The sequence below is a fragment of the Danio rerio genome, chromosome 5, assembly GCF_049306965.1.
Source record: "Danio rerio strain Tuebingen ecotype United States chromosome 5, GRCz12tu, whole genome shotgun sequence".
NCBI classification, from domain to species: domain Eukaryota; kingdom Metazoa; phylum Chordata; class Actinopteri; order Cypriniformes; family Danionidae; genus Danio; species Danio rerio.
Window position 1 is genome coordinate 23328496 of NC_133180.1, and position 141505 is coordinate 23470000.

Genomic DNA, 141505 nt, shown 5'->3' on the forward strand with positions numbered 1-141505 from the left:
ACACAGAAATGCCAAATGGCCCAATTGGGACTTGAACCAGCGACCTTTAACTATATACAAAATTAATTAATTAATTATAGTGATTGGAGGAGAGGAATCAATCCTCCCTTGTTCCCTAACATTTGTATTGCTCTTCATGAATCTCACTTAAGATGATGGAATCAACCTAATTCTGCTGTCATGAGCCGCAGTTTCCAGGAAGGAAGGCTCAATACATTGTACTAATTTATTGATTTAATTCACAATTGTAATTGTTATATCCATGACTAACATCATCATGCTCAGGCATTGATTAATTTTACATTCATTCTTTCATTTTCCTTCGGCTTAGTTCCCGTGGGAAACACCCATATGCTCTCTCATTCACAACCACTCATACAATAAGGCCAATTTTGTTTACCCAATTCACCTGTACTGCATGTCTTTGGACCGTGGGGTAAATTGGAGCACCCAGTGGAAACCCATGTGAACACAGGGAGAACATACAATCTCCACACAGTAACATCAATTGATCCACCCCAGACTTAAACCCGCAAACTTCTTGCTGTGAGGGGACAGAGCTAACCACTGAGCCACTGTGACGCCTGAAACATTTTTATAAATCCTTTAAATATTAGTGTCTGTGAAGCTGAAAGTACTGTTTTAAGGTTTTATTGATGCAATGATTTTGTAAAAGACTTGTAATATGACTGAACAGTCGTCATTGATGACTACTGAGAGGCTTTATCAGATGCACTGCCTTTGGAGGCAGCATTTAAATGCAGAAAGGCATCAATGCATGTCCGAATCCAAATTCTGCATCTTCTCATTTCTCCAGAGGTACTTTCCTCTGAATTAATTCTGAAGACAGAATGATGTTTGCCTACCTTTCACTGCATTTGATATCCCACAATCTTGGATTTCTGACACAAGCTAAGATGAAGCTCTGCAGGGTGTCCTTTTGTGTGTAAATAAGTTTTTGTTCATGTGGCAATAAGTTAGTTAGCAAATATTACCATTGCTCTCTCTGTTTTGTTGTAATGTCCACTTGTACATGAATAAATTGTCCTGCTGTCTCATGAGTCTGTCTGAATCAGTTTTATGAGGTGCCTTCATGCACAAAGGCTGCCTCCAAAGTGCCTGCCTAATAGGACAGTGAGCCAACAAGTGAAATGCATAAGCATTTTGGACACAGCCAATGTTTTCTCAATGGGGTATATGCAAACAGACTTTCAATTTCAGCCAGCCAGCCTCAGCGCTTCCGGTGAACTGTCTTTCTATTATTAAAGTGTCACATTTAAGGACTGATTTCTTTAAAAATCAGTGATCTTCACTGCCTGATATACGATATCTATCAGGACTAAACAAGAAGCAATGCATTAAATTCCATTTTCTCCCCGCATCTCTTTAAAATATGATTATTTTATTAATTTTGTTTATTTTAACCCAGTATTTTCAATGGAGTTTCGGCGCTCGCCCGCTGATCGTGACGGCACTAGCAGTTACACCCTTTTCATTTCGTACCTTGAACAACTAATGAATGTTTAAGTCTATTTAACTGAATGTATTGTAATTGCAGTACAAAATCGATGCTGTAAAAGGAACCTTATGAAATTGAAAATAGTCAAGTTAAACTTTCACCGGAAGTTTATCATTTGCTGAAAAACACTATAGCTGTGCATACGCCCCATTCAAATGAATAGACACTTACAGTAAGCTGTTCCATACACTTTTACTATTATTATTATTATTATTAGTAGTAGTATTATTAACTCAGTGCCACAAGAAAAAGAGGTATTACATGTCACATATTTTTCTGAAAAATAAATAAATAAATAAATAAATAAAATAAAGTAAAATTACATTTACATGAAATTAAATGTTTTCAGAGCATTACATGTTTTTGTTGTGATTGTTCTAATAGATTTACATATGATATGAAGTCATTTACAAAATGGGAAAGGTTTGGTTTACATTGAGCCCACTTTTTCTTGTGTATATGGTATTTTCCAAACAGCATAAACGAATTAAAAATATGTTCTCATTATCAGAATAAAACAGTACATGAAATAAAATAATTTCTATTTTATACTCCATTTTTTTAATAAGCAATTCAAAATCTTTCCTAAATATTATTGAGTAAATACAATAAAAAAAGATGCAAAACTGTTTCTTTTTCTCAAAATTCACACACATATAAAATATTAAGTTTAAATCTTTCCAAGACATGTTTAGCAGGATAGATTCTATGGAGTATTTTCTACGACACTTCTTTAATTTTGTTATATATGCAAAACTTACTAGTCAACTTCCAAGCCTTAACCCAATAAATAAGTTACTATCAAACAATGAAAGCCAAAAATATCTTGCTGTAGGTATAGACAACGAGCTGTTCCATACATCACAACTTAAGCAGATACCATGTGAATACACTTCAAAGTCCACTAAAGGTGAATCAGAGTATACTGCAAAGTAATGTGATTGGATAATATAGAGGCACACCCACGTGGGTCATTACATACCCTTTTCTGTAGAACCGAGGACCCTTCCATCTCAACTCAGACCATCTCTGGCTGTATACTCACTCAAAATAATTACTGATATATTTATTTATTTGTAAATCGACCACTCCAAAACTCTTTTTTTCCCTTTAAGGCAAATAAACTGCTCAGTTAAGACGAAGAAGAAAAGGTTTCGATGGATGATACATAGCCTACAGGTCCTGACTGGAAGAAGAAGCGTTTGAGCTGAACACTGTTGCTATGGTTACTTGGAGTCGCGACTTTAGTTCGTTAGTTTTTTTTAAAGCTCCAGATGAAAATGCGCTCCGACGGACTGTAGCTAATGTATGTTTTCTGCTTAAACATTTTAAGAAAACATAGGACACCATTCGCTTACACTATGTTTTAAACTCACGCTTTTAAAGAACAAAGTCTCAGTTTGAGATATTCGCAGACGCGGAGGGCTAGAATCCTCAACTCGTTATAGTCGCTGCCGGACTGGCTCTGAACAGTTGACTGCGCGCTTGAGACCGAGAGGCTCCGGGCTCCGGGGATGCGACGCAGACCGTCGCCAATGTTGCCGCTGAGATGAGTGTGGCGTTTGAGCAACAGCCCGGAGTGTGTGTGTGTGACTCACTGTGATCCGAGGTGACAGTCCAGATAACTGTGGGGCTGACAATGCACCGACTACCAAACATTCATTGAATTTAATGGGAGCTACTGGGAAATCCACTGTGGCATAGGCTAATTTATCGTGCGCTGGAAGTTGCATGAAAACGGATTTTCTATGAGTACAGTGACATTTTGTAAGTGGAATGGATTGGATTTGTTTTCGGGAAGGTGCACGACTATACCTGTTCGCGGCAACTTTGCCGTTTTTTCTTGAAGAGTGGAGCAAAGGGGAAACTTTAATGTGTCGTTACACTGCTCCATAAGAATGGCGATGACAAAGGCGAACTTAAGCTGTCTGGATAGTTTATCCCAGGGAAACAACTGTCTCACCGCCAGGAGCACGTCTCCCGGGGTCGCGGCCACCCTCGCCGGCGTGTTGATCTTCACCACCGTGGCTGATATCGTTGGAAATCTGCTGGTCATCTTGTCCGTCTACAGGAACAAGAAACTGAGGAATGCAGGTGTGAAGTCCTCCTGGGAGAGATAACTGTGTACTGTAATGACAGGCAAACATCTTATAATTTTATAGAGGTTTTATAGATGTTTTTATTACAATATGTAGTAATTGTTTAAAGATATAGTATGCTAAGAATTTAAAAACACTTACATGTAAGCAGATTGTCTTTCGCTTGTTAACAGCTGTTGTTGTCAGTTTGGCATAGATCATAGATCACACACACACAAACATGCATGTATTTATATTTGCCAGCACGTCATATATTTTTATTTCAAATTGGGAAGAAATATTATCAGTAGTTTACAGAATAAAACATTTTATATGACATTTTACTCAAGCACACATAAACACTTTAAAATATTAATACAGATAATTGATAACTGGTCTCTGTAAATATATATATAGTTCATATAGGTAGTTCATTGCAATGTTGGAAACTGAGAAGAAGCAGGTCTTATATGCTAAATCAACACCTATGCAACATGCTTCCCTGTGCTCTATGTTTTGATGCTCCCTCTTCCCCGGAGTTACATAAGACACCGGCAAAACATGGCTGTCTTTTTTGTATTGTGTAACAAAACAAGATATAAGATGTTAAATATCATAATAACCCACGTTTTTTTGATGTGCAAAGACCTGTCAGGAGAATGTAACCCAAGGCATGATCGCTTCAACAGAAGCACGTAAGCAAACAACTCAGTTTACAGGGCTTTATTTTATACTGCAGGCTGAGCGATGAAGGAACAGTTGCCAGATATGTGAGACCATTACAATACAGTCAAATTATAAAACACAATGTCTCTCATATACAGTGGAGTCTAAAAGTCTGGGAGCTTTACCGAAAATGCTTCGTAAATCTATAAGATCCTTTAATTATAAATTAAATTTTCATAAACATACTAACACTTTAAGTGTAAGGCTTAATTGAAAAGAGCAATGATTAAAAAAATCTTAATAATCCATGTCAAGCAGTGTATTTTGAAGATATTCCAAAGGGCATCTTGTTTTTCGGTGCTGGAAAATCTGACCTTTTTTTCAGAGGAGTTCACATGTTCCAAATTTGATTATTTGACTAAAAATAGTTCAGAATCATTGTAATTCATTGTATAACATCTAAATCTTTCACTTTCTTGCCAGTTAGATTTTACATCCTGGCTTGTTGGTATGTCCTGAGACTTTCTGACCTCTTTGTGTACAGGATATGTTAAAGAACCTGTTGCTTGCTACATTATCTGATTTCCTTCTGTATTGCATGTAATCTTATATATGTGAGAGCGAAGGAGCAGAGCTTTGCCTGCGAGGGATAGATATGTTTATCAGTTTCAGCTATTCCACTTGATTAAGTCCTACTCGCCTGTTGGTATGAAGATGATATGAGCAGAGGAGACAGAAGCATGAAAGGGATCTTCTGTGAACATCTTATTAGAGCTGAAGTGCCATCATCCGACCACAGTGGGCTGTTTACACACGTTTGAAGCAATCTGGGAGACGAGCATTTCTCAGTATTAGAACACAGTGGTTGATTATCTATATTGGGGTCCACAAAAGGGAATTAGGAAATGTGCATTGATCTTATGGAGAGGACATGCTCCAGTGTGGCTGGCGTTGTTTTTTGTGTATATTCCTTTCATCAGACCATTCCGATCGCTGCAGCTGCTCACAACTGTACTGGCAGCGTGTCGAAATCCCACCGCCTCAGATCATGCGGTATTTTCCAAGCCTGCCCTTAGCCATGAGCTGCTGGAGTGGATGTATTAAGAAGGGAGATCCAGCTTTGTTGGTTGTCATGACTGGGATGGACGAACCCCAGACTCATAACTCATTGCATTCACGCTCAGCTGATTCCACCTCAATAGGGACGTGTCAGAATTTTGAATGTTGTTTTTTGGAAAATTCTGTAAGATCTGATTCTTGTGTGTTATATAGGTGGGAATGCATTCGAAAAGAGAGGCACGTGAGCTGCTGGTGCAGTTTTGGTGATTTTTTTTTTCTCTCTTAATGTTTATTTATGTGCTGTTCATGCCTTTAAGCACAGAACAAGTTGCGAGAGACTGGAAATCACTGGGGACAGAGACAGCAGGATCAGGACATGGCACTGGCTTTTTCATGCCTTTTAGACGCATGCATGATTGCACACTGTGCCATAGCTGAGGTGTGATTTTTGTGTTTGCTGTTGTTCAATTTTATTCTTAGTAGCCATTTTTTGCTAGTGGGGGAAGGGCAGTTTGCTCATGTGTATTTATTTAGCCAGTTGTTCACGGTACACTTTAAACACATGAATAAACATAACATGAATAGTTGATATAAATTATGTCATGATAAATTACAAGGTAGCCACCTCTATCAAATTTTGTACTACCCCAGCTGTTGTCAGGAAGTCATGACTATCGACAGAGCCCAAGTGAACTGCTTATGTATTTTATTACATTTAATTTGAGACTTTTTTCTTAAATAAGGTATGTTTTACCTGAAAATATTACCAGAATCATGCAAAATGTGTTTGTTTCATGGAGCAAAAATGTAATCATCAGGATTCCACCTCTGCCTCATTTTGAGCCAGAAAAATAATTTGAGTAAATTAAAAGACACAAAATATATAGCTGTAATATTTTATTCCATAAATGTCCATCAAAATGATAATATATAGCATATTTGACTAATTAAATGGGCTCAGGAGAAGCATTAAAATATGATAGAACTCTTGTGTTCAAGGACAAGTGGCCTTAGATAATAATTTTGTCAAGGGATCGTGTATCAATGTGACAAATTAAAGCTTTTCATCAAGAAAAGAATGTAATATGTAGCTTTATTCATTACTGTATCTAGAGTTTACCCTGTTTAATTTACATAAAACACACTCTGAATAATAATTTATATAAAAAAATTATTTTAGGCATATTTAGAATAAAACATTTTGAGGATGCATATCCTTCATCAGATTTTAATACATGTATTTGTAAGGAAGTTTAAGACGCATTATTTAATCTGCAATAAATTTACTGTATTCATTTATTATTTTAAATATTTTAATAAGTACCAGTGTAATTTAATTTTTACATCCAAATAACTATGATGCTGTTTATTTGACACTCATTTTGACAATTTATTCTTAAACAGAATTATTCTCAATATTCAAGTAAGTGCTTGCATGTATTATATGCTTTCCATGTATAAAAAAATAAATGATCTAAATTGATGTAGACAGATACCAAATAGGATATCTCATTTTTGACCTATATATGGTGTAAAGATTTTGTTACAAATGTATAGTGTATTTATGAATTTTTTATCAAACTATTCTAAATTCATTAATTTCATTTATTTTCTTGTCGGCTTAGTCCCTTTATTAATCCGGGGTCGCCACAGCGGAATGAACCGCCAACTTATCCAGCAAGTTTTTACGCAGCGGATGCCCTTCCATCCGCAACCCATCTCTGTCACCACACACGCACACAATTTAGCCTATCCAATTCACCTGTACCGCATGTCTTTGGACTGTTTAGGAAACCCACGCAGAGGCAGGGAGAACATGCAAACTCGACACAGAAATGCCAACTGAGCCGAGGTTCGAACCAGCGACCTTCTTGCTGTGAGGCAACAGCACTACCTACTGCGCCACTGCCTTGTCCTATTCTAAATTAAACTTTTATATTATTGTTCAGCAAGGACAAGTTGTACTCTTAAATCTTCATTAAGAATACATTGTAAGTTCTGCAAAGCCTTACAAAAAATAAATAAATAACACGGATGATTATATCAATTTATATTATATATGACTTTTTGGAATTTTTGGCATGAGGACATTGAAACCTGCTTTCCTCCCAGCTCAGGCTATTCTACTGCCGTCAGGCTTGGTTATGGGGTTGTGTAGATTGCGGGAGCACAAGCTGGGTTTAATCAATACCTTACCCCCCTTCTTTAGCCCATCTTTAGACTAGAGTGCTGACTGATAGCTTCTTAATGTCCAGCATCAGCTAGCGCTCCCTCGTGCTGTTCAGGAGGACTTGGCACAAATTACATCTGCCAAAGTCAAACGTATCAACCTGGTGATTCGAATCATTTAAACCCCGCTGTATTTCCAGCAGCCATTTTTAAAGTCTTCAGTGTCACACAATTGCGGATTTTGTTCCTCAACTAACATTTTCCTGCTATTTTCACAGTTAAATTTGGTTTTCCTGCTTAAAGGCATAAGGGTTTGCTGGTTATTTACTCACCCTCAGGCCATCCAAGATGTAGGTGATAGTTTTTCTCAGCAAAACATTAAAGACGTTTGGCTGAAACAGTGGGTCATGTGGTGCTCTGTTGTACAATATGAAAGGTTGGGAATCTCTAAAGTTATTCTTACTGATTGAGATTGTAGAAAGAAATGTAATATCGATTCAAGCTGAAATATCCAAGATAAACACAAATAGCTTTTTTAATGAACAATAAAGCACAAGTCATAACCACAGAGCATCAGTTCACATGTAAATTTGCACATCGCATAGTTATAATGCGACACTACAATTTTGAGGTGAATTGCATCGGTTTATTTAGAGTATTTGGTCTACATGAGGTAAATTCAATCTCAATATTGCCCAAATTTCAGAATGTGGTCAGGATGATTTGTGGGGGCTGCGGATTAAAGTAATAATAATAGTTTCTTGCTCAGACCAATCATTTTATTTAATAAAACCTCAATGTATCATCATAAAACACAGGCATTTTTTTTCTTTGCCTGTGGATGATTTTTTGGACTCTTTTTGTGGCAGTTGCTGCTGACTCAGGCCCGTAGCCAGCCTGTTGTAAAGGGTGGTTCTTTTTTGTTAATAAAAACTGGCCAGCTCAGACTTTCCTCAGTCAGAATTTGGCCACTTGAGTATTCTATTGTCATGAGAGTGGTCTTTCAGATTCCCTGGATCAAACAGAGAATATTGGCATAATTTATTCCCTAATGGACACGACTTTCTGTCCACCATAAAGTCTGTTGCTTTGAATTGTCTATAGTTAGCCCATAATTATCTGTTAGCCCAATTTCCACCATTTTTGGCTCAGACCATGCTGCCGAAAAGTCGTTTATGATGTGGCCGGTGGGCTGCTTGGCCCTGATAATTGCTGCTTACAGCTAGATTACAAAATTAATTTGTCCTAAAGCCTTTTTCTTTCTATAATTTTCACAATTTATGATGGCATACCAGTCCAAAATGGGATAAATGAGCTCATTTTTGGGTCAAATTCTGGATTTTGTCAGTGGGGAATGGGTCTTTCAAACCACACAACCCCCATCTCCCCCTGGCCCTTTATTGTTAAAATGTCTAATGTTAATTTTATAGAGGACAATCCCTTTACATTTTTCTGGATAATTTGATAAATGGTTATACTATAAACAAATCTATTTTTCTTTTAATCCTTTTCAGCATTCTTTTTTTAACAGCGAGCATTTACACCATGTCGTGATTACAATTAGATTCTGGCAATATTGGGTTTTAACTTTGCCTCTTGTAAACAAAATGCTTTGATTACATTGATGCACCGAAGCTTGCTGTACTAACCAAAATCATGTAAACACTTTAATTGCATCTGTTCCACTCTGACTCAGACAACTGCATGAATGAACTACTGACATACTAAAGTATTCCTTCCAATCGCTGAAATCTTTCAGCAAAAGTCTTTGCTCCTTCATCGAGAGATGTCACAAAGAGTGTGATGGCGTGGCATTAGTGACATTGGCGTTGCATTAGCGACATTAGTGAGCATGGGCATTAGTGAAATTACCATCACATTTCAATGTTTACTTGCTTCAGTGTTTTGCACTTGATTTAAGTGCATTAAAAAAGTGGCCAGTAAGACGCCTACTACATGCCGCTATGCATCATTTGAGCTGTGCATTGGGTTATGTGAATAATGGTGGTAAAAATAACCACTTTTCCTTGGTGAATAATCCGAATGTATAGTTGCCTGCTTCTGACGAAAACCCAAGTGTTTACTCTGATTATTATATGTATATTAACAATTACACTGCTAATGCACATGTAAACAGAAGTCTTTTCAGTCATGTTTGATCAGCTTAAAGGATTCTTGTTAAAAAAGAGTATTAGTTAACTTTCAAAAACTTGTATTAATGCTGCTATACTGATGATATTCATGTTATTTTGCAATGCGTAAGCTCTGACTTCTTATTCCTTTGGGTAAATGACAAGTAATAACAATTGGCAGTAAACTGTCAAAGTGCTTGCTCCACAGAGCAGTGCGTTAATGACTATTTTATGATAAGAAAATACAATTTTGTGACATAAAGCAGAATAACAAGCTGTTTTGTATGGCTAAAATCAATGAGATGTGTCTCCACACATTTCAGTTACAATGGTTGCACCCGGTCTTATGTGAAAAATAAGATTGTTAGTTTAAAATGGAACTGCCACCGGTCTGAAGAAGGCCATTTAAATTGTCACTGATGCATTACAGTGTCTCTATTAGCAGCATCAGCATATTGCAATTTGTCCATTACGCCTCACCTGAAACAGCAGCCGTGTTTGGCATTGGCACACACTCAGGGCTGCTGATGGACAGATGGCTTTCAGAGGAAAGGCAATGAACTACTCTCATTGTAGTTATACACACAGCCGGTGAGTGAAGGTCGTTATGACAGTATATGAATTCTCTTTTTTTGCTAAAGCATACTCTTGCCTATAAGCAAGGTTAGGCATTTGATCAACTATCAACTCTCCGCCAAGGTTAGCCAACTCCTGGGGTGCAAAATTGTGGCCTTTCCTCACAAACTTTCCTCTGTCTTGTTGCTCATCAGTGCTTACCGCTAGCGGGACCCGTGTAATAGTTTGAATTTGAATGTCCTTGATCTTTTGGAATCTACCACATGAGACGTCATGTCTATTTACACATAAGGGGCATGCATGTCCCCTTTAGATTTATGAGCCAAAGATTGATTTTGAATGCATCTATTTAGACTAAAAGTGCATATTTTAGATATGATCATTAAGTTCCACAGGAAAGCATATTCATATCAAGTGTAGTTTTATTTTAATACTATTTTTTTTAATTTGCTGTAAATATCTGTTTAGTTTAAGTTTGTATTATTACACATATTTAGCAGTAATTCTAGTTTAACAGTTAATAGGTCACATCCAGTGTTGACCAAAGCAAGGTTTAGTGTTTGCACAGCTTACAGTAACTCTTGTGTAAGCTTTGTGGTAATAAAAGTAAAATAAGTGCTGAACTGAAAAGCACATAAATGCAACTAAAACGAATAAATGTAAATTATTATTAAGAATTAAGACAAACATCTTCATATTAAAGTCCCCAAGAAATCAAAACTAGCCATTTTGTTAGCTTACATTGCTAGTTTTGTGGTGAACAATTAATCTGTGCATGTCATTAAGAAAAAAAAATAGTTAGTCCTTCTAATTGAAATCTGAAAATGCACTTGTTTTTTAGTTAATGTGTCAGATTACGTATATCATAGAAAATGGGCGTACCTAACATATAACCATGCCCCTCCATCTGTCAGTTTTGGTGATGAGGTGATGAGTCTGATGGGTTGTAATAACTCTCCCCAAACACTTTTTCCAATCTTTCTGAATCAAAATGCCAATTTTTCTGTATCCAATCAGCTTTGAGTAAAAAAACAAGCCACATCCACTGTTAACTCATTTAATATTAAGTTTCTCCAGGAACTGCATCACAGTACGATAAAAAACAAAACAAAAAAACACACAACTTCTGGTTCATGTGGACTCTAAAGATCATTTATGTAGTTAAACGTGCCTTGTTTAAATGTATTTTGCCAGATGAAGAAAATATGTTTGTCTGTAGAAGAGCCGTCCACAGGTACTTCTCTGAAAAGTCGCTGGTCAGATTTTCTGATGTTAATTAATTCTAATGATTTAAAATTTGTGTTTCTGTGACTAAAGTTAGTGTTAGTTGGTTTTAGTTTTTATTCTTTAATTTATTATTCTTATTTTATTTCACTAAATCCAGCTGTTTTTGTTTAATATTTTTTGTTTTAATAAAAAAAAACCTTGGTTCGTTTAAATGTCTTGACCACATACTGGAGGGAAAAAATATTATTGCAACATAGGCTTATTTTAGAAGGAAGCCTTCGCGAATTATGTAAGGACAGCAGGTGCAAATGGCACTCACGAGAAAAATTTTAGATCTTAAAAAAAAAAAAAATACAGCGCCCCCTGGTGGATTTGTGAAAATAATAACTGCAAAAAAATGTAGCTGCTGGGACATTTTTGGTACTCTCTAGAAATGTATATTGCGGTATGTTTTCCGAATGAGCCTATGTTGATTATAAACCTATACCCAGTTAGACACACCATGCACAAATCAAAGATTTAGTGGGCTGTGGTGGTTTCCTGCTGCATTGCTGCCTGTAACACACCATTATAATTTTATTCTCAAGCCTCTTCTCCATTTACATCTATTCAAAAATAGACTCTTGTTCATTTGAACAACTGACAAAATATGCTGTCAAACACAGACATTTGGGGCAGTTTTAGCTTTTTGGTGTCCAGTGCTTATGTTTCAGATGTATTTGTTTTATAAGCTACAGAGTATGTGTGAGATTGAATGGAGGCAGGCCTACACTACACTGTAAAGAATGCAGGTTTCCACACAATTCATTCATGTTGTCCCAACATATCAATTAAGTTAACTTTACACTTTTCACAAATTTATGTGGACTGAACATAAAAAATTTATGTGGACTGAACAATGAAATCTCAAGAATTGTGTTGATTCAGCTTATTTTAAAGAAGTAGTTTGAACAAGCAAAAAACATTTTTATGTGTATCTTTTATATTTTAGAATAGTATTAATGGAAGTAATTCCTTAAACCGATGATTATTTTTGGGCTCTTGGAGAATATATATAATATCATTAATTTTAACAAAATATCAATGCAATAAACCGTAAATGTAACAAATAGTCAGTCTAAAGTACACATGAAGTCAAAACTAACCATATGATTTTGTTAGCCAGTTTTGTGGTGAACAATTCATCTGTGCATGTCAATAAGAAAAAAATGTCCATGTAATCTAAAATTAAAATCTAAAAATACACTTCCTGTTTTTTTTATTTTTTATTTGAAAGCTCAGATTATATGATTTTGAGGTATTGGGCGTGGCTAACATACTTAAGCACGCCCCTCCAACAAACACAAATAGTAAGGAGGAGGAGTCTATTAGGTTCTCATAACTCTTCTAAACCCATTTCCCGATCTTTCCGAATTAGATTTCTACTTTACTACACCCAATCAGCTCGCAGTAGAAAAAACAAGCCACGCCCACTGTTTACTCAATTAATATTTAGTTTCTTTAGGAACTGCATCACAATACAAAAAAGGCAGCTTCAGGTTTATGTGGACTTTAAAGTGGCATCACACATCATCCCAGAGGTGTCTAGAGAGTTTAGCTAAAATCCTAATTAACACATGTGAACCAGCTATTCATTCTCATTAAAAAGTTTGAGAGAACTGTACAGCTAATTAGAGCTAAAATTCGAAGGACAGTGGTCCTCCAGCAACAGCAGGATTAGGTATCCCTTTATTATACAGTTAAGTGTATTAGGTTAGTTCACCCAAAAATGAAAATTCTGTAATTAATTCCTAACTTTCATGTTAATCCAACCCCCTGAGACCTTTATTCATCTTCAGTATATAAATTAGAGATAAAGATAGTTTCGATTAATCCTGGCTCTAGAAAAACACCAAGGAAATATCCTAAAAACAGGCCTTCACTTTTAAAATATTGCAATTTAAAGTCATTTTCAAAGAACTGTCTGAACTGGAAATATTTTGACAATGTTGAAACTTAAAAGAACGGATGATGAGGATGATGAGTAAAGAAGACCAATCTGCTTTACAGCAGTTGTGTGCTTGTATTTGATTGGTTGACAGCTCATACATTTGTCTTTCAACAAATGGATGCACACAACTGGATTGAAAGGACCTTTCCAGAACTTATAACTCCTTTAATAACTTCATCCTTCATTTATTTATTCTTCATGTTTACTATGCAGGATTGTTCTCCTTTCTCGTAAAAATAAATATTTTGTGTCTCATTTGATAAGGTGAGTCCGCCAACAATGTTATAGCTTTTCCTCTGCTTCCAACTGAGATATGCCAATGCTCTTATATGGTCATATCTGAAAAGAATGGATTATACATTTGAATTAGGCTGTAATGTGTGTGTGTGTGTGTGTGTGTGTGTGTGCAGATGGGAAAGCTTGTGATGGAGTGTTACAGTGATTGTGAACATCTTTGGTTGCTTTGGTCATATTTTCTTTCTTGAGCTGCGGCCTCAGACACACACCTCTGACCCGCTGTGCTGGACACTCTGTTTGCCAGACAACAGCATATCTCACTACAGTAAAATGACTGCAGCCTAATAGAGCTTTAACAATAATAGAACAAACATGAACATTTGCATATCACAGCATGAAGATGTTGTGTATCTGGAGTGGGTTTGATCTGTCTGTTGGCAGAGCTCCTGAGATGCCGGTTCGCTGTTTTATATGACTGGCTGGCATACAGGAATAATTCCGCATTAAGTACTTATGGAAATGAAGGGGGAAATACTGACTCTCTTTATTTTTCATGCATACGCATAAACACTTGCACACACACTGCTTCAAAAAGGCTGTAAACAAGCTCTCAAAAAAGCAATATACTAATTATATAAAGAAACTGCTTGTGTAGTGTTGCATTTTGATAAGTTATATGCTTCCACTGGCTTTTTAAACCACACTGTTAGACATTTCAAAGGGTTTTTACAGTAACTTACTGGCAACACTGTTGCCAGTAAGTTACTGTATTTTAGATTTACAGTATACAACTGTAAATCCGTTTACAGCATGTTACTGTAGTGTCTGAAAATGGTTAACTACTGTAAAAACCTAAGTTAACAGTTAGCTACTGTAAACCTTTTAATTTTGTCCTAAATATTTTATAATATAATTTTATTAATATTATTTTAATACTATAGACCTAAAAAAGACACAATTACAAAATATTAACAAAATAAACACTCTTTATTTAAAACATTGGAGATGCTTAAAACAAGCTTAAAAATGTGTAAAAACATTACATTTCAATCATTCAAAATATTTTTTTTTAAGAAAAAAAACATTGAAAATGACAAAGCACATTAACATACATGTACAAAACTAATTTAAGTGTCTGACCTGCATATTGTTGAGAAAAAATAACCCAATTGTACTAAGTACTACTGACATTAAACCAGACACAATTACAAAATATTCCATTCTTTAAAACATTAATAATGCTTAAAGCATTTAAGGAAAATGTGTGAAAATTACATTAAGCAATAAAATCAACACATTAAAAATAAATAAATCACACAAAGCACTAGAACATACATGTACAAAAAAAATTTAAACTTCTGAATTGCATATTGTTGGAAAAATAAATATTTGTAACTATTAGCCGACTCAGAAACAACACAACTTTAAAATATTACTAATTCTGGTGTCAAATGCTCAACAAGGTCTGAATTCACATGTTCAAATGCAATTCATCTTTATTTCTATTGCACTTTTACAATGTAGATCAATGATGTCAAAGCAGCTTAACATAGAAGTTCTTGTAAATTGAAGCTGCTTCAGTCCAGTTTTCAGAATTGAAGCAGTAAGTGTCACTGCTGAAAGTCCAAACACTGAAGAGCAAATCCACCGATCCACCAATCGTAGCCAAGCGATCCAGTGGCGACAGTGGCATGGAAGAAACTTTACCAACTGACGAAAGTGTAGAATAAAATCCCTTGAGAGATACCAGGCTCAGTTGGGCACGACCAGTTCTCCTCTAGCCAAACTTGTGCAAGGCCGCAGTCTAGGCACCGGAGGCTTGAAAGTTCACCAGCGGGTGGTCAGGCTGGCCCATTGGATCAATGCGGAAACTCATTGATCACGTGTGTCTTTTAGGATTCACTCCTCCATGACCACCACAGCATCTGTTCAGGATTTGGCCCAGTCCAGGATTATGAAGAACTCTGGATAAGGACAAACAGACTAACATAAGCATAGAAGAAGCTTGTTTAAAAAAAATAAATCATATACTGGTTAATTATTTTGAAGCATGGCAGCTAGGTTGGGGTAGTTTTCAGCTGGTACTGAGCAACTGGCTCCTGCTCATAACCTGCTCACTACCATGTTTAAAAGATAACTAACCAGAATGTCCTGTTTATTTTTTCCCCTAACAAGGTTTTACAAAAACATTGAAGCATTTGTGATGGGTTGATTCACTGCAGGACAGATTAGACTATTTGTTTTATGTATTCCTAATAAACTAAAACTGACTGAATACTGATACAATTATTGAGAGTGTCTCACCTAATCCAAGTTCTCAGTTAGCTGGTGAAAGAAGGATAACTCACTGTTGTTCATGGTTGTCATTCTCTTCACTACTTCTCCTGCCTTCTTCTGGCTCACTCTGGTTGTTGCTGTGCAATTTGTTTCATCGTCTGGAATTATTTATAAAAAATTTTTTATTATTTTATTTAATATAATAATATTTATTATTTAATATTACAAAATATTTAGGCAACATGAAATGGGGAAAAAGACATTTAATACATAGACAAATGCATGTATCCCAATACTAATTATTGTATTTTGAAATGTCTGACCCATGACAGACCTCAATCTGCTCAAAAATATTATAAACAAAGATGAAAAAAAAACCCTACTAAATGGTTTAATAAAAAAGGGAAAAAGATTTTTTATTTAGCTAGCAACTAAACATGTGACACATTTTGTATTAAAAGTAACGTTACTATATTGAGAAACAAATAGATGTACAGTACTTACTGTTGTATGAGGTCCAGTTTGCACAGGCAGGCTCCCAGTATTCTATATTGAGACCATAAAAAAGCCAAAAATACAGATAAGAATACCATGCTACAATCCACAACCTCCACACAACTTTTTTTTTATTTGTTTACCTTGGTTGCTTACTGGTCTTGCTTATTTTTTAAGCATAAGGCTGTGCTGATCAAGATGTTCCTCCGAAATGCTGTTTGTTTCTTCAGACAAAACCTGGTGCTGTGCTCGTGCCATATCTAAACAGAAAAAAATATAATGGTAACAATTATGTTAAACCAAATGTCAAGAGTTGTGATAAAAAAATAATTAGCAAACAATAAATAGCAAAAAGGTGGTTATTAGCATAATGCATAGAGGTAAAGTTGGTTTTATATTAGCAGATTCAGACTTCCCCCTTAATAATTTAATTTCATAAAAGTATTATTTGCAAACTCTAAATAGTGAAATCATTTTAGCAGCTAACGACTATCAAAGTACAACATGCTCACGGTCAAATAAACAGTGTTAATGTTGATTTCAAGTCATACTGGCATGCTAATTCTGATCGAATATTCAAAGTAGCATGGTAAACAGTATAACGTTAGAGTCTTCTAAATGAACGAATGTGCGAGTATAAAACCAACTTTACCTCTATGCATATTGTAGATTTACGTTAACGTTCTTATAGGTTACGTCGCGATGTTATTTTCTCAAGCTAACGATATAAGTTACTCTAAACCAGAGAAAAATAAGTTCACAACATCTAATATATATATAGTATAAATCAATATAAGTTAAACGTTGCACGTTAAAATGAGTTTGAGTCCAATTCAGTATAAACTTAGCTCAGTTTAGCTAACAGTTAACATTACCATTTTAAGATCGCTTCAGCTAATGTTGCCGAGCAAACAAATGCTAATAGAGGTGCTCAAATCAATGTCGAGTGTTGTCAGCACAGACAGACGCGTTTTTACCTGGATTATTTGATGGTCTTTCATTCATATTCTTCTGGGGGAAAACACTCTCTGCCGGACCGTTGTCTCGTGCTAAGTGTCCTCCAAAACTGTCTGCATACCTCTGGTTCCCTCCTAAACCAAAACCCGCTGCAACACCGGTTCCTATGTAAATAAATAAAAAGATATGACGAGAACAATGGCTAATAGTCATAAACAGTCTTATTTAAAGTAATAGTAGTGTTAATGTAATAAATTAAATAAAGGTAACATCTTAATAGATGATATATTTCTCAAATGGGCGAAATAACGCCAAGCCAGAGAAAATAATAATAGCCAACTTTATACTTTACTTTGTTCTATTCTTGTCCACAAAACATTCTGTAAAATGAAACACTGCCTCAGCTTACCAGAGTAAAGTTTGTTAAATCCAGTATGTTCTTCAGGCACACTAATAAATTGTCCTCCAGAATTGCTCCAGGGTCCTCAGGCAAAATGTGGTGCAGAGTAGTCGAATCGCCGCAAGGTGGCGTTGAAGCAGTTGTGGAAAATACAGTATAATACACGAATTTTTACAAATACAGTACATCGCTGTATATGTTGTTCGACGTCACACTAAATTCCCATAATGCAACGGTAAATACAGTTATTTACCGTAAAAGGAATTTGCAGTATTACACTGGGTGAAATACAGTAAATAACTGTGTAATTTACAGAAATGTCTAACAGTGCACTGACGTATTTGAAAGCCTATGTTTAATAATTAGCATTATTTATATGGTGAACTTTATAAATGCTCTGCATGTCACAGAAAAAATCAACACTTTCTGGAACTACAGCATTTAACTTGAATTCACATGCATCTGTTAATACTACACAGGGCTCGAAATTAACCCTTTTGCTTGGTAGCACCGGTGCTCCTAACTTTAAAAATGTAGGCAAAATTTTTTCATCAGCCAAAATTTAGTCGCACCCACCAATTATAAGCACCATAACTTTAAGTTTTATACAAACATATTTATTGCATTTGAAACCAACAGTAATCAAACTTACAAGCAAATACACCACCAAATAAACCAAAGCATATACACGGACCGCTCACCGGCCCTGCACACACTGCTTGACATGAATGAATCTGTTAACGGTATAACAGTGCTGTTCTCACGGGTGCTGTCTGATATTGCACTGATGCTTTTGACACATACCTTATTATATGCATACGTCATGTTAATAGCAATACCGGTCTTTTTATGAGTAGCAATGTTAGTTTACTCAGTGCATGCCTATTTGCGATGGTGTACGTGGTGTTAAATTTGACAAATAGCTGCCTCTTGCACGGCGGACAGCATCTGACGATTATATGATGGATTAAACAGAAGCTCTCATGCTAGATGTGGCAAACAGCTACCTGAAAATTCCATCCCATAGACTTTTCATAGCGGACTTGAAGCCAACGGAAGTCTTTTTTCCACTCTTCGAAAAGTGTAGATGGTGGATTAACATTTAGCACATGGTCACTAACTTTAGATGCCATGGTTTCTAAAGCAAAATCTGTCAGTGTTATCTTCATTCTCATCTTCAGCGCATTACAAGTTTTCGCGGTAGTAGCTCTCTCTGTCATCCCAAGCCAGAAGGCATTGACTGAGTGATTGACAGCTGATATTTCAGCGCTAGAGCAGTGGTGGGCCAATAAGAAGAGCGCGAAGGCGGGGCAAGCATTACGGACTTGGCTTTGTTTACTGCAGCAATTTGACATGACAACTGTTTTAAACCATTCCTGAGCACTGCCTTTTGCATTTCAAGTGCAGACAAAGAGCTTAGAGATGCATTTTGCGTGAATGTCTCCTGAATCCGCGCATGTGGTGAACATTTTGCTGTAAAAACTGATCGCACACAACAATTTTATGCACTCGCACAAGTGCTCCCAAATATATTTTGAGGTCGCATAGATAAAATTTCGGGCGCATATGTGACTTTTAACGTGGCATGTTTGTTGGTACCAGACGGGCTGGTCTGAGTATTTCAGAAATTGCTGTTCTACTGGGATTTTCATGCACAACCGTTTCTAGGGTTTATAGAGAATGGTCAGAAAAAAAGAAAATATCTAATTAGCGGCAGTTCTGTGGACGCAAATGACTTGCTTATGCCAGAGGTCAGAAGAGAATGGCCTGACTGGTTTAAGCTGATAGAAAAACAACATTAACTCAAATAACTACTGAGGTATGCAGAAGAGCATCTCTGAACAGACAACATGTCAAACCTTGAACACCACACCGGGGTCCAACCCGGTACTAGTAGGTGTACCTAATAAAGTTGGGCCGTTGGGTGTAAATTAACAATTACAACTGTGCTGTAGTTTTACAGCACAATGGTAGTTATTAATTAAGTGCACTTGTAAATGTAACAGCATTGCTGGCATCCTAAATTGTCAAATTGCAGAGCAATTCTTTACAGTGAACATATATGGACATGAACTAACAGTAAACTGACATCTACTAAGATCTTATATGGGAAGCTGCTTTGACACAATCTACATTGTAGAAGCGCTATACAAATAAAGGTGAATTGAATTTAATATTTTTGTCAACAAACATGAACGGATATTATGTAATAATATAATCTAAATATTTAATGAGCAACATGCTACTTTATTCATTCATTAAAAAACAAAAGCTCATCCTGCATCACATATGTACTTGTAATGTGTTCAAACTTTACATATTCTTACCAGCTCTTTCACACTCTCTCTTTTCTCTGTCTATGTCTTTCTCAGTGCTTCCACTCAGTTATTTTTATGGGATGTCGGAGGGAAAATGGAGCTGTGTGTTTGCATACCAACGGTACTTATGTAGCTAAGGTGCTTTGTGTGTGTGTACAGAGCTGTGGTGGTGTAGGTGGTCGTATCTCACCAGAACTTCCTAAGCTTTATAACCCAATAATTTAACAGACGGATGGATGGCAGGTTTATCCTGGACATCACACTGAGAGATAAATATGAGTTGTGCAGAGTTATAATAGACTGTCTGATCTGTGTATTAAAGTAAAATCCACTTTAAAAATCAGGTATTTCTAGCTTAGATGCTCCAGACGAGCAGAGCCATTAAACACATTTGTGACAGCGCAGACACAGTCAGATCAGTGAGAAGTGATCCTCGCAGCGGCTGATAATATTCAACTGGCTCAGAGGGAGCTCTGGCAAACTAACAGGTAATTGCATTTTAATTGTTCCGCTGAAACTCACCTGCTAAACTGCAGACTTCTATTCTTTCCACCCACAGACGGATTTAGAAAAAGTTCAAATCCAATCTGCTGGGTTTTTGACTTCTACATATCCCTCTAGAATCCAATCTGTCTGTCTGTCTGTCTGTCTGTCTCTATCTATCTATCTATCTATCTATCTATCTATCTATCTATCTATCTATCTATCTATCTATCTATCTATCTATCTATCTATCTATCTATCTATCTATCTATCTATCTATCTATCTATCCATCCATCCATCCATCCATCCATCCATCCATCCATCCATCCATCCATCCATCCATCCATCCATCCATCCATCCAGTCTACCTAGCCTGCCCCTGCAGTTTTTCTTGAATTAATTGTTTTTCAGTCTATATTTTTATCTATCTGATAGAATTTCAATAAGGTATAAATTATACATCGGCTTATACTGCAAGCTTTTGTTTTGGACACGATGCATATGCTTCATGTTTACTTGAATATATTACAGGGGTATTTTCAATAAGTTATATTTCATAACATTACAGTTTTTCTCAGTGGCTTTGGTGCATTTCTCCAACACTATTTACATTTGCACAAGAGTTATTGCATTTCTCAAAACAATTAGTCATTTGTGCACATCATAGTAGCAGTTTCTCATTCCTTCCAACAAATTGCAAATGCTTTTGGACACATCAATTGCTTTCATAAAATTCTCTGCTGTTTTAGAACATTATCATTTGCTTTTGTCTTGTCAGTCAAAATTAACTAAACTTGTGAATGCTGAATAATCACTCCATATAAAACTGATAGTCCTCATTTCATTACTTGAGTCTTTACATACAAAAACTAGTTGTCAAAATCTGTCAAGCTAATTTTATAAAAACATTTTAATCTTTTTTTTTCTTAAAATTTCTTCTAAATTGAACAATTTCATGAAGGATTTACAGACCTCTGTATGTTTTAGGCTCAGTTCCAGTATGCACTGTAATGTTGTTTACAGTTATGCACAGCTCTACCCAAAGGAAGTTTGTTTGTTGAAAATAAAGGTGTATTTATTCTTTTGCATAATGCTGTGAATATATTAGAATTGCAAAGAGCAAATGCAGTAAAAATGTGAAACATACATAATCAGTGTCTTGTACTCAGATACCTCACTAAAAGCAGTGATGTCTAACTTTACTGTACTTTTCAAATGGCTGTGCAAATAGAATATAGTGCTGTCTTGAGGATTTTTAAGATGTGTCACCAAAATCTGACTTTTTTGCACTGGAAATAATGTACAGAGTAAACTGTCATAGTGAATACATGATAAAGCCATTTGACTATTTTGATAAACAATGATGTCAGGACTTTCTTGATTCATCTTGATGACACTGACACATTCATTGACATAAATACTTGATTTTAAGGAATGAGCTATCCATTTTGAGAAAGTGACACGCTTTTGCAGGTTATTAACTTGGTTTTGCAGTTTTTACTTATGGTTTTGAGAAATGCATTAACTGCTGTGTAAATGTAAATAGTGTTGTGAGAAATGCACCAAAGCCACTGAGAAAAACTGTATAATAAAGCAACATTAAAATAAAAAATACACCATTTCTTTAAGGGATGTACAGAATAAACACACAACAAGAGTCTGCGTGTGTGTGTGTTTGTGTGTGTGTGTGTGAGTGTGTGGTGAGGTTGCATAAGCACTTTCAGTGATGCTTCAGTCCATTAAACACCTCAGATGCTGAGGCAGTCTGTGGTATTTTCTAGAACAGATCACAATATGTTATAGTGCCTTATTTGATCAATTTAAAACATCTGTTGTAGGAGTTTTTTTAAATAGTATATTTCTTGCTAGCCAACAAATAGCTGTCAGTTTTTATTACATAAATTTAAATGCACAGTATTAAACAGAAAATATATACTTGTAAAGCAGTACATGTAAAGAGACTATTTTTAATTTATTTAATTAGAATATCAGTTAATGAAGCCATAAGCTGCAACAAAAGTGTGAAATCTATTTTGCCCTGGCAATAAAGGAAGACTGCACTGTATGCATTTCTAAAACCTAAACATCTACCGGTGGGAGTCAGAACATGCTGACACCTCAAAACAAGTCTTCCTCCAACTAGATTTCATTTCTCTTCTGTCTGCAGTGAAGTATGAGAATGAATTTGGATATTTTTGACAAGGCGCTTGCCTGGAAAAAACCTGTGCTTCCATCTTTAGTTTTACTCTCCAGTCAGATTCTTTCTTGTTTACTCTTTTTTTTCCAGTTTTGCGCTGCAGAAACTCATCAGAGCTGTTGAGTTTTTCTAGCTCAATGTTGTGATGACTTCCCATAAAATCATCTCACCGCCTGCTGTTGGTGACACGCAATTGTTTCCAGCTGGAACAAAAAACTGAAGCATAAATCTTGCGCATATGTTTCCAAGTATACTTTCTCAGTATTATAATTTGTCCACACTTTGAACAATTTGGAGGTGCCATTATGATAAAGCTGTAGGTGTTAATATGAATTGGAAAAGCATCTGTCCGTGACTTGATCTGTTTATTCTGTCTTTGTGTGAACAGAGCATTGTTACATGTGTCTATGTTGACATAATTGTTTTATTCTTTAGCACACGGTAGTTTTGTTTCCGTCCAAAGTTTTATAATTGGAATATCCCATACATTAATAATAAATAAAACACTGTCTCCATCCCATGTGTTCAAGACAAAACAATGTTGCTTCCTGTGAAAAATGGCAGAAATTATTAATAGTACAAATTAAATTTGCTACAACCGGGAAAACCACTCTGGCTGTTTTTTTTCTTCTACATAATAAATCACTTGTGCCTCAGAGGCGGATGACTGATGTTTGATGCATGGTGTTTGGAAACACTGTCTTGTGAGACAGTTCTAGAGGCATTTTACAATGACTAAACAAGGTTTGAGATGGTGGTCTGCATTTGAGATCGGGCCACTTGTCCAGTCACATGATCTGTTGAGGCAAAGTCACTCCAGCGGGCACCTTGACATTAAAATTATATCAAAAATGCAAAGCAATTTGATGTCAATTGACTACCTTAATGTCAAAATAAAATCGAATTGACATCTAACATTGGCATCAAATACACATCAAAAATCAATTACAGGACTGTCCTGTAAGCACTTTTTAATGCCAATGTTAGATCTCATTTTGACATCAAGGTACTTTACATGCATTGTAGGTATCCATGCATCCGATGTAATTTGAAATGGAAGCTTTTAGATGAATAAAACTGATGATCAGATGATCAAAAGAGTTTGACATCAAATTGGTTCGCACATGTTTATTTGACATCATGCTTGATGTCAATTTGTTGCAGTTCTAACATCAACATGCCCTCTAGGAGATCATTCACAATGCTCATATAAATATAGAAAAAAAGTATCTACTGACCTACTACTTCTGTCAAGATTCATACGTGTGCAATATACTTGCAGCCACAAGATAAGAATTTACAAATGGCAGTGAAGTGGCCCAAGTAACACCATAGATTACAAGACACTGACAACATGGCAAATGTAGCATGTTCAAATACTCCAAATAGTAATACTATTAGAAAACCCAGGCTTCTTGGGAAAATGTGCCCAGGGATACATTTTTGAGAACCAATACATATGTACCCTGGACTACATCTTGCAGTTTTTGTTTTCACAAATCCAATGGACTTGTTGGTATATTTTTGACAATCTCAAATATGTTACTGGAGCACATCTGGTGCCTTTTCTCATAAATTAATTTTCTTTCTTGCACTTGTCCATGAGAAAACTAGTCTGATTATCGTGTAATATATCATCTTGATATCAACTGGCCCCTTCCTTAAACCAAACTGATGGTGTTTTGAAAAGCAAACTAGTGAAAAAAATAGGGATGCTCCGATCAGAATTTTTGTAGCTGATACAGAGTACCGATTCCTTGTCATGGTGATCAGCCGATACAGAGTGCCGATTCTGATGCTTTAAGCTTCAAATCTCATTTACCCTCTAAGTATGATAGTGGAGATCTTGCTTTACCTATGAGAATAAATTAAGGATGTTGCATATAAACTCATAAACATGTCTCTTGTAACCATTTCAATAGTTCACTCTTAGCTGATGATTGGTAATAAGCTAGTTTGGCATGCTGTCATGAGATCCTCAAGCCCAGGGCTCCTGTGCTGCTGGTGGAATTTGACTTTGGTGCTGATTTGGTTTAGTCAATTTACTTATGTCTCATGTTTTGGACTGTGGGAGGAAACCAGAGGACCCAGGGAAAACCCACGCGAGCACGGGAAGAACATGAACTCCACACAGAAATGCCAACTGGCGGGGTAGAGACCCGAACCAGAGGCATTCTTGCTGTGAGGCCACAGTGCTAGCCATATAGAGAAACCTGCCATGCTGCCCTATAGAGAAACAGAGGAGAAGAGGGGGTGGGAGGGGGAATTCTTCAAGACGAAGATGACTAAAGGGAAGATGCTTTGGTTATTTATACTGAGTTCGGAATGTTCTGATTGGTGGTTCGTACATTAGCTTGACTCGGGGCCAGCCGTGTCAATCATAAGCATGTGATCCTCTCGAAATTAGTTTATAAATAAACTTCACTTAGTGTGGACATGTCATGGTCAGAAGCAGCTTTACAGAAAATAATAGATAAAACATTAAAAATTAATAAGAAAAATGACTGACAAAGCAATTTAGAAACATTGCATAAAAAGTTGAAATGCACACCAATAAATGCACATTTGTTTATTGCAATAATTATATTGCGTAATATTTTTAGCCATGTTTTAGTAAACTTGCAATATTGTCAAAAACACAGAACTTTCAGTTCTTATGTATGCAAAAAAAGCCTAAATACATGCAAGGCCATTCCAAGCTCTGGACAGCCTTACAGCAGCTGGATTGCTCAATAAGAGAGACAAGGATGTGCACTCGAGATATCTGTACTGTGCTGTTAATCTAACCTAACAAATGTAATGCTTAGAACATCACAGTGCCTCTCGCGATCTGTTTTCTTGCTAATTCACTTGCGTCTCCATAATTTCCAGGGTATTTTATCTAATTCGCGGGCGTCATGGAGCTGCTAGAGCAGAGCTCATAGGGTTGGATGAGACCATAGGGGAGATTGCTCTGTGCGTCACAGCAGCTCAAAGCATTAGATATGCATTGGCTGCAACAAAGAGACCATTACTCGCACGAGTCGCACCAATAAACTATAAACAGAGGCCGCACCATACCTGTATGTATTTTAACTGCTGTGTTGAAACCACAGCGATCACTCCACCCCACACAACATTTACCTCTTCACGCGTTGTAGCATTGCTGATAACACACATGCATCTTCCTCTGTGTATAAACCCGTGAACAAACACCTGCGACTGGTTCATGAGATCGCCCAGATTGGCGATCGGTACCGATCTGCACTGATGTTCTGATAGTGATTCCTATGTAGAAGAATCACTTCCCGCACTCCATTTTAATTTCATCATCTATGATGTCATGTGAAAACCTATAGTTTATTCAACCTGTTTGAGCTTCTTTTTTCCTCTGTTGATCACAAAATAAAACATTTTAAAATATGCTGGTTGCTTAAACCCATTGACTCACTTGGTAATTTTTTGTTCCTACTTCAGAAGTCTACAGCATTCTTCAAAATACTCTTCAAAGAGAGTCTTTCTTTGTCTGCAACAGATGAAATAATCTCATGAAGGTTTAAAACCACATGAGGGAGAGTAAACAATGAGCTAATTTTCAGTTTTGGGTGAACTGACCCTTTAACAGCAGGCTGCTGTTAGGTGCTATATAAATAATGGCTGAGTTTAATTAAATTTAACTGATATGATCGGCCAGCCTCAATGTGTCAGTGAGAAGATGAAGAGGTTTAAGATTCAATCTGTAAACACTTCACATTAGCTGATAATCTGGGCCAAACATCAGAACTGAATGAGATCCTGGACACAATTTGTTCTACGATTATCCAACGGCGTAATTTGGGATAAATTGACCTGAAACTCCTGCAGCATAAGACCGACTGAAGTGATTTCAGCTTGTATGGAAGTCAAGATGGAGCAAGATATAATATTTTCATGAAAGATAACAAGGACAAACATCATACACCATCGTGAATTATGCATAGTAACACCATATTGAGAAAGTTAATGAGGTGAGGTTGGATGTTATGTTGAGTTAAGGGATGTCATTTCTTTCCTGGTGAAGGAAAATAGCCTCATATCTCCCATGTGTCTTCCACGTGACTTACTCAGCCTTTAAATCTATGATTCAGGGATGTAGAACATGTGTCCTTGTGTGGAGTTTATCACAAAAAAAAAATAGTAAGAGAGAAAACTAATTAAACCGTTTTATCCAGAATAATCATGTGGATTTATAGCGATCCTCAGGCAGTGCTCCCTATTCAGGAACTTGTCCTGATCTGAACCTCAGACAACATAAATCCTGTTCTTCCTCTCTCTCTCTATTTCTCTCACTCTTAAACATGACATATGAGCCTCTGTAAAATAAGCCTGTCATTACTACGCTGTCTTTATATCCCCCAGCATTGATGAGGATAAAACACAAGAGTAGACCCATCTGCATTCAAGCTGGAGGTTAGTGATAAAGGAAAGGTTTAGTATTCACACCTTATCTCTCATGAACTGTGGTGTTAGTTGATGTTGAAATACAGCTCCCTAAAGGTTTGATACTCCGATGGTGCCCATTTGGCTGTGATCCCCTGACAGCTGTGTAGGTTCATGCAGATATAAAGTGACCGACCGCAAGGTGACTGTGACTCACATCCAGCTGATCGCAACCTAGAAAGAGACCAGAGACCAAAACAATGACGCTTAAATGACGAACAGCATTTTTCTCCCTAAAATTTCAGGAAAAGCATAAACCTTTGGTCCAATTTTTTCTCTCACTCAGAAATGATGTCTTTGTCTGGCACCAATAGCACAGGCTCTCCATATAAATGTCATTGCAAATGTCAGGACCCACGATGACCTGTGTGCAATTCTGTCTATTTTGGCTCTTTTGCTAGAGGATCCATTTCCAGAGACTCTTTGAAATAAGTCAGAAACTGTGTTATTGAGCCTGAGGTCCGAACTGAGATTAGTTTGTGATCTCAGCGATGAGCTGCCGGAGAGAATCAGACCGCTAAGGCGTTTGAGCGCACCATCGACAGTGTGTTTCAGATGAATAGATATCGCAACCTTGAGGGATTTGTATCGTGAAAAATGCTTATGTTTACATAACATTTGAAAAAAAAAGGTGAAACAGTTCAGGGACAAAAATTTTTAACAAGTTAGCTCTAATTAGCTATCTAGTTTTTTTGAAAATGAAGGTCGGAATTCAATGAGGTATTCAATTTTGTCATTTTATTATTGAAATAATTGCTTTTCAAGTTTGAACATTTTTGTAGAGTCACTGTCAGTTCATTTCTATTAACATTAATATATTTTACAAAACTTTTTTTGCTATCATAGTTCTTTTTTTCCATATCAAAGCTTATTAAAGATTCAAAATCAAAGTATAGGTTAGTTTAACACAGCACTTCCATTTACATTAGTGCATTTAGCAGATGCTTTTATGCAAAGCTACAAAAGAGCAACAAAGCATTTAAGCAGAGCCAACGATGGTCTTAATAAGCCATGTTAAAATGAAGGTTTGTAGTGCATTAGTGGCCACTTTTTCAGTATTTTTCCTTTTGATTCTTTTCTAAAGCTTGTTTTTAACATTTTTTAAAACATTATGAGCCAAATCATTCAGCTTACAAGGTGAATATTAAAAAGTTTGATTTGAAAAACAGAAGTATGAAAATTGGACAGAAAGATAGGCTTAATGAGGGAAAGATTGATCTAAACTGAACTCTGAAAACTAGACTGACAGTTTCAATTTACTCGAACTTCTGTTTAGCTGATTTGACACAATCTACATTGTAAAAGAGCTATAGAAAAAAAGCTGAATTGAATTGAATTGAGGCGAGGCAGTGGTGCAGTAGGTAGTGCTGTCGCCTAACAGCAAGAAGGTCGCTGGTTCAAACCTTGGCTCAGTTGGCGTTTCTGTGTGGAGTTTGCATGTTCTCCCTGCCTTTGCGTGGGTTTCCTCCGTGTGCTCCGGTTTCCCCCACAGTCCAAAGACATGCGGTACAGGTGAATTGGGTAGGCTTAATTGTCCGTAGTGTATGAATGTGTGTGTGGATGTTTCCCAGAGATGGGTTGCGGCTGGAAGGGCATCAGCTGCGTAAAAACTTGCTGGATAAGTTGGTGGTTCATTCCGCTGTGGCGACCCCGGAGGGGACTAAGCCGACAAGAAAATGAATGAATTAATTAATTGAATTTAATTAAATTGGGTTGGTTGGTTTGTTGATAGGTTGGTAAATTGGTTGGTTTACTGCATATATCAAAAGATACAAATTTTTGCATACACTATAATTTAAGCAGAGAGAACTGAGGTGGCCTGAGTCTGTGTGTATGAGTCTCTGGGTTCTGGACTCCCGCTAGACTGATGGCTGGAGATGGTGATCTTGTCAAATCACACGTCCTGTCAGCTCTGTCTTCGGGTTGAGAAATGCTTGGCAGTCTGAGACACTAGTCAAAATGCCACTGTAGATTTAAAAGAAACGCTTAGATAAATCATGTCTGGTGCTGAAGGTGACACAGTGGAAAAAAGTTGCAGATTTAAGGCCGTCTTAAATCCTATTTTTTCATTTGTGTGCTGTTGTGCTCAGCAGGCTGATGCAATGTTACTGAATCTCGTTTCTTATTTTGTCAGAAAAGGGAGTCTTCCTGCTGCTAAAAGAGAAATAGAATGCTGTTTGTTGCAGACTGTGAAAGTCTGTGAAAGTTGAAAATGATCATATGACACGCGGGGCCTGGTTCTTCTGGCACACACTGATATCGCTGACCTTCAATAGATGTAGGTCAAACGAGAAAGGGGATTTGCTGTGTTTACTTCAGCTTTGGTAAGAGAAGGCATAACGCAGACTTAAAATCATCTGCAATTACGCAAGACAAAAATACATTCTTTTAACTTGCATGAACTTTCACTTCCTTTAAAAAAATGTTTCATGCTGCTATACACTCACCGGCCACTTTATTAGGGACCCTTTACTAGTACCGGGTTGGAAGCCCTTTTGCCTTCGGAACTGCCTTAATCATTTGTGGCATAGTTCAACAAGATACTGGAAATATTCCTAAGAGTTTTTGGTCCATATTCACATGATAGCATCACGCAGTTGCTGCAGATTTGTTGGCTGCACATCCATGATGTGAATCTCTCGTTGCACAACATACCAAAGGTGCTTTTTTGGATTGAGCTCTGGTGACTGTGGAGGCCATTTGAGTAAAGGGAATTCATTGTCATGTTCAAGAATCCAGTCTGAGATGATTCAAGCTTTATGACATGGCGCGTTATCCTGCTGCAGTAGCCATCAGAAGATGAGTACACTGTGGCCATAAAGGTATGGACATGGTCAGCAATAATACTCAGGTAGGCTGTGGAAAATTGGTACTAATAGGCCTGAAGTGTGTCAAGAAAATATCTCCCACACCATTACACCACCAGCAGCAGCCTGAACCGTTGATAAAAGGCAGGATGGATCCATGCTTTCATGTTGTTGATGCCAAATCTGACCCTACCATCTGAATGTCGCAGCAGAAATCAAGACTCATCAGACCAAGCAGCGTTTTTCCAATATTCTATTGTCCAATTTTGGTGACCCGGTATGAATTGTTGCCTCAGTTTCCCAGTCTTAGCTGTCAGGAGTGGCACCAACAGCAGCAGAAGGAGTGGTCTCAAGGTTGCACGTGTTGTGCTTTCAGAGATGCTCTTCTGCAGACCTCGGTTATAATGGGTGGTTATTTGAATTACTGTTGGTTTTCTATCAGATCGAACCAGTCTAGCCATTCTTCTCTGACCTTTGGCATCAACAAGGCACCTGAACTGCCGCTTACTGTATATTTTCTCTTTTTCGGACCATTCTCTGTAAACCCTAGAGATGGTTTAGAGATCGTAAAAACGGGGGGAATCTCCTCATCCACCACCAGTGCGCAGCATCAACCTGGATGACGCAATGGCAGCCATATTGTGCCAGACTGCACACCACACACCAGCTGATTGGTGGAGAGGAGACAGAGTGATGAAGCCAGTAATGACATGTGGATGGTTAGGAGGCTAGAAAGCAAATTGACCAGGATTTCAGGGTTAAAGCCCTACTCTTTTCCGAAGGACATTCTAGGATTTTTAATGACCACAGAGAGTCAGGACCTCGGTCTAACGTCTCATGCGAAAGATGGCGCTCATTAGCATAGAGTCCCCTTTACTTTACTGGGGTGTTTAAACCCACAAAGACTGCAGGTTGAGCACCCCCTGCTCAGTGGCCAACCATGTGGGAGTTGCAGAGAGCTAGCTGTTGGCTGAATGATGTGCTGAACTGTTATCATATAGTTATGCCTTGTTTTATCCAGATTTTCGTTCTATGGCACCTTTAACATCAGCACAAAATGATTCATATTTTAAAAAACTGTTAATATTACCTAAACATGTAATTGTAAGACATTTAAAAAAACCAAGATGTAAAATTTGAGGCCCCTTACCAAATAGTTTATACTCTCCTGGATCTAATCGGACCCAAATATATTGTAATACTCAGATTATCCATAATCATGCCACTCTTGTGTTTCAGGGGTGATTTTATTTATTAATAATATAGTAAAATTCAGTCTAATCACTTCAGTACAGGTGATATCACACACGGAAAAACAGCTGCAGATCTGCTAGACTTGAGAAGTCTGTGTGAATCTGTTTCACTTACGAAGGCGACCTTCACGAGTTGTCAAACATATTCAGTTTTCCCGGCACGTAATCGGTTCAGCTTCTTCGGTGCAAGATTGAGATGAAGTCTGATGGACGGAAATAGTCAATGAGAGTTCATGAATGGAAATTGGCGAGCAAAACAAGTGCGACCTGATCAGTGTTGCGGAGAGTGGAAGAATAATTGAAACCGCGGAAACGAGCGCCTTTTGATTCACTGAAAGATTTTTAACGGGGTTTACGAGGGCAGCTCAATCAGAGATGCATTTTTGCACAGACACAATGAGGTCATTTTTAGACGAGACGGATCTGTCTGAGCGTTTTGTTTCTGAGCTGGAACATGAGGTTGAATTACTTTGCTTTTAAAGACAGCCAAACGAGGCCTGGCAGTGGGGCTTTGTTTTTTCTTCGTTATCTTTTAGAGTGTTATGAACTGTGTGAGGGGACTTAATGTTAGTCTGCAGGGATAACAGTTATTAAAGCACCTCCCTAATTGAGTTATAAATGACATAGTGGGGTCTGTACTCTGTCAGTCCACACACACACACACACTTCTGACACAGACTCTCTCTGTCACTCTCCCTCACACACACACTTTCTCAGAAATGCACTATTTTCTATTTGCTGATATCAGGAAAGGAAGGTCACTGCTAGACACTATTACAATTTTTCATTTTGCTCTTTCTCAAATTGATAGACGTTTTTTTTTTTCTTGGCACTGTTTCATGTTTACTACATTATTTGCTGCTTAGCTGTAGAAAGAATTAAATGGGATAGGTAAACAGATGAAAATTGACTCATCATTTACATTTGTTCTAAACATTAATAAGTTTGATTTTTTTGTTGAACACAAAATAAGATATTTTGAACAATGTTGGAAACTGGTAACCATTGACTTTCTTAGTGTAAAAAAATTTTATGGAAGTCAATGAAAAACAGTTTTTACCATTTCTTCATTCATTCATTTTCCTTCAGCTTAGTCCCTTTATTAATCAGGGGTTGTCACAGCAGACTGAATCACTAACTTATACAGCATATGTTTTTTGCATCGAATGCCCTTCCAACACCAACCCAACCCTGAGAAACACACCATACAACATGACAGTTTTCAATTTTGGGTGAACTATATGGTGGCCGAGAGAGCTTAACGTGCTGCAATTTAAGAAAACACATTTGATTACAAAATTCGCCAGCAAATTTAGAAAAGATCACAAATCCTGCTGCAAATCCTCACAACGCAAACACATTTTTAAAAACCATGCTGCATTTTCACACACTGCAAACAAATTAATAAAACACGCTACATTTTCATGCAACACAAACAATTTAAGAAAACGCACTGCATTGTCTCATAACACTCAAAATATCAGAACACAACGAAAATGTTTCAAGTGGACCCAAAAACGTGATGGACGCCACTGTTTTGTGACTATTGCTCAGTGAAGTTGTAGGTGATCTTTAAAAGGTGAGTTTTTTGTTTGTTTTTTAACATTCTCATTCCCTTGTCTTTTGTATTTATTAGCCTAAATAACCATAACCTAAACAGTCGAGTCCGTCACGTTTTAGGGTCCTTTTGAACATTTTCATTGTGTTCAGTGCTATTTGAAAGTGTTGTGGGGAAAATGCAGCGCGTTTTCTTAAATTGTTTGCGTTGTGAAAAAATGCAGCACGTCTTAGTAAATTGTTTGTGTGTAAGCAAATGCAGCACATCTTAGTAAATTGTTTGCATGTGAGAAAATGCAGCGCGTTTTTGTAAATTGTTTGCGTTGTGAGAAAATGCAGCGCGTTTTTTTAAAAAAGTGTTTGTGCTGTAAGGATTTGCAGCATGTGTGCTATCAAACGGAAGCTCTCTTGGCCACTGTAGAACTATCATTCATTTATTAATTTACTTTTTGGCTCCGTCCCTTTATTAATCAGGGGTCACCACAGCAGAATGAACCACCAACTTATCCAGCATATGTTTTTACGCAGCGGATGCCCTTCCAGCTGGGAAATACTCACGCACTCTCATTCACACACATACACTACAGACAATTTAGCTTACCTAGTTGAAGAACTATTACTAAATGTAAAATGTAAATTCAATTAAAAAAAATATTAAAGTAACATACATTATTGTAGAAGTACAATTAGGATGTCAATACAAATCTTGCACAAAGGGGAAAATAATAAGGAGAAATTGTTATAAAATAGCAATTTTATATAAAAAAAAAACTTATAAAATAAATTGTTATAAACAATTTATAAAGTTATAAAATAAATTGATGCTTAGCTATAAATTAAATCATATCTAATAAAGTGTAATTAAATAAAAAATGCTAAATTATATTAAGTACAAAACAGAAACAAGGATATATATACTGGATAAGGAAGTAGAACACATGGTACAAATAAAATGAGCATCAGAAAAATAGTAAGAATGTATTAGTGATACATCAAATTAAATGCTAAATAAAACAAATAGACAAAAACAAAATAAAACAAAAAGATAATTAAAAATGAAGTTAATAATAAATAGCAAAATGATAAAGAGTCATGTATCGTAAAGATTTAGAGATTAATTGAGAAGAAAAGGGCAAAGAAAAAAGGCAGTTTGTCATTTTTAGTCTTCTTTTTTTCAAATTGTCATGCATTTTTTCCTGCGTCTGATTCAGCTGTATTGCTAAACCATTTGCTCGCTTGTTAGGCTATAATTAAAATAAAATAAAATAATTTAAATGGCAAACAGGAAAGGAGTCAGGGTAGTAGTGTTAATTAAAGGTTTTCGTTACAGAGATGAAGGCACTCGTTGTCCCTCATTTGGTAAACAAGCAAAGGCCTCCTGAGCTCACAGTCCTTGTGGTCCCCTCAAGGGCCGTTCAGACTGACAGCGATTTGTAGCGACAAAGCAACCGGAAGTCATTCATTTTCAATGAGCGCTGGTGATTTGAGGTGACATGAGCAGCAGAGACCTTTGGCGATGTAACGAAAGTTGAGCAGAGTTCAGCTCTATGCAAATGCACAATGACATAATATGAGCACCAATGACAGTGCAGACAATGGAGCTCATGTGATCCAACACTGATCAGTTGTGATGGTTTGAACACCTTCCTTTTGCACAGTTCGACAAATGTGGGGCATATATTCATGTCTTCAATAGATAGTATACTGAAAACAAATGTACTTTATAGGTTCATTTTTTCTGTGGTGCACTAGAGATGATGTGTTGTGTTTTTAGAATGAATCAATAATGACACTTTTCATTTTGAAATCTCTTATGTAATAATTGAATCATTTCTTTCCATAGTTTCTTTGTCGTATTTGGGTTGCACATAATCCTATGTAATTTAATATAGTTTATGATTTCTTTCGGAGCCCAAAAAAGTTATTTTGAAGATGAATTTCTCTCTCACACACACACTTTTGTCCATATTATGAAAATCAGATCATCCAAAAATGAAAGCATATAGAGGCAAAGCAAGACAGTATATTACATTACTTGCCAAACATTACTATCTTTAACTCACATTCCCCAGACTGTCATGAACACACTGAGGACATTTTAAAAGCCAATAATGTTGTAAATAATGTTCAGTTTCTTCAACAGATGGATGATTTTGCTTCATACGACTCAATGTATTGTCAGGAGCTGTTTGTTTTCATCAGTTCTTGTTTTCATCTATTATTTGTTTTTGCAATATGGTGTCATTAAATTAGATATTTAACAGTTTGTTCAACACTCTCAGAAATAAAGGTACACGAGCTGTCACTGGGGTAGTACTTTTTCAAACGATACACATTTGTACTTGAAGGGTCCATATTGGTAGCTCAAAAGTATATGTTAGTACCTAAATTTTTTAAGATGAACACTTTCGTTCTTTTTAGGTCCTAATATGTACCCTCGAGGTATTAATATGGACCTTTTAGGTATAAAATTGGATCTTTTGAAAAGGTACCACTGCAGTGACAGCTTGCATGCCTTAATTTCTGAGAGTGTAGTTTTCGAGTCCGATTGGCTGAGAGGTCCTTCTAGCCGTTTGATATTCTACCAGAGTTTCACTATTTGCATCACTCTGCCTTCAGGATTGCTCAGAAAGAGTTTCATGCCACAACTGCATTCATTTCATGCATTGTAACTTTAAGAGGTTCTCAAAGATGTCATTTAGACATCAGATATGCAGTTTATGTATAAATATTGTGCCTGAAAATGAGTTTTGAGGATTTTGGAGATGCAAGATCCAGGGTATGGATAATATACCTGGGGTTGTTAATTTGGAATCTGTATAGTGGTTAAATATGATATTTAGTTTTGTGTATAGTATATCCGAAGTCCCTTTAGGGCAAGTCATTACACTCGGCGGCCATCTTTGAAACGCCTCTCGGGCATTCTGTCTGAATAGGGAAACATCAATTTGCCAAGCTTAACATTATATTACATATTTGGAACCACCAATAAAATTAAACAACAACTAGCTCATAAGGTTTTTTTCTAAACGTTCCAATCAAACAAAATTGAAAATTTTTTAGGTTGCCCAAGCTAATGTGCATGTGCACTCGAAGGTAACGAGATCACGACACCAACCTCATTCATGGCTATTCAACACATTGTCATCCTTTGTATAACAGATCTCGCTGCACTTCTGAACAAATCCACAACTTGTTCTTGATGGTGAATCTCTTCCAGAAATGACAGCGACTCTTTGTTTACAAGTTTGTGGGCGTCTGAGTAGTTGCTGTCATGTGATGTGCGTTTGACAGGACGGACTGTACCTTGCATTAATTTCATATAGATTACAAAACCAAAAAAACTTGTTTTCAGGTGCACTTGATTTATTTAAAATAACAGATTTCAAGCTTCATATATTTCTTGTGTCTGCGAAGCAAGTATTCACTGAGATTCCAGTACGTTTGTTGACCACCAAACTGTTCCCCCTCTTCCCCATTCAAAACTATATGAGTGACTTGTGTATTGTATTGTCTTTGGTATATCTAACAGTCAATATTTAATCTAGTTAATCTGGTATTTATTCCAGAGCAAACACTTGTGACTGAAAGCGAAAAAAATCATATAATTTGCTTTCATTTGTGCTGCTTTTGAACTGTCTGCCTGTCTATAATAGCTGTTGTTTAATAAATATTATTATTTAATAATAATTTGTACAATGACAGTGTTCAGCACAAGTATTTGCTAATATATAATAGGAAATACTAGCAACCTAATGTTTGCCTGTCTCAGTAATCAATATATTGACTTATTGTGCAATTCATGGACATGAACTCAATATTTTTTAAAGACCCAATATATCCCATCATGTTTACATAAAAATGAATGTCAAATTACAGAATCTAAATAACTTTAAAGGGATAGTTCACCAAAAAAATGAAAATATGCCCATTTACTCTCCCTTAAGTGGTTTCAAACCTTTGAGATTTTTTCTTCTTCTTGTGTTAAACACTAAAGAAGATATTTTGAAGAGAGCTTTAAACCTGAAACCATTGACCTTCAAAGTAGGAAAAACAACTATGAAAGTCAATGCTTACAGTTTCCAGCTTAAAAATTTAAAATATCCTCTTTATTATTCAACAGAAGATAGAAACTCATAAAGGTTTGAAGAGAGAATTTAAATTTGTGGGTGAACCATTAAGAATGAAATGTCTTTGTCATTTGGTAGTGTTTATATAACATTATTTGCAATATTATATGCTGTTTGATAATCATTATACATTCAGTGGCATAAAATATATCACAACAATTTCTGTGACTATATATTGCACAACAAAATATATCTATCATAACAGGCCTTTACACCATAACAAACAGCAACTTGTGATTTTTCTCATAAAAACTAATCTGTTTTTCAATCTCTCATAGGTAACATCTTTGTGGTGAGTCTTTCTGTGGCTGACCTGGTGGTGGCGCTATACCCCTACCCGTTAGCTCTGATCGCCATCTTTCACAATGACTGGACGATGGGCTCCCTGCACTGCCAGCTGAGTGGCTTTATAATGGGTCTGAGTGTGATCGGCTCAGTCTTCAACATCACAGCTATCGCCATCAACCGCTACTGCTACATCTGCCACAGTCTTCGCTACGACCGACTGTATTCACGCCGAAACACCTGTCTGTACCTGCTGCTCACCTGGATGCTCACTGCTTTAGCCACCGTCCCGAACTTCCTCGTAGGATCCTTAAAATATGACCCGCGGGTTTTTTCCTGCACCTTCACCCAGACAGCGAGCTCTTCTTATACAGTCTGTGTTGTTCTGATCCACTTCCTTGTCCCATTGGGTGTGGTTTCTTTCTGCTATCTGCGCATTTGGACGTTGGTGATCAGGGTTAAAGGACGCGTGCGGCCCAATCCAAAAGTCAGAGCGGCTGATTTGAGGAATTTCCTGACAATGTTTGTGGTGTTTGTGCTATTCGCCGTGTGCTGGGCACCTCTAAACTTCATTGGACTAGCGGTGGCCATTAACCCCGCAAAAGTGGCGCCCAATATCCCGGAGTGGTTGTTCGTTACCAGCTACTTCATGGCGTATTTCAACAGTTGTCTGAATGCTGTGGTTTACGGATTACTCAATCAGAACTTCAGACAAGAGTACAAACTAATTCTTCGTGCTCTTTGCACACCGAGAGCGCTGTTTACAGACAGTTCCAGGTATAACACTGAAGCCATTAAGAGTAAACAGTCGCCAGCGGGAACGAATAACAATGTGAAAGAAGCCAATGCGTATAAAGGCGGAGTGACACACACTCTATTCTAGTAGATCGCTTCTTGTTTACCGAACAACCATAATATTATGGTGCAAGGGGGCTAAAGGTGCACAAGGTAAAATAAATTTACATATATTTACATATAACATTACATTTCCAAACAACATACACCCATGGAGTCTCATGAAGTAGTAATGGGCTGTAAGGAGAGCAGTTGGGGGTTTAGTGCCTTGGTCTAGGGCAGGACTTCTCAATCTCGCTCCTAGAGGTCAGCTGTCCTGCAGATTTTAGTTCCAAACCTAATCAGACACACCTGGGCTAGCTAATCAAGCTCTTACTAGGCATTTTAGAAACATCCTTGTAGGTGTGTTGAGGCAAGTTGGAGCTAAAATCTGCGAGAAACCAGACCTCCAGGACTGAGTTTGAGAACCCCTGCTCTAGGGAATCACCTAAGCCGTGGTATTAAGGTTGATATTTATTCACCCTCCCCGCTAACAATCACTGCTGGTGCCGGCACTTGAACCTGTGACCTTTGGATCCCAAATCCAACTCTTTAAAGGCCATAGCCGCCCCAAAATACGTTTTTATTTTCTTCCAAACCACTACATGGCACAAGAAGTCGCCGCAGCAATTTTCTGCAATAGACCTGATGCATGGAGCATTTTTTAAGCTAGGCTAAAAGGTTCCTGTGAAAGATTAATGTGACTTCAGTTTAAATTCCATGAGGTTCTTTTAACAGCATTGATAGTGTAATACTTTATTATAATCAGTATATAATCAGTTAAATAGACCTAAACATTAATTTGGTTGTTCTACTATCCAGTACTTCTTGTCTGGTGTAACTTCCACTCTAAATGTAGTCTCAATCAGGCCATGGCGTTTTAGGCATGGGCAATGTGGGCAATCTCCCAGTGCAGCTCCACAGCCACCATCTCTCTTTTCCTTTCTCTCTTAAATATTTTACTCCCGCCCAACCACCCCACTCCATCACAAACACCTCCAATCCTACCCCTCATCCCCCACTCTACATCTCATAAATCACCCAAGGGCCATTGAAAGTAGAAATGCCACTGTGATCAGGCATTGTAGATCATTCATTTTCAACATAGCAGATCTTAAACACGCCAAGTTCATAAAGGCTGGCTTATTGTATTTAATAGTATCTGTGCATAAGCTCAGTTGAGCATGAGGAAAGTCTAGATGATCACTGGCATAATTTCCGATGACAACACAGTCAATTGATCTCTAGGTACAGTAGATGTATGTCTGTTTGAAGTTACTGCCAGCATTAAACCAGTCCTGTGATGTATTTCAACTGAAACAGGACTTTGAACAGACTGGGGTTTAAATTTAGCACTTATTCTCAACATCTCTTTAGCCCAGTTTATACTTAAGTTTACACTGAAAAAAGTGTTGCCTGCAGAACTGTTGCAAACAATTTATTTGTGTTGAATTTAAACAATCAAATTAAATTGAATAATGTTCAACTTAATGTGTTTGTTTAAATTCAACACAATTAAATTGTTTACAACCACTTAACATAATAAAATTGAGTAAATCCAAGGAATCATCTTTGAATAATTTTTTCAGTGTATTTTAATAAGAGAAGAAATAGGCAGTAACACAAAATAAAATACCCATGGAGGTCCTTTGCGGAACTCAATACTACATGTTAAACTCATGCACAACCGGTCTCTTCTTCTTCTTTTTGCCCACCAACCCGGGTCACAGCTATACCAAACTGGCCAATCACAGATCTTGCACTCCACATCATTTTTTTGTTCTGTGCAAAGGCTACACTGGATGATGCAGATGTATCAATTGGGCCTTGCTGCTCGTAAACTAATATTTGCAGAAAAGTGGTTAAAATATTCTGGCCAAGCCAAAAAACATACTTTAACTCTTTATATTTGGAGGCCCACAATTATAAATAGGCAGAAAATAATAAATCTTGTTTGATAAAAAAGCAAAATACAAACAAATACAATGAACAAAATGTATTTAATTTTAAACCTTAAATGCAGAAAACAAGGAAACTGCAAGAAAATGTAGCTAGGAATTTCTTTTTCACAATATCATTCATAAGCTGCAACTGAATTTTAGGGTAGTATGGTGGAGCAGTGGGTAGCACAATCGCCTCACAACAAGAAGGTTGCTGGTTCAAGCCCCGGCTGGGTCAGTTGGCATTTCTGTGTGGAGTTTGCATGTTCTCCCCGTGTTTGCATGGGTTTCCTCTGCATGCTCCGCATTCCCCCACAAGTCCATAAACATGTGGCATAGGTGAATGGGGTATGCTAAATTGTCCGTAGTGTATGTGTGTGATTGAGAGTTTATGGATGTTTCCCAGTGATGGGTTGTAGCTGGAAGGGCATCCACTGCATAAAATATATGCTGTATATGTTGGCGGTTCATTCCACTGTGGTGACCCCAGATTAATAAAGGGACTAAGCTGAAAAGAAAATGAATGAACTGAATTTTAACATTAAGAATTATATAATTTTTTTTGTGTCAATATTATTTTTATGATACATACAGAATTACGTTGCCCTCTTTGAATAATGTTGACCTGTTTAAATCCCTTGCAGTCATCTATGATCATTATTTACCTGTAAGCTATTTTAAAAACACACCAATATTTTAACACCAGTATTCTAATGGCTGGTAAAAAAAAATCTGTCACTGTCTGGAATGTGTGACTTCACTATGGAGATTATTATTATGAATTGTTTATCATTTGTAGTACCGCAGCATACAGTCTCAGCATAGCACAGTGTGTTGTTTTGCTTCACAGTTTTTCATCAGACATCAGACATCAGGGTGTGTTCACACTTGGCAGGTTTTGGTTAGATTAAAACTACTGGTGCCGTTCATTTAAATAAGTGCGAGCGCTTCCATCCAAATGCTGGTGCGCACCAAACAAGCAGAGACTGCAGAAACATCCAAATATGCTCAGAACAGCATGTCACAAGATACAACCATAAAAAATGAAATGCTCATGGCATACCTGTTTTTATCTTTTCATTCCACTTCAGTGCAGGCATTGAAGATCTTAATAGATCTATTTTGTCACATTTTATAAGCTATTCGTGACTTCTCTGATAAAAAAAGGCATCACACACTGGAAAAATGCTGCACACAATCGATTTGTGTTGGAAAGCATGAAGGAATTAAGTTAACTTAATAGTGTTCACAAATTTAAGGGGATTGGACATAAAACCATTAAGTTGTCCCAAAAAAACTCATTATTTTGTTAATTCATTCATTCATTTTTCTTTTGGCTTAGTCTCTATTTCAGAGGTCGCCACAGCGGAATGAAACGCCAACTATTCCAGCATATGTTTTATGCAGCAGATGCCCTTTCAGCTGCAACCCAGTACTGGGAAACACCCATACACACTCATTTGTACTTGATTTCACCAAGTAGGACATGTTCCTGGATTAACACCTATGTTGATCCTGAAACAACTTTCCAATCAGCCAATCATAATTAAGTGATGTGTTTACTGTTTATGTTAAGCTTTGGCTTATGGTTAGGTTTATGCACTTGATTATCCAACTATTATTCCCCTCTACTTTTTGAGAGTAATGTAGAGTTATGATTGGGTTTAGGGGTGGGGAATAAGTTTGGATTACATTTTCCAACAAAAATGATGTTCCATGATCAACATGGATGTTTATTTTGACTGCTATACCATCATAAAATAATGAAAATAACCCATCGAAAAAGGCTTTTAAGACCAAGCGGAATCCTCTGTTGGGTGTAGCCTTGGTGTGACTTCAGCTAATTAGTTTCGGCCAGTGCTAACAAATATTTTTCATGAGTCTAACTTCCAGCTGTGCAAGAAAACACACAATCTGACCTAAGACATGTCATCTTACGCCACTGTATTGCTTTTAAATAGAGATAATATGTGACAAGTAACTTTTATCCTAAATCTTTTAATTTTTTTTTTTTTTTATTGAAATGGCTAAATTCCATGAAATATTGAAAATGCTGGCCAGTTTGTTATTTGCCTAATAAATAACAATTTATGGAGGAAGAAACCTGCAAATACAATAAAAAAATGTATAAATAAATATCCCAATAAATAAATAAATGTAAGAAAAAGATCCACAAATTCCTGCATAAATTGATATATAAATAGTTAATAGTGCAGACAAATTCCACGAATTTTGGGGGAATTTGAAATTGCTAAACTGAAAGTTTATTTTCCCTCTTTTTAAACATTTATTTATTTCTTGAACGTAGTTCCGTATTTACTTTTTCTCAGGTCAACATGCTAATGAGAATGAATGAATAAATGTTCAACCTTCTTGCTGTTAGGCGATTGTGCTACCCATTGCGCTACCGTGACACATTTTCTAATGATTTATGATGTAATTAATGTGTATTTAAAAAAAAAAAAAAAATATATATATATATATATATATATATATATATATATATATATATATACATATTTTTCACAATTATTTTTTCTAAATTGTTAGGAAACATTTGGTGCATCAAACAGTGTGGTTATGATGACCATCAAACAATCCATTTCAGCTAATAATAGTGTTTAAAATGTCACTAAAATGCAGCCTTTAATCTCATAATTGAATAGAAAATGAGGCAATTGACTGCAAAAAGTTATCCCATTTTTGAGAAAAAAGAACCACCCTTTCAGCAGGCTAGCCACGGGCCTGGATGTTAATCCAGGATCGTATCGTACTTGGCAAAATCCTGACATGCCACACTCATACACTATGGCCAATTTAGTTCATCCATTTCATCTATAGTGCATGTCTTTGGACTGTGGGGTAAACTGGAGCACCTGGAGGAAACCCACATGCAAACTCCACAGTCAAATGCCAACTGGCCCAGCCGGGACTCAAACCAGCAACCTTCTTGCTGTGGGGCAACCGTACTAACCACTGAGCCACCGTGCCACCCAAGAATTTAGTTGTTTCAGCTTAATTTAAATAATTAGTTTGAACAAACAGCAAACCAGATTTTTTTTTTGTTTGAGTGCATGCACATGCTAGCATCTGTCTCCACAAAAAATAGGTCATAAAGAGTTCATGATGTTTTTCTCTAGAGTTTTGGTTTTAAAAATGAAACCAGGAGTAAATGTATCATATTTGGACCAAACCAAATTAAGCAAAGGAACCAAACTATACACGCAGGAGTGATAGCTAAATGATTTCAGTACTGCTTCCACAAAACATCTTGTTCTATCAACAAAAAGCACTTTTTCATTAAGGTGTGCCTTTATCCCCTTTGTACCCTATCATTTACTTCACTGTAGTCAATGTGAGGCTGTTAAACTGGTATTTTTTACAGAATGAGCTGCCGCCTGCCACTTCAGGTGTTTTGTTTCAGCTTGAGACTTGAGCTAACAAACTGAAAATAAGACTATTGCAGACTGTGTGCTCAAGAGGTCCTATAGAGATTGACTGATACCATGGCAACTAAAACTGAAAAAGACATCCTGATTCTCTGTGTGCTCTGGGTAAATTGTTTGTATATCGAGTTATAGGTGCTTTGTATATAAGGAAGTGTGTCTCCAATTAATTGACTGGAAATGTGTGTTTTTTTACAATAATATCAAAGGAAAATAAGACTGACACTCACATACACTGTAAAAAAATCCATTATTTTACTCTTTTTTTTTTTTTTCCCGTCAGCTGGAGTGCTGAATTATTTTTTTTTAAATAATGGCCGTTAAATTACAGACATTTATTGTAAAAGTAACGGATGTTAAATTACAGACATGTCCTTATATTGTAATTTCCGTGATATATCCAGCTGCAGACTTACTGACCCACACACATTTCATCACACACAATCCAGGACTAACGATCTAGACAGGGGCGAACCATATATGGTAAATAACCGATCAGGAGCATTATCGCCACCTACTGTATTTCACAAATATGGCGATCGAGACCGTCTGTGAACAGTATAGAGTTTGCCAATTCTGTCATTTTTTCATTATTATTTTGTAACTATTCTTTTAACTATTATTATTTTGTAACTATTATCTGTGCAGCTCTATTTCTTATACTATATAAATAAATATAATAAGTTAAAACAGTAATGACTATTATTTGATTAAGCAAATAAATACTATTCAATCACTAGAGTAATAAATGAGCTATATCACACAAGTAGCAGTGTGATGTGGCTGTATATCGGCACTGGTTGGCACGAGGCTGCAGGCTGGGTGCTTTAGCATCTCACCAGTAACGATATACAGCCACATCGCACTCCTACTCATGTGGTATTTCATTTATACAACAGTTCAATTGCATAATTGTGTATATAAAAAAGAAAATTGAGCTCAAGGAGTCTAAAAACTCTTTTGTATAAGGGACTACTTTCTTCTTAATTGGTTCCCCATTCGCCATATTTGTGAATACACTATTGTCTATTGTGTACACTATTCATTAACAATATATATATAAAAATATATTGATGATGAGGACCGAGAAGACATTAATAACATTAATATCCGTTTTAACCAATTATAGTTCACCCGTCTGCTGGATTGTGTGTGCTGAAACATGTGTGGGTCTGTGGATTTGCAGCTGGATATTATTAAAATTTCCAGTAAATTTCTTTAATTTACCGTTATTTTACGGCAAATGTTTGTGATTTACTTGTATTTTATGGCAAATGTCTGTAATTTAACGGCTGTTATTTTACGTATTTTCTGGCACGCAGCTGCCGAAAAAAACTGTAAAATTACCAAGGGTGTAGAATTAGCAAGGACAAAGGGTGTGTGTCCCCATCAATACCCACAGATTATTAAAATGTCCCCTCCAATAGTTTAATCACCTCCAAAATTAAAAAATGCTTTGTGGAAATTTTCCAGTCAGGCTTATACTGTGCATGACTCCGGTGAGAGATGGACATAAGCAGCCATGTCCACCATAATAGTAACCATGAATGTGCAATTAGTAAAAGATTTGAGTTTGGCCTCCATACGATTATAGAAAAACAACAGTCAAATTAGGTCTCCACCAATATCAAAAGCAAATCTACAACAGCTTTTATTACAGTGTAGTCACACACAAAACACACTCTTTTAATGTAGATAAACTGGTGTGTTTTTACTTTTACATCAAAAAATTATTTCAGTGAACTCTTTTTGATATCGACTTCATGTTCTGTGTTTCCCTACAACCTGAGAGGGCATTTCCAATCTGAGTGGTCTGCATGCAGTGGTGCTGAGAACTAAACTATGCCTTTTATCTCTCTCTGTAGTCCTGTCTTTCTTCTACAGCCTCCATTAGTCTAACCATCATATGTCAGTAATACTTTACTCTCTCCCCCTGATGACTTACCTTCATTCTCTCTGCACACGCCACACACTCTTGCACTTATCCTTGAGGGATATTTATCGTTTCTCAGACACACAAAAAAAAGCGCTGGCTGAAAGGGGCAGATGATGACGACCCGCCGCAATCTTCTCCGGAGCAGTAATTTCCCAGCGAGCGGCTGGAAGTATTAACCCTGATGCTCTGGCACTGCCAGATTCACCATAGACATGGAGAGGCATGAACATCAGTGTGTTATCAAGCAGTAAAAAGCATACAGTACTGAGGCTTTTAGAGGCTCACAGAGCAGACAATACACTCATTTGCAGAAAAGCATTTGAGTTACAGTATGTACAGTTGAAGTTAAAATTATTCACCCACCTGTGATTTTTCTTTACTTGTTGAAATATTTCCCAAATAATGTTTAACAGCGCAAGGAATTTTTCACAGTATTTATTTACTACAATATTTTTTTCTTCTGAAGAAAGTTTGATTTGTTTTATTTCAGCTAGAATGAAAGCAGTTTTGGATTTGTTATAACTAGGCCCACACGGAATCTGCGTGCGCAGAATTCTGCAGATTTTCCGCAAATTTTCCGCAGAATTGCGCAGATTTCTGCATATTTTTAGCCCATCATTAATTCTGTTTATTGACTTGAGTAAATGTATAAATCTGAATTTATTCAGTTTTTATTCAGTAATTTATTACTTTTTATTTCATATATTAAGGTTTTAGTTATGATACTCCTCTATACTCCCAAAAAAATTCCTCAGAAATCCGCAGATTTTTACCAAAAATCTCAGCAGAAACAGCAAAAAACATCTGCAGATTCCGTCTGGCCCTGGTTATAACACATTTTAAGGTCAATCCCAGCAGTGATATGTCATAAGACGTAAATATTAAGTCAGATTTACAATGCCAGCATCTAAGGACAATGTTTGTTATTGTGACGTCCAATAACGAAGTGAAATGACGATGATATTTTGTTGATTTTGGGTTCGGTTGGAAAGTGACCAAAATCCAATGTTGAGCCAACATCATGAGCCAACGTCATATAGACCTCAAATATTGACATTTACTCATTAGGTATGGCAACCAAAATAGACGTCATTTTGGTAACGTCCACACAACTTCAAGGTGTAACATCAAATTCTGATAAAATTCTAAAAGTAACTAGAATGCAACGTCTATTTGATGTTAGAGACTGATGACAGTGTGACGTTGGGTTCTGACGTCAACCTGATTTTCAATTCCAAACAAAATGCAACGTCCCAAAACATTAGGATAGATTGTCAATCTGACCTCGTGTTGACGTCCTGTGCCTGTTGGGATATTATTAGCATTTTTTCAGCTGTCTACATTGTATAACAGCTGTACACTGTTATACAATGACTTACCTAATTACTCTAACTTGCCTAGTTAACCTAACTAACCTTTCAATTTCTTTTTAGGCTGAATACTAGCATGCTAAAAAATGTCTAGTAAAATAATATGTACTGTCATCATGGCAAACATAAAATAAATCAGTTTTTAGAAATTAGTTTCAAATTATTATGGTCAGAAATGTGTTGAAAAAATCTTTCTGTTGAACAGAAATTGGAGGAAAATATACGGGGGGACAATTATTCAGAAGGGCTAATAGTTCTGACTTCAACTGTATTGAACAGGGGTGTCCAAACTGTGTCCTGGAGGACCGGTGTCCTGCATATTTTAGTTGTAACCCCATTTAAACACACCTGAACCAACTAATCAAGCTAGGTATACTAGTAAATTCCAGGGAGGTGTGCTGAAGGAAGCTGGAGCTCAACTATGCAGGACACCGGCCCTCCAGGACCAAGTTTGGACACCCCTGGTATAGAAGGTTTCCATTTACGTCAAGATTTGGTCAGTTACCTGTAACTACAGCCAGGGGCGGATTTAACCAATGAGGAAGATAAGCGGCTGCTTAGGGCCCCAGGAAATCTAAGGGCCCACAAATAAATACCTAGAAGTATAAATTATACCTATAAATAATATATAACATCCTTTTCTATCATTCTTTTTATGATGAGGGACTAAAAAAAATTTTTATTACATCTGTGCAAATGTGTCTCCCACTCAATAATGGAGTAGTCCAGCAGTCAAATTAGGAAAATATTTAGTTTTAAATACTTTATATATAATTTTTAGTTTAAAATGTTTCACAAGATGCTTTGGAGTGATTGAGTATTAATTAATTAAAGTACAAAAGGTGTATTTTAGAACTTTTGGGCCCCATGCATGGCTGGAATTGCTTAGGGCCCCCAAAACACTAAAACTGCCGCCTGAGTACAGCCATACTGTCAACACTCCAATGACATGGATTGGACAGTTTATGTATTTCTGAATACATTTTTCTTTCTGAATAAGAATGAGGAAGCTGTTAAATCATATAGAGAATGACTTAAAAAGCAGTAAAGCTTGCAATATTTTGACAAACTGCGTTTGGATAGGTGGTTAAAGATACATATGAGTTGTATTATTTTAAGATATAAGCCTACTATTTCACTTACTTGAATGGACATGATTAAAAACAAATATAAATGTTGTACAGATTTCAGTCAATGGTGTTAAAGACAGCAAAATGTAGTGCCTGTAATGCTAATTAAGTTCATATTTTGGATGAAATATATTTCACAAAGAACATTCAAACTCATTTGTTGTATTTCTTCAAAATTAAGTTAATTGGCCTTCTTAAAAAAATGATTCAACTTATAATTGATTCTCTTCTGGACTTTACCTTTGGTGGCCTTTCCGTCAGTGGGAAAATGTAATTGCTTTTATTTTATGCAGATTATAGGCAAAGGAAAAAATGTGTTTTCACTGTGATGTCATGAAATGGAAACGTGATAAGTTATTTGCTTTTTTTATTGCAAAAAAAAAAAACAAGTGTTTGCATGTTATAATGTGATTGTTGGAAATGTTTTACAGAAGATGGAAAATATAATTCAATTTTATTTGGGAAATGTCATATATATATATATATATATATATATATATATATATATATATATATATATATATATATATATATATATATATATATATATATATATATATATATAAAGCAAAATGTACAAAGAGATTTTCCACTGTTCCAGTTTATTTATTTCTATTAATTAAATTATTACTGTATTTTTTTTACTTTAGTCTCAGTTCAAAATAATAAAACCTATTGAGACATATTTGCTTTTCATTCATTCATTCATTTTCCTTCGGCTTAGTCCTTACTTATCAGAGGTCGCCACTGCGGAATGAACCGCCAACTATTCCCGCATATGTTTTACACAGCGGATGCCCTTCCAGTAATGACAAAACTTTGCTTTTAAAATAGATTTTCTTTTTTAGATTGATGATAAAAAAGTTTGATATATTTCATACAATAAAATATGTTTGTGTTCGTATTTATTTTGCTTTAGAAAATTGGAAAAAAAATAGAAAAGAAAGAAAAAGAAATAACACAACAGAATTAGTTTTAAGTGGACAATCCAATTAAAAACCTAGTCACCCAAATTCAGTCCTTTTTTCTCAAGATGTGTTTTTTCATGTTGGCTCTAAGATCAAAAATGTCTTCAATTAAAATAATTGTGTCCTACAAAAATAAAGTCCAATATATCTTCAAATAAAATGTAGTAAAATATTTGACAACCATCCCAGGCTTTCTGTTAATTAAGAGGGAAGAGAGACAAAAATCTCATATTTCTAGAAATTACAGAAGGAAATGAGGTCATCATCTACATACTTCATTCATTCAATTATTCTCCTTTGGCTTAGTCCCTGTACTCATCAGGGGTCGCCACAGCAGAATTACCCACCAATATATCCAGCATATGTTTTACATAGCAGATACCCTATCAGCTGCAACCCAGCACTGGGAAATACCCATGCACTCTCACATTCACACACACACACTCGATATGGCCAATTTAGCTTATGCAGTTCACCTACAGCGCATCTCTTTGGATTGTGGGGGAAACTGGAGCACACAGAGGAAACCCACATGAAAACGGGGAGCAAACACCACACAAAAATGCCAACTGGTCCAGTCGGGACTCGAACCAGCAACTCTCTTGCTGTGAGACGACAGTGCTAACCACTGAGCCACCATATCGTTGTCATCATCTACAGGTACTTACTAGACCTATAATCTATCTGTCCTTTACCACATTTACATTTTAAAGTATGACAACTTGTACTGAACTTTTACTGTAATGTGCTTACATTTAACACTAGCAGTACAAAAACAGTTTTAGTGCTAACTATTGAATAAAATGAGCATGTTTTCTTTGTCTTCAACTACAGCAGCAGATTACTTTGAATACAGTATTATACTGCAAATGTCTGATATGCAGTAAGTTACTGTAAATGTTTGAAAATCACCCACAATCCAGTGCACGTTTGTATCTTTTTAAGTAGGACATACTTTAGGCTACTTCGTGGTGCTCTCTCTATCTCTCTCTCTCTCTCTGTTTAAATGTACAATAATAAAATAGTATGCTAATACTTACTGTGAAAGGTGATATGAACTGAATATCAAACTGTTCATATGAAGACAATATCCAGTCGTGTATGAGATCCAGAACATTATAAGGTTCTGAGAGTCTTTAATCAGTTCGCCGCCTGCACTGCTCGAGCGGCGCCCTCTAGCGGACATGCGCAAACACTGACAGACACTACTGCTGTCATGACCATACAGATCATGTGACAAAGACCCGGAAGCGCGAATAATTCAAGATGTCGCAGCACTGAATAACAAGGGATTGAGTTCCAACGGTTTTCTTATTTTGGTCGATGAAAAAAAACACAAAATGCAAAATTACGACAAGAAAGAGGTGGGCTCAGTGCCCGGAGCCATGCCTGATTTCAGAGGGTAAGATAACCTGCATCGTATGCCTATTTCACATAAGTTAATTCTGCTCAAACTGCACGTGACCTCGTATCAAAATCACAATCAATAAACACATGAAATTTAGCGGATTCAAATCAACTAGACACCTTTACACATATTTAACATGAAGTGTACATGATAGTACACTTGATTTCGTTTAATATTCAGATTTCCAGTCGTACTTAGACTAATCTCTCCATGTCCTCTTTCTTCCTCTTTCTTCATTCAGGAATGACGGGTCTCTTGTCTCTGTGCTCAAGACTCTACTGTTTTTCACTATTCTGATGATAACTCTACCCATCGGACTGTATTTTACATCAAAGTCCCTTCTCTTTGAAGGTATTTCGCTTTAAAGGCAGATCAGCCATGTATTTACCTAACGTTATTTAAATATTTATAACAACTCTGATGATCTCATTATTATTGGCTCCATTGTGCTCAGTACTGTATATTTATACTGTCCACATCACAGCCCATTGCTAAATATCTGTGCCGTGCTGCATTGCAAGTCAGTATATTAAATTTGTCAGGAGGTTGTGATGGTGTTAGTGAGGCACATTCGAGTGGAATGACATTTCCTCTGCTGCCAACTCTCAAGACAAACTCAACCAGTTTCAAAAACAGGCACATTATATTTAGGTGATCTAATGTCATTGCTACAATCTGTTATCAAATTAGCTTGATAAGTAAATTAGCCTATCTATACAAAAAAAAAAAAGAAAAAAAAAGTGAAGCTCAATCAGCTAGCTAGCTATTGTAGCTGGTTCATGTTCAGTTTAGTTTGCACCAGGTTTTAGCTACTGTAAAGGCAGTTTTTTCTTTAATCAGTCATTGTTGCTTTGGTATCTTAAAACATTATTGCACATTGAACAGTTAGTATTGCACAAAAGCAATAGTTGAGGGGATGAAGCTTTGATTTTCAAGCTATCCTGGTTAAATTTGGCCCTCAATCAGTTGCATGAAAACAGGCCAAATTAGGTTACTACAGCAGTTTGTTCATTGCTGCTAGCCTGCTCCGGAGCAAGATTTATCTGCTACTTTCACAGTCAAATGAATTAGAAATTATTTTATTTATGTTCATATATTGCCATTTCAGATTTCTGTATAAGGGAGCGATATATTGTTTTATATATACTGTGTGTGTGTGTGTGTGTGTGTGTGTGTGTGTATATAAATATTCATTTATTATTTATTGTATGTAGTTTTAAAATTAAATGATTACTCCAATCATTATCACTTTTATTACTATTATCATTAATAACATTAATAATACAAATAAATAATAATAAAATTAATATTAAAGTGATTTCTGAAGGATCATTTGACTGAAGATTGGAGTGATGAAGCTGAAAATTCCTCTTTAAATCACAAATAAATCATGAATAGTTTTGAACGTTATTTTATAGAGCAACAACATTTCACAATTTTACAAATTTTACTGTATTTTTGATAAAATAAATGCAGCCTTGGTGAGCAGGAGAAGCTTATTTTAAAACATTTCAAAATCATGCGGACCCCAATCTTTTGACTTGTAGTGTGTATTTTTTTTTTCTTAAAAAAAGCAGGAATCTCACTCCAACTATAATGACAGCAGGCATGGGCCAGTATAAGAATTCTGACCGTTTGATAACCTTGAATAAAAAATCATGGTTTCCTGGTTTTGTGATTACTGCTCTAAAATATGTTCTTTTTAAATGTCTGGGTATAATACAAAGACTTTTTTTCCACTGAATACGATATATTTTATTTTAGGAAATTTTTAAAATATTTTGGCCTAGTAGCTTTTGATGAAGAAGTTCCTTTTCTGCTGGAGATACTGTTGTCCTAAAAAACTAAATAAAATAGTTGTGAAAAACCTGTATAATATATATATATATATATATATATATATATATATATATATATATATATATATATATATATATATATATATATAACAGAAAACGTTGGCGGTTTTAAAACCTTGACTTTTCCAATCTGCAAACTTGCAGCAAAGAGAGCAAACTTTGTTGCTCTCGCCATCTTCATGTGAACGTACAGTAAGAGTGCAAAAGAGTTTTTTTTTTTTATGAGTGAGAGAGCGAGAGTGTGTTTCCACAAGTGGTTTGTCAAGCCCACTCACCTGATTTAGGTAACAGGTTGTCAGAAGTTATTTTGTTACACAAGGCACGTGATTTTAAAAATGTATACGAGTAGATCATTGCATGAGTCATGCAGTTTCCTATCAAATTTGTCAGTTTTGATTTTATAGTGACGTTAAAGGGACACTTCAGTTTAAAGGTTCTGTTAATTTACCACTCTCAGGCTATTAAATATGTGTTCCTTTTTTCTTTCAGCAGATTTTATGAATCGCCAAAGATTTCTGTTAGAAAACGACTTTACTCTTGGGTAGCCTAAGAATGTTTTTTGTGAGAATTGTCCTTTTGAAGTTAGGGTTTGGGATTTTTCAGAGAAAAATAGTTTTGAAAGCATAAGATCCCACCTTTTAGAAAATCTCCTCAAAATCCATGCTTCCTCCAAAACAAACGAATGATTACAGCCAAACCAGACCAGACTGTAAACAACACAGACAGAGAGAGACCGATAAGCCCAAATCTTGTTTACTCTTGAGGAATCATTACAGTACAAAGCTTGTTGTTGGTTCAGGAGGAAAATTACTCTCCTGTTTGCCTTCCATTCTCCCTCAGTCTGAGTAATGGGAATAGAGCTGTGAAGAAAGATTGATTCTGAGATTTTCAAAATGCATGGCCATTCTCTATTGAATTGAATCTAGGTGAGTAGTAAACATCCACTCAAGTGCTCATGAGGATGTGCTTGACCATTTAGTCATGCAAGTTGGTTTTCACAAGATTACTGTAAACACGACTCACTATGAAAACTCTTATGATTCAATTAAAACTTTTCTAACTTTATTAAAAGTTCAAGACACCCTGGGAGACTTTTTTTTTTTTTTTTTAGATTTTAACAGATTTGTGTGCCTTGAGCATCAGTTAAGACAAGATTAGCACATGTCAGCTTTAATTGTGGGGAAAACTGGTTAATTTTGAGCTTTTGTCAGCTAATTTCATCTTCCGGGTTTAAAATAGTTATTGGGGCGGGATCAAAATCAGTGACGTAGCGCGAATCTGCTAGTGGAGTGATGATGTGTCAGTTTCCCATTATTATTCTTATCTGAGATCCTATGAAAAGACCCTGCTTCTTAATTATTCATGACTGCACATGCTTTCCAAAGGCAAGGCAGACCTGCCAAGCTGTGATACCCAAATGACTGGGTGAGATCATGTCTGCGTAACGTGCTGTGTTAACGCGAGACTCTTATCGCGCGATTAAAAAATATCCGTTAATCTATTCTGAAAGTTGGTTTGGGAGCTGGGTCTATTCTAAGCAAGCTATGATGACTTTCACCTTGATATTTTAGTGCGGATGTATACCTGACCGGTGAGCCGTCTGACAAAAAAGTGCCTTCTTGAATCAAATCAGCAGGATGCCTGACTTTAACTGCAGTTCGGCAGTTTCACTTCAACTCATGAACATTTCATTCATGCCCCCGTGACAAACTGGGGTATTAGACGCAAATAAAGAGTAAGGACTGGTGTGAGTGTTATGGAATTTAACAATGCAAAAAATAGTTTATCACGGTGTTTACTTCAATAATGCCACTACTATATGCATAATCCACATGTCTTAATTCCACATGTGTTTAGTTCAGTTATGACTTTAGTCAGATTAAGGTGATCAGAAATCGCTGTTTTGAGCTTATGTAGAATTTCGGATGCCTGTAACCATTGATTTCCATAGTATTTTTCCACAGCTTCTTTCAAATATCTTATTGTGTTCAGGGAAAAAAGAAAGAAAAGTGGTTTGGAATCATTTTAGGGTGATGTCTTTAACTTGGCGATCGCCATCAGACTGTAAAGAGATTTTTAACAAACATAACGCACAGTTCCTCTTACAGTAAGACACATTCTACTGGACTGTCCTGCCTTCTATGATTCCAGAAGATGCTTTTATGAAGTAAACTCTCTGAAGGACATTTTTGGCGAAGTGACACAAGGAAAAAATGTTACATTAGTGCTAAAAATCCTTTTTAATTTATGTATTAATTTGTTTGTTTGTTTATATTAGTTGTATATTTATTATTGAAATGGTCTTTCCATGAAAATAGCTTTAGTTGCTGACATGGCATTAAATAAAAGATACATTACAACAAACATTACTCCAAAATATTTTAGAACTAAATTACGTACACTGTAAAAATATCCGTAAATTAGCAGTTTTCCGTATTTTGTGATTAGTGTTTTTATTTTTCCTGGTTTATTTATGCTTTGAATTGCATTATGGGAGTTTAATCTTTCAATTATTAACTTTGAAAACCTTGAAAAAAGGTGACTTTTATTAAGAGTTATTTAATAGCTTATGATATAATGATATGTTGTGTGTGTTAGTGTTGTATATTACAGTACAAAAACCTTGTAGTCAACTGCCTGTAAATTTTACAGACTTATTTCTTTATATATTGGATACATTATATTCTTTCAGACTACTAAAATGTCAATAAAAGTCACTTTGTTAAACTGTAGAGTTTAATTTTCAACATCAAAAGTCAACCAAGCAAGAATTTATATCCCATTATGCAATTCACAACCTTAAATAAACACTTGTGAATTACAAAATACGGGAGCTGTTGATTAACAGATATTTTGACAGAGTACTCCTGTCTTTAGGTGCAGTGTTTTTGATTTGCTTTAGTAATCATTGATCATTCTTGCTTATTTCTGTCTTCGCAGCCACTTTGGGCTACTCCAGCAATGACAGCTACTTCTACGCTGCCATCCTCGCTGTGCTTGCCGTCCATGTGGTTCTGGCGCTCTTCGTTTATGTGGCATGGAATGAGGGATCCCGCCAATGGAGAGAGGGAAAACAGGATTAACCTTAAAACTGGAAGGGAGATGGAAAAACACACAAGAACCAGAATGTCCCACTGGAAGCATTTTGTAGGTGTGTTTTTAATTTTCTCCTCCATAACTCAGAGGGAAGACGCCCCGATTTCTCCTTCATCTCATGGTATGGTGGAGGCGAAGGCTGGAAGTTGCTGAGAGAGGTGTTAATCTGTGTGTTTGTGCTGGGCTTATGTAGGGCAGAAGAGAGGACGTGCTGTATTTACGAATGTTCATTGTTCCTGCAGTGTCGTTTTTTTCTGCCCCATTTCAGCCATCTCTGATTCAACTACCACATTCACACCTTAGGATTTCTGTAAGATTTCCACGTCTTCCCTTGTGTTTTTTTTTTTACACAAACATAGTGTGTAAGTAGTATGTGTCAGTGTGAAGATGAATCATTGGTGTTTGTTTTTGTGTCAATTAAAGCTGATCTCTGAAACATTAGTTTTCTTCATTCTTACTGGAAACTCATGCCCTTGATGCCCAAAGAGAATTGCATGTCTTTTAAGACTGTTTATAATTTATAGATCTCGACTGTTAGACTGTTGTTTGGCTAATATGTTGTGTGGTGTTTGTTTTGGATCAATGTAGCCAATAAATTACTGTTTCATCTGCCTTTTAAAACCTTTTTCTTTGTGACTTTTTGGATATTATGACCAGAAATTACATTCATCATGGTTCTATTCATACATTTTATTTTATCAAAAATTTTTTACATTTAACCATATGTTCAAACACGCTATGTGTCTTGAGATTTGCAGTGATAAGCAATTGGGCTGTGTGCACTAGACGTAACGCAACAGAGATGTAAATACAGCTATTCAGAAGCACATAATATTGTACTCACTGCATGCACTCCAACAAAATGGTAAGGTTTATAATCCCATTAATACAAATTAAACCTCTTTAACATTATTAAATGTGAATGCTGAATCACTGATATGTTTTGGTTTACACTAAATCACAGTTCTCAAGTTCCATTTCAAATGGTTTATTTTATTTTCAAGATCTGAGCTAAACTATCTGCTGCTGTTTTCAATACACTGTAAGAAAAATCTATTATTTTACTCCATTTAAATCCATTATTTAACGGACCTTAAATTACAGAAATTTACCACAAAATAACGGACCTTAAATTACAGAAATTTACCGTAAAGTAACAGACCTTATATTTCAGAAATTTACTGTAAAATAACAGACATTAAATTGCAGAAATTTACCATAAAATAACAGTGCTTAAATTACAGAAATTTACCACAAAATAACGGACCTAAAATTACAGAAATTTACAGTAAAGTAACAGATATTAAAATTCAGAAATTTTACATTTGTTATTTTACTGGAAATTCCTGTAATTTAACGGCGGTTATTTAACTTTTTTTTTTTTTAAACGCACCCCAACCGTAAAGTTGTGCTTTTTTTTTTTACAGTGTAGTATGGCAATAAATGTAATGTGAAATGGCATCCAGACTCACATTATTAGCTTTCACAGTAAATAAAGCACATGAGGTGTACCTGAGGGGATCATGGTCAGTTTATCCAGTTGTTCACCTGTGAGAAATAGAAGATAAAATATAATTTCTAAAATATAATTTCAGACGTTGGTTAGAAACTCCTCTTAATATAGAAAATATTCCTTCTATAACATGCTTTTATTTGGAACACGACTTAAATCAGCCTTTGTTGATGTCTCAATCTGGCAACCTGCTCTTGCATGTTTTGAACCAGGAGTATAATACCTAGTTTAACCACTGGGCGTCGACTTACAAACTGCACCTTCAATAAAAAAAGAACTAATTTATTATAATTTATATTCAGCTTAAAGTGCAGTTTACAGGCTTATCTAGGTTAATTGGGCAAGTTTGGTTAGTTAATTAGGCTCTGTATATGATTAAGGAGGCAAAAAAAGTGGCTGCCCTCTTAAGCATCACTTGGGAAATATTCGAAAAAGAAATATTGTTTAATCATTTTGCTGTAACTGTAGTTCCCATGTTTACAAGCTAGTAAGAAAGCTATGTGGGTTTACTATATGTTTGCTGGTACATTTTCCTTGCTCTGTTAAACATCATTTGGGAAATATTTAAAAAAGAAAAAACAATTCAATGGGGGGCTAATAATTCTGACATCAACTGTATATAAGGTGAGTTTTTATAAATTTGACCAAACTTGGGTAGAAATTCATAGTATACTACACCGTATTCATAAAATCCTTAATATATGAACAACTGGCATGAATATGGAGTCTTCAAACAGCATATTACTGTGAAGTGATAAAGGTTATTGTGAGTCATAAATATTGAGAACCACTATATATAGTGTATTGTGTATATATAGTATCACAAAGCTGTCAGCAGTTTTGGCTTTAGATTAATATAAACATCTCCAGAGATTCCTGTGCCGCAATGGAGAACTGGTGACTCAGCTGTATCATTATCCAGTGAAAGAAGATATGGGGGAAATAACTGAAGAATCGGAGCAGTAAAACCTTCAGAATAAAGCAGGATATCCATTTCATGTGATGTGGCTCATTTTATATAAACAAAACGGCTCTTTGAACCGCTGAGACAGGCTGTGTCAACTTACATCAGATCGCTAAGGCCAAAGATGGCTTTTGGTTTTTAATGAGTTCATGAATGGGTTCTGGTCGGGATGAATTCTCACTGTGCAAGTTTTTCATTTGTAATGGAAGGAATGAAGGCTTTTACACGCCATCTGTTCGCGCAGATTGAGCCAGAAAATAAGAGATTGAGGAACAGAGGAAGGGAAAAAACAGTGAGTTCAATGTCTTGAGGGGTGAAGCTGGAAAGGGAAAGCAGCGAAACATCCATGCGGAAATATTGAGAGCATGTCTGGGAGGAACAGGAAGAGTAGAAAAGGAGAATTATGCGAATTTCCTGGTTTTCTCTATGACGACGCTGACATTTTCTTTTCTACAACATTGACTCCATTCCTGTTCATCAGCAAAACACTACCTACTACTGTACTTCAAATAAGAGGACATTAGAGGTTTGTGTTAAAGCAATACAGCATGAGACGCTATGTAATATGAATAGACATAGCTAAAAGCATAGTTGGACTCAGTGTTTGAAATACTGTTTATATTCTTCAATCAGTAGCTAATTGACAACAGGTGCAACCACATAATAAAAGAATTACGCCCCATTTTCACCCCATTAAAGCAACAGGGTTATTTTAGCATCACTGAGTGAGTGACGTACAGTATATATTTAGCTTAATATTTTGTTGTCTTGTTGTCAGTTTTATTAGGTTTTAAATATTTATAATTCTGTCATGACACTTCTCAGAGATTTAGTATAGTAATGAATATATGTACACTTAACAGCCACATTGTTACAAGTACCCTTTTGCCTTCAGAACTGCCTCAATCCTCTGTGGCATAGATTCTACCAGGTACTGAAAAAATTCCTCAGAGATTTTGCTCCATATTGACATGATAGCATCACCCAGTTGCTACAGATTTGTCGGCCGCACATCCATGATGTGAATCTCCTGTTCCACCACATCCCAAAGGTGCTCTATTGGATTGAGATCTGGTGACTGCGAAGGCCATTTAAGTACAGTGAACTCATTGTTATGTTCAAGAAAACACTCTGAGATGATTAGTGCTGGAAGACATCAGACAATGGGTACTTTGTACATGGTCATGGTCCGCTACAATACTCAGGTAGGCTGTGGCGTGTGCCAAGAAAGTATCCCCCACACCATTAAACTAATACCACCAGCCTAAACTGTTGATACAAACCCTGATGGATCCATGCTTTCATGTTGTTTACGCTAAATTCTGACTCTACCATTCAAAAGTCTCAGTAGAAATAGAGACTCATCAGACCAGGCATCATTTTTCCAATCTTCTATGGTCTAATTTTGTTGTGCCGGTGTGAATTGTAGCCTCAGTTTTCTGTTCTTATCTTATTCTGCTGCTTTAGCCCATCTGCCTCAAGGTTCTGTGTGTTGGGTGTTCAGAGATGCTCTTCTGCATACTTCGGTTGTAACACGAAGTTATTTGAGTTACTGTTGCCTTACTATCAGATGGAACCAGTCATTCCCCTCTGATCTCTGGCATCAACAAGGCATTTGCTCCCACAGAAATTCTGCTCTGATATTTTCTCTTTTTCTGACCCATCTCTTTAAACCTTTAAACCAATAATCAGTAATTTTCAAAGTCACTAAAAAACCTTTCTTCATCCATTCTGATGCTTAGTTTGAACTGCACCAGATTGTCTTGACCATGTCTACATGCCTAAATGCATTGAGTTGCTGCCATGTGATTGGCTAACTAGAAATTTGTGTAAATGAGCAGTTGGACAGGTGTACCTAATAAAGCGTCCGGTGAGTGTATATAGCATGTGATGTGTTCGGTCTTGGTGACACAGGTGGAGTTGGGGTGGAAGAAGGTCTTCAAAAATATGCTGCAACTTTAAGCTGAGTCACTGCACTTTTGGCCTCATAGACTTTCATTCATATACAAGCGAATGCGGTAGACTGGAAATGCAAGCTTTTGCGACAAGTTTTGCATGTCGCTGCATTCCATAGTTGTAACCTGCAAAATCACATCCTGAGACTGCGTAAGACTGATTGAAGATTAAAACTTGACCTCTCTGTACAGAAATTTAAAATATGGAGCAATCGCTCGCTTTATCAACTAACTGTTTTCACCCGCCCCTTTTCAAATCAAATCAAATCAGGCCTTTATTTGTCACATACACTTCCGTATAGTGAAATTGAACCCTCCCGATCGTACACAAACATCACAATTTTCAGGGGAAGACAGGTCACAGGAGGTAGCATTTAGAAAGGGAAGTAAGATACATCTGGAGAGTTATTAGGCTAAAAAAACATACCCTCTAACCTTGCTCTTGAGTTAGAGCAGGGTAAAAACAGGTTGAAAAAAAAAACAGCCCAATCTAGCATAAAAGCACACAGATAAGACACAACATTGACACGGGATGGGAACAGGGGATATGGATACAGTCCGATTAGGGCTGGCAGCCAACTGGTCCTGCAGCCATGGAGGTGCTGGTCGCAGACCCACCCACTCCTCTCGTGGTTAAAATTACACAAAGGCATTTGGATGAGGGGATGTAGTCGCAGTGCGAAAGAATTTCAAGCACAAACTCTAGTGTGATCGCGGCTTTACAGTGTAGAACAACACGGAGCATTTAGAATGTGGAGGAGCAAACTTATTGGCTGCTGAGGTGACAGCAAGCTATCTCCTGTGCCATGTAGGTAATGATGTAGGAACGGATTAGGTGATCTATTAGCCTGCGTGCATAGAGTTTCATGACAGAACTTTGTATATTGTTTTCATGCTCTTTTAGTTTTAACTAACATAAGGACATTATTAATGCTATACTTTTTAACATTATAACATTACATTAAATAGCAAACCTTTGCTCAAAATAAATAAGTTATAGTTAATTTTTTGAATAATAACATCATTTTAGTAATATTTTAGTTATTATTTAATAATTATATAGAATTATTATGAAATTGACTGCACCGACACAGAACAAATACAGAACAAAACCTGTGAACTGTGCTGAATAATAACTCTGCTGTCCTCTCGAGAGCAGCTTTATGACTGAATTGAGTTTGTCTCACGATTGAACAGATTTTGCACTGTGGACACTGTCATTGATTAAATTGAATTAACATTAAACTGATTTGAGCTGAATAACAGCATTTATATCTCCTGTGGAGTTGCTTTTACAGTCCCTGAATTGAACTTTACACAGTTCAATAACTGAACTGAATCAACACCTCACTAACTTCAATAATGACATAGTGTCTTTTAAGAGCTGCTTTGTGCCATATTTATTGGAGTTTACATCACTGATTCTATTTTTGTTTATTAAATTTAAGCAGCATTGAACCAATTTGTATACAGAATAGGAATGTGTCACTACGGCGCAGCGTATGCATTCTGGGCATTTGGTATACTGAGATCCATTGATTTCTATAGGTTTATTTTATCATACACTAATTTGAAATCAAGCTCTCGCACTACAAAAATAAAAAAATATGGAAATGTTTTCTGGCAGCAGTTTATTGGAAAACTGACACTTACAGATTTTCTTTATTTGTTATTCATCTTTATTGGTTTATCTTTATTTGTTATAATATCTTTATTATATTTATTTAATCCACTCCTTCTGCATTGACTTCTCTAATTAGCCTACACATCATTGCTGGAAACAGATTATTCTGAAATTTTTCCAAAAGTATTCACACCCCTTGAACTTTTCCACATTTTCATGACCACATATATAAATATATTTTATTGAAATGCTATGTGTAAGACCAACAGAAAGTGACATTCAATTGTGAAGTAGAAAGAAAATCATACATGAGACCTCAATCCAATTAAGAATCTGTGGTGAACTGCCGTTCACAAATGCTCTCCATCTAATCTGACTCAGCTTGAATTGTTTTGAAAAAAGAAGAATGGGCAAAGATTTCAGTGTCTGAATGTGCAAAGCTGGTAAAGACATACCCCAAAAGACTTTGGCAGTAATTGCAGCCTGGTTTATACTTCTGCGTCAAGTGACCGGCGCAACTCACGGCGCAGGCAACGCGTGTAGCTGTGCATTTATACTTTTCAATTCAATTCAGCTTTATTTGTATAGCGCTTTTACAATGTAGATTGTGTCAAAGCAGCTTCACATAAATGGTCATAGTAACTGGAACAGTGTGGTTCAGTTTTTAGTGTTTAAGTTCAGTTCAGTTCAGTTTAGCTCTGTTCAGTGTGATTTAATCATTACTGAGAGTTCAAACACTGAAGAGCAAATTCATCGATGCGTAGCTCTACCAATCCTGAACCATGCGAGGCAGTGGCGACAGCGGAGAGGGAAAAAAAACTTCACCTGATGGGAGTGAAGAAAAAAAACCTTGAGAGAACCAGACTCAGTTGGGCACGACCATTTTAATTTCTCCGCTGGCCAAAAGTCTTGTGCAGAACTTCATTCGCCGTGGTTTATGCTGGAAGATGGCCTCAATGAAGACTCGTCTGTCCCTGGAGCGTCGCTGGAATCAGACTCATGTTCTCCACTCCCCACGACCATCAGCGCAGCAGCAGCTCAGGATATGGCCTGGTCCCGGATATGGAATCCTTGGGATCATCACGTCGCTGGTCTTGGATCCAATCAGTGACTCCGCCTAATCTGAGGACCTCGGGATGAGTATCCCCAGGTGAAAATAGAGAATAAAGAGAATAATTAGCGTAGCTGCTGTTCATAGTGTATATAAGCAAGATGTAGAAGCCAGTGTGGAACCTGCTAGGTGATGCACTGAGTGTATGCTTTACTAAACAGATAGGTCTTTAATCTAGTTTTGAACTGGGAGAGTGTGTCTGAGCCTCGGACATTACCAGGAAGGCTATTCCAGAGTGTAGGAGCCATGAAAGAGAAGGCTCGACCTCCTTTACTTGATTTTGCTATTCTAGGTACTACCAGAAGCCCTGAATTTTGAGATCTTAAGGAGCGAGTTGGTTCGTAGCGAGACAGAAGGTTGGTTAGATAAACAGGAGCTAGATTATTTAGAGCTTTATAGGTGAGAAGTAATATTTTAAATTCAATACGAAATTTAACAGGCAGCCAGTGTAAGGAGGATAAAATTGGGGTTATATGATCATATTTTCTAGACCTGGTCAGAACTCTGGCTGCTGCATTTTGCACTAATTGAAGTTTGTTAATAGAGGATGCTGGGCAGCCAGCAAATAGAGCATTACAGTAATCCAGTCTCGAAGTCATAAAAGCATGGACTAGCTTTTCTGCATCTGAGATGGATAGCATATTTCGTAATTTAGCGATATTTCTCAGATGAAAGAAGGCAGTTTTTGTGACATGGGATATATGGTTTTTAAAAGTTAGATTGCTGTCTAATATGACACCCAGATCTTTTATAGTAGAGCTAAAGCTAACTTTGTATCCCTCTAATTGTAAATTGAGTTGCGAGATCTGCTGTGTGCAAGATTTAGGCCCAATAAGTAATAATTCTGTTTTGTCTGAGTTTAAGAGAAGAAAATTGTTGGTCATCCAGTCTTTGATGTCTTTGATACACTCAGTTAGTTTAGAAAGTTCAGACCTCTCGTCAGGTTTAGTGGAAATATATAATTGAGTATCATCTGCATAGCAGTGAAAGCTGATCCCATGTCTTCTAATAATGTCTCCCAGAGGTAGCATGTAAATTGTAAACAGTAAAGGGCCTAAAACTGATCCTTGAGGCACCCCATACTTTACTGGGCAGATTTGTGAAGGCTGTCCATTAAGATTTACAAACTGGTAGCGGTCAGTTAAGTATGACTTAAACCATTGTAGAGCCGGTCCCTGGACACCTGTAGACTTTAAGCGATTTATGAGGATATTGTGGTCAATGGTATCAAATGCCGCACTAAGATCGAGTAAAACTAATAGCGAGACGCACCCTCGGTCAGCAGCTAAGAGTAAATCGTTGGTTATTTTCACTAAGGCGGTTTCTGTACTGTGGTGAGCCCTGAAACCTGACTGAAACACTTCAAAAATATTGTTCGTCTGCAGAAAAGAGCATAATTGAGTGGAAACAACTTTTTCTAGTATTTTAGACATAAATGGAAGATTTGAAATAGGCCTATAGTTAGCTAAGTTGTTGGTGTCTAGTTGCGGTTTCTTAATAATAGGCTTAATAACAGCTAGCTTGTAAGAGTTTGGAACATGGCCTATAGATAAAGAAGAGTTGATAATGTTAAGAAGAGGTTCTCCTATAGCAGGTAGCAGCTCTTTCAGTAATTTTGTTGGAATTGAGTCCAGCATACACGTAGCTGGTTTAGAGCTATTTATAATTTTCACTAACTCTTCATGTTCTATGATTTTGAAGCAGTGTAGGTTATTATTATGATTTAATGAAATATTTACAGGATTTGGAGTATAAGCCGGTGCAGAAAGTTTGGCATCTCCTATTTTCTGTCTAAAGCCTTCTATTTTATTACTGAAAAAATTCATGAAGTCATCACTACTAATTTGCGGTGGAGTAGTTTGTTCCAAGGATGACCGATTATTTGCTAATTTAGAGATGGTGTTAAATAAAAATCTAGGATTGTTATGATTATTTTCTATCAGTTTGCGCAGGTGCTCGGTCCTGGCAGATTTTAGAGCCCTCCTATAGCTGGACATACTGTCTTTGTACGCAATTCTAAAGACCTCTAAATTAGTTTTTTTCCATTTACGTTCCAGGGCGCGGGTTGCTGTTTTAAGCGCACGAGTATGACTATTATACCATAGTATAGTTTTAATCTCTCTAGCCTATTTTAATTTTATGGGTGCCACAGTATTTAGTGTGCTAGTAAAGATGGCATCCATACTGCTGGTTACTACATCAAGATCATTTGAGTTTGCGGGTGCATTACGAAATAGAGAGAGATCAGGTAAGTTATTTATAAATTCATCTTTAGTTGACGGAACAATAGTTCTACTAGGGCGGAGTATTGGAGCGGGTTTGCTGATTTCAGGTAAACATAGCTTATATAGTAAGAGGTAGTGATCTGTAATATCATCACTTTGTGGTATAATGTCTACGTCAATAACCTCGATTCCATAAGACAGAATTAGATCTAATGTATGCTTTAAGCGATGGGTTGGACCCACAACGTTTTGCTTTATCCCAAGTGAGTGTATTAAATCCATAAACGCGAGCCCTAATGTATCATTAGCGTCATCTATGTGGATGTTAAAGTCACCTACAATTAGCATTTTATCAGTTTTGACTAGTAAGTCAGAAATAAAATCAGAAAATTCTTTTAGAAATTTGACATAGGGTCCTGGGGGTCTATATATGGTGATTAAAGCGAGAGATAACATAGGTTTTTGTATAGTATCTGGAAGCTGAACATTAAGCGATAATACTTCAAAGGAGCTAAACATAAGTCCGTTTCTCTGTTTAATATTAAGGAAATCACTAAAGATTGATGCAACTCCACCACCACGACCAGTTTGACGAGCCTCATGTTTATATAAGAATCCTGGAGGAGTTGCTTCATTTAAGCTAATATAGTCATTTTGTTTCAGCCAGGTTTCAGTGAGACAGAGTGCATTAAGATTGTTTTCTGTTATTATTTCATTAATGATAAGTGCTTTAGGTGCAAGTGACCTGATGTTTAGGAGACCAAGTTTTACGAAATTTGTATTTTCACTTTCTACTGGTTTTTCTGGTTTGATTCTTACTAGATTTTTCCTGGAGCACACAGTACGTTTATTTCTTAATCTAATAATACGAGGAACAGACACAGTCTCTATAGGATTCGCCAGATATGCGTTACTGATGTTTAAGTGGGGTGAACAAGAGTCTAGGTGGCTATAGTGTGAATTTTGTGAATTTTTACCTGCTAGTCAGATGGTGCGAAGTAGTCTGGAGATGTTGTCCGACAGGAGTTCAGCTCCGGCTCGACTGGGGTGCAGGCCGTCAGGACGGAAGAGCCTAGGACGCTCCCAGAAAAGATTCCAGTTATTAGCAAAGAGCAATTTCTGTTCTTTACACCATGTTATTAGCCATTCATTCAAAGCTAAAAGTCTACTGAACCTTTCATTTCCTCGGCGGTAGGTAGGAAGCGGCCCAGAAACGATGATCTGCGTGGCGGGCGAGGTGCGTCGAACCGTCTCGATCAGGCTCCTGAAGTCCTTCTTCAGGATCTCCGACTGCCGGAGCCCGGTGTCGTTTGTCCCCACGTGGAGGACAACGGCACCAGGGCTCTCGGCAGCGCCCAGGATGGTTGGAATCTGTGTAGAAATATTTTTCACACGGGCACCAGGAAAGCAGAAAGTACGTACTTTATTACCTTTTGAGGAGGCGGCACGGACGTGACGAACGATCGAGTCACCGATGATGGCCACATCGGGACCCGACTCGCGGAGAGGGGAGAAGCGGTTCTCCGTGGAGATCTCGAACACAGGCGGAGACGTTCTGCCCCGGGATCTGGGAAGCACCTTGCGCGGCTGCACCCAGGCGCCGTGGTAGCCGGGTGTTGGCGTGAACGACGCCTGGCTGAGCCGCGCCCCGGGTGCGCTGGGCCTGGACAGAGAAGGACGCGGGGTTGAGGTAGAGGGAATGATGTGGTTGTAATTTCCACGTACCTTAGGTGATGAGACGGCCTTAGCATTAGGTACGGCTAGAAGCCGTTCCCGTAGCCGCGACCGTCTTACCACCAGCGCGCGGATCTGGGACTCCACTTCTTCCAGCTCCAGCTCCAACGCCTCCATCGATGCTTCTCCTGCACACAAGGACAGAGACGGAAGCGACATTTTACGGGGTAAAGAGCAAAGCCAGTAAGTCAAAAGTGTATGGTTAAAGAGGTCGGTAGCTTTAGCTGACCAGCGGCGCTAGCAGGCTAAAGCTACAAACAACAGGCGGATGCTCGAGGGACAGACCGTTTTTAAAGCAGCTTTGTTTGTATAAATGTATTAAGGGTTTGGTCACCCTAAGTAGGAGAGACAAATACTTAGCGAATGAGGAAGAATTTAATGATTAAGATTTAAATTGCGAGTAAATAGCAAGTCCAAACTTCAAGCACACAGTGTGTGACCGAACGGAGACAGTGACGCCAGTGACGTCACTCGAGCACGTATACTTCTGCGCGCTGTCTCTTTTGGTCTGCATTAACACTTCCGAAACGCTAGTGGGCAGTGAGGTGTAAATGTTCCTCTGTGTCGAGTTTCTTCGCTTCTGTTTTGCTATTCTGAACTCTTCCTGGATGTACAAGTGACTCAAACTCGCTCATTTTGAGGCAGGAACCGGCGGACGTGCAACAACTTTAACTATGAGGTAAACACAGAACAAAACTTTCCATCCGGAGCTCCTTCACGTGACTCCACACTTGTAAACAATCGCTCGCGCCATTCGCGCGGCTCTCGGTCCCGCCCAGACTCGTCGGCACTAGCAAGCCGACCAATCACAGAGCTTGCGCTACGCGTTGTTGCGACGTGTAGTTACAATTTTTGAGAGGTGCACGTCAGTGACGGCCACGGCGAAGGGCTATGCGTCAGCGCCGTAGCCTACGCCGGTGTTTGATGCAGAAGTATAAATCAGCCTTAAAGGGGTTCCACAAAGGATTGACCCTGGGGGGCTGAATACTTTTGCACACTGCACTTTTTTATCTCATGTCAAATTTTCATTCTACTTCACAATTGTATGTCATTTTTTGTTGGTCTTTCACATAACATTCCAATAAAATATATTTAGGTTTAAGGTCATAATGTGAGAAAATGTAAAAATGTTTAATGGGTGTGAATACTTTTGCAAGCCACTGAGTGTTTATAATAAGTCCCTATTATATTCTGTGTTTGAAAGATTTTGTTAAAGGTATTATTATAAAACAGGGTAACGCTTTCTTTTACAACCCGCAAAGTACCGCGTAAGTACAGTGAAATTACAGTGTACTTTTCTGTACGTACTGTGTAAGTATAATGAACGTATGTGTAGGTATGAGGGAACAAACCGTAATGCTTGGGTAAAAAGGGGGTAACAACCAGATGTTCATCACGAAAATTACCGCGTAAGTACAGTGAAATAACGGTGTACTTTTCTGTACCTATAGTGCAAGTATAAATAACGTTTACGTAAGTATAAGGGAACAAACTGTAATGCTCGGGTAATAAGGGGGTAACAACCAGATATTTAGCATGAAAGCTACCGCTTAAGTACAGTGAAATAACGGTGTACTTTTCTTTAAATTGCAAATGAACAAACCATAATGTTTGCGTAAAAGGGGAGTAACAATAAGATATCCATCACGCAAAGAAGTATATTAAGTTTACGATGTACATTTCTTCAAGTATTGTATACATATAAAGAATTATGCAAGGATGGTGACAACCTATTGCTGACTGCAAATGTACTGTATATGCACCTGCGTGAGTACATTAGTACTCTTATTCAGTGCTTGGGTTTTATATGGGGTGTTTAATGAATAAAAGGTTTACAACCTGTGAAATTATGAACCCTTATTGTATACTGTATGCATTTTAAATCTGCAATTCAATATAAAATATATTTCCATACACTACTTACCTTATGTTTACTCGTCGATCTCACCAAAGCCATCAATGTCTTTATAACTCACTATCAACAAATAACTTTGCATGACATAGGCCTACCGTCAGGGTTCAATGCAGATTAAAACAGGCTCGCATCTTTACTGCTGTTGCACAGGGGGGCTAACTGTTGCATTTCAGTAAATGTATAGCTGATGCTTTATAGAAAAATCTAGTAATTTGGTCTTCAATCAATAAAAACTGCTGCTGTAGTTTACTCTGTTCTTAGTGTTCAAGTATACACTAGTATGTTAAAGTTCAGCTTCTTCCCTCTTTGTTCCCTGTAGTTAAAGGGTAAATACAGTATTTGTTCCCTCCTTGTTCCCTGTACTTACAGGGTAAATACCACATTTGAGGGTTGTAAATTAAAGTTAAGTTTTGTTCCTCTCTTGTTACCTCCTTGTTACCTGTACTTACAGGGTAAATACCACATTTGAGGGTTGTAAATTAAAGTTAAGCTTTGTTCCTCTCTTGTTACCTCCTTGTTACCTGTACTTACAGGGTAAATACCACATTTGAGGGTTGTAAATTAAAGTGAAGCTTTGTTCCTCTCTTGTTACCTGTAGTTAAAGGGTAAATACAACATTTGTTCCCCCCTTGTTCCCTTTAGTTTACAATGTAAAATCTTGAAGGCAGAGAAATAAATATACAAACACACAATATATTTCTTCTTTACTTTGTAACCTTTATTTTAATAAATAAGCATTTTAAAACACTTCATATTAATCAAACATTGTCTTGTCTATCATTGCCTATACTCATTCATTTTCTCTTCGGCTTTGTCCTTTTGTTAATCTGGGGTCGCCACAGTGGAATAAACCACCATCTTATCCAGCATATGTTTTACGCAGTGGATGCCCTTCCAGCTGCAACCCATCTCTGGGAAACATCCATACACACCCACTCACACACATTCACTACGGACAATTTAGCCTACCTAATTCACCTGTACCGCATGTCTTTGGACTGTGAGGGAAACCGGAGCACCCGGAGGAAACCCACGCGAACGCAGGGAGAACTCCATGCAGAAACCTTCTTGATGTGAGGAAACAGCACTACCTACTGTGCCACCGTGTTGCCACCCAGCTGCAACCCATCACTGGGAAACATCCATACACACTCATTCACACACATACACTACGGACAATTTTACCTTACCCAATGTCACCACATATTTTTGGACTTGTGGGAGCACCCGGAGGAAACCCACGCTAACATGGGGAGAACATGCAAACTCCACACAGAAATGCCAACTGACCCAGCCGAGGCTCGAACCAGCGACCTTCTTGCTGTGAGGCGATTGTGCTACCCACTGCGCCTGCCTATACTCAAACAGCAAAATAACACATTATTTCCTTCCCCCTTTTTTCTGGCATCTCTTGCTTGGCTTCCTCTTCTCAGCTTCCACTGAGGACTCTGATGGTGAGTGGCTGATGAAATCCCATGGGTCTTGCTGCTCTGCATTTATATAAAATATATAAACAGACAGAAAGGCTTTTAGTAAGCTGTAGACATGTTTATTTTCCTGTTTAATGTGTGTGTAGTGGTTGTCCAACAATTTCACACACTAAACATTTACAGATACCATACAGACACTATACATTACTATCAAACAAAAGTACTATCATCAGATCATATGGGAGATTGTGATCATTTATAGTGATAATAATTAAAGCGCAGAGGGAAAAGGCTTAAATATATGTGCAGGCAGTATAGACTTTGAAGTAAAGATTATTTGCAGTTCAGTGTACATATTTAAATTCTGTGTCACTCATTAAATGGTAAGTAAATGTAACGTTTGGGTTAACTACCCCTAAGGTTAGTTTTTGATTAAAGTACATGTCTTAACCCATCATTAGTCCTAAATAAAGTGAAAGATAACATAATATGGTTGATGTACTGTTATGGACCCTTTTTACATTTCAGCACAGTGAATGGGAAAGTACAACACATTTTTTTACAATCTTCTTTGCTCAAATAAAATGAAAACTTTACGATGGTGTTGTCTCGACAATTAGAAAAATAAAAAAATAGTGTGAAACTGATAACGCCAGCAAGAAGAGAGAATAACTTCTAATTTACTCATGACCATAGACACTGTTTGAAACACCTCGCACATGTAATCATATTATATAATGCATACGTAAATACAAATAAATGTTATTTTATAAAAAAAAATCATATAAAAAACTCAAGGATTTTAGATCCTGATGATCGTTAAACGCGTCATAACAGTGTTGTGAAAAGGGTGTAATTGTTAAAAATAGGTACAAACATCAGATATAAACAAAAACCTAAACAAACACTTCTATGTACATAACGTCATAAAAATACTTGTTTTATTTACCTCGCGCTGCCGTCCTTGTACTGCCGTGAACAGGAAATTCTGGGAATGGAGGACAGAGAGTTGAGTCGATTCGTCTTCAACAAACCGATCAGTGTGACATCAAAACATCGCGAGAACAACAGACAGCTCCCTGTGCATTTGAATCCATCTCGCGATATTGTATCACTTCAGGTACGCGCCTACTGATTCGTTGATTCAAACGAGTTGTGAATCAAGAAGCCTCTAAAGATCCGAATCAAACTGCAGCAGCACGCCACGAGGTTTTGCTCAGACTTTTGGGACGTTTGGAATTGCTCCGTCTTGTCACCATGTAACACATGTGAGTAAATCGTTGTCAGTAAATAAGGCTATTGTTACGATTAGAAATTGTGCATTAACCAGATTATATTTATTTTGTTTCATTTGTTTTTAGCGTAACATTAACGTTAGTTCATGGCCGAATCTAAACGGCCAGCAGCGAATATTTACCAATGTTTACTGTCGTTTACTTTGCACATCTTAGAGATGTTGGCAAAGTTCTTCTGAATTTAGTTTCTTCATGTCATTCCAGATAGACTGGATTATAATCAGTTCAGATCTCTGTGACTGTTGTCATACTCAGACTATTTTCTCCCTGTATACGTTAATTACAGCTAATGAATTATTAAATAACTATTAAAGTTAATGTCAAAAATAATGTTTGGAAATGTAAATTGATATATCAAACTGGCATGCTACAGAACATATCAACACCACCCCACCCCCTATTACTAGTAAGGTTAGCCTTGGACTTTAGCACAGTAGCCTACTATATAAGCCTTTTCCCCTCTGCGCTTTAATTATTATTACTATAAATGATCACAATCTCCCATATGATCTAATCATAGTACTTTTGTTTGATAGTAATGTATAGTGTCTGTACGGCATCTGTAAATATTTAGTATGTGAAATTGTTGGACAACCACCACACACACATAAAACAGCAAAATAAACATGTCTACAGCTTACTAAAAGCCTTTATGTCTGTGCATATATTTTATATAAATGCAGAGCAGCAAGACCCATGGGATTTCATCAGCCACTCACCATCAGAGTCCTCAGTGGAAGCTGAGAAGAGCAGAAGAGGAAGCCAAGCAAGAGATGCCAGAAAAAAAGGGGGAATGAAATATTGTTATTTTGCTGTCTGAGTATAGGCAGGTGCAGTGGGTAGCACAATCGCCTCACAGCAAGAAGGTCGCTGGTTCGAGCCTCGGCTGGGTCAGTTGGCATTTCTGTGTGGAGTTTGCATGTTCTCCCCATGTTAGCGTGGGTTTCCTCCGGGTGCTCCCACAAGTCCAAAAATATGTGATGACATTGGGTAAGGTAAAATTGTCCGTAGTGTATGTGTGTAAATGAGAGTGTATGGATGTTTCCCAGTGATGGGTTGCAGCTGGGTGGCAACACAGTGGCACAGTAGGTAGTGCTGTTTCCTCACAGCAAGAAGGTTGTTGGTTCAAGCCTCGGCTGGGTCAGTTGGTGTTTCTGCGTGGAGTTCTTCCTGCGTTCGCAGCGCTTTCCTCCGGGTGCTCCGGTTTCCCTCACAGTCCAAAGACATGCGGTACAGGTGAATTGGGTAGACTAAATTGTCTGTATTGTATGCATGTGAATGGGTGTGTATGGATGTTTCCCAGAGATGGGTTGCAGCTGGAAGGGCATCCACTGCGTAAAACATATGCTGGATAAGTTGGTGGTTCATTCCACTGTGGCAACCCCAGATTAACAAAAGGGCAAAGCCGAAGAGAAAATGAATGAGTATAGGCAATGATAGACAAGACAATGTTTGATTAAGATGAAGTGTTTTAAAATGCTTATTTATTCAAATAAAGGTTACAAAGTAAAGAAGAAATGTATTGTGTGTTTGTATATTTATTTTACTGCCTTCAAGATTTTACATTGTAAACTAAAGGGAACAAGGGGGGAACAAATGTTGTATTTACCCTTTAACTACAGGTAACAAGGGAGGAACAGTGCTTCACTTTAATTTACAACCCTCAAATGTGGTATTTACCCTGTAAGTAAAGGGAACAAGGGGGTAACAAGGGAGGAACAAAGCTTCACTTTAATTTACAACCCTCAAATGTGGTATTTACCCTGTAAGTACAGGGAACAAGGGGGTAACAAGGGAGGAACAATGCTTCACTTTAATTTACAACCCTCAAATGTGGTATTTACCCTGTAAGTACATGGAACAAGGGGGTAACAATGCTTCACTTTAATTTACAACCCTCAAATGTGGTATTTACCCTGTAAGTACAGGTAACAAGGGAGGAACAGTGCTTCACTTTAATTTACAACCCTCAAATGTGGTATTTACCCTGTAAGTACAGGGAACAAGGAGGGAACAAATACTATATTCACCCTTTAACTACAGGGAACAAAGAGGGAAGAAGCTGAACTTTAACACACTAGTGTATACGTGAACACTAAGAACAGAATAAACTACAGCAGCAGTTTTTATTGATTGAAGACCAAATTACTAGATTTTTCTATAAAGCATCAGCTATACATTTACTGAAATGCAACAGTTAGCCCCCCTGTGCAACAGCAGTAAAGATGTGATCCTGTTTTAATCTACATTGAACCCTGACGGTAGGCCTATATCATCCAAAGTTATTTGTTGATAGTGAGTTATAAAGACATTGATGGCTTTGGTGAGATCGACGAGTAAACATAAGGTAAGTAGTGTATGGAAATATATTTTATATTGAATTGCAGATTTAAAATGCATACAGTATACAATAAGGGTTCATAATTTCACAGGTTTTAAACCTTTTATTCATTAAACACCCCGTATAAAACCCAAGCACTGAATAAGAGTACTAATGTACTCACGCAGGTGCATATACAGTACATTTGCAGTCAGCAATAGGTTGTCACCATCCTTGCATAATTCTTCATATGTATACAATACTTGAAGAAAAGTACATCGTAAACGTAATATACTTACGCGGATCTTTGCTTGATGAATATCTTATTGTTACTCCCCTATTACGCAAACATTATGGTTTGTTCTTTTGCAATTTAAAGAAAAGTACACCGTTATTTCACTGTACTTACGCGGTACTTTTCATGCTGAATATCTGGTTGTTACCCCCTTATTACCCAAGCATTACAGTTTGTTCCCTTATACCTAAGTAAGCGTTATTTATACTTACACTATACGTACAGAAAAGTACACCGTTATTTCACTATACTTACGCGGTAATTTTCGTGATGAACATCTGGTTGTTACCCCCTTATTACCCAAGCATTACGGTTTGTTCCCTTATACCTACACATACGTTCATTATACTTACACAGTACGTACAGAAAAGTACACTTTAATTTCACTGTACTTACGCGGTACTTTGCGGGTTGTAAAAGAAAGCGTTACCTAAAACAGTCTGCTTTTGCGTGGTGATTTGCATTGGTTTACATTGTGCACTCCTGAGTGCATCACAAATCATGGCGAAACGCTATGTGCCATGACGTAGATTCTCATTCTTTACTGTATAAAGTGCTAAAAAAAAGGTGACGACCTAACAGATTTACTTAGTATTGAATTCAATTCATGTTTATTTATAAAATGTTTTACAATGTAGATTGTGTCAAAGCAGCTTAACATAGTTCTAGTAAAGTCCAGATTTCAGAGTTGAGGTTCAGTTTAGTTCAGTTCAGTGTGGTTTAAATTTAATTGCTGAATATTCAGACACTGAAGAGTAATCCACCGAAGCGCAGCTCCACAAGTCCTGATCCAAGCAAGCCAGTGGTGACAGTGGTGAAGAACAAACTTCAGCAATTGACAAAGCGAAGGGTAAAAAAAAACCTTTAGAGAAACTAGGCTTTGTTAGGCACGACCATTATTCTTCTGGCCAAACTTCCTGTGTGGAGCTGCAGTCTAGGCGCCGGAGGCTGGAGAAGCTGGACGTCCATCGTGGAGAAGCTGCTGGTGTGAGTAGGGCACTGGCGGGTGATCATTGCTGGCCCACAGGATCAATGCAGGGACTCATTTGTCATGGTGGTCTTTCAGGAATCAGTCTCATGCACTCTATTCCTCCATGACGACTACAGCAATAGCTCGGGATATGGCCTGGTCCAGGATTATGGATACCTTGGTATCATCTCTTCACAGGTCTTGGATTGCATCAATGGCGTTGAATAGTCTCTAGGGACCTTGGAATGAGTATCTCCAGGTGGAAATAGAGAATAAGCTAAATAATTAGCAAAGCTGCTGTTCATAGTGTATTTAAACGAGATGCAAAAATGGAGTGTTATAAATGAAAATAGCAGTTACATGAACAAATATAAAGCATATGAGTGTTTCTAACACTCTAACATCTGGTGTATTAAGGAAGAGAGTGTCCTACAGGTAGTTGTCAAGCCAGCTCACCTATATGGAGCACATTCATGCATCATACTTGTATGCGATGCATTAAGTGTATGCTTTACTAAAAAGATAGGTCTTTAATCTAGTTTTAAACTGAGAGAGTGTGACTGAGCCTCGGACTGCAGTAGATTCTTTCCAGGATAACCTTCAGTTTAAAACAGACCAATTTGCAAAACAGCATGAGTTCGCCTGTGAGAAGTTATATCTTATTCATAATAGTGTGCTGTGATTGGATCGAACCAACTCTTTCTCATTAATTAATATTTCCTCCATGACACCAGCAGGGTCCCAGCAAATACAGAATGTTCTCTAAACATTTATATATGGTTCTTCTTTAGTTCATCTTTTGGAACAAACTTCTGCACTCCAAAATATGATACGAGGATTTGCCCTTATGTAACTATGTGTGTTTATTAAGATTAGTGCTGATACTAATATCCAAATAAGGATAATAACCCATGTAATAACCCAGGGTTTAAGTTGCTTAGCGTGCAACATCAACATATGAATATGATTAATTGTTGTCAATGTCAATTTTATTTGTATTACTATTAAACACAACCAGAGGTTGACCAATGTGCTGCACAATACAAATCACAATAGAGAAAAATATATAAAATTATAGCTAAAACAGACAATTTTCATTGATAAAATAGCAAATCAAAGAGGTAAGTTTTCAACTAGACTTAAAAACAGAGAGGGATAAAACAGCTCTAATACAGAGCGCCAGAGCATTCCACAACCTAGGACCAGCTACTGCGAAGGTACGGTCACCTCTGCATTTCAGCCTCGACTTAGGGATGCATAACAATCTCTGGTTAGATGACCGACCAGGCTGATGCTCAATCAACATGTCTGACAGATAAGAAGGTGCCAGGCCATTTAGAGATTTAAAAAACCAAGAGAAGAATTTTAAAAGTGACTCGATAGTGCACAGGGAACCAGTGCAAAGAGCGTAAAACTGGTGTGATGTGGTTGTTTCTTGGTACCTGTTAAAAGCCTTGCAGCAGCATTTTGAACTAATAAACTGGATAAGGTTTTCTGACTAATCCCAAAGTTTAATGATTTATAATAGTCCAATCTGGTGGTAATAAATGTATTATTTTTGCAAAGATTTTTTTAAAAAAAGTCTAAGCTGAAAGAAGCAGGATTTGACCACTGCATGTATCTGTCAAAGCTCAAGCCATCATCCAGAATAACACCCAGATATTAAACCCAAGGCTTCATAGAAAAACTTAATTTTTCGAGATTAACTATTGTTGCTCTGAAAAAGTTTGACAGACCGAACAAATTAATTTTAGTCTTACTCTCACTAAAATCTAGAAAGTTCAGAGACAACCAGGCTTTCACATGAGATTCATGTAAACTGTAAGCCATGTGAAACCTGCATTATGGTTATCCAGAATTCTGTTTATCTAAAATGATTTAGAAATCTTTATTTCAAGTTTGAAATTAGAAGCAATATAAAGGTGTTCATGACCTACATATATATTTGCTGGATCTGCCATGAGAACTGTTCTTGCTGAGTCATGGCACCACCTAGAGCTGTGTGTGCTGAATGACATTGAGGACAGAGGATGGAAATTGATCTCAGGTGTTTCATTTCATCAGCTGCCTAATTTGATAAGTTTTAAGAATATGGTAGAGCTTTTGAAACACACGTTGAATGGTTGTTAATTAATTTCCCAGAGATCTCACCGGTGTGATGTTATATAAATGTGGAATTTTTGATAAAGTGTGGAAAAAGTGTGTGAATAAGCACCTGCTAAAGCTAAATATGTTTCATTTTTCCATGATTCTATAACTGGCCTAATCTTCATGATCAGGATAACACTCTTAAAATGAGTCACGCTAAACCAAAAGAGGTGATTTTCAGAATGATGCTATATAAAACCATTTTTTTGGGCTCCTCGGAGAAATTTCTAATAAAAATAACATTTTAATTTCTACTATAAAGATTTTTTTGTGGAATGAAAAGTTTCTATGGATGTTAAAGGTTCTTAGGGAACCATTGACACCAACAAATAACCTTTATTTTTAAAACTGGACTTCTGGATGTTTCTAAAAGAGACCTTTACATGATATAAACCTTCCTGATAGCACAACATTGAAGTGAATATCACTAGATACAAAGGTACCACTGGTTAACAACAGTATATAGAAGAAAGAAAGATAGCCAGAAAGTCTCCGTGAAATCAACAGCAGCTCTTGCTCCACAACGGGGGGGCCATTACCGATAAATAGGGCGTGGAAAGCTGTTATCCAACTGTTCCTCAGACATAGCAGTCCTGACCCGAAATCAACACAGCACATGATAGAGAACCACTATCAGTCTTTCTGTTTCTACTCATTCTCTCTCCTCACCTCCTCCTCCTCAGACTCACAGAGATGACGGAGATATTTCACCCATTTGTGCGTCATCATTGTAATTATGAATCCAGGTCTATGTGTACAAATCTGTGAGTGTGCATATGTGCTTGAGTTTAAGGCTGGGTAATGTGAATGTGTGTGTATATGTGTGTGCGTGAATGAATCTTCCCCTATTATTCTCCGTGACTCACTCCCGTCGTGTAAATACACATGGAGAGAGGTGAGAGGATGTTGTATAATCCTCCCCATTTCCTGCATGTGAATGTGGCGTTCTACGGTCAGACAATACATGACCTCATTGAGGTCAGAAAAGTCTTGAGAATCAAAAGACTCAATATTGCTGTAATCATAAATGATAAAAACGTTTAAAGGCAATCAGAATCTGTGCTGCTTTAAAGAGCATGAGCGTTTCAAATGAAAGATGATAAAATTGTATTGTGCTCTAAGAAAAAAAATAAGAATATCCCTCTAATATTGTACTATACTAATATAGATAGGGTTAATATTATTTTCAAACTCAGGGTTATTGGGTATTGTAAATCATTTATACTTATGCCACATGTACATGCCTCAAATTTTATTTAATTCTCACATTTATTGATATTCATTCTTGATTTATCACACCGTTCAATTTCTCTAGCCACTGATTACTGTCACAACCGTTTGCAATGAAGAAATCACTTAAATTAGACCTGCCTGACACAGTGAAGTAGACCAAAAGATCCTCAAACGCGAGACATCATGCTGAGATCCAAAGAAATTTTTAAAAATGAGAAAGAAAATAATTCAGATCTATCAATCTGGAAAAAGTTCTAAAGCACTGGGACTGCAGCGAACCACAATGAGAGCCATAATCTACAAATGGCAAAAACATGGAACAGTGGAGAACCTTCTCAAAATTAACCCAAAAGTTTAGCAACAACTTATCCAAGAGGTCAAAAAAAAAACACTGAACAAAATGGTTTGGAACCATGGAGTCTGCTGTGTACCGAAATATCCTGACAAAAAACAGTGTCCGGCCATCTGTTAGTGACCTCAAACTGAGGCAAACCTGGCTTCTGCAGCAGAACAATGATCCAAAACACAAAATGAAGACTCTGGAGTGGCCTAGTCAAAGTCCTGACCTAAATCCAATTGAGATGCTGTGGCAAAACCTCAAAAAGGTGCTTCATTCTCAAAAAAAAAAAAAAAAAGCCAATGTGGCTGAATTACAACAATTCTGCAAAGATGAGTGTGCCAAAATTCCTCTACACTGCTATAACAGACTCATTGCAAGTTATTGAAATCGCTTGATTGCAGTTGTTGCAGCTAAGGGTGCTCCAACCTGTTATTTAGGGCAAGGGTTCCCAAAATAACACTGCCAGTGATGCGCGACTCCCCAATATACTCTGAGGTGGTTATAAATATATAAACGGCCCACACAATAGGTAATTCTAATAGTTTCAAGAGTTCACACTTAGATATTGCTTGACGCTATTAGCAGGTTTGGCATGCTGTTCCGGGAGAGAACCCTGAGCTCGGAGATACAGTAATTGAGCCCAGGGCTCCCGCCTGGTCGATAGAGCATGTAAAGGGAGTATTAGATCAGGTGGTTCTCGAGAGAGAAAGGAAGAAAGGGGGAAAAGGGGTGGATGGGGGGTTGGGATAAGGGAGTCATTTTTTGCTAGGCTACTTATCGTGAGTTTGGATTAATCTGATTGGCTACCGAATGATGAAATGATGAGAGACCAGCTGCGGTCAATCATATCACATGCTCCTCTTGAAATTAGTTTGTGAAACTTCACTAAATTAAATAAATTAGATTTTTGAAAATCATCGTGATCCCGAATTTGGGATCCCCTGTTTTAGGGGATAAACACTTTTTCACAAAGGGCTTTGTCATTTTGTATTTTGTTTTCTCTTTAAAATTAAATCCTTCATTTCAAAGCTGCATGATGCGTTAACTTCTGTTATTTACATTTGTTTGATGAACTGAAACATTAAGGTCTGACAAACATGCAAAAAAAAAAAGGAAATCAGTAAAACGATTTTTCACACCACTGTATTTATGTATGTGTAAAGAGACTACTTAAAAAACTGTTATTATATTTATACATTATTATATTTTGAGTAAAACATTTAGTTTCGCAAAAGGCTGATGATATTTATTCAAAAATAAAAATAATAATGTAATTTTTATCATAAAATGACAAATGGAAAAAGAAATGTGGCATTTGGGGATTTCTGAATTGGAAAATGCAGTAAAATGCAACTCTTCAAAAGCATTTTTACATCCCCACTATTATCTCATGTTCGAATACATTATTATGAACAGCAGCTTCGCTAATTATTTTCTTTGCTTGCTATTTTCTCCTGGGGACGCTCATCCTGAGGGTTTTAGAGATTCTTTGAACATTTTTTAGAGGAATACTATATACTATATAACTGCAGGTTAACTATGTTTATACACACAGTGCTCAGCATATATAAGTACACCTCTTCACAAATCTCTCTTTTAAATTCATATTTTTAGTAGGAAGCTCTACACTATTGTATTTGTGCATATACTAGATTTGTCAGAACTGAATTTTGTAGGTTGTCATTTTTTAGCAATATTTTGCTTGAATTTAATTGTATCATCTTTCAATTTCTAAATATGTTTGGTGACTAAAATATTATTTTAATAAATATATTTGTTTAATAAATCAGTTTTGTTTAAATTCATCAAAATACATTGCCTATATTCACTGAGAAATGGATAAAAATATGCATTTTCAAAATGGGGTGTACTCAATTATGCTGAGCAATGTAACGTCCACCCTATACACAACTCCTGAACTTTTCAGATTTTGATTGTAATGCAATAATGTGCACCATTTATCAAGCAGCTGTGACTAGTGCGATACAAATAAACTTGAATCTTGAAATGGTTCAAAATAACAGAAAAGGATGTTATATTTTCAGAATTGTTTCAATTCAGAAGAGTTCAGAAAGCAATTTTTGGTGGAAAAACCTTGATGTCCTATATATATCTTCAAATTGTGTTACATAACAATAATTGAAGATAATGGTTAACATGATGGGATTTTGTCCACCGGTCAAGCTGGCCACGTCATCAATTCAGCACAGTTACATAATGGATGAAATGCATTTCATTTTGTATTCATATAATTCTGCTCATATTTACAGACAGAATTCATGCTGAATATGAGAAACATTGGCAGTCAATCAAGCGGAACATTTCTGGCGGTCTGAAGTCAATCAAAAGGCCAAAAAGTGGTTCAGACTTTGCCCTTTTTAAAAAGTCCTGTCTCGACCTGCAGGACCACGATCCAGTACCCTAAGTAGATGACATCCGCTAAGTTGCCATGGACACAATTTGGGACCTCATCCTGTATTTTGATTGTGCAATAGTAACTAAGGGTGATTCACCCACTAGCGACCATTGCCATGGAGACTGGCTTCTCTCATATTATCTTGGAATTCGCAGAGCGATCACTTCAAGTTTAGTCTGAGTGAGAGAGAAACACGAGAGACGGAAAGAAAGCATAATTCAGAACTTCACAGAAGCTAATTTTAGATTTAAAACACACTCATCTAAACCGGCTGTGCAAAAAACAAAGTGTATTCTCAGCATTCAGTGGTAACTCCATGACTGAATGTTTTATTTTAATGTATGCACTGTCATTTTTAATCAGGAATGATTTGCTGTTACCAACTGATCTAGAACCAGGAGTTTCAACTGCCTAACGTAAAGGAGATATGAGTGCTATGTTGTAAACGCTCCTTTATATTTGAAAGGATTAAACAAAAGTTATGGACATGACATGAGTCGCCTTCTGATTTACAGGTAAACATGACTATATATATTTGGAGTTTATTGTATTGACTGGTTCGTTGTGGTTTATTACCATTAATCCTTGTGAACACCAATCCTTATTGACATATTGTCTTTTTCAGTCTTCTTGTAATCATTTCGGCTCCCTTAAAAGAACTTGAAAGGAAAACGAAACAGTACTCATCATCATATGCTCACCCTCAGGTGGTTCTAAACCTTTTGAGTTTAAATCCTGTATATGCACTATAGCACCAGGACACCTTTCTGCATTTAATTCAAATGTACACTTCATCAAAGGCACTTAGATGTGCCGATCAGTTTCCCTTTACTTGCTTTTCCATGCACAAGGTTAAAAACCAGGGTGGTTTTTCCAAGTGATTGCCCCAAAACTTGTCTTTCCATGTTAGGCAGCCCAAAACCCTTTCTGTTTTTAAATCTTGTTTTAAAACTCATTTCTACTTTCTTTGTTTTAAACGGTACATGCTTGTACAGCACTTTGGTAAACACTTGTTGATTTTAAAAGCACTTTATACATAAATATTAACTTGATTTTGTAAGCGGTAGCCACTGGCATCCATAGTAGGAACAAAACATGTAAAGAGACTGTGGAAACCAAAGGCTACAGCTTCTGCCATTCTTCAAAATATCTTCTTTTGTGTTCAACAGGAAACCATATATAAAGTTTTAGAATAATCTGAGAGAAAGTCAAATTTTCATTTTGGGGTGAACTGTCACTTTGATGCAAACAGCATAGATATTGGCAAATAAACATTTATATTTAAATTGACATATTTAAACCCAGTGTTATTTAACTAAATGTCCTACATTTGTTGTAAACATTGCTTCTTCTTTTTTTTAGTTAGCAAGACAAAATAATGAAAATATAAAAAGAATGTATTTTTTTAGCGTTTTCTGCTTTGGGCTGTGGAGAAAACTATTTCTTTATTTTGAGCACTGCGATGCAAATCATTATTAATTATGTAATTATGGATATCTGTATTTCTTTTATTTGTGTGTATTATTTCATGTTTACTTAAATATTTTATAAGTTTACTTATGAGTTTTTTTTAAATAACTGTGTCAATGCTCAAAAATAATAATCTATAATCTGAGATTGTAGCAATAAAAATGTTTTTTTCTTTAAAATATGGCAAATAATAGATTTTATTGTTTAAAACAGTGAGCTTATGTAAAGAAATGATAACTTAAAGTTTGACATTATTAAAATAACTGAATTTTGAGTAGTTATCACCATCAGGACTGCTGATGGTGAAAAATCAATATTCTACTGTGACCATGAGAGTTTAATGTGCTGCAGTTTATGAAAACACATGCAATTACAAAAAAGCCGGCAAATTAAGAAAAGATCTTTATTCATTTGACAGCACACCTAAATGTATAATCCGCAAACAATTTATGAAAACACTGCATTTTCTCACAACACTCTCAAATAGCACAGAACACAATGGAAATGTTTCAAGGGGAAATTGCAGCCTGTTAAGCTCTCTCAGCATTCGTATATCAGTAAAAGTGTAATAAAAATATTAAAAATGTATTTATCAAGTATTAAACAGACACATTTGTGATGAATCTTGACAAATATTGTTCATGAACCTATGTGTAACTTTTTTAAATTGACACACGATGGCTAATATATTACAGTATGTGTTGTCCTTATCTGTAAAGTCACATCACTGAATTAATTTTGAAGAGGAGTGAAAAAAATCAATGATGCAACGTTCTTAAATTATGCAAATTCAAATTCTGCTGTAAAGCAGCTGTAACAAGATAGTAGTGTCATTGTTCTGCCAATGTTATTTCAGTTTAAATCAATAAATGCATAAAATTCAATAATTACATTCAGCTTTGGTGCCTATATGCTGTTAGTATTAAGTGTCTTATAGAACTCCTAAAAAAGTCAATGGTCATTTTTAAAGGGATAGTTTATTCTACAACTGGAAAAGCTGTCATTATTTACTCACCCTTTACTTGTCCAAAATCTTTTTGAGTTTCTTTTTTTCTGTTGAGCACAAGCAGATATTTGACCAGTGACTATGGAAGTCAATATTTAGCTTTCTTAAAAATATCTTATTTTGTGTTCAACAGAATAAAGAAACTCATAAACCTAAAAAAAAAAAAAAAAAAAATTTAGGGAGAGTAAATGAATTTTGGAGTGAACTATTCCTTTAAGATATTAGGTTACATGTTCCCCATGTTCATTATTATTTTCTGTTAACTTAAAATCCCAATTAGATTTTAACATGTATCACATATTTATATTTAATTTATAGCACATTATGAGCGTATAGTTAATTCTATATAGTTCTATATAGTTTTTTTTTTCCTCAAATGCAGTGTATTTTAATTGACTGTTTGTGTGTGTCCAGATAAATGAGACAGGCTGTGCAACAGTGACTCAGTATGGCCGGAGCTCTCTGGTCTACAGCTGACCGTCCTCTGCCGGTGCGCGTTTCATTGACCAAGCACCGCTGAGCGAACCGTCAGCAGATGGCAATCACTGTCTGACATGACCTACTTACAGACCACAGCAGCACGATCCAATTAAGCACCCGCCTGCCTGCTGATGTGTGTACAAAATCTTTCCACTTCGAAGAATTGAGCTTCTTTTGTCTATACGAAAGCAAACAATTGCGAATTTAAGCGATTTGCGTAAAGAAAATTAGAAGACGCTGTAAAATAAAGGAGTCAGTTAATGACTGTTCTTTTGGTGTGTTATTTTTGAGATCAAACTGCATGTTTTGTGATATGTGAAGTGTAAAGTTGTGAGTAGACTATTTTTTACATGTTGTCGAAAAGCAGTAAGTAGGCAATCGTTTCCTTAGATTCTCCTTAGACAAATTCAACTGCTGTTTCTTGGAATCTACTGTATTTGGAGAGAAATGAGCCCTTTTCTTGCTAGTATTTAAGGCTAAGTTTTACAGCAAAAATAAAAATTGAGTCATAATTTACTCACATTGGCACATAAGAACTTATAGCATACCGTATGCCCAATTTCTTTTACTTTTTTGTGCATCAAAAGACATTTCATCCATATAGTGGAATGAACCGCCAACTTATTCAGCATATGTTTTATGCAGCAGATGCCCTTCCAGCTGCAACCCAGCACTGGGAAACAGCCATACACACTCATTTACACACTATGGCCAATATAACCTATTCGATTGACCTATAGCCAGTGGATTTAACCAATAAGCGAGGTAAGCATCTACTAAGGGCCCCTGGAAATCAGGGGGCCTTGACCAATGCCAAGAAGCCTATCAATCATATAACTCTTTTAAACATTTTCTATCATATATTGTAAAATCGCAGTGGCGATAATCAGGGGTTGAGTAGGTAATACTGTCGCCTCACAGCAAAAAGGTCGCTGGTTCGAGCCTCAGCTGGGTTAGTTGGCGTTTCTGTGTGGAGTTTGCATGTTCTCCGTGCATTCAGAAGGGTTTCCCCCAGGTGCTCCGGTTTCCTCCACAGTCCAAAGACATGGGGTACAGGTGAACTGGGTAGGCTAAATTGATTGACTGTAGTGTATGAGTGTGTATGGATGTTTCCCAGAGATGGGTTGCAGCTGGAAGGGCATCCTCTGCGTAAAACATGTGCTGGATAAGTTGGCGGGTTATTCCACTGTCGCGACCCTGAATTAATAAAGGAACTAAGCCGAAAAAAAAATTAATGAATGAATATTGTAATATCTTTCTATAACCGTTAAGATTTTAATGTTATTACTTCTTTTAAAAATTGGGGGCTCGATGAATGATGGAGTGTTCTTTCCATACTGCACATGCAAATATTGAAATCTAACCACAAATATGGCTAAGTAAGTGTACAAGTTTGTAAACTTGTTTTTTTGTGTGTGTGAATTTATGTTTAATTTTACATTAAGAAGAAAAGGTTCCAATTAAAATGTATTTTTAAAATGCAGTTTATTTACAAAAAAATAAATAAAAATCCAAAACGAACCTACAGAGAAAAAAAAATTTATAGAGAAAGAGAATGTTTTGAAATTCAATGCTTGAGCCCAATACCAGGAATTGCTTAGGGCCCCCAAATCACTAAGTCTGCACCCTGCTTAAAGCGCATGTCTTTGGACTGTGGGGGAAACTGGAGCACCCATAAGAAACCTATGCCAACATAGGGAGAACATGCAAACTCCACACAGAAATGCCAACTGGCCCAGCTGAGACTCAAACCAGTGACCTTCTTGCAGTGAGGCGACAGTGATAACCACTAAGCCACCATGCATGCAAATAATATACATTATTCCAAGTGCTTTACACACTAGGCTTTAGTAACTAAAATGATGATTTTCACTTTGCCTTCACTAGCACTAAAGTTCATCCCTAAAAAGCATACGAGCTGCGAGAAATAAAAAAAAAAATCCATAAATAAAAGTCACAAAAGACAATTCACGAGGTAAATAACTTCTGTGTTCACATTCATCTATCATCTGTCACTTGACTTACAGTATATGACAACCAGACAGATGTGTAAAAATTACTGGAGTAAATGCAAAGTTACTCTACTTAAGTATGCTCTTGTTAAGCGTTTTTACTAAATTGTTCAATATGTACTGTTTAGTCAATAGTCAATTGCATTTCTAATAGTCAATGCAGTTACATTTGTTACATTTTAATGGCACTTTATTATTTTATAGTTTATTTATGCTCAAAAATATTGATTTTAGCATCTGAGGGAGATTGAATATTCTATATCTTCTATTCTATATCAAGATTCTATATCTTGTTTTGCCATAATGCTTTAACAGCTATTGTTGAATGCTGGATAGTTGTCACATCATATGAGATGTACTTCAACTGAATTTAAGGGACAGTGCATCCAAACATGAAAAAAATCCTCACCATTTATTCACACTTGTGTGGTTCTTAACTGTTATGAATTTCCTTCTTCTCTTGAACACCAAACAAGATATTTTGGAGAATGCTGGAAATAAGCAGCCATTGACATCCATAGGGGGAAAATACTAAAGATTCCAATGGGTGCTTTTTCCAGCATTCTCCAGTGTGTCTTGATTTGTGTTCAGCAGAAGAAAAAAACTCAAACAGGTTTGAAACCATTAGAGGATGAGTAAATGATGGCAGAATTTTCATTTTTGGCTGAACTATCCCATTAAAGTGGAGGATGAGAGTATTGTATTCTGCAAAACTGGTTGGCAGCAGAATCATATCTTGCAACAATGACACTTTGTATTGAACTAAACACAATCAAGAATAAACTGACTTGAGTTAAACTGTAACCTCGCTGCCTGTTCTAGAACTGCACTTCACAGCGGTACATCTACATTTACTCATTTAGCAGATGCTTTTGTCCAAATAAGTGGCTTACAAATGAGGAAGACATTAAATGACTCATCATAAAGAGGCAATACACACAGGAGGTGGTAATATCACAGAGGCACTGAAATTGCTTAGACATATACCAACCCATGCTCATTCTAAACACGTACATCTATATACATTCCTGGAGAGCGCAAAATATGTTCCAGGAGCTACTTTTTTTTTGCAGTTTTTGGTTTCACAAATCCACTCGAGGCTGCTGTGTACACTTTTTGAGATCTCAGATTCCTCTCACGAGTGCCATTCACACCTGCTGTTCTCGCATCACTGTCGACTGACTGACCCAACATCCTTCCCAAAACCCAAAAAACCCATTGACCCGCAATTGAGCCTATGTTACAGTATGCTAGGGAAAAGCCTCATTCACACTACGAGCAACTTGCATATCGACAACTGACCGTTCATTTCAACGGAGAGCGAGTGACCCTCCGTCTATGCGAGCGGCGGCCACCGTTGGCAACCAAGTGGCGGTGTCGAGTGACGCAACAAAGTTGAGAATCCTTTAACTTTATGCAAATGAAGAGCAACTTTTTTAAGTGACAGCTAATAGGAGCACCAGTAGAGCTCACGTGATCCTCTCAGCTTGTTCAGAGGCTGGTTGTATTGGTGCTCTATATACCTTCACAGACCTGTGTTTGCAGCAGTTCGCCAACCAGAGCGACAGGCTGCTAAAACGTCGCTGCTAGGCTCAATGATAAGTATTCTGAAAGTATTCCAATACTCATCATAGAAGAAATGAGTGAATCAGCACTCTGCATGGGATTTAGAAGATTGTTCCACCAGCGAGGAACAGTGCATGAAAAGGTTCTGGAAAATGATTTTGAGCCACTCTATAATGCTACCATGAGGCAGTGCTCACTTATGCAGAGTTCAGACTGCACGATTTTAGGCCTGATTTTGACCCGCTGACTGGTTTTTAGAAGTCATAGACAAATGGATAAAATCATGGGTAAATCAGTGCTCGTTAGTATGAACTATCAAAGACGCGGTCTGAGAGAATCACAGAAGAGTCGCCAATGTCTGCGAGATATTGGGCATGCTAAATATCTGGAGCTGTCTGTGATTCAAATCGTGTCATGTAAATGTGTTCTGATTGAAAATAACATCAGAGATAACCTACAACCAATGAGTAAGCAGCATTCACTAGTGTGGGTATCTGGAGGTCAGTGCGAGGTTGGGGGAGAAGTTAAAAGCGCTCATTTTCAGTTTATTTTGACCCAGGAAATGGAGGAAAAACTAGTGGAAATTTGGCAGGAGCACCCGTGCCTGTTTGACGTGTCATCTGAGCAATACCACAACCAGGTCGTAAAAAAGTATTTTTACTCAAATTTTTTTCAAGTAAAAATTGCTAATTCCCTACAAAACCAGGTGAGCTAAGTTGAATTAAGCACATTTTCTACCACACTAAAGCTTTATTTTTCCATTATGTAGTTAATAATGAAAGATATATTACATGACCTTGTTGTTTCGATGTCACTTCTCACTTGTGTTTGGTTGTGAGATGTAGTTTGGACAACATTGCTTGTGTGATAGTCAAGCAGTGTGAATTATCTGTGATATGTGACATCTGTGATATGACTACTTTGAAAATCATGCAGTCTGAACTCGGCATTACAGACTGCAGGCTCCGGGGGGGTGTAGACTTTTAGGAGCAGGTGGAGGTAAAAGGATGCAGTACCTGTTCTGTATGCCAGCATCAATGATTTAAACTTGATGCATGTTTCAACTGGTAACCAGTGCAGGGAGGTAAAGAGAGATGTGAGATGGGCACTCTTGAGCTTGTTGAAGACCAGGGGCCTCATGTACAAAGACTTGTGTTGAATTAATACTAAAACATTGTGTACGGACAAAGCTGTACAGTAAATGTGCATATGCAGTAAAAAAAAAATTGGATGTATGAAATACTGCGTACGTGGAATCCCATGCATAATCTCTTTGTACATCCAAAGTAATGTGAAACTGAGTGCACGTGCACAAGCCCAAAACCCCTCCCTGCCTCCTCCTCCATATGAATATGGTAATGACTCCACTTTGGCAAAACCAAACAAAAAAGCAATGGCAAAAGCAAACAAGAAGAGAAACTTCACAGAATGTGAATTGGAGGTGCTCTTATTGGTGGTAGACTGGAGAAAAACTGTTATTTGCAAGTTTGTCCTACGGAATTACTAAAAAAAAAATTATTGAATGGGAGAGTTTACCTGACCCGGTTAAAGGAGTGGGTTCTGAACATCGCCCTGTATACGAATTAAAAAAAAAAGGTCTGATGTAAAGGTGCAGGTTAAGAGGAGAACAGCGGCACACTGTCAAAGTGTGGACTGAACAGGCGGGGGAACAGGGGAAGCTGAACTAATATCCTTTGAGGAGAGAGTTTCCTCAATTGTAGGTGACACTTTACTGTCTGGAGTAGTATCCTTGTCTGTGGGAAACACAGATGTATTAGAGGAACACTTTGTTAGGGTGGTATAGCAGCACCCCTCGGCTCTTATCAAGGCAGCGCCACCGGCATTTCAGCTGCTTAATCGCCTGCTCTGACCGAGTGCAAGAATGGGCATCATTGCATCGGCACTCTTGGTCAGTTTGTGGGTTGTTGAGGGGGTTAACGACCATGTCTTTAATGGATAACCGCGGTCTCCTGACATGCAGTTAAATAATTACGCTCAATAAAATAAAATACAAATAAAAACTTAGCTGATATAATATTTTTAAATACATCACTCACCAAGAAGCCACCCATCGCGCACCCTGCCACCTTGGAGCCTCCTCCAAACACACACAAGAAATACACATATGCCAGACATGAATTTGGCAGGGACCAGTGCACATTCATTCTTTCATTCATTCTTTTCTTGTCGGCTTAGTCCCTTTATTAATCTGGGGTCGCCACAACGGAATGAACCGCCAACTTATCCAGCATGTTTTTACACAGCGAATGCCCACAAACACTCATTCACACACACTAATACACTACAGACAGTTTAGCCCACCCAATTTACCTGTACAACATGTCATTGGACTGTGTGGAAAACCAGAGCACCCGGAGAAAACCCACGCGAACGCAGGGAGAACATGCAAACTCCACATAGAAACGTCAACTGAGCCAAGGATCGAACCAGCAACCCAGCAACCTTCTTGCTGTGAAGCAACAGCACTACATCGCCCCACCAGCGCACGTTCTAATGTGCAAAGTTTTTGTGCGTACTATGCAGAGTTGATACATAGGCCTCAGAAGAGCTGCAGAGTTTATGGACCATTTAAAGAGGTTTAAGGGTGCAAAATGTGAGTCCAGCTAGAGGAGCACTATATACCATTTCAATGTAGTAATGTCATTGGCCCATGAATATTTCCTGCTTGTCATCAAACTATGTCATAACTGTAACAAGAGGTAATTCAATCACAACTTAATGTCATAACAGCTGTCATAACATTATTTAACAATATGTGGCTCTTTTTGGATTCTCAGAAGCTCTAGAAATGAAAAATGTAAAACAGCAACTACGTTGGGATCTTTGTTTTTGTTTACATCCCTCAAAATGATCTATAGTCCAGCCTAGACACCACAAGAGTTTGGATCAGAAGTTATACTTAAACTACAAATGACCCTGTAGACTATCAAAGTTGCTTTACAGCAGAATCTGATTTATCTCCATAGCTGTGCTTTACAGAACTAATTAAGCTATTTTTCTGTTAAAGTTTTTGTAAAGTTGCTGTAAGATAATAGGCCTATGTATTGTTTGAAGTGCCATAGATACAAAAATGTAAAACTGGGCTTTGACTGTTCATTTTACTGGCATCATTTTTGCAATCCAGCTGTATCCTACAGAAGATGATAGCTCAGTTTACTCAGTTCAAGTTTTGTTCTTTTCTGAAGTCAGCTAAGAGACTTTCAAACCTCAAGAGAGTAACAAAGGCTTCTATGGCAGTGAACCCAAAGTTCTATTAGCCTATATACACGTACAAAACATGCACCCCAAACACACACACAACTCGCGCTCATAAATGCGCGCATAAACTCGTTGGTCCAGTTGGGGGTTACGAGTGACGCAACATTCAAGTCATTCCGCTCAAGCATTTCACAGCCACAAACTAATAAGCTGGCAAAATGCACCTTATGAAACCATAGTCCTTACATAACATAACTGCCTACAGAACTCCCACGTCATTTTGGTATCTCGAACGCAACTTGATTATTATTGTTTTTAATGTGTGGTAAGCTATTTGTAATATTCTGCTAAATCTGGTATCCCCTCCAAATGTAACCCCCTCTGTTTCCGCACGAAGAGCTTGCCTCACTGAGACACGGCCCCCTTAATTCTCCGCCGATGACATTCTCTGGCCGCCGTTCAAGCAGTCGGAGAACGGAGAAACGAAGAGACCGGCGGGAGGGCGCTTTGGCGAGCACGCGCTGCGGAGGGCGCGCGCTCACCCCTCCGCTGACTCTGGCGAATCCGGTCCGGTCACGCCCCTTCGCTCCTTTTAAGGTATGACGACGGCTGATGACGTAAAGTGTGAGGTGTGTGCGTTGGAAAATGAACATCAGTGAATGAAAAAAGCGCTCTGGAAGTCACTCATTGCCCACAGAAACGGTGCCGGTTATGTAACTCTATTTCATGTGTAAGGCAAGGAAGGCAAATAAGCGCTCTCGGTGCTTCTCGTCGCTGGAGGTTCCTAGCAACTTTTCCGTTGAAGTCGGTTTCTCATCGCTGCCTCTGATTAGGTGAGTTCAGCCGGTTGTTGCTTGGTTTAGTTTGTGAAATTAGAGCACGCGAGAAGTGTGTCATTGTGTTAAAGGCGCCCGGTGCAAGCACCCATAACGGGTTGACATGCAGCTGTGGTCATTTCAAGCATACAGTTAAAGTTGCGGTGTTTATATCGATTTTAAGTAGAGAGAACTGTGTGAATTAGTTTTATCTTGTGTTAAATTCCTTTATTATTCTCTCAGTGATGTGATGGATTAGTTTCTTATATAGGCAGGACAGTTTCTGTACTTTTGAAATGACAGAGCTATTCCAAGAATGAAGATGAAGAAGTTACTACTGTGATATCTGTGTCAGATGGAATGGCAGATTATTCTGAGCGCGGCTCTGCATATACATATTCATTGACTGGCCGAGTTGACGTCTCTCTGTGTGCTTTTAATCGAGGTCAAGAGGAGCAGCAGGGTAACAAAGTCATGTCTAGTCTGTTTTACAGCTTCCTATGGGTTTTAGTTATACAGAGTGCTTTGGTGAAACGTTGCCAATATGACAATTGAAAGTTTGAAGGGAATAAAAGCACTTATGAAAATATTGCAAGTTATGTAACACATGACTTGAGAATCATGAGCCGGTGGCAGTGACGTCATGCCCTGGATTTCGTTGAGAGGAATAAAAAGTTCACTGCTGACGCTTTGTTGTGCGCAGTCGCCCCTTCAGTTTTGTTTTGCGTTCACATTCAGGCGTAGCATTTTAGTGTCTTGTTCATTTGTCGTTCTAGAAAGTTACCAAACGGAAGCAAGTTGTGAATTATTTGAAATATTCGTCACTGAGATTGTAGGTTACCATATGGAGGCTTTAGGTGTGTTTAATAGGTCGATAATTGTATGTGTATACATAAAGCCACAGAAGTGTCTATACGTGACAGAGCCTCTGAGGCCCCGTTTACACTAGTGCGTATTAGTTTTAAAACGGCGTTTTAGAATGAAAACGATCCGCGTCCACACTCGCGTTTTACCCAGCGTTTCTGAACTGCTCTCCGTCCACACCAAAACGCTGAAAACGCACATCACGTGACCACACACACACACTTTGGCAATCGCTGGAGCCCATCTACCCAGATGAGAGCTCTGCTAGTCGGACTTCTCATCAAGCATCTCCCGCTGGATCTAATCTCACTATATTTATTAAACGTGATATTTCATTCATCTTGTTGTCTTTATCTAACGACATATTCCCTGACTTTGGTCACTGGAATCTATTACTTGTTCTCAGGTAACGTGTTTTGGCTGAGCGCAAAGATAAGTTAATGATTAATGTAAGCACGTAGCCTACATTCTGTATATTGACTGATCGCTTGCCTTTATTTCCTATAATGTATAAACTTATTGTATGTTATACTTTTATAATGGCCATTATCGATTATTAAAACTGATATTCAGCAAAAGAGAGGGTGTGTTTCGTATTTTCACTGAAATTGAAAGGAGGCAGTTGTTATCGGCTCCGTTTTGTTATAAATATGCACACAGTGAAGATGACGCTCATGCAGCACGACGCCTCAACATTTCTGCTGTCTGTTTAGTTGTTAATATTAAAATAAAAATAGGCAGTTCCTTATATCAAGTTTACATTTTATTGTTGAGAAAGTGAAACAACGTAGCCAAGGTGATGTGAATGAAGTTATAAAGTACACTGTTCCCTGTGAAGATTGACGCGTGTCCTCGGTATGTTTTCCATATCAAACTGAGAAGAAGAGATGCAGCCTTGATCAAACTTGCGAAGTCTGAACTTACACGGAGAAGATTCAGGACTGAACTGTGTGTTAGGCTACTTAATATTGAGGAAAAGCCCCAATCAGAGAGGCGAATGTCTGCAGCCCCGCCTCCGTTTTCAGATATCTCCGTCTTTCCCCATCCACACTGAGACGGAGCTGCAGCGTTTTAGAATGAAAACGGCCTCTCCAGCGTTTTCGAAACGCTCCGTTTTCGGCGCTCGAGAACTCCGGCGTAGTGTGGACGGATGGCGTAACCGTAGCAAAACTTATGCGTTTTCAAACTAAAACGCATTAGTGTAAACGGGGCCTGAGTGTCGGTCAGTCCTCAATCTGATTGTTTGACATTTTTGTTCTGTGGTTGCCTGAATGAAACACAAGTGGGAAGTCTATAGACACAATCATTTACTTTATTTCACTTCATGTATTAAGTAGGGCAATGTGCACACTTTTTTTAAATCAGTTGAACTTGTGTTTTCCTGACCTGTTTAAATCATGAATCCATGTATCCATCCTCTTCTAGCTAGATCTTTTTTACTCTTTCCTCTCATCTAGATTTCTGTTGAAGCTAAAAGAGTCCGACCAGTACCTGGATGAGATGTTAATGGGACAGCTATTTCATGGGTTGCTGGCATTGATGAGGCCAGCAGATGGTGCTCATCCTGCACTTTATGTAAATTATAATTGCCCTTAAGATTGATGGTGGCACCATTCTTCAAATGAGATGTTGAATTGAAGTTCTGGTTCTCAGTGGTCCTAGAAATCCTTGTGAGTTTCTTGAAAAATACAAGGCTTGTGACCTTCAGAGTTGCGCATTGGCTGCTTAGCATCCCTATATTCTTTCCATGGGTGTTATTGCACCTTGTTGGAGGTTGCACAGTGCTTTGAAAGTAAAAAATGCTAAAAATGAGCCGATCTGAACAGAATTTTTTTTATTTTTACTAATATGATCACATCATGGGTAAAATTCAGACCTGTGGTCTTTCTGAACACAGAGCACACAGGCTTATGATCCAGGAGTTCTTTGGGTTTTTGGAAGGAGGTGACAGGATCATGTTGTCTATATACTTGGGCAACAGCTATTATAACATCCCATCTTGAACAAGAGTATCAGATCTATCTGATGACCAGTTAGATTAAATTCTCTACTGCTGGTTCCAATCCTCTGAAGATACACATGTTACTCTTTCCCTTTTAAAATGGAAATCTAAATCATGGTCTGAACTGCTGCTGCTTCCATCTGTTTACCCAGAGGTTCTCAAAGTGGGGGTCGGGACCCCCCAAGGGGTCGCGGGACAATAAAGGGGGGGTCGTCTGGTGATTTTCAAAAATCAATTAATTTTTATTAAACCTTAAGACTTACTGTATTTTATCAATAACCTACTGAAGAGAAAAAAAATAGTCGTTTATAGTTACTATAAACTATATAGTTACTATAGTAGCTTATAGTTAATAGTTCTATTGGATTGCGACTTCTCTGGTAATTACATTATACTAAAGACACAGCAATACTGTCAGATGCAGCAGATTGATTTTATAACACCAGGTTAAACTTTCTAGCCCATTTACAGCACTGACATACATTTAAAAAAAACAAAGAATAGACTTAGGTCTATTGGTGTGTGTGTGCGCATCATTGCATACAAGGTTTCTGTATTTATAACCACCACCTCAGAGAATATTGGGGGTCACGAGTCACTGGCATTGTCACTTTGGGGGTCGCGGGCTGAAAAGTTTGGGAACCCCTCTGTTTACCAACTATCAAACTTACAAACAGCATGAGATTTTCAGAGTGTCTTGCTTTGTAAGTGGACTGTTTGACTTTTATCAGCTTTCTGTTTTTATATTGCCTTAATTCACAGCATACTACTTGTGTTTTATGAGAACAAAAACATTGTAAACACAAGCTGGCTGTTTTGATTTTTAAGCTGAATCAAATCAAGTCTGCAAGCTATTTTAATAAGATAAAGCAACAAAAATGCATGCTGTTGTTACATATTGGTCATATCACTTTTACAGTACACTTGATTATGTAGTTGTGGTATATTGGGAAAGACTGTGAATCCGCCTGTGTCAGGGCTAATTAACTAAGCAGTTCACTAGCCATATTAGCAGTGCACTGATCTGTCTTAATGAAGGGTTATACAAATGAGGAGAAGCACTTTAGCAGCATCTAGAACAGCAGCCTGTAAGTACATTTAAGATTTGTTTCAGTTGTTGTGTATGGTTTGAGGACTTGTTTCCAGCTGTTTGTGTAAAGTTGTAGGACATTTAAACTTGCTTTCAGTTGTGTATAATACTAGAAGTTGTTTAGCCACTGTTTCCTTGGTTACTATAAGAGCTTGTGTAGCGAACGCAGACGCGGTTCGCGTCGTCCGCCTCAGTTTCGGCCCTTGTTTTGACTCTCGAGGCGTGTCCAAACGCCAGGTAACCACTATATAGTGAGCACGGTAGCATTAGTCGGCAGGAGAAGCACTTTAGCAGCATCTAGAACAGCAGCCTGTAAGTACATTTAAGATTTGTTTCAGTTGTTGTGTATGGTTTGAGGACTTGTTTCCAGCTGTTTGTGTAAAGTTGTAGGACATTTAAACTTGCTTTCAGTTGTGTATAATACTAGAAGTTGTTTAGCCACTGTTTCCTTGGTTACTATAAGAGCTTGTGTAGCGAACGCAGACGCGGTTCGCGTCGTCCGCCTCAGTTTCGGCCCTTGTTTTGACTCGGGAGGCGTGTCCAAACGCCAGGTAACCACTATATAGTGAGCACGGTAGCATTAGTCGGCAGGAGAAGCACTTTAGCAGCATCTAGAACAGCAGCCTGTAAGTACATTTAAGATTTGTTTCAGTTGTTGTGTATGGTTTGAGGACTTGTTTCCAGCTGTTTGTGTAAAGTTGTAGGACATTTAAACTTGCTTTCAGTTGTGTATAATACTAGAAGTTGTTTAGCCACTGTTTCCTTGGTTACTATAAGAGCTTGTGTAGCGAACGCAGACGCGGTTCGCGTCGTCCGCCTCAGTTTCGGCCCTTGTTTTGACTCTCGAGGCGTGTCCAGCTGAATTCAATCAGCTAGTGCTTTGGGGTTATATAAACAACTAGTTCACCGCGGCAGCGGTCGCGGCAGCCTCGTGTGAAGACCGCCTCGTGTGAAGACCGACGAGGGTAAAGACCATCGACTCTACCTGCGCGACTCCACCGAGCAAAGACACCGACAAAGCACTTGAGTACTTTACTGTATTGTTTTACTTCACACTTATTTTTTGTTGTCAGTGCACTTTTATTATGTGTTTTCTAATTCCTGTTGTTACTAACACTCGCAAAACACGGGAGGTGCGCTGCAGGCGTAATCCTCACAACCTTCGTTCAATACATGTATCTACTATTTCACAACTCTCTCTCTCCGTGGGCCTCTGGAATTGTCAATCAGCTGTTAACAAGGCTGATTTTATTACCTCCATAGCTACATATTCTGACTATAATCTCATGGCTCTAACTGAGACCTGGTTGAGGCCGGAGGACACTGCTACACATTACAGAAACTTGCGTTCTGTGAATGAACGTCGCCTCGTGGTTCCATCCCAAAGAGGAAAAAAATCACTTTCGCGAACGCTCACGCTCAATCTGCCCAGTTGGTGGAATGAACTCCCTAACTGCATCAGAACAGCAGAGTCACTCGCTATTTTCAAGAAACGACTAAAAACTCAACTATTTAGTCTCCACTTCACTTCCTAAGCTGCAATTGCCTCTTTGAATATCACACTAATTGTACAAAAAAAAAAAAAAAAAAAAAAAAAAAAAAAAAAAAAAAAAAAAAAAAAAAAAAAAAAAAAAAGAAAAAACTACTAACACTTCCCTTCTTAGACTTTACAGACCTGAAACTTGCCTTTAGTACTTATTCATTGTTGCTCTTAGTTGTGTAAATTGCTTCCTTGTCCTCATTTGTAAGTCGCTTTGGATAAAAGCGTCTGCTAAATGACTAAATGTAAATGTAAATGTAAATTTAGCATCATTTTGTGCCTTTACTTTGATGCATATGGAATGACATTCATGTTTTAGAGGTCTACTGAATTTATTGTTCAAGAAAACAATAGTTGTTTGTTTGCAGTCAGATAGTCACATGCTGACCAGACCATGCAAATGTACTGTTAACAATGCTTGCCTATGTCTAAAATCAGCCCACCCCCTCTCTTCCCCAAAAACTTTCTTCTTAAGGTACCATCCATTTTTAATGGGGTCCAAAAACACATAGGACCTGTCCAAATACCTGCACTTGTGGCCTTGACAATCTCCTACTTGTCTTGTGATATAAGTCTTGTATTTGGCCCAAGTTGGCATGATAACTGCTAGTGTGCATATTGATCTGTTGCTTACTCAAAAGGACACACTTAAAGTGATAAATGGAGGTGTTTGCTTAGCTTTATTTGAATTTTTAATACCTAATATTATAAAAAAAAAAAAATTCTAACAGCACCTTGAAGCATTACATATTGTTATGTGTTTTTTAAGTGTCATCATAGTTGAGTAAACTTGTAGTGCAGTGGTTGGGAGAGTACTAAATAAATTTTTTTTCCAGTCCCATTTGGTCAAATAGCAAAAGAGGAACTCCATGACTGTTTTCAAAACTTTCAAAAAAGAAAAAAAAAGATTCATGGTGTATTTTCTAACTATTGTTTTAGAAGTTTGATGCAAAGGTCATATAAGGCAGTGTTTCTCAACCACGTTCTAGAGGACCACCAGCTCTGCACATAATAAATGTCTCCTTAACCAAACACACCTGATCTAGATCATTAGCTCATTAGCAGAGACTGAAAGACCTGTAATGGTTGTGACAGACAAAAGAGACATCCATAACATGTAGTGTTGGTGGTCGTCCAGGAACATGGTTGAGAAACACTGATGTAAGGTATAGTTTTATAAATGTACATACAGTTTTTTTAAAATAAACTTTTGAGGATTTAAGATGCTGAGGCTCTATTGAGTGCACTCATTCAGTCTCATAATGCAGCTCAGTCATTAGTGTATCATCCATTCCTTGTGTAGTTAAATTACACACTTTTTGACACTAAATTTGTTTACTTGTTTTCATTGACTCATTCTATATACTAGCAGACAAGTATTGGACCAGCACATGATTCTTTGTGAGTGTTTAAATAGGGAGGCTGATGAGACAAAAGTGCCTTTTTTGGGTCCCCTATCGATTCATCCCTTTGAAGCTGTCGTTCCCAAAGAGGGATTAAGGCATAGGGATGACTCCTTCAGAATGGAACATGGCCTTAATTAGTGAAGTAGGTTATAGTAAATGAGGAAAATCTTGGATACAGTCTCTGTGATTCTTCTCTTTTACAAAAATTCTGACTGTTAGTTCTTTGCCTTGAATGTCACTATGACTAGTGACTAGTCTGAATGACTAGACTTTGCCTTGAACGTTACTTCTGCTGGTTGAACATCTGAGGAGACCTGTAACAATAAAGAATTTTTGTCGTGCAGTATATTGTCACAGAAATTGCTGCGATAAGCAATATTACTGAGATCCTTTCATGCCACTGATTATATAATTATAATAAAACGGCATAGCAATGTAAATAGACATAAACACTTTCAAGGAACAAAGACTTTCCATTATTGAAGTTATTTAGAACAGTTTAGGGACAGTAATCAGGTAAATTGGCTAAATAAGGATGTGCTTTTTTAAACAGGTGATGGGAATTTTGATTTGGTACGAATACAGGTACTTGACTGGCCTGCCCACAGTCCCGACCTGTTTCCAATAGAGAATGTGTGGTGAATGTCAAAGTTCAAATTGCGTCAATAAACCCTCTACTGTTGCCAATCTTAGGACTTGTTTGCAGGAAGCATGGGACAAAATTACACCTCAAAAATATATAGACAAAGACTTTCCATTAAGGTAATTTAGATTCTGTAATTTGATGTTAAAAAGGTATGAGTATGTTAACGGTATATTAAAAGGTTGATGATAAAATGTCCTATTATGTATACACTATTACTATTATATTTACACTAAATCAAATAGTAAAATGGCTTTAAGAATATTTGTTCATTTGTAAATATTTATTGCTACTCCAAAAATTATTGAGGTCATGTCTAAGTATTGCACGAGAAGTCAATTTATTGATTATTGTGACAGGCCTATGTCTGAGGCATAAACTGCACAAAATGCCAATCACTTGTGACGTTATCATCTGTTGATGCCACTAAATATATTCCATGCCAGACCATTATTTTAGAGACATCAAATTAACATGTTTACACACCTACAAATGACACTGACCAAACAAACTGGAATTGGTTGGTTTAGATGTCATTCAGGGGTGGCTCTTGTGGTGTCATTAACCAATGAAGCTGTAAACCAATCTAATTATTTAACCATCAGTCTAAGTGAAGTTTTATGAACTAATTTTGAGAGGAGCCCGTGATATGATTGATTGCTGTTGGTCTCTCATCTGCGATCATTAATAAATCATTCAGATTAATCCAAACCTACATTAAATACCCCATTTCACCTTACTTTTCTTATTTTGTCCACCCCATCCACCTCTTTCCCCCCTTTACCAGTGGGAGCTCTCAAGAACTACCTGATTTCGGACCCCCTTACATGCTAATTTACCAGTCGGGAGCCCCGGGTTCAGTTATCTCCACGCTCGGGGTTCCCTCCCGGGACAGCATGCCCAACCTGCTATTAGTATCAAGCAATATCTAAGTGTGAACTCTTGAAATATGTGATTATAAGACTAGTACTTTCCTGGCTGTTGATTGGCTCTTGATGTCCAGAAATCAGAATAGTCCAGGTGTAAACGGGAAGTCTTCTGTGTTATGTGGCTTGCTTTATTTCTGTTTTTGTGCTTAATGGATATCGTTCATTCATATTCTATCTTCAGGCTTTTAAATCCATTGGACTGTGTAGGCAGACGGATGTGCCCTGTTCTGATCTAAATGTTAAGTGTTTCTGAATAAAGGTTCTCATTAGTAGAAAACCAAATAGAGTGACTCGCAAAAAAAAAAGAGAAAAAAAAGCCTCAGCGGAAACTTGGGGTGGAGAGGGCATATGACAGGTACACCCCCTCCGGTAACAGTGTTAGGTAACAGATGACACAGTGGCCACTGCTGGGCTGTTACAGAGCTTTCACACTGGGAAAACTGGGTTACTGGGACACGGCCTGCAAGCTTCGCCCTAGCACGCAGGCAAGCATATCAATGTGACTCGGCAGGCAGAAATGGCATTGAGCTGTTGCTGCGCCTGACATCGTTTAGAGAAGTGCTGGCCCTTTAAGAGCTCTCAGAGCAGTGCTGAATGTTCAAATCCTGTGTCAGATCTACAGCCTCCGAGCCACAAGAACAGAGCATGAAGCTGAAAAACACTGAAAATGAAAGATTCAGCAGAGAGAGAGAGAAATAAATAAAGATAGAGAGGAGTACCTGTTTAAATGGAGATAGAAGTTTAGCCTCTGGCTTGTATAACACATGATCAAAGAAATGACTAAATGCAAGGGTTATTACACTTAACTGAAGCTAAAATCAGATAAAATATTATTTATTAGTTTAAAGCTAATATAAGTCTTGCTACTTGAAGCAAATGTTAACTCTATTTTTTAAAAACTTATTAATTTCAGGTATTTTTCAATAAGATATTTTTCATTTTTATTTAGTTTAATCAGAATAAGAATGAGATTTAAAAGTGTGGTTTTTCAGGAGTTCAGGGTACAAGCATGCATACATATCAAAATAAGAACAGAAGGACATTTTCAGTGCTCCGCATAGTTAAGTAAACCCCAATATTTGTATCCACTTCTCAGTGATTATAGGCTATGTATTTTGGTGCTTTAAAAAAAAAACAGATTTATTATTTATATTTATTCAAATATAAATATATTTATTTATTTATTCAAATAATATTTTAGTCACCAAAAATATTTATAAATTGAAATTCAAGTTGAATATCGCAAAAAATAATAAAAATACAGGCAACAAAATTTCAACAAAATTTCTTACGTTTTTGCTTCTCTTGATATTTCCTCTTTTTTTTAAATTTGTCTTTAATATTTTCTATAACATATAAAATTGGCTGTAAATGTTTTTGAACCATTATTGTAATTCATTTTGTTAGATAAGCTCCAAATTTGGCTTCAGGGCTGACTAATCTAATGTATATGCACAAATATAATATTCTGTAGCTTCCTAATAAAAATATACATTTAAAAGAGAGATTTGCGAGGGGTGTACTTACAGTATATATGCTGACCAATGTTTATAAGTGAGAAAAAAAGAAAACAATTCAAAATAATTAAAAGTTAAATGGATGTATTTCTGCATTTTTGTGTGAAATGTGCACTGTTGACTTTTTAACTGTTTAAATATATAATAAATATAAATATTTTTATAAAATATTTACGTTGAGTAATGAAGTTTGCACTGTGCTTGCATTTTTTTAAAACTTTTTTTTACTTTTTTTTTCATTAATCTTGTCAATAATACTATTCAGAAGGTCATGATTCACACTCATTAAATAATCACGTTGTATAGTTTTTATTTTACAATCTTCAGGTGATACTAAATTTGGGAAAGCATTGTGCTGAAACATCTGTGTTTTGTTTCACCTAAAGAATGTAAAATAAAAACTATACAAAGCAATTATTTAATGAGCCTTCTGTATAAAAAATATTTACAATTAAGTGACTTTATTGTTTAGGTACACTTTAAAAAATTATATGATCAATTAGTCTGGACAACATGTGTTGTTACATGTGTTGTTATTAAACTAAGTTAATCATGTTCTAACTTGATTTTATGTTACGCAAGCTGTTTTATGTCAGTTTAATAAAAATATTAATTCAATGGACTCATAAGGTGATTTTGATTCGGCTTAACCTCTTAAAGTCAAATGCTAATCTAAATTGGGTTTGGTATCAAAAGTTTGGTATCATTTTAAAGTAAAACCTTTGAATTTTCATAACACACTGTTGAAAGTGGTTAAAATAACTGTATATGTTGTCTGTGTTATAATAAACCCCTACAAAAAGAGGCCTTTTTTTATTAACTCAAATTTGAAAGTGTACATTTTTTTGACCTGGAAAAGTGGATTTTAACCACTTTTTAAATAAAATAATCAAAAAATTGTTGTTGTTGGACTTGTTCATTTTTTGTTTTGTTTATACAACTCAATACTTTAACACAATATTTTAAGTTGTAGCAAATATATAGAGCAATATTTGGTGAAATACCTTCATATTTTTCTGTAAAAAAAAAAAAAAAAAAAAACTGGAAAAATTGTTATTTAGATTAATTGTTGTTGTTTTTTAAAGCTCTAAATGCTAATATTTTTATATTGGCAATATTTACATAAATATTTTTAAATTGAAAAGAAATACAATTTTGCAAACCTTTATAGAGTAAAAACAATACAGCATTTTTAATTTAACCCATACCTAACGTTCAGTTCATCCAAAGAAACTGAGAATTCTTTTTATTATTATTATTATTATTATTATTATTATTATTATTCATAAGACTGCTTATTCATGTTTAAGTAATTTGCATGAAAAATGCATTAGAGCAATAAAAAAAAGTTTGTTATGATGGAGTGGATTTGTTTTTTTGCCTAATGGTGTCAGATTTCTATTCATAAAATGCATGACTGAACGCTTATCAAGTGAACATGATCTCAATTTGCCCTCTAGTGGCAGCTGTAATGAACTTTCAGCTTGTTTTTAAATGACAGGTCATTATAGTTACACTGTAAACCTATAAAACTCTGCACTGTAAACAGATTGTAAAAGTTACTTTGTCATGATGACTCCGTTGTGCAGTGAAAGCTTTTGATCACAGTTCACAGCTTGTCAGATTGTTGGTGATAAATACATCCGTCTTCCACTTTGTGTTGTTTTTGCACAATGTTTTTGTTATTATAGATTCATAGTAAAGTATGGTATATAACAGTTGCTCATCCAGTTATGTTCTCTTTGCCTTGAGGTCGCTCAGGTGTTTGTGTAAGTTTGGCAGATGAAATGCTGCGTGAAGGATTTCTATGTTAAGTTGTGAAACATAGTTCGAGGGCAATATTGTTCTTTTGTGGAAGGAGTTTTTTATACAAAAGATTTTACTACAGTCTTCTGAAAGCTTCTTTCTAAAGTATGACGTAAATGTGACCACAACACAATTACACACTGGGCTCTTCTTTTATCTGCCTCTTTCATTTGTTTTATTGTGTGTGTGTGTGTGTGTGTGTGTTTTTTTTGTTTTTTTTTGCTGAAATATTCCTTCTCCCTTTAATTCAATGTGTGTCATGTGCTTTTTCCTTGTCAATTCTTTTCTCTTCTTCATTTCTTTAGTGCTCTGTCCTTCCTTTGACTTTAATCAATTAGAGTCAAGCCAGTCAATTCCTCCATTCATGCTTCAATTAGACACACTTTGAGGCATCACTTACATTTCCTCTCTTGCTTTGATCTCGCTCTCATTTACATTCTCCGGCTCGTTCATCCCTATTAGTCCAAAATAACCTTTGTCAAAAGGGCTGAAAGAACTTAAATAAGATAGAAATGTGTTTTCCTGAAATGCAAATGTTTAATTAAAAGGCAATATTTAATACAAAACCCACATATACAGTGTAAAACAAAGTTGTTGTTTTTTTTAGTTTTTCGGTCATTTCTCATATTAACTTGCCAAACAAATCTCAACATTTTTCACATAAATCTATAAATATATGTGTGATACTTGTTATCTTCAGATATCAGATTGTTTTTATTTGTTTTTAGCTTATTTGTTTTTAGTTTTTTTCTCTCTTTTTTTTTCATTCTTCGTATGTGGATTACTCAATTAGCTGAATTTGGTTATTGACGATTTGACACGATCCAGGATTGTTTCAATCTTCAAAACTCATCTGAGTTTTTGTCATTGCAAGTTTTACAAATTAAAATAAAATAAATGCAATATACACTCGTTCTACGAAATAAAAGTACAAAGAGGTTCAAAGAGAACATTTAAGGACTTTTTAGATACAAACACATACTATTTTAAGGTGTTGACCCAGTTTTAATACGATTTGTGTATGATAATAGACATGCACAATATTCTCGTTTTTTTTTCTTTTTTCTATTGCTTCTTTAAAGGAAAGGAATAATAATTCATGCATTCATGTTTGACAGCTAATATACTGGGGATTTGATGTTTTGCAAAAGTTGCAGACACCTTTATCAATATAAAAATGCTTTTTTGATGCTAGATTAATTTGAACAGCCATTTATTAATTGAATAGTAAGAAAAAAATTAATTAGTTTCTATAATAAAAAAAAATCCACTCTAAAAGTAAAACAAAATAAATAGCTAAATACTCTTGACACGTGAAAGTGTAAAGCCTGCAACCCACAACAAATGGGTTAAGTCATTGTGTGTCATATTTAACAAACCGTTTACTACTAATTTTGTATAATTGCTCACATGAATAATTGAATATTAATGTCATTACGTTGTGCTGTCAGCCAATCGTTGCACTGCTGATCAATGGATCTGCCCTTCACAACACATGCAGCGATCTCAGATCAGTTCATCCAGACATTTAATCTGATTCGTGAACTTGTCTGAAGAACCAAATTTGCAAGAGATCAATTATCAAGATTAAAAAATTCAGGATCTGCTAAATAATCTTAGATTATTTAAGTGAGTTACGAGGGACCCCAGGTCACAAATAATTAAAACATTCTGCATCCTTTTAGAGGTGTCAAAGATTCGACACAATTTTGGTGTCTGCATCAAATCAGATTACAAGAAAAAGGGTTTTAAGTGTGTGAGTGAAATAATGCTCAAAATTGCCATTCAGTGTAATTATCTGGATTTGACTTAAATATCTGTATCTGATTTGATGTAATTATCTGGATTTAAAAATAGAATAAAAAACATATAAAATGACAAGTAAAGAATGTATATCTGTTTGTTTTAGTTTGTTTTTACACATTGAAGTAAGTGTTAGGTTCATTAAATTAAAAGGAAATGACTAAATATCACTGGTTTAATACAACTGACAGTAATGTTCGTTCATTCATTTCTTTTTGGCATAGTCTCTATATTAATCTGGTGTCACCACAGCGGAATGAACCACCAACTTATCCAACATATGTTTTACGCTGCGGATGCCCTTCCAGCAGCTACCCATCACTGGGGAACACCCAAACACCCTCATTCACACACGTACAACACGGACTATTTAGCTTAACCAATTCACCTGTACCACATTTCTTTGGACTTGTGGGGGAAACCAGAGCACCCGGAGGAAACCCACTGGAATGTGGGGAGAACATGCAAACTCCACATAGAAATGCTAACTGATCCAGCCCAGGCTCGAACCGACAGCACTACCTACTGCGCTACCGCGTCACCCCTTGACAGTAATACAACTGACTTAATACAACTGATTTAATGCAACTGACAGTAATACAACTGACTAAATATAATTGACAGTAATGCATCTGCCTAAAACAGCTTATAGTAATACAACTGACTTAATACAGCTTATACAACTGACTAAAATAACTGACTTAATGCAACTGACAGTAATACAATGAACTTAATATAACTGACTTAATATAACTGATTTAACACAACTGACTGTAATACAACTGACTAAACACAATTGACTTTATAACTGACTTAATTCAACTGACTTGATACAGCTTACAGTAATACAACTGACTAAAATAACTGAATTAATACACTTGACTTAATACAACTGACTGTATTATAACTGACTGTAATAAAACTCACTATAATAAAACTGACTTAATATAACTGACTAAATCTAATCGACAGTAATGCAACTGACTTAATACAACTGACAGTAAAAGAATTATATAATTGACTTAATATAACTGATTTAACAAAACTGACTTAATACAACTGACTTAATACATCTGACAGTAATACAAATGACTTAATATAACTGTCCTAATAGAACTGACATTAATACAACAGACATTACTACAACCGACTTAATACTACCGACTTAATATAACATTTAACAATAGCAGTCATCGAATTTCAATTAACAATTGACATTTAACATATGAACACTTAATTCCTCTCAAAGGTGTATATATATATATATATATATATATATATATATATATATATATATATATATATATATATCGTAAAATGATACAGAATAATAATACTATTAAAAATAAAACAGGATCCATTTATAATGTTATAGCTAATTTATGACATTAGTGTATAAAGAATGATTAAATCTTTATTAGTTTTGTTTTATTTATGACTGAAAACTCTCATCTTTTACTCCTATATGAGTATGCATGTTGGCATCTGTAACTGACCTATATTATTAGTTTAGCTGTAAATGTCTAAAGCTTATCTTTAATCTTTTATATGATGTCAGACACTCATAAACACGGTTGTCCATTTTTTCTCTGATACTTCAGGGATTGCTTGTAGTTTGCCAGGCAGCTTCTGTCAACAAACTTATTTACCAGTTAAATGATGCAAAGACTGATTGAGAGGTTGATTAAAAAAATTATTATTCAAATCTACTGTGGTTTAAGCCTGTGGCATTCTCTTCCTTTTCAATCACAGAGCAAAGCAGTGTTAAATTGCTCTGATTCACAGAGTCCCTATATGTTCCATCTTCTGAGGATTTGTATATTGATAAAATTACTTGTTTACATTGAAACACAGTAAACACCTGAGTTGTGCAATTTAGTTTCAGGTGTAGTGATGTAATAAACTCTGGAAGAGCAAATGTTATGAATGTGCTTAGGACTGTTTGCTAAGACTGTGACTTTAGGGTAATGTTTAAATGTTAGTTTACACAAAAATGAAAATTCTGTTATTAATTGGTCACCCTCATCCCATTGCAATCTTCTTAGACCTTTGTTCATCATTGTAACACAAACGTATATAATTTAGATTAAATCGGAGAGATTACTCATCCTCCATATATGGTAAGAGTCCTGAGATGTTCAGAAAAGGTACCAAAAATGTTGTCAAAACTTTCTATGTGACTTCAATGGTTCAACTGTAATCATACAATTTAACTTAACAGTTTGGCTCTAAACATTTTTGTGTGCCACAAAAAAAAAAAAAGAAAAAGAAAGGTAAAAACAGCTTTGTTCCCCAATGTTTTTCACATCAGATTAGGGTGATTTATTTATTACAGGCAGTAAAGCACTTTTGGTTGTGCTGCTGAATCTAATGACAAATGTCACTTCGCTCATAGTAAACCCGCACCTTGACCTGACACGGAAGAGATGACAAGGTGAACAAAGTTGTTTTTACACATTTTTTTTTTGTGCATAAATCTGTTCTGTTCTGTTTAATGAAGTCACATGGAATATTTTGACATTGTTTTTGGTTCCTTTTCTGTACTTAGAATGTCTCTGGACCATTGCTGGGGCGGAGGAGAGAGCTCTCAGATTTCATCTAAATGTTTCAAGGATGAACAAAGGTCTCTGTGTTTTAAGACATGAGGATGGGTAAATTATAATTTTTGGGTGATCAAATCCTTTAAAATAATGTTCAGTGTCATGCTCAAACTGACTTTTTGCTTTTATAAAACCAGTGTTTTTTTGTTTTTTTTTTTGTGTCAGGGCCATACACTGTAAAGTTAATTCTACTCATTTGAGTTTTGAACACAGTCTTGAAGTTTCACTTTAAAACCCAAAAGGTTAAGGCAACTCAAACCGTTTGAGGAAACCGATTGCTACAAACCATTTGAGTTAAAAAACAAAACAAAACTAATCTCTATGAGTACTGTAAACTGTAAACTCCATTTAAGTTGAAGTAATGAGGTATTTAATTAACTCATTACCTTCAGCACTGAGTTTAAAACTCTTTTCAGATGAGTAGAATTAACCTTCAGTATATTTTGAGATAACTACTCATTTCATTTGATAAAGTTGACTGTTGGGTTTTACAGTGTAATGAGTTCTTTAAATACCTCATTTCTTCAACTTTAACGGAGTAAGTTCAAATTACTTATAATAGTTTTTGAACTCAAATGGTTTGTAGCAATCGGTTTCCTCAAACTGTTTGAGTTGCCTTAACCTATTGAGTTGTACAGTACTAAGTTGGTTTGAGTTCTCTTCATTTATTGGGTTTTACTGTGCTCAAACTGCTTCATTTACTCAACTAGATTAAGTTCACAGTACTCATCAGAATTAATTTTTAAACTTAAATGGTGTTTCAATCGGTTTCCTTGAATAGTTTGAGTTACTTTAACTTCTTGGGTTTTACAGTGTATTAATCTTGTGTTGCCTGTATATATTTTTTGACTCTCAAAGTACCATTACTCTTTGACTTGCATCTTATGAATCGCCATGGACCACAGATTAAATTTGACATTAATTCATCTCATCAAAAAAACGTCACCTATGTTTTGGTAAATTAACAATTGTTCATTATGCGAATGTTAACAAATGTTCATTTTGTGGATGAACTAATTTTAATGATCCCGATCTTTTAAATTTGAAATTAGGGCTGCACGACATATCAATTTAAAAATATATTTATAAAATAATATATGCAGTATTCATATTCCATAGTATTCGTTTTTTTCTTCCATTTTTTTGGAATGAACCAAACTCTCTTTGGCCAACTCTTGGCCAAAACTAAAAACCTTTTTACACGCCAACACAGTAGGTACTCTTCTGCTTTGGCTAGAAAGTGAACATAGAGCTAAAAATATACACTAATTATAGGAGTTAAGAGGAAAATGACAACAGTCAATAGGAGTCAGAAGGTTTTTATTCATTCACATTGCCATGACAGTTTTTATTAGAGCAAAAAACTTTATTAGACAAGAAAAATATACACATTGTTACCTGTTCATGTTTATATGAGCAATAAATATTTCCCACTACTGAGTTGTGGCTGGAAGGGCATCTATTGCGTAAAACAGTGGTTCCCAACCTTTTTCTTTGGGGCCCCCCCACATGAACATATACAAACATTGGAGCCCCCCCACCATATAAATACACACGCACGCACACACATATGTACTGTGTATATATTACTATGTATATGTATATCTTTTTCTTCGCCTCTGAAGAATCACTGCATTTATGTTTCTCTGCCATTTTTGTTTTGATTTTGCCTTTACAACACGTTGACAAGCACATTGCGTGAGTGAGCAAAATTTAAATATTTATTTAAAGTTATTTATTTTAATTATTTTTACTATTATGTTGGAATTTTAAGCATGTGTTTAGATTTTTTTTTGTACTTAAAAATACATATACTGTATAATAGTAGGGCTGCTCGATTTTGGGAAAAATCATAATCACGATTATTTTGGTCATAATTGTAATCACGATTATTCAAAACGATTATCAGTTGAAGTCAAAATTATTAGCGCTCCTGAGATTTTTTTTTTATAAATATTTCCCAAATTATGTTTAACAGAGCAAGGAATTTAAACAATATTTCCTAAAATATTTTTTTTTTATTTGTTTTATTTTAGCTAGAATAAAGACAGCTTTAAATATTTTGAAACCAATTTAAGGTCAATATTATTAGCTCCCTTAAGCAATATATATTTTTGATTGTCTGCAGAAGAAACTACTATACAATGACTTGCCTAATTACACTAAGCCTTTGAATTGCACTTTAATCTGAATGCTTGTATTTTGAGAAATATCTAGTAAAATATTATGTGCTGTTATCATAGCAAAGATAGACGAAATCAGTAATTAGAAACGAGATATCAAAGCTATTATGTTCAGAAATAAGTTAAAAAAATATTTCCATGATACAGAAATTGGGCAGGAAAAGGGTTGCTAATATTCAGGAGGGCTAATAATTCTGACTTCAAGTGTATACATACAGTTATTTTCCACCCAGCAAAGAAAAGAGAAATAAATACAATAGAATAAAAATATGAAACAAACTGTGCTTTAAGCATCTTCACTGTAAAAAAAACACTTTAGCTACAGCAGTCCTTTAGTCAAGAGCAGCGAGGGTTTTCTCCTTGTTTGATTAATATTCATAAAAACAGGCGGCAGAAGGATTATAGCGCGCTGAATCTTTAATGGTTTCTCTTTCACGTCTTTTGATCCTCAACTCGTTTGTTTATTACACAAATGAGGGTTAATATGAATAATCACTAAACACTGCGTTTTGACACCTATTTGACCATTAAAGCGCTCACGTTAAGATGACTTTAGATGTCTGCGCTCCTCTGCTCCGCTCAGTGTGTGAATGAGAGCGAATGCTGACCGGCCGCATATGCTTCTGACTGCGTGTGCGTGCACACACACATAAGTACGCGCTCTTTCGCGCTTTTAAGAGCAACACGTCACGGAAAGTGGCGGTATATGATGCAATAATCATTTATCTCGATTAATGCTTTTTTTATAATCGTTTGAAGCCGAAATCGAAATCGGATTTTTGATTAATTGCAAAGCCCTATATAATAGTGGAGCATTTTTATGCCTTTTTCTACCTCAACACCTATCCTCTCCCGCGCCCCCCTTGTGAACTCTGGCGCCCCCCTTGGGGGGGCGCGGACCCCAGGTTGGGAACCACTGGCGTAAAACATATGCCAGAGAAGTTGTGGCAAGCCCTGATAAATCAGGGACTAAGCCGAAGTATAATAAATGAATGAATAATTGAATGATCATTTCATAAATCTATTTTTAAAAAAGTTAAAATAGCTTATCTCTAGGGAATACTCGCAATGCTCAACAGTGATATTGCATATTTTCCCAGTATGCTCCAGCCCTAATTGAACCGAACATTTAGTTCAAAACTGTTTTAACGAAGCCACTGCTATACTTAGAGATGATTGTCTTTCTTTATTGGCGTAATAAACGAGACATGAAGTTTAAAAGCTAGCGCAGAATTGACGTTGAAAAGGCCGATTCACACACCCACCTCCAGTCATGATAATGAATTCTCTGAAGAGAAGAAAGCTCATTGATAAAGTGCTCTGCTTTGAGGCACGGCTCAGAATATCTCCGCTGTGCCTCATTAGCTTCAGCATGCCTGTATGCTTGACCCACATTTGTTATTTGCAGTGATCATATCAAAGTGCCGGCAGAGAGCAGGATGTGTCACGGATTTGGGATTAGGTCACTTTTACCACCATCAGCCACGTTCATATTACGCATTACTCACTTAGTGTTGGTTATTCCTGTTGACAATGTTAAGTCACATTTAGTTGGCATTGTGTAAAACGCATGGCTGTTTGTTTAATATGTACACTGTCAAAATTGCTGGGTTCCACAGAATTTCTTCATGTTGTCCCAAAACAAAACAATTAAATTCACTTACCAACCAATTTAACTGGATTGGACCTATAGTAATGAAGTTGTCCCAAACAATTCTGTTGTTACAACTCATGTTTAATAAGTAGCTTGAACAAGAAGCCAAGTATTTTTTGAGTGTAGATCTACTTAATTGTATTTAACTTTTATTAGTGTCAGCATTGAAATCACAGCATGACATTTAGTTTAGTTTAACAGCTTTATTAATCCCACAGGGGCCATTAAATCAGGGCAGTAGCATCATCATAACACAACAAACACATAGAGACAAATCACTTACAAATAATATTAAAAAACACAATCCAGCATGCTTCATAATAACTTCATTACTAAGCTTCAAAAAAAAAAAAAAAAAAAAAAGGAAAGGACCCATATCGTAATTATAAGGGGTTCTATCTGCATTCTTAAAGATTTTGAGATTTTGAGGTTCAAAGTTTTTGCAATCCGCAGCAAACGGTATGTGTGTAACATTTGTTTTTTTAAATAAAAGGTCTTAAAATGTAAACAACTAAAATGTAAAAAAAAACATCCCATAATGTAAATAAGTTGTCATTTAAAAAGAATGTGTCGATAACTCAATGTTGACAAAAATGTCAGATAGAACCTTTTAATTCAAAGGTGCAATATGTTAAAAATAAAAAACTTGGTAAAATGTAAGGTTGACAAGCCTCATTGCCTCAGGAACAAAGGTGAATTTATATCTACATTTATAGAGGCTAACCAATATTCTTGGAGAAAGTCTTGAAGTTTTGAAGGTGAATTTTGTCTGTAATGGAAAGTGCGAACCAAAAAGGAAAAAGCGCAATACACTCTTAATATAGGTAGTATAATAAGTTCTCAGTATATCTTTTTTTCACAGAAAGAGTTCAGTTTAACATACATTCTCTGATGCACTTTCTTAGTAACTGCTTCTGAGATCTGCTGGAACTTTAATGTGCTATCAAAGACTGGGCCAAAATACTTACATTCTTGTACCTTTTAAATTGGCAAAAGTCATGCTGTTTCTCTGTGTTTTTAATCTTATATTAGTGTATATGCAGTAAGTGCACTTAATAACTCATTGGATGAACTCAATTTAATTGAGGCAGGATTTCCATCCCATAATTTGTTTAGCAGCAACCAAAAAAAAAAAAAAACAATTTACACAATTACATGCAATTGAGTTGGTCCAACAGGATTTTATCGAATAAAAGTTAAATACTTTCATATTTTTATTTAACTTAAACTCAAAGGTATGATAATATCATGTCTATTATGTGTCTTACATTTTGGGAGTCTCTTAGTTTTATTTGAAGTTATCCTACATGGACTAAAAGAGCCATTTTTAAGCATATTTCATGAGGTACATGTAAAGTTGATTGAGACTGATATTAAAACTAATTTTAGGACAGTTATTGCTAGGCCCACACAGAATCTGCACACACAAAAATCTGTTGATTTTTAGCCCATAATTTAGTCTGTTTATTTACTTGTGTAAATGTGTATAAAATTAAACTTTTTCAGTTTTTAAATTAATTTCAGGAATAATATTGACTAATATAAAGTATTCATTTGATTTTTTTTTTTTTTACAATACAGTTTGTAAAGTCATATTTTCTGAGTTTTAGTAGAGATATGAGAGACTTGCTTTGTTTACTAAATAAGTGGATCTAGATGTATTTGCATTGTGAACATGAAATAAAAGTTAAAAAGCTATTAGTTTTTTAATTTCATATATTAAGGTTTCTAGTTACAATACTCCCAAAATCATTCTGCATAAATCCACAGATTTTTTTAAAGAAATTCTCAGCAGGAATGGCCAAAAATGTCCGCAGATTCTGTAGTTATTGCTCACTGAGCAAAGCAACAACCTGCATTTTTGCTAATCTAGCTGCCAACACTCAAAGCATGGGGGCTTTTTTATATTGAACATATAGGAATGTACAACAACTTGGCATTATCAGTACACCTTTACATTACAAAAAAAAAGGAAATTAGGAACAAATTACCTACATAAATAATACGTAACATAAAACAATTATAAGTAAAATGATACATAACTCAACATAATAAATAAATTAAAAGGACTAGGGGTTTTCCTGTAATTGATACTTTTTTTTATCAAAGACAGAAGATTAATTGCACTTTTTGTTTTTATTATCTTAACAGATTTTATGTATGAAAGACTTTCATTATAAATGGCACAAAACATTGGTTTCACCTTCAAATATTTAGATTTATGCATGTACATTTTTCCAAGCATACGGATGTTGTTAATTAGGAATGCATCTTCCTTGCTGTTCATAACAAGTTCATAAATGATGTCATTCACATTAAAGATCCTGAGGCGTGGAATCCTTGAGTAAAGCCAGTCATAAATATCTGACCACAATGCATCCACAAACATACAGTGAAAAAACAAATGATCTTATCATCAGAAAACATTCTGACTCTGAATTAGACTCAAATCCAAATCTAATTGTTAAATATTCACATGACGGATATATTCCACTTAAAGCATAAGTGCTTCTGAAAGTGTGCAATTTAAAAACTAAAAGCATTGCATGAAAATCTTCTAAATCTTTGAAATAAAGTGAAGATTAAACTCTAACAAGTCTTTCTATTAACTTTAAACACATTACATTTATTGTCAACATTTCCCTCTCTTAATTTAATCCCACAAAAAGCATGTGGGAAACTACAAACCTCCTAACCAGGCACTGTAGTTGGACCAACACAATTCCTTCATGTTGTCCTAACACAAAACGCTTAAGTTAACCTTAAAATTTAAGTAGACTAAACATAAAAGAAATAAAATTGGCGGATGAAATTAAAGAATTGTGTTGTTTCAGCTCATTTTAAACGAGTAGTTTGAACAAGCCGCAGTAATATCTTTTTTAGAGTGTGCATTATGAGATTGCTTTGACCCATGTCAGTGTCACTGGAAAAGCAGGGTCAGGTGTAGCACTCAATGGAAATTCGTTGTGATTATCATGTGATTGTTGGATTCAGCAAATGTATTTAGCCATGAGCGACTTGTGCCAGAGAACAGTCTGGAAAGACAGTCAAGGTTCAAAGCATTCATGCACTGTTTGTCAAATTTACTGTCATTTTTAACTTGTGCAGGTCTTTAAACAAACAATAAACATTCTTGATTCAGTCTGAATTGCAGTTATGGTTAAGATTAATTTTATTCTGTCTCATCTTTTTTTAAATAATGTGAAATATTGATGACAGTGATGCAAGATTTAAGCAACCAAAAAACAGAAGTGTGCGCACATCTGATATTCTCAAAGGCAGGTGCTCGATCAAAACAAACACAGTGGAAAAAGGAAATCAGCACACTGCCAGTTTAGCTCTCAAAAAGAGTTTATTGTAACAACATTTTAACCTATATGGACTTCAATATGTTCAGGGTCCTGAGGAAGACCATAGGTCGAAATGATGTTACAATAAATTCTTTTTGAAAGCTAAAGTGGCAGCGTGCTGATTTTCTTTTTTCTTTTTCCAGTGATGCAAGATTTACAATGATAATGAAATAATAAAACAGATTTTTTGTCTGTACTTCGCACGCAATAGGACATATACAGAGCTAGTGTTTCTTCCCATACCGATATACTTCTGGTGAATAGTCAATGTGACTTTTTCAGTTTTATACAGTTTTTTTTACAGCATCGATGTTGTAATGGTATTAAAATATAATCAGTTAAATAGACTTCAGCATTCATTTAGTTGTTGAAGCATAAAACGATATGAAAAGCCTTTTACACGCAAGCGCCCACCAGGATCAGCAGGCTGAAACGGCATTTAAATCACTGGAGTAAAATAAATGTAAATACTTTAAAGACATGGTGCGGAAAAAAAATATTTATTTCAGTGCTTCTTTTTCATTTTGAGACTCGCTTTATAGCGTATATCATTTAGGCAGAAGGTTGTAGATATTTAAAGAAAACAGACCTTAATTGTGATAAATTAAAATTCCTTCTGCATATACCCTATTGATCACATTGGCTTTAAAATTTGGTGGTATAGAAAACAGGTTAAACTGAAAAAAATGGTTTATTGGATTTACTAAATTTAAGGTATGTGTTTGCAAACATTTTATATGTGGTAACCTTAAACGAACAAATTAAGCTGAACATTGCTGAATTTACTTGTTTGTTTAAATTCAGCCCATATAAATTGTTGCAACCACTTAACTTTAAAAAAGTGAGTAATTAATTTGTTTTCAGTGCATAATACAATGTAAGAACAAATATATATTTAAATATATATTATATACTAAATATAAAATGTATATATTGTAAAATATTATTTAATTGTAAAAATAATAAAATGAGTTCTTTCATAGAAGATTTTTTGTTTTAATAAAAGAATAATAACCAAAAATCATGTTGAAAATGGTTGTACTGATTAATTATTTTGTCAAAAACTTGTCTATTGATGCATCTGGATTCTTTAAAAACTCAAAGGAAGCCTTTATATTAAATATATTGTTGATATTATTATTATTAACTTTACTATCATGTTTGATCGTTTTAATGCTAGCATTCGATCATTTCAAATCAAAAATAACTACAAATTCTTTTGCTTTTTTGCGATTTGTTCAAACTACTTATTTAAAATGAGCTGAATCAACATAATTCCTGAGTTTTTTGATGGTCAACTTAATTGTTTTATGTTCAATCCACCTAAATTAGCTAAAATAAATAAATTAACTTAATATATTTGTGTTTTTTTTTTTACAGTGAATGATTTATGCTTGACAATTTGCTTTCTTTGTAAAAGAGCACTTAAATATACAGTGCTCATCATATACAAGTACACCCCTCACAAATCTCTCTTTTAAAATCATATTTTAATAGGAAGCTATACAATATTATATCTGTGCATATACATTAGATTAGTCAGTACTGATGCCAAATCTGCAGCTTATCTAACAAAATGAATTGCGATAACTGTCCAAAAACTAGTACACCCTAATTTATGTGTTATAGGAAAATATTAAATACAAATTTAAAAAAGGGGAAAAATCAAGAGAAGCAAAAAAATGTGTTGAAATTGTGTAGGTTGCAATTTATTTTTCCTATATTTTGCTTGATTCAATTTCTAATTATGTTTGGTAACTAAAATATTTTTTTAATAATTATATCTGTTTAATAAATCTGTTTTGTTTAAATGCACTAAAATAGATTGCCTATATTCACTAAGAAATGGATAAAAATATTCATGTTTAAAATGTGCTTAATTGTGCTAAGCACTGTATTCTATGTAATTTTTAATTTAGTTTAAAACTTTATTAATCTCCTTGGGGCAATTCAATCTGACATGATGGTGCTTCATATATAACTAAATTATATGCTTAACACAATAAACACCAACACTTAACATCAGGACAAGTACACAAACAAACTAATAATAATAATAAATAATAATCGATTGATTATCCACATTTATACGTGACCAAATTGCTTCAGGCACAAAAGTAAATTTATAACGATTTGTGGAACATCCTATTGTCCTTAGACATCGCCCAAGGGGCATCCACTCAAAATATCTGCTCAAGGGGTGTGTGCCGTCTCCTAGTCTTTTATGTGCCATCCTCAACACATGCTGTTCATAATAGTATGCAAGATATTGCAGAGGAACTCCTAACATTTTTGAGCACAAATTAACAATGACTTGAAGATGATTCTTGTTTTTTATAGACGGTGAGGAAAACCAGCAAATAAAAGGAAAGGACAAAATACTTTCAATAAATGAATTGTGAAAGGTCTTAAGAATAACTTTCTCTACATTAAAAGAGTTGAGTTTCCGCAATAAATACAGTCTTTGAGCCTTATTAATAACTGTGTGTGTTTTGCTCAAATTTCAACCTGTTGTCAATAATTGTTCCTCAGTACAAATATTCCTCCTCTACCCTTTGGAGAAAACCCTTTGTTTTTTTTTTTTTTTTTTTTTTTTTTTTGTAGAATTTTGTGTTTGATGGGGAATACTAGTTAATTTGGGTCGAAGGAAGCAATTGATGACAGAGGTCTGGCTCTAGATTTCAATCCTGTGGGGTAGATAAGTCTCTCCGAGTACATATTTACTGGCCGTAGAAGGTCTCGAGGGGGCGGAGCAGCTGTATCAGGGCTTCATGATTGCGTTAAACGAGTGGAAGTATGTTGCACATGACTGCAGAGGGAATGTCTGGTATTCATGTCGCTCTCTGTAACCTTCTAATAGTGACACACGCAATGTTCAGCGCACGATTATATAACCGCTCATACAGACGTCATTCTCTTCCCCCATCCCCCTTCCTCCTCTCTCCCGTACATGCTCTTTCTTTCTGATTTCTCTTTCCCTCTAGGTCTCTTTCTCATTCCTCCGTTTCCCCCAGTCCTCGTTTTTCTGCTTTTTATGGAATTTGCCTATGCATAATCATTCTTTTTTTCTTCCTCTTCGTCTTTAAAACTGTGTTTGTCTGCGTGCATGGGTGGGTTTGTTTGAGGATGTTGCCTTAGAGATACATTTGATATAAAGCAGAGTCTTATGGGAAATGGTCTGACTGATGTGTTGTGAGGGATGGAAGCCTTGAAGGGGTTATATCATGAGGAAACAAATCTACCTTGATTTAGGCTGAAGAGAAACATTAACTGAAATTCATCTGAGATAAAATGACTTGGAGATAGAGGGATGATGTCACGAAAAGAAGAAAGGAATGATGAAAATGTCATTATAAAATCATGACCTCTTTAAGCAAACTTATTTCCAGCTGTGAGCAAGTGCTACTGTATATCTGATTACACTTACTGTAGGTCTATTAAAGGGCTTACTAACGTGAACTAAAAATGTGGGAGTGTGAATATAATGCAGGCTCATTACAGAAGTGAAAGATGAGACGTCTCGTTTTAGCGTCCAGACTTAATACATTTTTATATACATAGAAAGCGGCAGCTGGAAGGGCATCTGCTGCGTAAAACATATGCTGGATAAGTTGACGGTTCATTCCGCTGTGGCGACCCCTGATTAATAAAGGGACTAAGCCAAAAAGAAAATATATGAATGAGTAAATACATAGAAAGCTTGTTAAATGCAAATAAGGGGTCTGCTTTAACATTAAAACTACTGAGGAAGTCCTATTTGACCATTTTATTTTGTGTAATTTAATAACATTGTTAAATAAAACTCGTATAACTATAGTACCCTGACCTTAACTAAATGTGTTTTTGTCATTTTTTTGAAAATTGCTAAACAAACTACTCTCTACTTTATCCTGTGCTTTAGGACATGCATGCCTCTGTTGCCTAGCAGCTTTCTGATGGCAAAAATATAACTTTACTTCAGACACATCTTTCAAACTTAAAAAACAACCATGGTGAAAACTGGACAAAGTGAGGTACTTTCAGGGCCTTTTTGTCCAGGGATGCTCATGCATATTTCAACAAGACAATGTAAACCATACTCACACATTACAGAGTCCTGGCTGTGAAGGAAGACGATACAGGTACTTGACTGCCCTGCCAACAGTCCTGACCTGTCTCCAAAAGAGAATGTGGGCCACATTTTGAGACTCAAACTGTACTGTTTGCAGGAAGAATGGGACAAAATTACACCTGAAACACCTTATCAATTGATGTCTTCAGTCCCTAAAACATCTTTTAAGTGCTGTGAAAAGGAATGGCAACATTGCAAAGTGGTAGTGTTGGGCAGCAACATAGGTACAATTAGTGACACTACTAGCTTAACTACATTTCTCAGCAGCGTGGCGGTAGCGTTACTACTTTATAAATCAAATAGCTTTTTAGTAGCTTAAGCTAGTAGTGCAGTAGCGTTCACACGTGCTACATTTACAGATCATGGAACAATAAGTGACAGCACCGACATTTACCAAGCTGTGAGGCCGGTGTCTAGCCGATGAAAATAAATCCATATAATGGCTAAAAATGACGATTTCTTCTTCTACCTTTTTTACAATGGTCGACAAAAAACTTTTTGTTGCGTTACTGCCACCTCTCGCTCTGGTCTGTGACATTGCCAACCAATTAGGCTAACACGAAAAATTGCTTGATAGAAAGATGACTGAGGGAGACAAGTATGGGGAGTATAATGCTTATTCCTAAATATTTACCTTTACCATAAATTGCTAAAGCATTTTAAATGTGTAACACCTGGTTTATTGTATGTTTTGTTTTGCTGTTATATGCTATAATTTGTTTTTGTTTGGTACAACATATTATTTGCTATAAATTTAGACTAATTAAACTGAACAATTACGCCTTATGTGTTTCATTGACTGTTTTGTTGATAATCACTAAGAAATGATTTACTTTGGTTTAAGTTGCTTCGATTTAAAAAGGAAAATTGCAAAAATAACTTGGATGTTAAGTTAAGCCAATTTTGCCAAGTAGCTTTTAGCTTAGCTTGCTACATTTCCCAGGGGGTAGCTTTTACTGTAGTTAAGCTACATTTTAAGTAGAGTAGCTAATAGCTTAGCTCACTACATTTTTCAAGTAGCTTGCCAAACACTTGAAGGTGGTAAATGCTTTACTGTTCCAACGTTTTTTGGAATGTGTTGCAAGAACAACAACAACAATAAAAATCAAGTGGAACACATTAAATAATGTTTGTTTTATTGTCTGCAATGAAATACAATTCAAAATAAATTTATAAATCACTTCTTTGTTTCTTTTATTTGCGATTTCCATACTGTCCCACCTTTTTCTGATTCGGGGATGTAGTAACTTGTTCATAATTATAGGGTATATTAAAAATATATATTGAATATTAGGGTAATGATCAAAGCTTAATTCTAAAATGTCAAAAAAAAGGCTTTAAAAGTAAATATGATGTGGCAGAAATTATATTTGAAAACCAGTAACCACTGGCATCCATAGTAGGAAAATCTAATACTAGAAGTCAATGGTTACAGGTTTCCAGCTTTCCTTAAAAAATTTTCTTTTGTGTTCAACAGAAGAAAGAAAGTCAAACAGGGTTGGAATAAGGAAGTAACACAAATTTTGTTTAATTATGCTTGATTTTTGTGTATGTGTGCGTGTGCATGTGCGTGTATGTACACTATATACACTTCAAACTGTTTAGTAGGTTTCTTCTATAAAATCATGGTATCAAAAATCCGTGTTGAAACCATTTTAACTAAGAAATTGCTTGTAAATTGAATTATTATTGATTACAGTTAAATTAGGAAGTGAAATGTTTGATTAAACATGATTTTTTTGTGTAGGAACTGTAGATGTGCATGCACAGAAGAGTATTCAAGGTCAAGATATCTTTTAATCCATGCGTTTTCATCTCTTAGGCTTGAGTGGGGTCTTGTTCCTGTGTAAGCATGAGTGTTTATTTATCCAGGTTTCTAGGTTAGTCCTATTCTTACCACTGCTTAGAACATCAGAGTCTGTTCAGGTTAACACTATTCCTGTCCAGCCTGGGCTTAATTCCATTACTGTTCATCTGTTTGGTGGCGTGCTGCTTGAGCTGTGCTGGGCTTTTTGTGGATTCACATTTGTAGCTGACTCATGAAAATACTGCACTGTATGACCAATGTGTCTTTAAGCAAAACAATGAATGTATAGTGTGTTTGTTTATATTCTTTTGCAATTAATAAATATATACCTTTAAATATTTACTTTAAATATATACTTTAAATATACCTTTATTGTGCAACTTTATTGTCTATTTTGGTCAATTTAAATCATCCTTGCTTAATAAAACATATACAGTTTATGCTCTTTAAAGCTTTAATTTCTCAGTACATCATTTAAAGTGTAAACTTTTGGTTTTATCATTTTTTAACAAGACCTACTATATGTGGTTAAAAGTGTTTCTAATTCACTCATTTACTCAAGTGGAAGAGTGGAGAATGATTCGCAATTATTTAATGTTGACTTTTGACATATTTTATTGTTTGTTTGCACTCTAAAAAAGCTGGGTTGTTTTAACTTAACATTGGGTCAAACATGGAAAAACCCAATGTTGGGTAGAATGTAATATTAAATGACACTTTTTAACCTAATAGTTTGTTCATATTTTTAACCCAAAGGTTTGCCCTTATTTGATCCTACTTTGAGTTAAACAACCCAACATATATAAATTTAGGCTGCTTTCTCATAATTTATTGTCATGTGATGGATGGGGTGTCTGATGTTTATCATATACAGTACATTGTACAGTACTTATGCGTTTAACAATGTGCAGTCTGCTGAATAAGTGTGATCACTGGCAGCTCTGTGTGCACTAAACCATTAGACAGGCTTTTAGTTTATTTCAAAACAAATTTAGTGCAGTTTGACTGGACTGTGAACACAATATAGACTAGAAACAAACTAGGAACAGGACACGATGCCAAGCAAAATCACAGAACGCTCAATCATACCTAGTTTTACTCTTCAAGATCATGATGTTGCCCATTAAAGGTCAAAACTGTGTCTCTTTACAGAAGATCTTTGTAAAAAGTAGGCTTGTCATGATATGTAATTTTTTTGTTGTGGGATATTGTCATAGAAATTATTGCAACAAGTGATATTGTTGTCATTTAAAGATTAAATTAATCCTTTGTTTACAACAGCATATAAATAGGCATAAACACATTAATGGACAAAATCATCTTATAAATGTTCTTCTAAAATGGCTTTTAACGTTCATGAATCGTCACTATTCAGGAAGTACAATGTATATTTGAAGCAGATTTCATAACCCTTCTAAAATTTAGGAAAATTTGCCAAAATCCTTCTTATCTTCACCTGTTAGTAAGCATTGTTTGTAAAAGAACTCCCTGAACCTGCTGACACCTCCTATGGAAAAATTAGATTAGATGACAGAAGCTGCGGAATCAGCATAAAATTTGAAGACATTTATTTTTATGTAAACATAATGGATGATGTATATATTGCGCCACCAAAAATGATTGAGGTCATTTCAATGTATTGCACGAGAAGTCGATATATTGGTAATTGTGACAGATCTAGTGAAGAGGATTTCTCGACAATTCTCAAACCCTGAAGCCAAAACCCAAAAAAAGTAATACAAGCACCATCCATTTCATCAGAGCAGAGGAGAATACACAACTTCACCTTAATGTGGATCTAGGAGGCAGGTCATATTTCAAAACAAAATTGCAGAGAGCACTCGCTGACCAGTCATTGTGCTGCTCTTGAAAATAGAGCAAGTGCCATAGCAAGCATAGAGTTGACTTTCTATGGGTAAAAAAAATCTATCAAAATAAAGAAAGGAAGAAAGACATACATTCTGATCATGGACTTGTTGGATCATTGTTCAAGGATTTGTGTTGTTATTGAAGGATTTGATGTTGTAAAGAGTTGAGTGAGGAATCCAGTCAACCCAGAAGCTCTACAGTATGTGACAATGTCTTGTAAGGAAGGGAGGAATAAAAGAAGCTGTTACTCACACCTGGAGTTAACAAGAAGAAAAATAGTGACCCAGCTGTGATGATGTGATATATCATGCCTACAGTGGGGAATGCAAAATGAAACAATGAAATGAAAATACAGAAAAGCTTTCAATTTCAACTTTCAGTTGACTTCTTAACTGAAGCATAAGGAAGTTTCAGTTGTGATTTATTAAGTGTCATCCAGCCGGCCAGTACAACTATCTTCTAAGAAAGATTTTGATTTTTGTTTTTTTTAATGGTCTCAACACATTTGCTTTTAAATGTTTAGTAGTATATAAATAATCTGTCTGTCTGTCTATTTATTTACATTAAATGGAATTATTGTAGAACTTGAATTGCTTATATTTTATTTAACTGAATGTATTCATTTTAATTGATGATTGTTTCAAACAATTACAATAACAATTCAAAAAGTCAATTTATTTAAAGCAGCTGTGCTCTGAAATATAAACACCATAAAAAGCAAACCTGGTATTAAAAACATCATTACTGAAGTCTGTAGGTTTATCCTCTTTGTTTGAAACTTGCAACTGCAGATTTTTTTCTTTTTTTTTATGATGATTTACACATATTATGTAAACAAAGGCTTATCGGAAATGCAGCATTCCAGCCTACATTTTTATGGAAACATATTTGACTGCAGGTTCTGTGTAAAATGAATGCTACAGGGTGTGTGGTGCTCTTTTCACACTAATAATATTTACAGGGACATTTTACTGTCAAATAAAAAAAGTTCATGCACCTCCCCAGCAGGCACACAATGTCATAAGATAATCAATATTAGGTTAGATTTAGAAAATTAAAATTCAATGTCTAGCCAGCTTTTAAGGACAACATTATTTTGACATAATATTTGGTTGATTTTAAGGTTGTGTTAGAAAGTGACCAAAATCCAACGTCGAGCCAACATCTTAAACCGACGTCAAATACTGACGGTATGGCAATCAAAATCCAATGTCTGATAGACATCATAGTGATAACGTCCACACTATACATCATTGTATAGTGTAACATCATTAGACGTTGATATTTGGTTGACTTTTAGGTTGGACATTGGTCTGACATTGGGTTCTGGTGTAAACCCGATTTTCATTTCTACAGAAAATGCAACGTCTCCACAACGTTGGGGTACCACATCATGTTGACGTCCTGTGCCTGCCTGCTGGGTCTTGGGTCCTGTGCCACCAAATAAACCACAAAACAACCCAACAATGTCAATAATTTGTAATGAATACATTTGCCTCACCTGTCTGTCTTGATATTGACAACTAGTGGTGTGTGTGGTCAGTACCTCACTACAGTGTTTAACTTGTGATGCAGAGTGCTTCCACAAAAGAGATCTAAAATCAAGGTAAAACTACGTAGTCGCACTATTGATGGGTTTAGGAAAGGGATTTGTTCAGTGGTTTACTAGGTGATCATTTTTAGTCTGGCCAATTGAGTATTAAAATAAATCACACTGTGTATACCAACGGTGATTAAAACTAATCTGCAATTAGCTTTTGTCATGAAATGTTCACATAGACGAACAGCGAAAACCCACTCAAATGATACAAACTCACCCTAAGGTAAGGGTTAGGGCTGTGCGATTTGGGAAGAATATCTAATTGCGATTTCGATTTGATTTGCGTTTTCATTTTGTAGTCAAGCTTCAGCTCAATACTCTGTATCGTAGCTTCTTACTGCTAAAATGCAGTGAGTGTTATTTTAAAAAAAAGCATCTGAAAAGATATTAACTTACTCCAATGTTTATTCCAGTTTGTTTTTAAACCCTCAGAAATGAAACACTTTTTTTGTAGAGCAAGCAGTAGTGAGTTATGGCGTTAGTTATCACCTGGTGCCTGTGATACTTTTTTAAGTGCTGGTTGTTGTATTTTCTTGTGCTGTGGCAACAATTCTGCGACAGCTATTACAAATGACCTGTTTTTGTTCGGTGTCTGTAACTTTGAAACCAAAATATTCCCATATTACCGACATGCTGCTTTCCTTCTATATAAATGAATCTATTAATCCTTCTGAAGCAGCAGATGCCATCACACTACTTGTCTGCGCTTTCCTGTTTGTTTTTATTGTGGGCGTTCTGCATAGTTTGGTTGCGCAATTCTGATTGGGCAGAACGAAAGTGAGCTCACTCAATTGTCTAATAAGACTATCACACACAGACAACAGTCACGCGTTTGCTCTGGGTGAGGAAATTTATATGATACAAATAAATGTCATATTGCACCCTTTTGAGATTAGCTAATTGCAACGTTTCAAATTGTGATTTCGATAAATCGCACAGCTCTAGTAAGGATGTCATTTTTAATTGTAATGTTCAGAATTTCTATTATTCATTTTTTAACTACAGCTTTACATTTAGTCTGTGTGGTGCTTATATTTCAAAACCATCACATTAAATAAATGTACAATTGTAATAATCATTATAATCCATTATCAAATTACTTTAAATCCTTTAGTAAAAATGTGTATTTAAATATAATTTCCTTTAAAAAAGTATTTATACAAATTATCAATTTTAATTGTTTTAAATTTAAAAATTAAAGCAACAAAAGAGAGCAAAATCAAAACGTTTACAGAAGTATTAATTGTTAGTGTGAAAGCTAATCTTTATGTGTGCTGTGTGCTGTGTGTGTGTGTGTGTGTTTGGGCTTGACGAGGATGCAGCAGTGTATTATGGGGTAGCTGGCACTTTGCTCTGCCAATCTGTGTTCTGCCAGCTTTTGTGTGTCTCTCCAGCGGCAGAGATTCAGATCTGGACTTCACTTTTGTGGTTTGCTGAACTGACTATTAGATAATAATAGCTAGCAGATATTTGCTGCTTCTCTCATATGAAGTCGAACAGCATTTTTATTTTAACTTCCAAGCAGCTTCAACCAAATTTGCTAGGATTGAAGGAAGGAATGTATATTAGTAGACGGGGAGTCAGTTAAAGTAGGAAATTAGATATCTAGTTCATAACCAATGATGTCAGAACTCATAATGACTCACTTTGAATACTGTCCTGATTTTTTTGCATGTCTGCTAAAAGGCCAGGAGCAGCCCAAGGCCCTTGGTGTTGACAGATATCCTAAAAATTAAGTTCATAAACACACGTCACCTACTGATGCGGAATCAGTGATGTCATGCTGATGTCATAGATAATGCTCTCAATACAAGTCTTTGTTGCTGTTATGCAAAACCCTAATTATACAAGAGCCTTTAGTTGGTGTGTGATTGTGAAATGCCAGCGAAATGCATTTCACTTGCAATCTTTTCCCTTTTGTTTGTTTGGCTGTTTCTCACCATTTTTTTGCAGGACTGTGGGGATTGTTTGAGTGGTTAATATTAATGAAATCTAATGAAAGTTTTGAATATACAAGTAAATTATTCATGCCATGTTGCTGCTCACTGGAGAGATTTATAGCTCTTTAATTATGGACTAATGAGAGGAAACCACAACAGTCATTACATTGAAAACATTGGCGCGTTAGCCAAAGGGCCTTTTAACTCCAAAATATAGGTTTGATGAATGGATGCGGCCTGTAGGACATCAAATATTAAGATGCTTTGGGAGGTTATTAAATATATGATTAGAGCATTGTTTTTGGAAGATGATTTAACGCTTTAAAACCTGCAAATTCATCACACCGCTGCATTGCATCATGGGACTGATAGCAGAAGTGGCTCAAGAGTCAAGCAGTCTAATCAGGTTACATTTCAATCTGCCCCTCAGGCAAAATTACATAATGTGTTAAAATACAGTTGTGTGTGTGTGTGTGTGTGTGTGTGTGTGTGTGTGTGTGTGTGTGTGTGTGTGTGTGTGTGTGTGTGTGTGTGTGTGTGTGTGTGTGTGTGTGTGTGTGTGGTGTGTGTGTGGTGTGTGGTGTGTGTGTGGTGTGTGTGTGTGTGTGTGTGTGTGTGTGTGTGTGTGTGTGTGTGTGTGATAGTGTGTGTAAGATGTGTATCGTGACTAATTTCATTAATGCTGAAATTTAGGTCATGCATGCGATGCACTTTACCTTGGATTAGGATCATTTGTACTATACTTTAAAGCTGTCACTTAATCATTATTAACCAATATAGATATATTCATAAAAATCAGCTGAATCCATTAGAAGTGCAGGATCATTAAGCATAAACTCAGTATTGTAAGAATAGTTCAAATTAGCAGATCAAGTGGTTTGTTAGCACTGCACTTGCATGCATGTTTGTATCTTATGATGTACACAAGAAATGCTAGACATGTAACTGCAATTGTGTATGATTTTTAAATGTAATTGTATTGATTGGCATAGTGATCACGATTGCGTTTTGTTTTCAATGCTTTTGAATCTGTAAAAATTGTGAACCAATGTTATCATCATAACTGGTAGTATAATATGTCTGTAAGCAAGATACTTTGTTTTAATTTATAAAAATTTAAGAAATTAAAATTAATCTTTATTTTTTTATCTTCTAGAATCTTTTCAGTTTTGTTCTTGTACAAATGTTTTCTGCTTCAAATATTACATTTCAACAATAATGTGCTCTATTTAACATGCAGTATTAACCTGAATGCAGAGGTGGAAAGAGTACTGAAAAAATCATACGCAAATAAAAAATATCATTACTTACCCAAAAATGTAGCGCAAGCAAATAAAAAGTGTCTTTTGTAAATATAACTCAAGGTATGAATAAAAAGCCCTTTTTAAAATATTGAGGTATGAGTATCATGCTGTAAATGGCTGATGCATGTTTGTAAACGTAACATTCTGTAGTGCATTTATACAAAAACATCCGCCATCTTCTCATTAGTGACAGGCTGTCTCTGTTATTGCGTGTAAAGATTTTGGACATCTTCTTGAACACCTTTAATGCCTCCAAATAGTTTGCTGCATGTCATTATGAAGCGATTTACTTTCTATGTGCGCTTTGATTGGACAGGAATCGCAGGACTGATTCTTCTAATCCCCATAAACAGAAAAAAATAAAATAAAGTAGTGACTGCAGGTTGAAGGAAAGTAGTGGAGTAAAAATACTGATACAGCACTAAAAATTTACTTTTACTTTTTAAAAAGAAAGTAAAAGTACATATTTTTAACGTAATGTTTTTGCGTGTAAATTGATGATGTTTTCTCAATTTCTTTCTCAGTTTTTTTTCTATGCATGTGTTTTCTTAACTCTGTCAGCCAATGTAGGGAATGCGTGGACATTATCGTTGCGTCTGTAACCCTATAACACAATGCTATTAAGCACCTTTTTCCAAAAACTGGTAAAACATCTCCACTGTAAAAATTATAATTGGTTTAAAGCAGGGGTGCTCAATCCTGTTCCTGGAGATCTATCTTCCTGCAGATTTCAGTTGCTACCCATATCAAACACACCTGAACCAATTAATTAGGACCTGAACACCACTTGATAATTACAGGCAGGTGTGTTTGATATGGGTAGCAACTGAAATCTGCTGGAAGGTAGATCTCCAGGAACAGGATTGAGCACCCCTGCTTTAAAGTCTGAAATACTATAAAAACATTTCATGACACAATCCCTTGTGTGATGCTTTACGTTTGGTGGTTTTGTTGACATTATGTTTGGTAAACTATATAATAATACTATGTAAACTATAGAAAACGAAACAATTGATTGACCATTTTGTACATTAGGACATTTTTACATCTGCTGTTGATGAAAGTTTGTGCGTTATTTAATTGTGTGTGTCAATAAGTGAGCATTCTATATATATTAGTATGTGCTAAAAAAATTTGATGGACTTATCCCATCCTGACTCATCTTGTTTTTCTATTACCATCTGCATTTATTATTGTGGTTGCTTACCAGTCATTAGTTTTAGAATCTTGTTTTTATGGACATTGAATCAGCTGGGAGATTATTGCTTCAGTACATGTGTGAATGCATATGTACATTATAAACTGGCATTTTAAAGGCATCAAATAGACTTTTTGGGTCATTTTAGGTCATTTAGGAAATTTTTGGGTTATTTTAGGTCAGTGTTTCTCAACCATGTTCCTGGAGGACCACCAACACTGCATGTTTTAGATGTTTCCTTTGTCTGTCACGCCTATGACAGGCCTTTCAGTTCTAATTAGCTAATGATCAGGTGTGTTTGGTTGAGACATAGAAAATGTGCAGAGCTGGTGGTCCTTCAGGAACGTGGTTGAGAAACACTGCTTTAGTTAATTGCCATTATGCTAAAACTACAGTGTTGTAAATAATGGGGCAAATATTCCATAAAAAGGCTTGTTCATACTATCAAAATTATGATTAGTTTAAGAACTTCAGTAGATATTGAAATAATGAGTTCATGCATACCTGTCAGCCCTCTCGTTTTTCTAGGGATTTTTCCATTTTTTATAATTATATCCCACTGTCATTGTAAATGTATTTTCTCGCATTTCTTCTGTATTTTTTAAATCTTTGTATGAAGGGTGGCAATAAACATTAAAGAGCCGATCCTCCCTGTGCACAACCCATACCGCTGAACCACCAGGGGATGCCCCTTGCTCTTAAATGTGAATCTTTTCTGTGCTTTCATTTCTTTAAGCATGAAAACACTTTGAAATCAATATTAAAAACAGCGGAATTTCTTCTTCTTCTTTTTTTCCATTACAGGCACCATTACCGCTGCTTTACAATCCTCAAAACAGTTCATGTAGCGCTCAGACACGCTCCATAGTGATAAACAGACTCTGCTTCCCAAACGGATTCTGTACACGCGGTTTGAAGTAGAGCGTTTTGGGTGCGTGTTTGAACAGACATATACATATGATAATATCTAAAGATATCGATCTTGGGGTTTTTTCTTTTAAACACAACAAATTTTGTCTTAAATGAGCATAAAAAGTTAGGAAATCAATCGAATGCTTTCCTTATTGATCTGTGCAGTTTTAAAGTGAACACCCCTGATATCTAATGCAATCAAACGAAAAATCTAAATGAGAGATTTTTTCACTGCCCTTTAATCAGAATGTTTAAGTTATACAGTGGGAAAAAAGGATAATGAGATGCATGTTTCTGGAGAGTGCCAAATATGTCCCGGGAGGTACTTATTTATTTATTTATTTTTTTTGCAGTTTTTTTTTTTTTTTTTTTTGCGGTTTTTGTTTTTGCAAATTCATCAGAGGCTGCTGTGTATGCTTTTTGAGATTTCAAAACTTCTCATGTAAATCCACCAGAGGCCGCTCTTTGCTGACTGACTAACCAATCGACTGACCCACCCTCCTTCTTTCCTAAACCTAACCGAAAGTGTTTTCAGAAGCAAAGATTGACCCGCCCTCCCACTTCCCTAAGCTCAACTGAAAGTGTTTACAAAAGCAATCCAGAAAAAGAAAAGCCCCCTGATTTTTACCATGTTTTCAGAAATTTTACCACATTCTCACCCTGTTATTTACTTACTTTATTTTATTTCTTTTTTTTTTTTGTTTTTGTCTTTCTGGAATCGTTTTTCAACTCCTCGGTCAACTCCTCTCTGCATCTCAAATCCGCTACGTACGCAGCAAGCCACTGGACAAACTGGTAACAGTAGGAAAGACGAAATGCAGCCATACGTAATTTTGGCTACATAATTCGTGATCTCCAGAAATGTATATAGGGCTACGTTTTCAGAATGAGCCTATGTTGCTTTTATAACATGAAACATAGTCCAGCAACATATAATAGTCAAGGACCTATACTAGTATCTTTAAATGTAAAGTTTTCAGTCATAAACAATAAGGTTTTGCAATTTATGGTTGTTGCTCCGAAATGAAAAGCATTTTCATCCTCTTACCAGGTCCATTCTCTCATTTCTCTCTCGTTCTCCTTCTCCTCTGATGTTGCCTGTATAATTAAGTGATCACTGTTCTGTTTGATATAAAGTAGCTCACTGTTAAATTAAAAACAGGCCATTTTAATTATAGTCTCTCTCTTCCCTTAATTAGTTTGTGTTTTCCCCTCTAACTCTGCATAATAGACCCCTCACTCTCACTCCTTCTCTTTCTTTCCACCTCTCTTTATTCTCTTTTCCACACATCTACACAGAAAGGGAGAGGTGAAGCACTGCATCCTTTGAATGACTCTTAACAGTAAAGTGAGAAAATGCGTGCACACACACACACACATACACACACACACACACACACACACACACACACACACACGAACAGTCCCTTTTACTTGGTCTAATATGTGATGATTAGCTTTTTTCATTAAGCTGGGTCAGACTACATTAAGGTAATTACAAAAGAACAATGCAGGTTTTACTACAGCAGCAGAGAACACACACACACTTGTACAGCTATCTTTATGGGGACTTCCGATAGACCAAATGCTATTTATACTGAACAAACTATATATTCTTTATTCTATCCTCCAACCAACCTAACTCAACCCTTACAGGAAATACTCATATATATATATATATATATATTTTTTTTTTTTTTACAATTTTTTAAATACTTAATTCTTTATAAATTATGAGCCATTTTCCTCATGGGAACCAAAAAATTGTGCCCACAATATCCAAAATTATTGGTATTGCTAGGGTAGGCCCACACAGAATCTGTGCGTGCAAAAATGTGCAGATTTTTTGCCCATCGAGTCTATTTATTTACCTGTGTAAATGTGTTATTCATTCAGTTTTTAAATTCATATTAGTAATATTATTGACATATGAAAATGTTCATGTGATTTATTTGCAATACAGTTTGTAAAGTAATATTATTAATAATAAGTAAGTTTTTTAGTAGATATATCATAACAGAGACTTGCTTTGTTTCCAATTATTCATTCATTCATTTTCTTGTCAGCTTAGTCCCTTTATTAATCCGGGGTCGCCACAGCGGAATGAACCGCCAACGTATCCAGCAAGTTTTTACACAGCGGATGCCCTTCCAGCCGCAACCCATCTCTGGGAAACATCCACACACACACACATTCACACACACACTCATACACTACGGACAATTTAGCCTACCCAATTCACCTGTAACGCATGTCTTTGGACTGTGTGGGGAAACCGGAGCACCCGGAGGAAACCCACGCGAAGGCAGGGAGAACATGCAAACTCCACACAGAAACGCCAACTGAGCCAAGGTTCAAACCAGCGACCCGACGTGTTTAGCAATTAATGATTCTAATTGGATGTGCATTGTAAAAATTAAAGTTCAAAATGTATTATTTTTTATTTTATATATTAAGTTTTTATTAGTGATACTTCCAAAATTATTTCGCATAAACCCACAGATTTTTTACAAAACTTTTGTGAAGAAATAGCAAAAAATGTCTGCAGATTCTGTCTGGCCCTTTTTTATTTGATCCTCACAATATCAGGAAAACAAGATACACACGCGCACACACACACTTTTGCAGTATATGTGGATAGTAAGACAAGTTTAAATGAACAGAGCCTAGAACGGTATGAATAAATAAATTAAAAAATCACAAGTTTCATTGTTATATACCAGTTTGACCATCTCCATAACCAGTTATACTTTTCTAAATATTGTCACTTATTAATGGTTTCTACGCTTGAACCGCATCTGACAGATTATAATGGCTTTAACACACACCTTTTAAAGTTGTGTCTCACAAAAACACTCCGTAACCCACTCAAAACGCTATTGAAACCTAGTTTTTGGATCGCAAATTACCAGCGAACTCTGTAAACGGAAGTTCTAAACATTCTGCCAGGAGACGCTGGTTGATATGGCGGCCTTCATGCAGAAGCCAAGAAAAAAGATCTCAAATGTAACAAAGAAAACAGGGTATTAATTCAGAGGGGGGTGCAAGGTTTCTCTCAAATCAAAACCAAAAACTTCCTTAGATAATATCTTGCTTATCTGAAAAGAAAAAGAAATAATAATACATCAACATTAACTAACTCCCTTTACTGTCATAAACAAGAGAAAACTAATTCAAAACAAAATGGCACCACCTTCCTACTTAACCCTCAAAATAAAGACAAACTAACAAATCAACCAGACTCTCTTCTCTTTGGGTGAATTTCTAGATGTTAACAAGAAGACAACTAATTGTAGAAGTTTGACTTCAATATCTGCAACATTCATGAGCTACTTAAGCTAAATCAAATCTTTAAAGCTGTACTAAACAACAGTTCTGCATTTGGAGAAGAGCTCAGCCGCTGCACCATCCAGACACCACCAACACTGGTTTGAAGTGCAGTTCAGGTTAAATACTCTTTCTCCTCTCCCAATAGCCAATCACTGGTAAGATCCAATGATCACTACCAGGTGGACACAGTTACCTGTACAGTTAAATGTATCCATTATTTTTTTATGCCAAAAATCATTCAAATTAGTACAATTTGCGCTCGGCTTAGTCTGATACAATTCAAAGTCTTTCATAGAGTCCATTTCTCAAAAACCAGGCTATCTGAAATTTTTCCCAATATCCATGACAGATGTGACAGATGTCATGCACCAAGTTGTAATTTGAGTCATATGTTCTTTATGTGCCCACTATTACAGAATTATTGGATTAATTATTTTACAATTATGTCCAAGGTGTTGCAGGTAAATATAAACCCATCCCCTGATGTTGCCATTTTTGGGGTTCCAAAGATTTGGTCCAAATTTAATTATAAACAACTTGATGTTTTGGCCTTTACCTCACTAATAGCCAGGCGTCGTATACTACTTCGCATCCCATACTTCGTATCCCAATGGCTTGTAGATACCATGCATTTTCTTAAGTTGGAAAAGGTTAGATGCTCTGGGAAAACTAATTTCTTTAAAAAGTGGCAATGTTTTATAACTTGCTTTAACTCTCTTAAGGTATTGCCTTCCATTTAATAGATGCACTCTCCTGAGTTCCCTCCCTTTTTAATTTATTTCATATTAAACTTTTTTGTTTTATCTAATACCATTTTATACCGTTTAATTGTAAATATTTACTTTCAACATTGACAACATTGACTGAACATTTGATTGTAATATTTGGTTGTAATTTTCAGCACACTTAATACTTATGTTTCTATTTTTCTTTTCCTCTTTTATTATTATCATTATAATTATTAATATTTCTCTTTTTTATTATATATATATATATTTTTTTTGTTATTATTTTTTTTCTCTTTTGTAAAAAAAAGAAAGAAAAAGAATTATATGTAACTATCTGTACTGATGTAATGTTTGTTTTTTCACAATAAACAATTTAAACATAAAAATCATTCAAATATATTAAGTAAAAATCATGTTCCATGTTCATTTATTAAATTTCCCACCGTAGATATATCAAAATTCAATTAATTTTAATATGCATTTTAATATGCATTGCTAAGAACTTATTTTTAAGTGTTATTAAGAGACCTCACCCCCGAACACCCCCTCCTCCTCCCCCCATGGTTCAAATAGTTGCATCTCGGCCAAATATTGTTCTATATAAACAAACCATACATCAATGAATAATTTATTTATTCAGTTTTGAGATGATGAATAAATCTCACTTTCCTAAAATTACTCTGGTTTTGTGGTCCTGGATCGCCTTTCACATTATTTCTGGAAAAAAAAAATACTTCAGTAATTTTGCTTCTAACAGCAATAAAAGTTTGACCTGGTGCCATTTATTTTCTGGAAAACATGGTAAAGTGAAATAGAAAGTAGAATAAACATTTAAGATGGAAATCAGCCAATCAATCAAATATGTGACACGATTATGTGAATGTTTATACAAAAGATCAAATTTTCTTTCATCAGTACCGACACTCTTTGTATAATCTTGAATCGTACTGAAACAACATGATCAGTTTTACACAAGCTTGTACATGTTCAGTTTGAGCTGAATCAAATGATGATTGTACTAGAATAAATTCTAATATGCGTCTAATGTATGTGGTGATTAGCTTTTTCATTTTTGCTGGGTCAGACCACATTAAGATAATTACAATCATAAAAGAACAACGAGGCTTTACTACAGCAGCAAAGCACAGACACACATACTCTATGTAGATAATTGAAAGAGCATAAAGGAACAGAGCTCAGAACAGTCTGTGTGTTATGATGAATAAATAGGAAGTCTGATGAATGGACAGACTGAACGACGTAGCTTTGGATGTGCGATAGATGGGAGGAAAAGAGAGCAGCAATTATCTGGGCTCGGAGAGTAAGATGAGCCGCTGTCAAATGGTCATATAGTTTAGAGGTGTATTTCTGGCTGTGGGGTTTTAAACGTCTACATGTCTTTCCAGTCCTCTGAGATTGAAGCAAACTGCTGCTTTACGCTCCAGCTGACCTACATAATCTTGTGTAAGGCTCAACAAAAGAAGCAGAGGTTAAGCTCATCCTTTCCGACTGAGTCAAACAATGAATCAAGCTTTTGTTCAAATCTCCTGCATGTTATGAATGCGAATTCATGTCTTGAGTGCTTTGAAAACTGTATCACGTATTGAAGGTTGTGAGTTCATGACTGAAATGTTGCATACTTCTGTTTAATGACTAATATCATTTTATTAAATGTATTATTTTTAAAATTCCATTTATGGTACATGCATATTTGTTGAAGTCAGAATTATTAGCCCTCCTGTATTTTTAGCCCCCGTTTATTTTTCCCTATTTTCTGTTTAACACATTTCTAAACATAATAGTTTTAATAACTCATTTAATAACTCATAATAGTAAATACTATTTGACTAGATATTTTTCAAGACACTTTTATACAGCTTAAAGTGACATTTAAAGGATTAACTAGGTTAATTAGGTTAGCAAGTTAGGGTAATTAGACAAATCGTTGTGCTTTTCAGTGAGCCAAGGTACAGTACCTTTTTTTCTTCTCATGCAGAGCTGACTTGCAGTGTTCCACATTGATCGATTCTTGCACCCCAGTTATTCTCATTATATATGCTGCCCATAGGAACTATAATGAGATAGTTTAGTAATATGTATTTCTGTTATTCAGATGATACACAGCTTTATATACCTATCCAAAAAACAATTGCTTAACTTTCAAAAGATTAGAAGATTGTCTTCGCGATATCAAACTTTGGCTCACTGTTAACTTTATGCTTTTGAATAAAGAGAAAAAACCTGAATTATTCTTTTTGGTTCTCCACAGCATTCTAGAAACCACCTACTGATTTCTGTGTATTAAACTGTTACCTCACCTCTGAAATTAAAAAGCTTGGATTTCTACTAGACAGTAGTCTAAAACTTGACAAAAAAATAAGTAAAATAGTAAGTTCAAGTTTTTATCATGTACGATGACTAGCCAAAATGAGTCCCTTTCTAAGCAGGAAGGGTTTTTAAATGATTATTCATGCGTTTATTTCCACATATTTGATTTTTGTAATTCTTTAAATATTGGTCCACCCTCATCTTCTATTTTGACTTCAAATAGTCCAAAATGTGGCCCTCCTGTTTGCCCACGAGTAGCCACAAATATGACCATATCACATCAATATTGCGATCACTACATTGGTTGCCGGTTCATTTCCGAATAGACTATAAAATTTTACTTTTTGTTTATACAACCTTGCATAACCGAGCGCCACTGTATCTTTATGATCTGATCACTGCTAAGACTCAAACCTGATCGATTAGATCAAGTTCTGACTGCCATCTATTGCAAATCCTAAATAAAACTATGGAAACCATTAAAAATCAGAATAGCACCCACTCTATTTTTAAATCTAGACTTTTTTTTGAGTGCATTTAATATTCCCTAATGGCGGTTCCAGCTTATACTAAATTTGTTTCTATATATGTATGTATGTATGTATGTATGTGTATATATATATATATATATATATATATATATATATATATATATATATATATATATATATATATATATATATATATATATATATATATATACACACACACACACACACACTCACAGTTGAAGCCCCCATGAATTATTAACGCCCCTGTTTATTTTTTCCCCCCAGTTTCTGTTTAACGAAGGAAAGATCATTCAGCACATTTCTAAACATAATAGTTTTAGTAACTCATTTATAATAACTAATATCTAAATAAATAATATTTGACTAGATATTTTTCAAGACACTTCTATACAGCTTAAAGTGAGATTTAAAGGCTTAACTGCTTAATTAGGTTAACTAGGCAAGTTATTGTATATGGATGGTTTGTTCTGTAGACTATTAGGGAAAAGAATAGCTTAACAGGGCTAATAATTTTGTCCCAAAAATGGATTTTTACAAATTTAAAAACTACTTTTATTCTCGCCGAAATAAAACAAATAAGACTTTCTCCAGAATACAAAATATTATCTGACATACTGTGAAAATTTCCTCGCTCTGTTAAACATCATTTGGGTAATATTTAAAAAAGAAAAAAAATTCAAAGGGGGCTAATAGTTCTGACTTAACTGTATATTAATTAATATGTTATTTCAGTTTATATTTGATTTTAAACAGATGTATAGCATTTTTATAGCAAGTTACTGTTTTTATCTACGTAACGTGATTGTTTATTGTTGGTGAAATCCATTAATAAATAAAAAAAAGCTCTTTATTTTATTTATTTGTACAATGATATTCAGTATGTGCATATGCTAAATAAAGGAACTGAAACCTTTTGAGAACTAGTGTTTACCAACTGACTATAGAACCGAAACCGATGCACAGATAGGGATGGTGAAAGAATGTCAGCACTTCTGATGTTTCTCTGACATGTATGATAACTGTTGGGTTGTTTATGATTGTATCAGGAAGCAGAGGGCTTGCATCGGGTTATTAATTAACTGCTGAAATGAATCTGCGTCCAATATGTGTCAGTGTGAGAATAGTAAACAAACCATGCACTTAAACAGAGCATTTGACCTGTGATACTTTAGTCACTTGGTGTGATGACCTGTTGCTTTTACAAACAGTATGTGATCCATCAACACTTATGTGAAGTTAGAGAATCTATTGTATGCATGTGTATTGTAAAGGGTGATGAGTTTGCTCCTATAAATAGAGCTGGCCATGCAGTGAATTCCTTATAAACAAATCACTTGACCTTTTATTGGTTTGCCACGGAAATATGTTGGCTGTGCGTGTACACACACAGACACACACACACACACCCTCGACGCATATCTCCTGTGTGATTCTAATGAGGAAGTTCTTGTTATTATTTCCAGGATGTGTGAATGTTGTTTGCTCATAAAAGTCACCTGGACTGACAGGGGAGAATCAATTATTCTGCCAGCCCACTATTAATGTCAGAAAGTCTGCTATAAAGCATTTAATTCTCTCTCTCGGTTCCTCCCTCGCTCGTGCTGCTGCTCCACTGACCCATATTCCTCTGGTAGTCCTTTAAAGCTACAGAGCCGCAGTCAGCTTCCAAACCAAAGCAGCACCGACATCAAAAAAACCCCAGTGACAAAGCAAAACATAAAAGAAATTACAGAGACGAAAGGACAAGAAGGGAAACATACAATAGCACAGAAAGAAAAGAAAGAAAGAGGTTTAGAAAGTCTTTAATCAATCAAAACAGGCATGAAGTTAATCAGAAAAATGTTCAACAATTGAAAGATAAGCTGTCATGTTAATAGTTTATCCTTTAGTAAAAAATAAGGAGAGGGGAAATGTATTTATTAATTTTTTTTTATTATTCAACTAGTGTAAAAAGGATAAGAACATGAACAGTTTGCCCTTCAAATGCAAGTCTTCCAAATAGCAAATTTTGCTTGCCCAATTAAAATTGCCAGTAGTATATTGTTCTCTGTTTACTTTAGAAAAGTATGAAAAAAACAGAAAGAGAAGAAAAAGGAAAGAGAAAAGAAAGCAGACGCTGTTTTTTTTCTTGGTCTCATGACTCACTGTGTGATGAATAAGACTCCCTTTTTTAAGAATTATCATCAGACTTTAATTAAAATGCATTGCTTTTTGGTTTCATAATAATTAGCAGCGTTTTGCTGGAACTTTTGTGTGAACATCATGGCAACTGCAGCTATTAAAGTGTTAGAATAATGCAGAGCAATTAAATCTATTTGGTGAGTGTACGGATGATGCTGTGCTGGTGTGTCTGAGAGGTTGTGCTGCTCTTCTGCCCGGTGGCCATGTTGGACGGAGGTCTGATTGAGGATCTGTGTTTGCCATGGCAACTGATACTGTTCTTCCTGGCATCACACACTATGTGTGCTTTATCTCTTTTAAGACATTTAAAAATATGTGATTGTGTTTGTGTGTGTCTGTGTGTGTCTGTGTGTGTGTGTGTGTGTGTGTGTGTGTGTGTGTGTGTGTGTGTGTGTGTGTGTGTGTKTKTGTGTGTGTGTGTGTGTGTGTGTGTGTGTGTGTGTGTGTGTGTGTTTGTGTGTGTGTTTATGTGTGTGTTTGTGTGTGTGTGTTTGTGTTTGTGTGTGTGTGTGTGTGTGTGTGTGTGTGTGTTCTTGTATACCTTCTTTCATTCATTCATTTATTCATTCATTCATTTTCTTTTCAGCTTAATCACTTCACTAATCAGGGGTCGCCACAGTGGAATGAACCGCCAACTCCATTTATACATTCTTTTCCTTTTAGCTTAGTTCCTTTATTAATCAGGGGTCGCCACAGTGAAACGAACCGCCAACTTATTCAGCATATGTTTTACGCAGCCGAAGCCCTTCCAGCTGCAACCCAGCACTGAAAAACACCCATACACTCTTGTATTCATACTCACTACCAATTTAGTTAATTCTATTTACCTATAGCGCATGTCTCTGGACTGTAAGTGGGAAACTGGAGCACCCGGAGAAAACTCACACGAACACGGGGAGAACATGCAAACTCCACACAGAAATGCCAACTGATCCAGCTGTTACTTGAACCAGCAAGCTTATTGCTGTGAGGTGACTGTGCTACCCACTGAGCCACTGTGTCGCCTTGTATCCAATGAAAAGTCTACAGGAAATTAAACAAAGTTTCAGTGCAGAAAAAGTTGCATTCTTTTTCATTAACAATATGTTTTTTATTCCAGATGTCTAAGTTGAGAGTTTATTATAAACATCAGTTAGCTTTGCCATCATTATTTCAACTCCACTGACACTGCTGCAGCAGACCCAGTTTCTTTTGCTGCATCAGTGGAATATGTGAGGAAACCTCCAAAATAGAGCAGGTTTCATGAGCGTCTTCAAAAGGTGTGCAGCCTCAGCTTCTTGTAAATTTGACCATTAGTGTTTCTGTTAAGCCTGAATATGTTTCAGTCACTTCCAAAAAAACACCATGACAATGTGTTGTACACATCTGCAACACTCTTTTTTTTACACTGCAAATGCTCTGCATTTATCTCTCAAATTATGTACAATATTTCTGTTTCACTACGTGGTCTGTTTAAAGTACTTTTAAAACTGTTTATGTATAATAATGCATCTCTCACATAGATAGATAGATAGATAGATAGATAGATAGATAGATAGATAGATAGATAGATAGATAGATAGATAGATAGATAGATAGATAGATAGATAGATAGATAGATAGATAGATAGATAGATAGATAGATAGATAGATGATGTTGTAAAGCAGTTATACACTCACTGGCCACTTTATTAGGTCCAACTGCTCGTTAACGCTAATTTTTAATCAGCCAATTACATGGCAGCAACTCAATGTTAGTCTGAGTATTTCAGAAACTGCTGATCTACTGGGATTTTCACGCACAACCATCTCTAGGGTTTACAGAAAATGGCCCAAAAAAGAGAAAATATCCAGTGAGTGGCAGTTCTGTGGATGCAAATGACTTGCTTATGCCAGAAGTCAGAGGAGAATGGCCAGACTGGTTCCAGCTGATTGAAAACAACAGTAACTCAAATAACCACTCGTTACAATCAAGATATGCAGAAGAGTATCTCTGAATACACAACACATCCAGCCTTGAGGCGGAAAGGCTACAACAGCAGAAGACCACACAGGATGGCACTCCTGTTAGCTAAGAACAGGAAGCTGAGGCTACAATTCACAGAGGCTCACCCAAATTGGACAATAGAAGATTGAAAAAATGTTGCCTACCTGAGTATTGTTGCTGACTATTCCTTTATGACCAGTGTACCTATTTTCTGATGGCAACTTCCAGCAGGATAATGCGCCATGTCATAAAGCTCGAATTATCCCAGATATCTAAGGTGTCTTGAACATGACAATGAGTTCACTGTACTCAAATGGCCTCCACAGTCACCAGTTCTCAATCCAATAGAGCACCTTGGGGATGTGGTGGAACAGGGCATTTGCATTATGGATGTGCAGGCGACAATCTGCAGCAACTGCATGATGCTATCATGTCAATTTGGACCAAAATCTATGTGGAATATTTCCAGTGCCTTGTTGAATCTATGCCACAAAGGATTAGCGGAAGGGGGTCCAACCCGGTACTAGAAAGGTGTACCTAATATAGTGGCCGGTGAGTGTATATGAGTGTATAATGATGTATATTTACACATTTCTAATTACTGAATTATTTTCACTTATTATTAATTTATTAACACCTAATTTGTTGTCGTATATTATTATTAATATTTTATTACTACTACTACGCTTTTCCTGAAATAGAAAAAAAATGCTGCAGGAGATGTAGCATATACATTTTTTTTTTATTTCTATTAGTAGCCTACCACATGAAGGCAATTACAGAGAAGCAACTGTGCATATATGTGAAAGCAAACCTGAGCCACACACACACACACACAGTAAAGGCTGACAGCAGCATGACGTTCGCCAAAACAACAGCCAAACTTGCGGATGGTCCGTGAAAATGAACAGTGATTGTTGCCGGGTGTTTGTGTTCGAGGCCGCGCTGACATGTGTGTGTCTTCTCTCTGGCGCGCGCGCGTGTTTGTGTGTGTGTATGTGTGTGAGGCTGCGGGCGG

The 141505-nt window shown here is 36.2% G+C and overlaps 4 protein-coding genes and 1 long non-coding RNA gene across 47 annotated transcripts in view; 3 read left to right on the top strand and 2 right to left on the bottom strand.

Moving 5' to 3' along the window:
* The first annotated feature begins 3169 nt into the window (after positions 1-3169).
* mtnr1c (melatonin receptor 1C) lies at positions 3170-38154 on the top strand. Its single transcript, NM_001161484.1, is given in 2 exon segments — positions 3170-3613; positions 37265-38154. Coding segments are annotated over 2 exon segments (1086 nt in total). The 5' UTR covers positions 3170-3417.
* On the bottom strand, positions 14623-17914 carry LOC137490107 (uncharacterized). 2 transcript variants are annotated; one of them, XR_011009468.2, is made up of 6 exons: positions 17792-17914; positions 17403-17546; positions 16569-16685; positions 16435-16476; positions 16002-16088; positions 14623-15617 (listed from the first exon to the last, which is right to left on the bottom strand). It is a non-coding gene; the product is annotated as an uncharacterized lncRNA (long non-coding RNA). The 2 variants fall into 2 exon arrangements; XR_012406824.1 differs by having other exon boundaries at positions 15958-16088.
* Positions 38155-50126: 11972 nt separating the features above from the next.
* Positions 50127-55881, top strand: vma21 (vacuolar ATPase assembly factor VMA21). Its single transcript, NM_001202424.1, is given in 3 exon segments — positions 50127-50297; positions 50545-50654; positions 55103-55881. Coding segments are annotated over 3 exon segments (315 nt in total). The 5' UTR covers positions 50127-50235; the 3' UTR covers positions 55246-55881.
* Positions 55882-61539: 5658 nt separating this feature from the next.
* On the bottom strand, positions 61540-66853 carry LOC137490108 (uncharacterized). 37 transcript variants are annotated; one of them, XR_012406835.1, is made up of 5 exons: positions 66670-66853; positions 66445-66512; positions 65825-66313; positions 65628-65722; positions 61540-62436 (listed from the first exon to the last, which is right to left on the bottom strand). XR_012406835.1 is itself a non-coding variant. In XM_073952150.1 (5 exons), the coding sequence occupies exons 3-5, from the start codon at positions 66135-66137 to the stop codon at positions 65635-65637; spliced, it is 342 nt and encodes a 113-aa protein (XP_073808251.1). In that variant the 5' UTR covers positions 66138-66313; positions 66445-66512; positions 66670-66853; the 3' UTR covers positions 61540-65634. The 37 variants fall into 37 exon arrangements, 30 of the variants coding, with proteins under 30 accessions (XP_073808251.1, XP_073808249.1, XP_073808248.1 ...); XR_012406834.1 differs by having other exon boundaries at positions 61540-62444; XR_012406826.1 differs by having other exon boundaries at positions 61540-62444; positions 65825-66021; positions 66081-66512.
* Positions 66854-91174: 24321 nt separating this feature from the next.
* The window catches only part of npas2 (neuronal PAS domain protein 2), a 119398-nt gene continuing 69067 nt past the window's right edge, over positions 91175-141505 (top strand). For 2 of the 6 annotated variants that reach the window (XM_005165120.6, XM_073949927.1), the window contains exon 1: positions 91175-91332. The gene's annotated coding sequence lies outside the window, so the exon portion shown is untranslated. Of the gene's footprint in view, positions 91333-95230; positions 95269-95542; positions 95583-95856; positions 95897-96186; positions 96298-141505 lie in introns of those variants that run through there. The other 4 variants (XM_073949933.1, XM_073949932.1, XM_073949926.1 and 1 more) reach the window with 4 other exon arrangements.

Coding starts and splice junctions, on each gene's coding strand:
- LOC137490108 (XM_073952122.1), bottom strand. CDS start 66,543: ATGTCGCTTCCGTCTCTGTCCTTGTGTGCAGGAGAAGCATCGATGGAG.